General features: G+C 42.0%; 3 protein-coding genes across 3 annotated transcripts; 1 reads left to right on the forward strand and 2 right to left on the reverse strand.

Annotated features, from left to right (window-relative positions):
- Positions 1-7617: 7617 nt before the first annotated feature.
- LOC147886937 (uncharacterized) lies at positions 7618-68757 on the reverse strand. Its single transcript, XM_087394976.1, has 4 exons — positions 68104-68757; positions 59996-60053; positions 47715-47774; positions 7618-7748 (listed from the first exon to the last, which is right to left on the reverse strand). The coding sequence occupies exons 1-4, from the start codon at positions 68412-68414 to the stop codon at positions 7653-7655; spliced, it is 525 nt and encodes a 174-aa protein (XP_087251102.1). The 5' UTR covers positions 68415-68757; the 3' UTR covers positions 7618-7652.
- A 34262-nt stretch (positions 68758-103019) lies between these two features.
- LOC147886938 (pentatricopeptide repeat-containing protein At5g27110-like) lies at positions 103020-106786 on the forward strand. The gene has a single exon (XM_087395012.1). It carries the CDS (start codon positions 103555-103557, stop codon positions 106417-106419), a length of 2865 nt encoding a protein of 954 aa, XP_087251138.1. The 5' UTR covers positions 103020-103554; the 3' UTR covers positions 106420-106786.
- Positions 106787-120225: 13439 nt separating this feature from the next.
- CHIL (Chalcone-flavanone isomerase family protein) lies at positions 120226-121987 on the reverse strand. Its single transcript, XM_087394505.1, has 5 exons — positions 121711-121987; positions 121413-121505; positions 121156-121314; positions 120835-121061; positions 120226-120716 (listed from the first exon to the last, which is right to left on the reverse strand). The coding sequence occupies exons 1-5, from the start codon at positions 121862-121864 to the stop codon at positions 120558-120560; spliced, it is 792 nt and encodes a 263-aa protein (XP_087250631.1). The 5' UTR covers positions 121865-121987; the 3' UTR covers positions 120226-120557.
- Positions 121988-134218: the final 12231 nt, after the last annotated feature.

Below are 134218 nucleotides of genomic sequence, written 5' to 3' on the forward strand. Positions count from 1 at the left end.
ACACAAGTGAATATAGATAGATGCAAAGAGCTAATCAACCATGCACATGGGAGAATAGATTGCTCGAATTTATGAAAAACACCTCATAACAAGCTATGCATAGTGTGACACAATCTAGCAGACGTGGTGTTGCATAGGTGGGGACCCTTGGCACCACAAGACTATTCTCTTGACTCCTCTTGGCACCTCCAAAAGTTGGTCACCTCCAAACTTGGTCACCGCCTACATGCTCTCAAGATATATAGACCTCCTTGCTACTTTTGTCTACGACCACTTGAGATCATGTTGGTGTCCTGATCATTGTCCTCGTTTATGCTCCTCTTTGTAGCCAATGGTGATGTAAAGGCTCATTGATTCTAGGCATCTTTTGATACTAGAATTGCAACCAATGTGAGGACCTAACTATATCTCTAGACCTTCTTACTGTTGGAACTATAGAAAAAAATTGCGGCACCAAATATGGAAGCATGAATGCATAGCCTGACAACAAGGAAGTTAGAGAAGCAATCAAATCAGCACACACTTCACGAGGAGAAGATTGAATAGATTACCCCTCGAGGGACCCTTTTTATAGACTTGGAATGCCCTAGGTACTGGGCAACTAGTGTGCAAGACAACTATCCCGCATTCTAGGCTGACCAAGTTTGTGGCAAATTTGCCCCGACCTGTACCTACCAACCAGTTTGACATGTGGTACCATCACATGCCAAAAGGTTAGTATCAAATCAGCACACACTTCAAGAGGAGAAGATTGAATAGATTTCCCCTCTAGGGGCCCTTTTTATAGGCTTGGAATGCCCTAGGTACTCACTAACTAGTGTTTTGAGCTAGCCAACTATCTTACATACTAGCCTGACCAAGTTTGTGGTAAATCTACCTCGAGTTATACCTATCAACAAGTTTTCCATGTGGTAGGTCGTGATTGGGTGTGTCTTTGGGATAAATCTACTTCTATTGGCCCGATTTGCTGCACTCAATTGGCTATTGGAGCTGGGAGAGCTAGAGAGGCTGATTTCCACTCCAAGCCATGAACACGCTTGCAGATCTCATAGTATACTGGGCAGTGGCAATAGGTAAATAGTTCATTTAATCCTTGATGGTATCACACCTATTAATAAAACATATTTGATTAGGAGCTTTGAGGATGACTAAAGCATTTTAAATCCTTCATCCTTGGAAACTCTTGAAATTTCATCTTGATTCTTTGTGTTGGGACAAAGGGAGAGAAGCAGTATTTTTTTCCAAAATGCCAGCACAGTGGCTGAGATAACAAGCACTATGATAGTTGTAGCCACTATGCTGGTTGTGTCTACTATTATGATGCTAGTTAATTCTCATTCTTATAATTAGCACTCATTGATTCTCCGGTCTCATCCTCTAGGCTCACAACCTTTGGAGTTTTCTTTTATGCCATGTTTTGTATTTCAATTGTTGGTTTTTAAAATTAGAGTTAATAGCACCTTTGCAAAGCCCTTTCTTCTACTCTAGATTTCAATTTTTGATGTTAGAAAGTCATTTTAGTACCACCATTGCAAAATCTCTCTCTCTCTCTCTCTCTCTCTCTCTCTCTCTCTCTCTCTCACACACACACACACACACACACACACACACACACAGAGCAATGGAATTGTAGATTATGCACTTTGGGAGAGATAGAGACGAAGGAGCATTCCTATGTACATGTCTAGTTTATAAGAAATTTGAGGATAATAACCCTCCAATCCCAAACATATGTGAGGGTTGTAGCTCATAGTGAATAGAGTGTTTAGACCAAAAAGTATCCTTAGGTCTTCAAGGTCAATTGTAATCATACAACCCAACATCTCTTTTGGCCCCACATACTAAACAATACCTACCTCCAAATGGTCCAAGCCTATTAGCCTCCCTTTAGCAAGAAGCATAGTAATCTTCTTCATATCAATTGACTAGGATCATTTTTCAAGATAGTTGGTTAGTTCACATGAAGGAAAATATTACTATGCTTCTTATTGAAGTGAAATCCAATAGCCTTGGACCATTTGAAGGCATGAATTATTGAGTATTAAAGACCAAAAGATGAGTCAATTTGTACGATTGCAGCTCACGACCTTAAGCACCTTTTTTGTCTAAACATTTTAGTCAAGTATGAGATACAGCCTTTACATATGCTTGGGATTGGAGCATTATTTATACATTTGCAAATTGTAATCAAGGTGCTAGGGTGATGCACCAATCTCTCTTGCATGGGAAAGAAGCAATAGGATATTATCCCACTTGCTTGGAGGTTTGGTGTTCGACAAAGGCCGAGCTCCTCAAGGAAGAGCTCAAGAGAGATCTTGAGAGGTGGAGCTAGCATCAAAAGGTGGCACATTCCTAGACAACAAAAGATTAGAATTTGTCACTTCACAATGTACTTTGTAAGTATCTTTATTACTTATTATCATGTCAATTAATGCATTTCATTTTATGTATGTCATTTGATATATCTTATTGTGTAACTATTCTTAGGCATATAATACTCAGGCTCTCTTTGACAAGCTTGAGAAAAAGGGAGTACACCTCGATTGGATGCAATTTCATTCAAGATAAGTCGTTGCCACTCTTACTTTTGTAAGATGACTAGCTTCTTTTAAGTTATACAATGTTGGTATACTGATAAATCTAGAGAGGACAAGGGAATTAAATTGAGTAGTCAAAGGATCTATAGTCTAATAGAACTTAGAGTATCAAACTATGTTTCTTAGCTCAACCCAAACTAAAACACCCACATAAAATGACACATGCAAAACAAATAGAAACTTTGGCCACAAAGGCTCTATAAATAGTGATATCCCACCACACAAGATGATAGAAAAGGTCAAAGACTTGTTGTAATTGTTGAAATCGACAACCCTATAGGTTATATAGATGTTGGGAAAGGTACTTCACGATTCAAGAGATGGTTACGCCCAAGAGCCAAGAGCCAGCATCGTTTTAAGCCAATACCAAGAACCAATGATGTCTTTAGCTAGCACCTAGAATCCCAAAGACCATGCTATGGCAAAACCATCCACGAATCAATTGGGGAGAAAAGGATCCAAAGCTTGGAAGGGCCAAGCTTTCACAAGCTACCAATCCCCATAGTTAGCTTGGAAGGGCCAAGCTTTCACAAGCTACCAATCCCCGTAGTTTGTTGCATGGCAGCTCGCCATGTGGCACAAAGGTTCTAACCCTTCTTGAACCTTAGAGATCAATGAAGAAACCCAACATTTCCCATTTAAACCAAGTAGGGGAAACAAAACACAACCAACTACAAAAGATTGATTAAGAAATAAAAACTCTAAAAACTCCACCACATCATAATGTTGTCATCCACACAAACCTAAAGAGAAATGCTGAAAAAGGGCTTCTACATAGAAATGATAAGCTATCATAAGCCAAAATCTTCAAAAGGCAGTCATCTTCCAAGTTGATAACCAATGCTTTTGATTGTACTAATCCTACAATTTCTTCTTGTCCATCTTTGCTTTGCCATTCAACTCTTTTCTTTTCATATCAAAAGCCTTCTTGTAGCAAAACTTGTCAGTGTGCCCCTCATCCACAATATTGACAAGCAACACATCTCTTACTCCCATTGACTTTTGGCTTTCACTTTTCTTTGACAATTTATGATGGTTCTCCATTTGGCCATATAGATTCCACTCTCCGTTTGGCCATATAGATTCTGTTGTCCTCTTCTCACTCAAGAGCATTGAGAATGTTATGGAAATCAAGTGAATCAAAATCCACTCTCAAAATTGTAACAAGGTAGTGGAAGACTGGATAGTAAGATGGCTTTGGTCTCATCATCTGCAATTCGTGCTCCCATTGCCTGTAGCAAATGCCTCATCAAGGATTGCATATGCTCAAATGAGTAGCCAATGAATCACTATTTGCCATATGAAGCCACAATCTCTTTGAGCACCACTTTGGAATTTTTTACTTTAGACCAAAGTGAATTTCAAGATGTGCAAGTTTTGAGCAACAGCCTTAGACACGTCAACATGATGGAAATAATCCACACCCAAAGCTCTACCTAGAAGACTTAAGCCCTTCTCATTTTTCAGCTCCCAAACTGAATTTTGTTAGTGTCTTGATTATTTGATGGTTCCTTCTCATACCTTGAGACAACTCTCCAAAGACCTTTCTCCATAAGCAATAGATGAACAAATAATCACCATGATGGAAAATTCTTACCATCATATGCTACCACCAGTTAGAAGAAGACTTAGATAAGTTCATCACAACCATGCATTTTGCAATATTACAAGTTGTAGACAAGGTACAAACTTTAGCCATAGAGGCTTTACAAAGATATTGATACCCCAACACACATGCTAACAGAAAAGCTCAAAGACTTGCTGTACTTGTGGACACCAATGACCCTCTTGGTTATACAAATGTTGTAGAAGATACTCCACCCTTCCAAGAGATGGATATAGCCAAGAAGCAAGAGCCAACATGCCCTTAACCAATACCAAGAGCCGACAACTTCTTTATATAGCAAAAGAAGCTAGCACCTAGATTTTCGAAGACCACACTGTGATTCTCACGAGAGAAAAACCATCCACGAACTGACCGAGAAGAAAAGGATCTAGAACTTGGAAGGGCCAAGCTGCCAAAAACTACTAGTCCACGAAGTTTGTTGGATGGTAGCTCACCATGTAGCACAAAGGTTCTCACCTTTCTAAACTTTATAGATACTACACACCCCCCCGACAAGATTTACCTAAGAAGACCAACAAACTCATCAAATTTTCTTGTTTGGGACTTTAGGATGATAAAGATCCTACATGTAATGAATGTCTTGTAGCAATTCAAAACTTGTGAGCTATATGTTTCAAGTTAGGATTTGTCTAGTCAACCTTGTGATGTGTTTGCTTTTTACTTATGCTCTTCATTTGTCTTTTTTTTATCATCTTTAGTTTTGAAATGTTTGTTAACTTATTGCCTCCTAAATGGGCTTTGCCTATGTAATGGAAGAAAATTAATGTATGCTAAGACTTGGTAGAGTGTGATGAAGATTGTTGATGGGTTTTGACTTTTGTTTTTTGGATTAGGTACAAAAGTTGCTCAAGTTGTTCCATCAATTCCAAACGAGAGTGTTGCATTTTGAGATCTTCCTCAAAGGGTGGTTTCCTTGCGTCATATGGAGGCTCCACCCAAGATTGATTATGTCATACTCTTGGTAGTCTAGCCAACGAGGAGGATTCTCTGAGAGACAAGACAGGAGAGTATATAGTCTTGATCCATTCATTGAGAGTTCTTCAAACTATACTGGGTTGGATAACCTTGGAGAATTAATACAATCTATGAACTTTCATAATTTTGTATACAAACACATGCTAGAGAAAATGCAATGCAATATCTATAAAATAAGCACATACAAGTAAATTCTAGTATAATCAAATAAAAAATGTGAACTTGATAAAGGATTTGAAACCAATTTTTTTGGATTATCATGGTAATGATAAAGAGGATTTGCAAAAAGAGATCTTGGAAAGAGAAATACTTAATGCCACATTGAAAGCATCCAAGCAAGGTCTATAATGCATATTAAGATTGTTAACACCCAAGATGGCCCTCAACTCTTATATGACCTAGATCATTGAGGTGTTGTGCTATGCTCTGTATATCTGAGGTCCCAGAGTCCAATGTAGAATGGTGGGGCCTATGGTTGGACATGTTCCTTAACAACATCAAGAGATCACATGTGTCATCAATGAGAGGAACCCCACACTGACTAGAGACCATAGAACTTGAAACCTTGATCCCACCATCCAAAAAACAATAAGAGACCAAATAGGACTAGCAAGCTCTAGTCCTATTCAAGACACGTGTATTGTGGCATCACCACATCAATCCACCTCGCAACCCCATGGATTCATTCCACAACATCAAGCCACCTCACGATGCCCACATGTTTGGCTCACCTTAAATATCCACACATTTGTTTCAAAGACACCAGCATGTCCCATGGGACAATAGTCAAGCCCGTATAGAGCTTAGACCATTCATGGATGATATATGATGTATACAAGATAACTCATACTAATTTCGAGTATTTTTATTTCTATGTCAAAGCATGGTACATTTTAAAGGATTCTAGTTCCCCTATACTCAAATTTGGGCATCTTTGGCCTTCTGCAAGTCCTCTCTCTCTCTCTCGATAATCGACTATTCTCCTCTCTTTTTTGCAAAGACGTCACCATATAATAGGTCCACAACACTATACAATGCATATTCAAATGAGCCAAATATTGTATCAATCCTAGACAAGCATATAAGCACTATATAGAGGAATGTACACACAAGCACTATATAGAGGAATGTAAAGCCAACCCCAAAAAAGTCTACAATGTGTGTGTGTGTGTGTGTGTGTGTGTGTGTGTGTGTGTGTAACTCTTAATGGAGATAATATATATGTATATGCATGGGTGCATGCGTGCGTGTGTGTGTGTGTGTGTGTGTGTGTGTGTGTGTGTGTGTGTGTGTGTGTGTGTATGCATGTGTAACTCTTAATGGGGATAATGATTAAACCCTACATCTAGCTATTACAAATAAATCATGTAGTGCACCTTTAGGGAGATTGTATAACTCCATCATCAAAGACGTAGGTTTAAACCTCCAAAAATAATCTTGATCTCTGTGCATGCTCCATTTTATCCACAAATATCAATTCATATCTTTGGAATAGGGTAAAAAACCTATCTAGTACTCAACGAATGGGAAAATTTGTTATCATCTATTTTGTGTCCAAATTAACTAATTATGGCACCTTGAAGATATGGAAATTTTATTTTTTGCATATGATTCAAGAAGAGACATAATAACATCCCATCATGTTGCAATTTGTATATAAACCAAAGAAAGATAGGGAAGATGTGGACAATCACACTAGACATAGTAAAAATGTAAGGTATAGTATTGTAGAATTTCAACTGGTTATGGTCATATATATTCCCAAACTGAACAAATACATTGAAAGAAATGAACCTTCATGAGACATAATGAGGATAAAAACACATAGGAGAATGATAGTTGAAAAAAGATTCAAAACTAATGTGTATGCATATAACAAAGGGCCTTGAGAGTCACAACCTTTTATCATACAAAATAAAATTCCATATGTTACTCTTTAATGATTTCAAACCCATGTAAGCATAATGACAAGAAGAACTATCATACTTGTTTCATCATTATCAATGACCACCTTTAAGCCTAGGCATTACACATATTGTAAATGCAAAAATTGCATAAATACAAGGAAACCCACCCAAAATGCCTCCAATTCGACCGAGAGTAATGTCAAGTTGTAGTTAACAAAAATCTATAGTGATTTACCTTGAGTAAAGGCATGCTATATTTCATTGGCAATCTGATTCAAAAGCAACAATAGATCAAGGGAAATTTACAAAGATTAGGTCCATAACTTTGTTGTAGCGTTTAAACTTGTAAGCAGGATTATAATTTAGCTCGTTTTTTGTACTAGAAAGTATATGCTTTTAATATTGGGATGAGATAAGCAAGAGAATATATGACAAGGACATACACATTTATTTACTTTCTTTGCTAAAATGTCAAATTGATCAAATATAAAGGATTTAAATTATTTCTCATGTGCCCATTTATGTTCATAGTCTATTATGACTATGTCATACATATGGAATATCCGTAGTTGTGCCTAGTATTTCAAAAATTGGGTCTAACTTTGAGATATTTGCCTTAAAAGGTTGGACATGCTTGCAAACCTACATGAAGGTCAATAAACTTTAGCAAATATGTAATTTATCACTTATACGATTAAGCAAACACACATGCACACACGCATGCACACATACCAAACATTCTTTTAAAGATGATGATTAGACACGTTGAGAAGATTAAATCCATTCTTGCATTTCAACTTTATATGGCAAACCATATGCTATATAGGAAAATGACTTCAACACATAATCATTGGTGCACTATTCATGATTATTTTCCCCTAGTTATATGAGGACAAGCCGCAAGCGTCACATGCATAAGCAAGAATCAAAAGTTAGCCCCATAAATTTAACAAAATCAATTTACAAAAGGCCTTACAATATAACACTATGATAATATGAAAGCTAATTAAGATTTGAGAATTCCATCATGCGAAACATAAAAATTTTAAAAAAGACATGTTTTTCCTTATGTGGACTACTTCCTAATCACGAAATGTTAAGAACGGAACCAATTTGAGAACATAGTAGACCATGTGTAGGCTAAATGATAATGAGATATTACCTCGCTGTTCTAGTTTGTAAACAACAAAATAGATAACATCAATGCAAATATATTAGAGCTATAATATGATGGTCTAATTGAAAATTTTTGAGTCATAAACTTGCACATATCAATCCTAAGATCCTCGAACCTTTCACCCCTTTTAAAACAATGCAGTCATTGATATTCATCAATAACTATTCCAACTCCTGAAAAGAGGGTTCAATCTTATAAGATCCTCTTGAGACCCTCTCTTAAGGCTCTAAAATGGTTCTAGTTTCAAAAAAAAAAAGGTCAATAATTTATTTTAGCCATATATATGATAATCAATTCTAGAATATCAAAAATGAGTTGTGATATGATAATTCAAATTGGGAAACAAAATTCAAAATAAATATTAAATGATTCCAAAGGCTTGGAGCTAGCACTAGGGAACAACGCAGAGGCCAGAGCTATTAGCCAAGGATTGATAAACCTAGGGGTAAGCATACACTAGGACAAAATTTTAAGGGGTTAAAAGCTTGAGAACAGTTTGAGTCGCACGCTATTGTATGCATCATCTTTATTTTACCATGCCACGGTATCCCTGCAATTTATTTAAATGCCTCCAATCAAGGGATGCCTTATCTCTTTGTGATGAGAATCATATTCTCATCAAAGCTAGGGAGAGAGATCAATACACAACTAACTAACTCAAGACTAACCTGGAGATCACTCAGAGGTGTTTACAACATCCCAAAGAAAGAATAGATGTTACAATCATCTTAGTATGAATGGTAATGATGAAGAGCAATTCCACAACGTTTATATAGAGAGTTGCTTAGATACCCAACCAACTACGTTAAATATATAACTTTCAAAATAGTAGAATATTAGTTGTTAAAAATCCTCATAGGTCTCATTTATAAAGAATACTAATGAAACTAGTTCTAAGGGAGCTTCATAGGTTATTTGTGTGTGTGTGTGCGCGCGCGCACTCGTGCATGCATGCGTGTGTGTGTGTGTGTGTGTGTGTGTGTGTGTGTGTGTGTGTGTGTGTAATAACAAGACGTATATGTGAGCTCTCTCTCTCTTTCTGTGTGTGTGTGTGTGTGTGTGTGTGTGTCTGTGCCTGTGTGTCTGGTGTGTGTGTCTGGTGTGTGTGTGTGTGTGTGGGCTTGGAGAGAGAGGTGATCAGGTCGTGAGAGCGCCGTACAGCTCCCCCTTCTGCCCGTACACTTGTACGGCTGCCGTACAGGTGCCGTACGTCAGTACGGACAGCCCGTACGACCAGACTGCTTCCCCTGCGTAACCTGTGTGATCTCGTTTCAACCCTGCGTGTGAGTGCGTCGATACCGTTTTTCCTTTCCAAAGCTTTATTCTGTGCATCCGTACACTTCTGCCACCCTCCGTACATTTCAGTTTCGTTTGCCCTCCGTCAGCATCTCGTTTTCTCGCTAGCAACCCTGCACGCTCCTCATCCGTACATCTGTACAGCCGCTGTACGACGCCCGTACGTCTGTACTTTTTCGTACAAAGCCTAGCCTTCCCGTACAGTCAGAATAGTTTTGGGGTTTCCCTCCGCTGTCTTCCCTAGAGGTGTCTTCCGCCAAATTCTACCTATCCCTTTGCTCTCTCCTTACCAGTTATACACTTCCTCTTCTCTCTTGTGGGCTTCCTCTGATATTCCTTTGGGACTGGTTTTTTTGGCTTTCACCACCCTTTTACAGGTACTTCATTCTCAAGCTCCTTTTCTTACCAAGTCATGGCAGAGTATTCATATGAAAAAACATTTCAAAAGGAGCACTCGGCTCCCTGCAAGAAGCAAAAGCAGGTTGAGGGTCAGCATGACCCGATGCATGACACGCTTGAGGCTCAACTAGTATATGATGTGATGCATGAAGGATTTGCAAATACGAGAAAAGAGTGGAAAGACTCGGTTCCTTCAGTTGGCCTCATGGTTGAGGTCGATGAAATTGTGGATCCAGTCAGAGAGTATGCCAAGAATGCAGTCATATTATTCTTTCTAGGCCGGATGCCACCTGCTGCAGAGATAGGCAACTGGTTGACACGCACATTGGCTGGCTCTTTTGTTCGTAAAGTACACTATGCAGCCAGGGGCTTTTTCGAGGTTATCATGGTGGATGAGATCCACAGACAAATGCTTTTGGAACATTCACCTCTCTTTTTTGGGCAACAAATGGTGCATGTCTTGCCATGGTCTCCCACAAGGGACTTTCAGGCTTTAATCCGCCACAGATGCCCAGTCTGGGTTGAAGTTGTTGATTTCCCCCAATGCATGGCCTCACTTTTGCCTAAAATTGCAGCCTCTTTAAGTAAAGTGGTCTGCCCACCACAGTCAAATGGCAACTCAAACAGATTTTGCATTCTCTGGGATACTGATAATCCCACACCGGACTCTTATTCAGTCACGGTGAATAATGTGAACATGGGAAGTGCATTTTATAAACTCAAATGGGGTTTATTTACAGGGGCCTGTTTTGAATGCAGAAAGTTTGGACACATGGCTTCACAGTGTCCACTGAATCAACATAAAATGCCTCATGTCACCTTGCCAGTCCACATGCCTACTAAAGATGCTCCTACTCCAGTTGCCAACAAAAATAAAAGCAGTAGACAGCATTCTGGGAGTCAGGATAAAGGCAAAGATCCAATAGCTACCAATGCGAATCTCACTTCACATTCACCTCCTGCTACTCAATCCTTGCCCAAAGGAAAGCAACCTTCAACTGATGGCTGGCAGAGCCCAAGAAAAGTTATTTCTGCTCCAAGAATTCCACCCCCCCGCACTTGGAATGGTGCATCTTCTAGCGGAAACACCCCAGAGATCAATACAGAAATTGGGATTACATGGGCTGCAGTAACAGCCAGCAGAACACTCTTCCCTGAAGAAGAGGTTGCTGCTTTGCTGTCTACTTCTTAGGCGACTACTTCTTCTCAGGGGCGAGGCCTCGACCCTGAGATAGAAATGCAAGGCTGACCTCATACATTTTGCTGCTGTACATAGTTGTTACATTACTATAAATATCTGTATATATGACTGCTCACATCACATGTTTTACACTCAATGTCCAGGGCATGTGTGACAGTAGGAAATGGAAATCTGTGTGGCTGTACATCAACAGATTTCAGCCTGATATAGTGGCATTACAAGAGCACAACCAACATATTTATGCAGGCAAGACAGGACACTACTGTGGATATGACATTTTCTATGTTGGGGAGCACTCTTTCTCAGGGGTTGTCCTTCTAATCAAACATGAGCTTCAACCAGTCATTGCATTAAATGACGACAAAGGCAGATGGCTTGTTCTCCAATGCATTATTAGAGGAGAGGTGTTTGAATTTGCTTCAGTTTATGCACCTCAGTCATCTCGAGACAGAACTGCAATTTGGGATGCTATGCAACAATACCCGTGGAGATATCATGCTTACATATGGGGGGATTTCAATAATGCTCCACAATAGGGAGACAACACTTCCAGCCATGATCATATGTTATCTCCTGAAAGGCATGCATGGTCTCAACTACTTTTGCATTTGGATCTGGTTGACCTTTGGAAGGAATTGCAGCCTTTGTCACCGGGCTACACTTTTCAACATAATGCTCTTTCCGCTTATCAGGCACGACTGGATCATTGGTATAGTGTCGCTCCCCAACAAAATGGGGATTTCGCATGCAAAATGTGGATTGACTATGCCTTTGTGCATTCAGACCATGCACCACTATGGCTGCGGTTATCTTTTCATAAGATGCCAGATGATAGATTGCCACAAAGGCGACATCTAATCATAAACAATAGTTATTTGCAACATGCTGAATTCAAGGCAATGGTTACTGAAGCAACTCATTGTGTTTCCTCTAGCAGCCATCTTCATGCTAATGATGCCTGGGCTTCTTTTATTTCTAAAATGCAAATGGTGATTAGAGCTTATGGCAAGTCTTACATGAAGACTCTGAGGGAAACCATTGCTCAGGCCAAGTCTACTTGTCAAGACCTCATTGAACTCAGTCATCATCGTTCGTTGTCCATGCATGAGCAAACCACACTATGTCAGGCCAGACATTGTCTTAAACTAAATGATCATAGGAAACTGGCAAAATGGGAGACTAGAGCAAGACAAAGAGCCTTTACAGATAAAGGTTGCTCTTCCAAAGAATTTTTCAAGAGTTTGCATCAAAGGAGAATCAAAACAGAAATTTGCAGAGTGCTTATGCCCGATGGATCATGGACTACTTCACGGTCACAGCTTGCCTCTGTTTGTGTGCATCACTTCTCTCAGCAATTTGGCTCTGCAGCGCCTCCCTCGCAACAGGTTTTGCTTGCACGAAATTTACTGTTGCAAAATGTTTCTCCAATCATTTCCCCTACTCAAGCTTTGGAATTGGAGGAACCCTTTACTGAGAGGGAACTGTCAAATGCGATCAAATCATGTGGCAGATGGAAATCCCCCGGATGGGATGGTTTAACAGTCGAGTTTTTTCTAGCATACTGGCCTATTTTGAAGCATCCATTACTATATATGGTGAATGCTGCGTGGTAAAATCAGAAAATGCCAGACACATGGAAGAGAGGCCTTGTTAAACTCCTTCCTAAAAAACAAATTTGTGAGTCTTTGGCAGACTGGAGACCTATCACTCTTATGCCCGTAATTTACAAAGTCACTACCAAAATGATTGTTGATCGGCTAAAGGGGTTTTTACATGATGGGTTGCATCCTGCGCAATATGGCTTTGTCCCGCGTAGGCATATCACAGAGAACATTGCTAATGCCTACATTGGAATTGAATATGCCAAATACACACAGCAGGATGTTTTGTTATTGCAAGTTGATATTGCCAAAGCTTTTGATACAGTTCAGTGGGATTTCATTTCATCGACTATGCAGGCTTTGGGTTTTGGCACAAAAATGCAGCAACTCATTAATTGGCTATATCAAGATAGTGAAGCTGCCTGCAACTTTCAGGAGATATTTCTCCATCCTGGACTCTTGCTTGCTCTGTCAGACAAGCTTTACTTTTTGCCATAGCCACTCATCCACTGCTTCAATATCTGGATCACCTCTTGGACACTGACCAGCTGCACGGTTTGGAGATTCTTGGCAGTCGCAGCATGATTGCTCAGGCATATGCTGATGATTCATTCTTTACTCCAAAAAATACTCGAGCTGATCTGTCCATGATTATGCATGCTCTTTCTACATATGGATTGGCTGCTGGCCTTCGGGTAAATTTTCAGAAATCAAAATTGCTGCCTTTACATGCACATGACTGGCACAACCTTCTGTGGCCTGGGGAAATTGTCCCCGCTTCTCAATTCATTCAACATCTTGGTTATCCTCTAGGCTGGGGACTCACCCGTTCACAACAAATTGATTGGGTGCTAGTAAAGTTAAGGGCAAAACTTGAATATTGGAAGCTTGCAACTTGGCCATTACATGTTCGTCTGCGAATTACACAATCCATTTTCATAGCATACATACAATTTTATCTACCTCTCACTATGTTCACTAAGGCAAATCTGGTTTCATTTATGTCAACTGTCATGGAAATTTTCTGGCGTTCAAAACATGGCAAGAAAAGTCTCAGATTACTCTCCATGCATCGTCTCTGTTCTCCAAAGATGCACGGGGGTCTGAACATTCTCAATATTCAAATGCATTTACTTGCTCACAGAGGGAAAATGATGCTGCAGTTTATACAAGGAGATCAGCCTTGGGCTTTCATGATCCGCTCTCTCTTATTACATCTTCATACATCCGCTTTTGGGAATTGGCAGCCTACTCAGTGGGATTTTTTATTTGGCTCTATCCAAGGCAAGATCAGAGGATGCCCTTTTGTCTCTTCTCTGCTTCTTGATTGGAAACACATTCTATCCCACTTGGAATGGCAAGGCAGGGACTCTCTCTCGGGCAACTCTTTGAGGGTAGAGAATCTCTTTTGGTCTAAAGTATTCCACCCACCTTTGGCCATACAAGAACCCCGACGTTCTTATTTTCTCTCCTTCAAAGGCATTTCATCTGTGGCGGATGTACTTCAGGATGATGGCACAATTCTATCTTTTTCTTTGGATGCTCGCAAATATGGCTTAGGAGCTCATTATCGTCCTTTATGGCATAAAATTTCAGCAATGCTCCAACCGTATTTGCCGGTACCTCATTTGGAAATTCGGCATCGGCTTTAGGATTGGATTTTATGCTTTGCTTCCTCATATGTCCGTCCTTTGAAGCTTTCACATATCACAGTGTCATCACTGTAGTGTTATTACCTCCACCTTGGATTTCCAACAGAGCAAATACTGTTTGGCATATGGATCGTCCAATGAAGTGGTGGAGAAAAAGGCTGCGTCTCCTTTGGCATTACAAAGTCTCTCTTCGACAACAGCTTTTCCTATGGCGAGTTCTCCTTGGCATTTTTCCATCTGGACAATTACTCGCACACAGACATATTACTTCAGCTGTTTGTCACAGATGCCCGCACTCTATTGAATCAGTGTTCCACATCTTTTGGTCCTATCCAAATACTTCTGATCTCATTGCTCTCATCAGACAAAGGCTTCGACAACGATTTCCTACTATTACTTTTGACAGATTTTTCTGGTTGTTTGGCTTTCATCCACAAAGACAAGGTTTTGATTTATTTTTTGTATGGGTGCGATATTGGACCCTATGGACTTTATGGATGGATAGAAATCATAGAGTCTTTGGTGATCCACTATTTTCATCCTTTCTTTTTTTCAAACGATCTCTGCAACAATCATTCTACGATTGTTTTCAGACTCGTTTGATTGATCAAGATGTGTATACAGCTTATACTGAGATCTTTAGTTGAGTAGTAGCTACTTCGTTTTTGAAGTAACTATGAATGTAATTATTCTACAGAAATAAAAGATTTCTTCCCACCAAAAAAAAAAGTGTGTGTGTATGTGCATGTGTGTGTGTGTGTGTGTGTGTGTGTGTGTCCAGCAAATGATCAGACTTGCAATTCATCCCCTGCCTTTGCATGCCCAGGAGGACATGGATTATGCTTGGGACAGTTTTGTCTCTCGTATGTAGAATGTCATTAGGGAGTATTGTTAGAAATGACCCAACAGAGGATACACGCAGCAGAAGACTTATAATAATGCCCAGGAGCTCACACAGTGTGCGGTGTGGGTGTGGAATCACAGACTTCTTTACTTATGTGCATACAATAGGTGTGCAGACTCATCCATAGACAATGAACCAACCAGATAGAGAAACCACCAAAAAATATATATTTCCGTCCACAAATATGGACACAATACAAAAGAGACAGATCCAGAGTCCCACCAATGATGTGGTCCTCTGATTTTACCACAAGGTCCTTCTCATATCTGCTGGCTATCTCTAGACTCGAGCCCGCGTGCTCCACCTCGAGCGTAAGTAGACTTTCCGTCTAGAATGATCCTCTCCACCTTGCTGTCTGGAAACCAGCCTAGGTGGGCAGCCTCTTGCAAGCTAGGTCTGCAGCACAAGGTACTTCTTTCTCCTCCTGACTAAAGGCCCAAAGGTAGCCCTGCTGCTGCTCCTTCTGCTGGTGGATTGGCTGCTCCAGATGATGAATGAATGAGGCTAAATGGCCTCTTTATATAGGCCCCAAGGGGGCTGGCAAAAAACCGACCAGCCTGCTACAGACTGGCCGACCAGTCTGTGGCTGGTCCAGCCCTACAAGGGCACACCCCCAGGGCTTTTGGCCCACACTTTCAGGGTCCTTTGGCCCTCCTTTCAAGGCAAGTATACAGCCTATAAAAGGCCTGCCTCCTGCCCACTGACAGCCACTTTTCCTGCTGCAGATCTGGGCCTGCACTCCCTGCCATATCTGTGCCTCTGCCAGACCCTCTTCCCAGCCACGTGTCCTGCGCCGTACACTGCTGATGTCATCGCGCCCTGCCAGGTCAGATCTAGGGCTTGCTGTCCCCACCTTCTGCTCCTTCCACAGGTTCCGTCCTTTGCAGCTTTCTTCTCTTGTGAGGTGCTGCCCATGTGGCAGCCCCCTCTCTCTTTCTTCTCTGGGCATCTTCTGCCCTAGGTCTCCCTCCCCCACGCTCTCCTCATTTGGGGGCTTACAGATGGGGAGGTGACCTTTCCAACACCCCCTCTCACTGGCACATCTCAGCCCAATGCCAACACGTCGATGAAGATGCTCCAGTAACTTCTTGGTCGTAGTCCTCTGGAACCTTTCGGTGTCGAAATCTTTTCCTGGCTTTTCATCCAGTGGCTCCTGCTCCACCAGGTCCGGTTCCACTTTCGCACACCATCCTGGTACACAGGTCCATCTTTGGTAGCACCTCCTGGCACCACCTTCAGTCACGTTCCTGCCTCTGAACTTGAGCAATCCAGCCGTCACGATCTTCCAATCGTCCCCCTCATAATGAGTGAACAACCTGGAGTCTTCCAGGCACCATGCTCTGAGGGTCTGTTTCAACCCGTCCTTCCTTTGGCAAGGTCTGCAACCAATGAATATTGCCAGATAACCTGGACCATGAACTCTTGCTGAGTTCTCAAGCAGGTACTCTTCTGGCTTCAGTACTCTTTGTCCATCACCTTCTAGCTATCTGCGTCCAAGATTTGAGGAAGCACCAATACTTCCCCTTCTGCCTTCGAAGAAGGCCAATTCCTTCCAATCTCTTATCACCTGAGACAAATGAAGAGCAGAGTCTCTCCACAGCATGCTACAAAGGCTCAAATGCAGAATATCAAATACATACCAGACTGTTGTACTGCCTGAATGTTCGCTCTAAAAGCAAACCCTGTACCTCAATGAGGCACCCGCCAAGATCCTGTGTAATCCTGTAATGTCCCCTTCTGAAGTCCAGCATCCATCTGACCATGAGACCCCAGGGCCTTCCATGGAATCCACCCTCGTGTCAGTGTCAACAGCCACACACCTGGAAGATACCAAGCGCTCCATGCTGTCCTTCACCTTCCCAAAGGCATCTGACTCCTCGTCAACCCACATCTCTATGTCAGACATCCTTACTGTGATTTCTGGATCAACATATCTGACCTCGGTAACACTCGGTGATGTCACCAGGAACAACTCTTCAATTACCACATTTGCTTTGGTCTTTCCCTCTGAATCTGAGTCAGACTCCTGTTTGTTTTTCTGATCCGCCTTTTTCTTTCTGCAATCCTTTTGCAAAATGTTCGGGCGTATCACAATAGAAACACTTCTTCTTGTGCTTCCTCTTCGAAGTCCCCTCGTCGTCAGAGTCGTCTTTATTGGACTTGCCACCGTTAGGCTTGCCCTTTCCTTTGCCAGCAGAATCCTTTGCTAGCATCGCCTTGTCGTCTTTGTCCTCGTTGTAGAGCTTCTCCCGAGCTTCCTCCTGTAGCAGTAATGGACACAACTCCTCAAACGTCAAAGGTTTGGTCCTCTGTCCTGCTGTCACAACCGTAACAAAGCTTTTGAAACTCCGAGGCAATCTCCTCAGTACCATCAAGGCCAGATGGCATGAGTCTGTCTTCTGACCAATTGCTGCCAACTGATCCCGAACCACCTTGACCTTCGTCAAATGGCTATGTACCGTATCTCCTTCTTCCATATCAAGATTGTAGAGTTGATGCTGAAGAAGCACGATCCGGGAGGTATTGTCTGTCTCGTACAGATCTTTCAGGGTGGCCCACGCCTCTACTGACGTCTCGGCCAGCTGGATATGCAGAAGAACGGAGTCCACCGTAGTCCCTATGATTATTGCCAGGGCATGGAAATCTCTTTCTTCCCAAGCTTCAAGCTCCTCTCTGTCTACTGCCATGAGTACCTCCCCTTTATTGTCCACCATGTCCTCCGGCTTCGACTCCTCTCCCGTGGTCAGCTTCCACAACTTCCGAGCCACTAAATGACTCCGGATCTTCACTTTCCAGATCGGGTAATTAGTCCCGTCCAGGTTCCCAGACTCTCCAAAATTAGAAATAGTGAAAGAGAGAAAACTGGAGGAGGAGGAAGGGAAAGCAGGGGCTGAAGAGGCTGTAGAGGTCGACATCTCTGCTGTTTATACCACACAGCAAAGTCAACCAAACTCAATTTCAGTAAACCAGAACTCTGAACGCACCTGACTGAACCTGAGTCACCCTCCTTCTCGCAAGGGCACAATCCTCCATACGTGGAAGTCGATTCCCTACAGCTTCTGAATCAGGGTCGTCCTTCAGCAAGGTCCCTGCCTTCAGGCTCCCACACCTGTGAGCCTCCTACTTGGGCTCTAATACCATGTTAGAAATGACCCAACAGAGGGTACACGCAGCGGAAGAGTTATAATAATGCCCAGGAGCTCACACAGTGTGCGGTGTGGGTGTGGAATCACAGACTTCTTTACTTATGTGCATACAATAGGTGTGCAGACTCATCCATAGACAATGAACCAACCAGATAGAGAAACCACCAAAAAATATATATTTCCGTCCACAAATATGGACACAATACAAAAGAGACAGATCCAGAGTCCCACCAATGATGTGGTCCTCTGATTTTACCACAAGGTCCTTCTCATATCTGCTGGCTATCTCTAGACTCGAGCCCGCGTGCTCCACCTCGAGCGTAAGTAGACTTTCCGTCTAGAATGATCCTCTCCACCTTGCTGTCTGGAAACCAGCCTAGGTGGGCAGCCTCCTGCAAGCTAGGTCTGCAGCACAAGGTACTTCTTTCTCCTCCTGACTAAAGGCCCAAAGGTAGCCCTGCTGCTGCTCCTTCTGCTGGTGGATTGGCTGCTCCAGATGATGAATGAATGAGGCTAAATGGCCTCTTTATATAGGCCCCAAGGGGGCTGGCAAAAAACCGACCAGCCTGCTACAGACTGGCCGACCAGTCTGTGGCTGGTCCAGCCCTACAAGGGCACACCCCCAGGGCTTTTGGCCCACACTTTCAGGGTCCTTTGGCCCTCCTTTCAAGGCAAGTATACAGCCTATAAAAGGCCTGCCTCCTACCCACTGACAGCCACTTTTCCTGCTGCAGATCTGGGCCTGCACTCCCTGCCATATCTGTGCCTCTGCCAGACCCTCTTCCCAGCCACGTGTCCTGCGCCGTACACTGCTGATGTCTTCGCACCCTGCCCGGTCAGATCTAGGGCTTGCTGTCCCCGCCTTCTGCTCCTTCCACAGGTTCCGTCCTTTGCAGCTTTCTTCTCTTGTGAGGTGCTGCCCATGTGGCAGCCCCCTCTCTCTTTCTTCTCTGGGCATCTTCTGCCCTAGGTCTCCCTCCCCCACGCTCTCCTCATTTGGGGGCTTACAGATGGGGAGGTGACCTCTCCAACAAGTATGGCAACTGGCACATGAGTAAATGGAGGAATGAGGTTAAATGGGCAAAAAGGACAGCACAACAATTGACTGAATTTTCTCAATTAAGGCCTCTCTGATTCAGAAAATGATTCCCTTTCACATGTTCAGATTAAATTGACTGTTAATGATCAAAGGAAATTGCACAAATGGCAGATTAGGGCAAGAATGAAGCCCCTCATGGATAAGAGCTGCTCATCAAAAGCCTTTTTCCAGGGCTTGCATGCTACTCAAAAGAAAAACTCATGTCTAAGAGTAAGGAAGCTAGATGGCTCTTGGACGCACTCTTTCTCTGATCTCCAGAAATTGTTCTCCGCTCCTGGTCCCCCATCAAATCAAATGACTGATGCTACTGAATTTCTCCAATATGTTTCTAAAATAGTGGAAATGGATGATGCTCTTACCTTGGAGAGACCTTTCACTGACACAGAACTTGATAATGCATAATTCCACCTCAACAAATACAAGTCCCCTAGCTAGGATGGCCTTACGGTGGAATTTTATATTTCTTTTTGGGATGATTTGAAAGAAGTCCTCTTGCAAATGATCAATGTTGCCTGGCAAGAAAATCAGTTGCCGCACTCTTGGAAGCATGGCATAGTCAAACTTGTGCCCAAAAAACATATGTGTGACCATATGTCAGATTGGAGGCCTATTACTTTACTGCCTGTAGTTTACAAACTCATTACCAAAATGATTGTGCATAGGCTTCACAGGATACTGGATGCGGGACTTCATCCTCATCAGTATGGGTTTGTGCCGTGAAGACAAATCCATTACAATATATCCAATGCCTTGACTGCAATTGAATATGCTAAGTATTCGCATCAAGATGTCCTTCTATTGCAGGTGAATATTGCTAAGGCATTTGACACTGTTCAATGGGATTTTATCTCTCAAATCAGGACAAATTTGGGCTTTGGTCCCAAGATAGCAAATGCAGTTTACTGGCTTTATTCTGACTCTACTTCTCAATGCATTCTTGGGGGTCATCTGTCTCGGCCATGGACATTGGGTCGATCAGTTAGACAGGGCTGCCCTCTTAGTGCTCTCTTCTATGCCATTGCGACCCATCCCCTTTTGATGTATCTTGATCATCTTACAAACACAGGACAGATGACTGGTCTTAAAATCCCTGGGGCTGCATCTTTTTTAGCACAAGCATATGCTCATGATTCCTTCTTTATGCCACAGAATTCTCCTCGGGAAGTTCACATGCTTATGACCACTCTTTCATTGTATGGCTTAGTAGCGGGATTGCATGTCAATTTTGACAAATCTAAATTACTTCCCCTGAAACAATGTGATTGGCATTATATTCTTTGGCCAGGTCAGGTGGTGCATTCCAAAGATGTAGTCAGGCATTTGGGATATCCCATAGGATGGCATATCACCAGGAAGCAGCAGCTAAAATGGATCTTCCAAAGACTTCAACATAAACTAGAATACTGGAAGATTTCTACTTGGCCTCTTCATGTCAGGCTCAGAATAGTACAGTCTATTGTAATGTCCTATGTCCAGTTCTATTTGCCTTTGCTGCATTCATCCTCCAGGGATATTTCAGCCTTTATGTCTCAAGCTATAGAGATGTTATGGAGGACAAAAACTGTTGTGAAAGCATTGAGACTGATGAAGATGGAAATGGTGTGCTCCCCTAGGATGCATGGTGGACTTAATGTCCTCAATATAAGATATCATGTGCTTGCAAGGAAGGCAACTATGCTGCATACTTTTTTCCGCCAACAACAGCCATGGACTTGTATGCTAGCATCCATGTGTGTCAACATGAGGACTTGTGCTTATGGTCATTGGACTACTGATCATTGGGAGGTTGTCATTGGCAGATTTGTAGGGAAGATACATGGCTGTCCTTTCTCTACTGCCCTGATACTTGACTGGAAACAAGTACTTTCTAAGGTCAAATGGGCTCCTGATAATTGCTCGGGGACAAACTCAATGAGGAAAGAAAGTATTCATTGGAGTGCCATCTTTGACATTCCACTCGCTTTACAGGAACCTGTTCGGGCATACAATCTCATGAAATTGGGAATTAGATACATACATGATGTGGTAGATGATCAAGGATATATCTTATCTTTTCCTCAGGCCACTGCTTCCTATGCATTGGCTAGATTGAATCCCATGGTTAGTGGGAGACCCATTTGCAATCGAGGATATCAATGGTTAACTAGACTATCACATCGCACATGCTGGACCATCTGAGCAGAGGTGAAAGAAAAAGTGGTTCATACAATTCATGGAAATACCTACAAGCTTAAATGCCATGGAAGCACTATAAATGCAACCGCAACATTAAAGCAAGTTCATCTTGTTCCTCTTCCTGCCTTAACGTCCATCAAAGCCTATAGGCTTCTTCAACCTGCTCCATGAATTCAGCAATATGCTAATTCTCTGTGGCATATAAGGAAGCCCCTCTCATGGTGGCAGAAGAATCTCGGGATGTTATGGAAGTGTAAAAGACTTTTTCTTTGGAGATGTATGAAAGGTACATTGTCAGTGGAGGTCACACTTGCTAAACGTCGCATTGCACCATCCACATGTTTAAGATGTCAGGCTCCTCAGAGACTGTTCTTCATTTGCTTTGGCACTGCCCGTGTACTAGGATCCTCCTTAGGAGAATTTCACATTATCGTCGGATCCGTTTCGCGAGTCACAGATTTGGGAAACATTTCTGGCTCTTTGGCAGATTTATGAAGTCTTTGTCTCAATACTCACTATTTCTCTCTTGGGTGCGATATTGGGCTCTTTGGACAATCTGGAGTGAGCATAATTTGGCATACTTGGGTCGGTAGATCCACAAGTCATATGAATCTTTCCGAGCCTCATTGCGGCAATCCCTATATGATGCCTGCCATGAGGGTGATATGGATGCTTCTTGCATAGAGCTTTTCTTTTTATGTTTCTGATCTTTGGGATACTCTCCATTTCGGAGACCTCCCATCATGTAAATTTATGAGCACATAATTATACTGCACTAGATATTACCCAAAAAAAAAATGTGTGTGTGTGTGTGTGTGTGTGTGTGTGTGTGTGTGTGTGTGTTGAGGCTCTCTGCTTTTGATTTCCTGTTGAGGCTCTCTGCTTTTTTGAGACCCTCATGTAAATTTTGCTGATAATATGATCATGGATTTACCAAAAAAAAAAAAGTGTGTGTGTGCGTGCGTGTATAATCATGGATTTACCAAAAAAAAAAGTGTGTGTGTGCGTGTGTACTTGAGCACATCTTGCTTTGGGATTGTGACTCTGTAATATAAAAGATAAATATTTTCACCTGTTCCATCATCAAAAACTCAGTGTAAAAGATGGTTACTATTATGGATGGATATGTAAATCTTTATGAACTTGCAATCCCATTGTAAGATGAGAAAGATCTTATGACTTATGGGTTGTTTTGTTGTGTAGGCATCCTCCTGGCTTGAGGACATAAAGGTTTTAGGGTATGAAGACCCTTTACCAACCCCTTCACTGAAGGGTCAAGCAATAGTGAACATGTTTAAGAAGAACATCCATGAATTGCCCTCAAATCTCAAGAGATCCTAGAACACCTAAATTCAAACACAATGATAATGATGCAATTGTCTTCCAATGTTGGTGAAAATATTTGATCAACTGGTTTGACCTCCATTGATAAAAAATTATCAAGCTAATCGGCTTGAACATGGGATTATGGATCCTCTACACTCTTACACTTTAACTCCTATTCGTGGATCCTCAATGGCCCAAACTTGAGGATAATACTGAGGACCATCAATTTTACACTTTATTACTATAGGGAAGTAGTCCCCACCCATACACAAGGGGGAACTGCTACCCTCCTTGTGTAATGGTGTGAATAGATCTCCTTGCGGGTTGCGGTTTGGTGGGAATTACACACTTTTTTTTTGGGTGATACACACACACACACACAATTTGTGTGCACCTTTGTGGAGAAAGTTTGCATGCCTTGGGGTAATAACATTGAAATTGGAACACATGGTGCCAATAATGGAGCACAGCTCCCACTACACTTGTTTTCAACCGCATGCTTGAAAGGAAAAAATTGTTATACCCATGATTGGTTAAATTTTGAAGGCTAAAGGTTCCCCTTTTGCAACCTTCTCCTTGTACCCCTTTCCTTATATCCTTTCTTTTCTCATTGAGCCTCTCCTCCCCTAGACCTTGTGTCCTCTATTGGTCCTCTTCATGCTTCGCTTACTTTGAGCTCCCTCTCCGCTTCTAGATGCTCTAGTTTCAAATGGAACTTTTCGTCACTCTTTTCTTTTGTTAGCCTTTGTTGTTGCATGTGGTTGGAGCGGTAGTCTGGGTGTTTCAGCTTGGGATGCATTGTTTGGTGAAGTTTACACGGAGCTAACGGATGGCATTTCTCATCTATCGGTTCCAAGTTATATTCTTCTTTTTACTCAAGCTCTTGGGGATAAAAATGTTTGTTGTAACTGATGTTTGTTTTGAACAGCCAGCCATGGGCTTTTATGTTCCTTCTACTTTGGCTTCCAAGTTGGGCTTCAATGGTAATTGTGGATTCATATTCATTGGTTTACCAAACTTAGACCAGTGTTCACTATCCATTTTTTGGGGGAGACGGCCGGAAATAATTAACCTCTAGGCGAGGTATCCGAATATGACAAACATTACATGATGAGTCCTCCAGCTTTGAAGTAAAATATCATTCATTTTTATCTCTCTCTGAGGTGTATTACAGCTGGCTCTATGTAGTTCTAATTGATTCTTGTCAATATGCCTTTTATAGTAAAAGGGTTGCGAATGAAAAGATAAAGTAGAAGGTTGCCTCTCTTTGAAAGTGCCATGCTTTACCCTTGTGATTCTTGACATGTGATGCGTTATTGATTAAAGTTTTTCTAGAAGCGCATGGTTTATAGATGTCAACTAAAGTACCCACTGAGTAGCACAAAAACGTCTTCCTAGCTATTTTTTGAAAAAGAAAAGCTTTTTATTTAGGCCTCCCTCTATTTGGCAGCATTGACTGATAGTCTGCAAAGGACTTCAGTTTGGAAAGCCTACAATGTGGACCTATTCTTGCATTATTTTCTAGCTCCATGGGTACCCGAGCTAAGTTTCTCCAGGGTCCCTGCAGCTGCTGCTAACGCTGCCAAACTACCAGCTGCCATATACCATCAACAGAATCTCCAATGACAGAACTTGCCCCAAATCCACAGGTTGGTACAATTGCCAGCTCCCGCAACGTGTCCTCGGGCACCTCCATACAGACAAGGGCCCTTGGCCTCATTCACTCCATCGTCACAGTCATCTGATCCAATTTAGGCTATCACAAACTGCCACCAGGACCTCTATGCTGTGAACAGCCGAGATCCGAAACGGCCAACTCGAGCTCACTTGACCACTGGATGGCAATCACACCAACACCTCACTGAACAAGAAGATATCAGGAGGCACTCTTACCTCCACAGACCTGATCTATGAACTGCTGAACCGTCGGATTGGAAGCTAGTTAAACACTACTTAGGATGAGAAGAATCTGAGTTGAAAATGAAGAATCTAATGTCTAAAGATGTACATTCTATATCTGTATGATGATGTATACTTTCATATACAATGATGCAGCATCTGTTAAAACTAGCTAAGCTTCCACCTAATAAAGCTCTAATATTATGCTATACCATGCAGTAGACTGCTTCCAGATTTATCAACACTTCCGTATCTAATTAATGATGATGTATGGAATATTAATGTTAGACAGCCAAGTTCGGTCAAATCTGATACCAAGGATGTACCCTCGATGTACCTCACATCTGCAGCCGACTGCTGCTATGTCTGGCATCAAAATGGGCTGTACTGCGTGCATGCTCTTCTATATTCTGCCTCTCCTCCTGCTCTGCCGTGTGCTCTTTCTGGACCTTCATTGGCTTTTACTTGGCTAAGAGGATTAAGAGCCTATGCCCCCTTATTATAGCGAAGGGGCTGGTCTGCCCCTGTTGGAAAGGTCACCTCCCCATCTGTAAGCCCCCATATAAAGAGAGCATGGGGGAGGGAGACCTAGGGCATATGCCCAAAAGAAAACGTGAGGGAGGGGGCTGCCACATGGACAATACCTCACAGGGAAAGGACACCCAAAAGGGGCTGCCACATGGGCATTACATGAGCTGCCATGTGGGCAGCACAGCAGCCTGGCAGAGGCGCTTCAAGGCCTGTGTGTACGGGCTGGAACAGGCCCCTAACAGAGGCGCACAGGAGGCGGGACAGAGGCTGCATGTGGCGCAGCAAAGGCACACACGTGTGGGCAGAACAGGGTGCTGGAAAGGGGCACAGCAGAGGCGGGACAGACCAGCAGAGGGAGTCGGCCAAGAGAGAGGCTGGTTGGGCTGCTTGGAGGCAGCCAACCAGGCCTTATATAGGGCAGACCAAGGGGGCTGGGACCCTGCCTTGAAAGGAGGGCTAAAGCCCTACAAGTGTGGGCCTAAGGCCCCGGTTTGAGAGCCCTTAAAGGGCTGGACCAGCAGCAGACTGGTCGGCCAGTCTAGTCGGCCAGAATGAGGCTGACTGAGTCGGTTTTTGCAGCAGGCCCTGGGCCTATAAAAGGAGGGCCTCCAGGTCCTCATTACTCGTTTTCTGGAGCAGCCTTCACACAAGCAGCAGGAGAGTCTTCTACCCATCTTGGAGCCTATACTTTGGAGGACCAATAGACCTAGAGAAGCTGCAGACGGAGCTTGAAGGGTTGCGCACCTAGGCTGATCTATAGGTAACAAGGTGGAGAGGATCATTCTGGACAGAAAGTCTACAGACACTCGAGGTGGAGCACGCGGGCTCGAGTCTAAAGATAGCTGGCAGATAGGAGAAGTACCTTGTGGTAGGATCAGAGGACCACACCATTGGTGGGACTCTGGATTTATCTCTTTTGTATTGTGTCCATAGCTTTGGACAGAAATATATTATTTTGGTCTCTTCTATATTTGGCTGGTTCATTGTCTGATGCACATTAAGTTAAGAAGTCTGTGATTCCACTCCCCACACACACACTGTGTGAGCTCTTGGGCAATTCTATCAGTCTTCCACTATGCGAACCCTCTGTTAGTTGATTTCTAACATGGTATCAGAGCCGAAGTAGAAGGCTCACAGGTGTGGGAGCCTGAAGGCAGGGACCTTGCTGAAGGACGACCTTGATTCAGAAGCTCTTGGGAATCTACTTCCACGACTAGAGGACAGTGCCCTTGCGAGGAGGAGGGTGACTTAGGTTCAATCAAGTGCATTCAAAGTTCTGGTCTACGGAAGGTTGGGTTCGTTCAATTTTGTTGTGTGGTTTAGCAACAGAGATGCCGATCTCAGAAGCCTCTTCAGCCCCTACTCTCCCTTCCTCCTCCCCAGATTTCTTTCTTTCACCATCCCTAACTTCGGAGAGTCTCGAAAACTGGATGGGACAAATTACCCGATCTGGAAGGTAAAGATCCGGAGTCATTTAGTGGCTCGGTCTGTGGAAATTGACAGCGGGAGTGGAGGCGACACCGGAGGACATGGGGGACAAACAAGGGAAGATACTCATGCCAATAGATGGACAGGAGCTCAAAGCTTGGGAAGATAGAGATGCCCGTGCCCTGGCATTGATCATAGGGATTACAGCGGACTTTGTGTTGCCTCACAGCCAGATGGCTGACATGTCAGTAGAGGCATGGACCATTCTGAAGGATCTGTACGAGATAGACAACACATCACGGATCTTGCTTCTTCAACATCAGCTCTACAACCTAGATATGGATGAGGGAGATTCGGTACATGACCACTTGATGAAGGTCAAGGTGGTGAGGGATCAACTGGCATCAGTTGGTTAAAAGGTGGACTCGTGCCATTTGGCCTTGATGGTACTAAGGAGGCTACCTCAGAGTTTCAAAAGCTTTGTTACAACTATGACACCACGACAGAGGACCAAACCTCTGACTTTTGAGGAGTTGGGTCCATTAGTGCTTCAGGAAGAAGCTAGGGAGAAGCTCTACAACAACGACAAAGATGACAAGGCGCTAGTGGCGAAGGACTACATTGGCAAAGGAAAAGGCAAGCCTAACGGTGGCAAGTCCAAGAAAGACGACTCTGATGACAAGGACACTTCCAAGAGGAAGCAGAAGAAGAAGTGCTTCTATTGTGACACGCCACGTCATTTTGCGAAGGACTGCAGAAAGAATAAGGCGGATCAGTAAATCAAAAGAAAGGAGTCCGCCGACTCAAATTCAGAGGGTGATACAAAAGCCAAAGCAAATGTGGTAATCGAAGAGTTGTTCTTGGTGACATCTCCGTGTGTTATTGAGGTCAGATATGCCAACCTAGAAACCACAATGATGATGTCTAACATTGAGATGTGGGTCGACAAGGAGTTAAAGACCTTTGTGAAGGTGAAGGACAACATGGAGTGCTTGGTATCTTCCAAGTGTGTGTCTGGTGATACTGACACGAAGGTAGATTCCATGTAGTGCCCTGGGTTTTCATGTTCAGATGGATGTTGTACTTCAGAAGGGGACAGTACAAGATTACACAGGTATTGGTATGTGCAACACGGACTTGTGAGGGGCTGCACAAGGACAGGAGGAAGTCAATCCTTTTTAGAATTCAGCTGATTATTGAACTCTTGCTGTATATTCTATTTCAGCAATGAAGTACAAGTCATGAATGTCTTCCCAAGTACAACTAGAGCCCTTATACAGGTATGGCCTAGGGTAGTACAAAGCAGTATTGCTTATGGGATTACCTCCTAGGATGCCACGTGGCAACTTATGGTATCCCCTAAAAAAAGAAGAAAACACTTACAAGCCAATAAAGGCCTTTCTACTAACTTTTAGCCTAAGTAAAAAGTAACCCTCTGTTACAATCCTCCCTCCTCAAATAGAAATTTGTCCTCAAATTTGAAAAGGCTGTAACCTGGACATACAATGCTCCTTGTAAACCTGAACAGCTCAATTCTGGTCATATCAACTGAACAATGAAGTTTCTCAGTCAAATACCTCCTTGTAGGCATGCTGATCGGTAAATGGATCATATAATGTTCCCAAGAAATCAAGCAATCGGGTGGAAGAGCTATGCTGTCCAATATAACAGATCTAATCATATAATCCAGTGAGAGACATGCTGATCTGAGAAAGGATAGTGAATGCTGGCTGCAGCATGTCCATATATGCTATATAGCAAGAGAAAATCAAATCTGCTCATAAAGACTCAATTTTGGCCATAGAATTCAGCTAAGCAATTGAGAGTACTGCTCCACAATTGTAGATGGCTGCCAAGAAGACTCATCAGGTAGACCTCTCCATTTGATAAGATATTCCATGTAGGACTTGTTCCTCAACACATGATCTCTAAATCCAAGGATCTTCTCAGGCCCTCTTCATCCATTGGAGGTAGCTCTTCCATAACTTGCTCCTTAGGCCCCAAATACTTCTTGAGCAGTGATACATGGAATACTTTGTGTATTCTAGAGGATGGTGGGAGCACCAACTCATAAACCACTTCCCCAACTTTCCTCAAAACCTTGTAAGGTCCATAATACCTATGAGCAAGTTTAACATTGGTATTACCTTTCAAAGAAGCATGCCTAAACTTATGTAATCTGAGAAATACATAATTCCCTTCTCCAAAATGAAGATCTCTCCTATGCTCATCAGCATAATCCTTCATCCTTGCTTGGGCCCTTACCATATTATCTTTACATTGTTGTAATAGAGCAATCATGTGAGCCAAATCATCCTTGGGTTGCTAGCTTGTCAATGCTTGATCAATAATGGTTGATGGGACATGAGCTTTACAGCCAAACATGGCTTCAAAAGGGCTCATACCAATTGAAGTATGCTTGGTGGTATTATAACAAAATTCAGCTAGATACAACCATTGATCCCACGATGCTTGGGTCTCAAAGCAAAAATGCCTTAGATACTCTTCCAACCAACGGTTAACCCTCTCTGTTTGCCCATCAGTTCGAGGGTGATCTGCTGTGCTTGGGGTAAGAAGTGTTCCCATAGAACTGAAAAGCTCTTGCCAAAAATGCCCCATGAACTTAGCATCACGATCACTCACAATCCTCTGAGGAAGTCCATGTAATTTAAACACATTCTCCATGAATTGCTTAGCCACCTTGGAAGCTGTAAATTGGGTCTTAGTAGGAATGAAGTGGGCAGCTTTAGTAAGTCTATCAACAACCACAAAGATATTGTTCCAACCCTTAGAGGTCACTAGTAGACCTGTAATAAAGTCCATGCTGATACGTGTCCATTTACCTTGAGGTATAGGTAGAGGTTGTAGTAGACCAGCTGGCCTCAAATTCAACTCCCTGTTTTGTTGACAGCGCTTACAGCTTTGAACATAAGCAAGAACATCCTTCCAAAGCCCCTTCCAGTAAAAACTTTGTTTTACCTTATCATACGTCTTGTTGAGGCCTATATGCCCAGCCATAGGAGATGAGTGAAATTCCTGCAAGATTAGCAGCTTATAGGAGGAATTTTCAGTAAGAAATATTCTATCATTATACCACAAGAGCCCATTGTGCAACTTGAAATTGGGATATTGCTGACAGTCAGGACCTTGCAAGTCTTGGAACATAGCAGCTGCTTGAGGATCATTGAGATACTCTTCTTGAATGCCATGGATCCAATCTTTATAAACCTCAGTAATAGATGATAAAGTACAAGCCCATATCCTGGAAAGAGAATCTGCCACAATATTTTCTTTGCCCATCTTGTAATCTATGTCAAAGTCATAGTTTTGCACAATGGATAGCCATCTCCTTTGCTTGGGTGATAGAGAAGACTGAGATAGAAAATATCTGAGAGTCTTATGATCAGTCTTGACCTTGAAATGGCTGCCATAAATGTAGTGGTGCCACTTTTTGATTGCATGAAGTATTGCCAACATCTCTTGGTCATAAATGTGGAAACTTGACTCTTTGTCATCCAATTTCCAACTTTCAAAGGCAATAACTCCATGACTCTGCTTTAGGACAGCTCCAATGCCCCTTCCACTAGCATCAGCCTCAATTATAAAAGGTTGACAGAAATCAGGCCATACCAAGATCGGCGCTGAAGTTAATGCCTCCTTTAATGCTTCAAAGCTTTTATTGGCACTGTCAGACCATTGGAAAGCATTCTTTTTTAGAAGATCAGTGAGAGGAGCTGCCAATTTGGCAAAATGCCTTATAAACCTTCATTAAAATGATGCTAGACCAAGGAACCCTCTCAGCTGGGTGATATTCTGAGGTATAGGCCAATCCTTTACACACTTTACCTTGCTGGGATCCACCTTAATGCCACTACTGCTGACAATATGGCCCAAATATTCCACTTCTTCAGCCATGAAAGTGCATTTACTTGATTTGGCATACAACTGGTGTGTCCTCAATACTTCCAATACTTGTTGGACATGCAATAAATGCTCTTCTTTCGTTTTGATGTAGATCAGTATATCATCAAAGAATACCAACACAAATTTATAGAGCGTTCTGTCCTGAAGGCAGTTTTATGTTCATCTCCCTCCATCCTTTTTTTTTTTTCCCAAAAAAGAGACTTCTATTAAGTATTAAAGAAAACCGTTAGAGCAAGCTCCATACCGGAATACGGGATACACCATGCAATGCATGAAAAGCTCAAGAGTCAAAAAGAAAGGATTGGGGCTGATAGTGCCATCTCAATCCGGTAGCAACCTCCGAGAAAAAGGGAGAACCCCTCCAAACTCGAAGAAATACAGTCCTCCTAGAAGAGGCTGCCCGTGAAGGGCCCTGCATGCTAGCCCATATGGCTATCAAAGTGTGAACCGTGTCACTCCAAATACCCGTGAACACCTATGATGGGTGTATCTGGGTGTCATCTCCTCTGCAGAATGACAACGAAGGCAAGTGGGATCAGCCCCAAATCGTGATCTCCACAGATTCACTGCAATCCCTCCATGAATAATAGAAAGCCAAAAGAAAAGAGTGATCTTTCTATTTCTAAGGGATTTCCAGAGCCTCCTCCAGAAATTCCTACGCAAATCTGCGGCGATGAAGAAGCTATCCCAATGGGGGGCTCTGGAGGGAATCCAACCTCTACTGCTCAGTTGAAATCTCCTGGCATTACCAACCGTGAAACGAAAGAAGGGAATCCCCCTCTCTCGTTGCCCATGATCATCCACTCCCACTCTCCTGGGTCCCACTGCAAGCACCTAATAGGTGCACCTCCATATAACCACAACCTCCAGGATCCCAGGGCCAAGAGCAGAGGGTCGAGGTCTAAGTACCACTACAAGCCCGCTCCATGGTCCACAAAACCAGCAATCCTGACAGGCTGAAAGGCAACCTCTAGAAGAACATCATCTGTAGATGTAGAGAGTATACCTCCATCCCCAACGTCAAATACCAGAGCATCTTCCCCAAGACCTCGAAGAGCGATTACCCGTAGAGGAACTGTTGTCCTTGAAAAAGCTCCCATCCAAGTGGTGGAAGTAATAGGCATCTCAATTGATCATTCCACCGGGATGGCTACATCTATCTGCTGAATCCTGCGTGCTACCCCTATAAGGTGACTCACGAACTGTAGCCTCTGATCCTCAGGCAGCCTGATAAAAGCCTTCCAAGTGCCTATTGTGTAGGTGAGGCCTCTCTCCCATCTAGACGATCGGCTGCATATCAATCTCTTCAAGGGTAGAGGACGGAACCCTTCGAAGAGTGTTCCTGAAGCTCCCCCAAGCTTTGAGGATGACAGTCATGAGAGGAGAGGCAGAAGACCTGAGAGAGACCGAAGTAAAAATCCAGCGAGGGCTGTCCACCCAATCATCTCCCAAGATAGGTGTGCAAGCCTGAATGCGTCCAAAAAAGAAATCCTTCCAAAGGTTCCTGCCCAGGCATGAGTCCCCTCACCACCACCTTACAAAGCAATGCCCTGCACTGCAAGTCCCGGTCAATGATAAAGGCCCCCTTCCCATGTAGGGAGAATAATGGTTTCCCAGGCCACCCTCGCTGCAACATCTGCCGTGCCATCAAGTCCACTCCATAAAAAATTTCTGACTGGTCTAATGAGCTGAGTGATGCAATCCCTAGACCGGCACCAGCAAGAACACACAAACCAAGCGGTGGCCAAGAGAACCTGGTTCACTACCACAACTCTAGAGACAAGGTCGAGTTTGGCTGAGCTCCAAAAAAGGAGCTTTTTCCTTATACTTTCTAGTACTGGGGCAAACTGCTGTGCTAGAGAGATGCCCAATCCTACCTAGCATCCCAAATATCTGACAGGAACACCCCTCTGAATCCAAGAAAAGCCAATGTCAACTCCCCAGCCTGGAGTGTCCTCATCACTGATCCAAAAGCCAAAGGATTTATGCCAGTTAATGTGTGCCCCTGCAGCTGAGCAAAAAATATCCAAGGCTGTCCGAAAAGAATCAAGTGACTGCGAAGAGGCCTCAATAAAAATAGCAGTGTCATCAGCCAACTCACAGTGAAGAAGCTCTTGCTCCTGTCTCAAGGGCAATCTCAACCCATAAAGCTCAGCCTCAGATCTAAGGAATATACTCCTAGCTTCTGCCACAAAAAGAAAGAGGAAGGAGGCTAAAGGGCATCCCTGACGAACTGATTTGGAAATCTGAAACCTGTCACCCCTTACCCCTTCAATCAAAATCTAAAGGGCATCCCTGACGAACCGATCTAGAAAGTGCGCGGGGGAGGAGCTGGCAGCAGCGCGGGAGGTAGAGAAGGAGAGAGAGGGAGGGGAGTCGGGGGGGAGGCGGGGAGAGCAGCAGGTAGGGAGGAGGGGAGGGAGGAGGCAGCAAGGAGGGGAGGGAGGGGGCAGCAAGGAGGGGAGCAGGAAGGAGGGCAGCAAGAGGAGCGGGGAGCAGTAGCAGTCAATGTGCTGATAGCCTGACCTTAAGTCAATCTTTGTGAAGTACTTATTTGATGATAGCCTGACCTTAAGTCAATCTTTGTGAAGTACTTTGCCCCTCTAAGCTCATCCAATAGATCATCAATTCTAGGGATAGGAAACCTATTCTTAACTGTCATTTTGTTCAAATCCCTATAATCAATACACATTCTAAATGAGCCATCCTTCTTCTTAACCAATAACACAGGAGAAGCAAAGGGTGACTGACTGTGTGTAATAAATTCCTTGTCAAGGAGTTCCTTTATTTGCCTTGCCACCTCTTCCCTTTCAGCTCTAGAAAGTCTGTATGGAGCTTTGTTGATTGGCTTCGATCCTGGCTCCAACACAATTGCATGATCTCTCATGGGAGGGAGATAATTGGGAAGATCAGTAAATACATCAGAGTATTGCTGTAATAGGGACTGCATGTCTTTATCCTCCACCAACAACCCATTACCCTCTTGAGACTTGGTCAACTGAATAGCATAGACTCCACAAACACTTTTGAGGTCTCTCGCCATTCTTCTTGCAGAAATTAAGGACAATTTAGGAGATTGGTGACCCATCAAAGTGATGTGCTTACCTTCATGCACAAACTTCATATACAGTCTGTTAAGGTCCATAGAGAATTCTCCCAAGGTTCTCAACCATTCACAACCAAGGACAATATCAATAGGTCCCATTTCCAAGACAAATAGATCTCCATGAAAAGTATAGTCTTGAGAAAGTTGCACTTGAGTAGCCTGACAATATTGCTTACTGTGGCAATGCTGACCATCAGCCACCTCAACTTTGATCCCATGATCCAAAGTGGATGGGCATAACCTCACTGTTTGAAGTGTCTTTGCATTAGTGAAATTATGAGTGCTCCCACTGTCAACCAAAATGTGGACTGGTCTGTTATTGATTGTCCCTTTTAACCTAAGGGTTTGAGAGCCCTTGCAGCCCATAAAAACATCAGGAGATATGCTGTACACAACTAATTGTGTATCCCAACACACTTCATCATCATCAACAGCATCATTTCCATCAGAATTTCTAATCTCATCCTCGTGATCTTCAACAACTTCAATGTTCCATTGTCTAGATCTATTTGAGCACCTTGGTAAACTATCATCCATAAGCATGGTGTCAAACATGGATAACCCACCTGGATCAAAGGGAAAGGTGGTTCCCTTTTTGGAACTATGATCCTCATCATCATCAAGGCCTTCATTCACACAGTCCTGATATTCATGAAATTTAGATTCTGCTACAGATGTATTAGGAGATATGTCATGTGCACGGATTGGTATCTGACGTGTACTAGGTACACAAGACTAGCAACCTAGGGAGGTTTAGAGCTAGGCAGGCTTGATTCCCGGGTTGAGTGGCAAGGGTACGAACCATTTATAGGTCTTCGCTATTTTTGGCGCTTGGGGCCTAAGTCTATAAAAGGGGCCTAGGGGTTCAGTTCTCACTGTGCCGATGGGAGCAAGTTTCGTTCCCAGGTGCCAGGTCTCTTCCTGGATTGAGTCGCGGACGCGCGCCTGCATCTTAGCGTAGCTCAAGGCCCAGTGGCAGATCCAGGGCTTCACAGCGCCACCTGGTGGTATGGGACACCAGGCTGGTTTGGATCTGATTGGCAGTTCGTGCCAGTAGCTCAGCTCGTGGCTCGGAGGGGACATCTCCTAATTCGGGATCACATCCTGTAGATGTCATGGTTGGGTGGTGAGCAGCCTGCTCAGTTCTCACGTGGTGTGTGTGTTTGTTTTGCAGATCAGAGGTTTCAGGAGTGCTGGGGCGTGTCAGTTGGTATCAGTATGTCATGTGCATGGATTGGTATCTGACGTGTACTGGGTACACAAGACTAGCTCAGGTAACCTAGGGAGGTTTAGAGCTAGGCAGGCTTGATTCTCGCGTTGAGTGGCAAGGGTACGAACCATTTATAGGTCTTCGCTATTTTTGGCGCTTGGGGCCCAAGTCTATAAAAGGGGCCCAGGGGTTCAGTTCTCAGTGTGCCGATGGGAGCAAGTTTCGTTCCCAGGTGCCAGGTGTGTTCCTGGATTGAGTCGCGGACGCGCGCCTGCATCTTAGCGTAGCCCAAGGCCCAATGGCAAATCCAGGGCTTCACAGTGCCACCTGGTGGTATGGGACACCAGGCTAGTTTGGATCTGATTGGGAGTTCGTGCCAGTAGCTCAGCTCGTGGCTCAGAGGGGACATCTCTTGATTCGGGATCACATCCCATAGATGTCATGGTTGGGTGGTGAGCAGCCTGCTCAGTTCTCATGTGGTGTGTGTGTTTGTTTGCAGATCAGAGGTTTCAGGAGTGCTGGGATGTGTCAGTTGGTATCAGATGCTGGGATGTGTCAGTTGGTATCAGAGCCAGCTCCTGAGGTAGGAATTTCTGATGCGAGAATTTTTTACGAATTCTTTCTCCAGGTATTCCCTAAAATTCGAAATTTGCTGCTGAAAATTCTGCTGGGTTCCTGGGTTATCAGGGGTGGTCAGGATGTAGGGAAAAGGTAGGAGGAAGAAGGAGAGAGTTGCGAAATTCCTGAAGGGTGCTGAGAGAAAGGGAAACGTAGAAGGGAGAGAGCAGAGAAGAAGGAAAGAGAGGCGAAGGGACTGACAAGGGCTGCGGGGGAGGCCGTGATTGGATGCCATGGCTGGTACAATTTTCGGCCAGGGCAGGGAGAGGCGCAAGGAGCAGGAACAGGGTGCGGCCACCCTGGGAGGTGTGTTGCTTTTTTCGAAAAAGCACCACCCTCCAAAGCTGGGAGGGTGAGCCTTTTTTGGAAGCAGGGCTTCCTAATTAGGCTGCCCTGTTCCCTATATAGATGGGCAGGGTTCCAGCCCCAGCCATAGCCTTGCATAGAGCCCTCACTGTCCTACGAAGTGACTGCGCCATCGAGTTGCGGGACAGCCTGTGCTAGGCGGCCGTACAGCTGCGTCATCAGCCGTACACCCTGCGTCATCAGCCACCGTACTGCCTGCGTCAGCCAACGTACTGCCTGCGTCAGCCATCATACAGCTTACGTCATCGACCGTACGGACTGCGTCAGCGTCCGTACAGATTGTGTCATCAGCTGTACGGATCGCGTCAGCAGCCGTACAGCCACGTCAGCCATCCGTACAGTTTGTGTCACCTGTACGGTCAGCAGGAGGGTACCGTACGGTACGGTTTGCTGCAGAATTCCGTACACTGCAGCCTGCAGCGAATTCAGCAAGGGGAAGTCTCCGGGTTTATTGCGCCCGCGGTTCACCAATTTTCAGCATCTTCTTCCGCCAGCATCTCTTGGGACGGTTTTTCTCTGCTCCACTCTCCTTTCAGCTTCGATTCCCTCAGTTATTTCTCTCAGTTTATATTCGTTCAAATCAGATTTCAGATATGTCTGATCCTGCAAATCCCGAGTTCACCATGGGAGAACAGGATCTGGATTACACTCCTGTGGGAGAGGAAGACCAGGGTCTTTATGACGATTTGATTACGAAGAAGGCCTTCAGTGAATTCACCACTGCTCTAGATGGAAAATTCGAGCAGGTTAATGCGAATCAAACGGGGTTGACAGAGCAACTCCAAGGGATTCAAGCGACTCTCACTCTTCTGGCTAGCACTGTGCAGGCACTCACGCATGTGGATGCCATGGCTTCAGTGCTAGGTCCGAACATAACTCCAGACCCTTTTCCAGGAGATCAAAAGTCTCGAACTAAGGAGGTGGTTGATACTTGGTTACACAAGTGGCAGGTACACTTCCAGTTCCACCCGTACCCAGATGAGAAGAAAATCCAGCTTGCAGCCGGTTTCATGTCAGGTAAAGCATTGCTATGGTGGAAGGAACTCCAACCTAAGCCGGATACATGGATAGATTTCGAAGGGGTTTTCAGGAAGGAGTTCCTGAAGAAGGAGGACGATTATAATATCGTTGGCAAGCTTAAAGCCCTCGATATGTCAAAACTTAACTTGTCATTTGAAGTTTATCTTCAAAGATTTCGGGATCTGCAGACCAGGGCCACAAAGATGGATCCAGTGACCTTGTTAGGTTTCTTTGTAAATGGTTTGCCAGATTCATACAAGTTGAAAATAAAGAACAACAAATGCACAACGTTGCAAGAGGCCATGAATTATGCGCGCATTTATGATGATACCATGGCCGGTGCTAAAGCAACTACAGTTTCCGACATGAGTGGAAAGAACAAACGCAAGTTCTTTCAACCTACAACTGGTACTGGGGAGACGAAGTCTACGGACAACGCCTCCAAGAAACACTTGACTCAGGCAAAGAATGGTAAAGCCCGTTTCCTTCGTACTTTGAGGCTCAAGAAAGAAGGACGTTGCTTCTATTGCGAGGAGCGGGGCCACACCAAGAATGAGTGTCCAAAGCGCAAGAATCAAAAGTTAGCGCTCGAACCGAAGCTCCAGGCGGGTCCAGGTACTAAAGCCAAGGGAGCGAACCAAGTTTCGATGACAGGTATTTCTATAAATGTCATTACCTGCCCACTTTCTTGTAATTGCACTTTCAATACTTCGTTGTTTGGTTCCCATGATCTTTTCCAAGTTTATGGAGAAGTTAGGGACCAACAGATTCACATTCTCTTTGATCCAGGCAGCTCTCACAATTTTGTTAATTACAAATTTGTGCAGAAGATGGGGCTGTCCACAGTACCTAGCGACTACACCTATGAGGTGCAGCTTCCAGCTGGGAAGCAGTTTTGGGATCGCAATGTTGAAGCGCTTCCTATCCGGATTCAAGCCTACACAAGGGTTCTCACGTGTTATGTTATGCACCTGGAGCATGTAGACTTGTTGATCGGAATAGAGTGGTTTAAAACCCACAATATTCAGATTGGATGGATGGAGCATACTCTTTCTTTTGTAGATAAGGACACCCAATTTTGTATTCAGTGTGATAAAATTCCCTCTTCTCAGGGACCTATTGTATCTGCGATGCAGCTTCGGAATATATTAAACACTTCTCATTATGATGTCTATCAGTGTGTTTTGATTCCGCTTTCTTCATTTGTTGTTTCTGTAATTAACAAGAATGATTTAAGTGTGTTTGAACACCGTGAATTGAGAATGTTGTTAGATAGTTTTAAAGATGTATTCCCTGCTCAACTGCCGGAAGGTTTACCTCCAGAACGGGCAGTAGATCATCGCATAGACTTAGTCCCAAGGGCTCAACCTATTAGTGTACCACCTTATAGGATGCTAGAGGAGGATGAGCTAGCTTTACAGCTACAGGATTACCTGAATATGGGCTATATTCGCCCAAGTAAATCACCTTGGGGTGCACCTGTCCTCTTAAGAAAGAAGAAAGATTCTACCTGGAGAATGTGTATAGATTATAACGATTAAATAAAGTGACAATTAAGAATAGATACCCTCTACCTCGTTCCGATGATTTGATAGACCGTTTGGCTGGAGCGAAGTATTTCACTAAGATTGATTTGCGTACGGGTTATCACCAAATCCGTATCTATGCTAAACACATAGATAGAACCGCATTCCGAACTAGGTATGGTCATTACGAGTTTCTTGTATTACCTTTTGGTTTGACCAATGCTCCTGCTACTTTTCAACAGATGATGAACGATTTGTTCAGGGATTTTCTGGGCAAATTTGTTGTAGTGTTCTTAGATGACATCTTGGTATATAGCAGAACACTTGAGGATCACATAGGACACCTCCGGATTGTCTTAGTTATTCTAAGAGAGCATAAGCTCTATGCCAAGATGAGTAAATGTGACTTCTTTATGAAGGAGATCATTTACTTAGGACACAAGATTTCTTCTGAAGGTATTAGCATTGATCTGGATCGTATCCAGAAGGTTTTAGAATGGCCTATCCCTCAGACTGTGAAACAACTTCGTTCTTTCCTCGTGATTATTCACATATCACGGCACCCTTGACAAACATATTGAAAGGTCGTGGACGCAGGTCTACCCAGCCGATCTCTTGGAATGATGCACTGAACAAGGCTTTTGAAACCTTGAAGTTTTCTATCAAGAAAGCACCCGTTCTTGCATTACCCGATCCTACCCGGCCTTATGTTTTAGAGGCCGATGCGAGTGATTATGCGATTGGGACAGCTCTATTCCAAGAGGGCAGATCTGTAGCTTTCGAGAGTAAGAAGCTAGACGACACTCAATATCGTTGGCCCACACTCGAGAAGGAACTTTATGCTGTAGTGTATGCTCTTAAGGTTTGGAGACACTACTTGTATGGTTCAAAGTTCCTTGTATTGACTGATCATCAGTCAATTAAGTATGTGTGTGATGGATCTGCATTGAGGGGACGGAAAGCTAGATGGGCATAATTAATGCAAGATTTTGATTTTGAAATACGTTATCGTAAGGGTTCGTTGAATAGTGTGGCGGATGCCTTAAGTCGAGTTAAGTTTGTAAATGCTCTGTCATTTAAGGAAATATCCTCAGACCTATTTCAATCCTTGAGGGGGCTGTACGCAACTGATAGTCATTTCAGTTCTTATTGGCAGAGAGTCCAGGATGGGAGCTCCATAGTTGACCAGGACTCAGGGATTGTGCCACCTACGGTACAGGCGGCGAGAGGTCAATGGATGATTAGGAACGGCTTGCTGTTCCGGAATGAAAAGATTTGTGTGCCAGATGTTATGGACCTTAAATCCAAGACTCTCTGGGAGTGTCATGATGCTCCTAGTGCTGGACATCCGGGTATACATAGGACTCTGTCTCTTGTGAAGCATACCTTTTATTGGCCTAAGATGCGTGCATTTATTGAGAACTATGTAGTAGGTTGCCGAGTTTGTCACGTTACTAAGGCAGAACGCCTTAGAAGCGCGGGTTTATTACAGCCATTACAGATTCCAGGTAATAAATGGGAAAGTATTTCCATGGATTTTATTACCGGTTTGCCTCGAACGCGCAAGGGTCATGACTCCATTTAGGTCATAGTCGACCGTTTGACAAAAATGGCTAGATTCTTACCTACTAGAACAACTATTTCAGCTGTTCAGCTGGCTCACGAGTTTGTGGACCACTTGTTTAAGCTGTATGGTTTGCCATCTGACATAGCCAGTGATAGGGACTCAAAGTTTACAAGTAACTTTTGGACACTTGTATTTGAGAAGTTAGAAACTACTCTAAGTATGAGTTCCTCGGATCATGCACAATCCGATGGCAATACAGAGAAGGTCAACCAGTTGGTTGAAGACATGCTTCGGGCATATGTATCTAAGAGACAGTCTTCATGGGAAGATTATCTACCTATGATAGAATTTGCTTACAACAGTGCAAAGCATTCTAGTACTGGTTACAGTCCTTTTATGCTTATGTACGGGTTTCAACCTAAGTCACCAGTTATGGTTGGATTAAAAGGAATTCAAAATGACGCTGCTAAGAACTTCTTGCTAGATATGCAGGAAATGTTGCAGTTTGCCAAGGAGTCTATTAGAAGTGCCCAAGATCGGGACAAATTTTATGCTAATAGACATCGTTCACCTAGAGAGTTCTCTGAAGGAACGATGGTATATTTGCGAATTCCGAAGGAATCCAAGAACCTAAGTACTGGTTTGGTTCCGAAATTATCCCCCAGATACTGTGGTTCGTTCAAGGTCATTAAAAGAATTGGACCAGTTGCATATCGACTAGAATTGCCTCCTAATGTTAAAGTACATCCAGTCTTTCATGTCAGTAGACTGAAAGAAGGCTTGGGTGCAGATGATCAACTTGTTTCTCCTCACGAGATAATAGAAGTTACAGATTTGACTTTTATTCCACACGAACCTAAGTGTATTCTTGAATTTCGTGACAGAAAGATTCGTAATCGATCTATCACGGAATACAAGATCAAGTGGAAGGATCGTGTTGAGGAGGATGCAACATGGGAGACATTACAAAACCTCCAGAGAACATTTTCGGGTTTTTTAGCGAACTCAGGAGTGAGTTCTTAGAGGAGGGGGAGTATGTCATGTGCACGGATTGGTATCTGACGTGTACTGGGTACACAAGACTAGCTCAGGTAACTTGGGGAGGTTTAGAGCTAGGCAGGCTTGATTCTCGCGTTGAGTGGCAAGGGTACGAACCATTTATAGATCTTCGCTATTTTTGGCGCTTGGGGCCCAAGTCTATAAAAGGGGCCCAGGGGTTCAGTTCTCAGTGTGCCGATGGGAGCAAGTTTCGTTCTCAAGTGCTAGGTCTCTTCCTGGATTGAGTCACGGACGCGCGCCTGCATCTTAGCTTAGCCCAAGGCCCAGTGGCAGATCCAGGGCTTCACAGCGCCACCTGGTGGTATGGGACACCAGGCTAGTTTGGATCTGATTGGGAGTTCGTGCCAGTAGCTCAGCTCGTGGCTCGGAGGGGACATCTCCTGATTCGGGATCACATCCCGTAGATGTCATGGTTGGGTGGTGAGCAACCTGCTCAGTTCTCACGTGGTGTGTGTGTTTGTTTGCAGATCAGAGGTTCCAGGAGTGCTGGGATGTGTCAAGATAAATCCTCATCAATCTCTAGAATCAAGCTCAACTTTGCTCCTGTTTTTACTTTGCACACATTCCTATGTTCAGGGGTCCACTTCTCACCACAAAGGTAGCACAAATTCTTCTTCTTCCTATCATCAATAATTGCTTGAGATAACTGCTTAACCAACTTGTTTCTTTTATCACTCAGATCATCCTTTGGAGTGGGTTTAAAGGATGACTTTACATCTGTAGCCTTGTAAGCCTTAGGTTGTCCCATGCCACTGCCATACACTGTGGGGAACCTAGAAATAGAAGAAGTTGTAGCAGGTGCAGGAAGTTTGCTTTCATCATTGGAAACCCCTTTGACCATAGGCTTAGTTCCAAAGTGACCAATACCCAAAGTCTTCTCCTTCCCATTGTATTTGGGTTCATAAAGCTCTGCCAACTGCATGGCCTCTTTAAGAGAATTGGGCTTTTGAGCTGCAACATCTAAAGCAATACTAGGGTGCAGGCCATGGATGAACTTGAGCATTCTAACTCTTTCATTAATATCATGAACAAACAGAGCCAATTTCCAAAACTGTTTGATATAATTTTTCACTGATCCTTGCTGAGTAAGATCATACCACTTACAAATATATTGATCCCTAGTAAAAGGAGATCAAAGTTTTAAGTATTTCAGCCTTGAATTCATCCCAAGCATTAAAAGTTAACTCTTCTTGCTGTAGATGCCTCCACCAAGAGTGGGCATAATCTTCCAGATGAAGAACAACAAATCTGATTTTACCTTAATCACCCTTTGGATATAGAAAGAAGTAATCATCCATCTTGCTGAGCCATTCCTCCAATTCCTCAGGAGAGGTAGAATCACCTTTGAACTTAGGAAGTATAATCTTGTCTTTCATATCTTTGTCTTGATGAACAAGTCCTTTCGATTCAATAGATTTAACCGTTTGTATATATTGCTCGAATGTCATTGCTGCCCTAAGGTTTGCTGGTAGCAACTTATATTCATGGAATTTTTGACACAACTCTTCAGCTGCTCAACTATTATTATTAGGAGTCTTACCATGTGCCGAATCCTTATCCATATGAGCTGTAACTCCACTAGAGTGATAGGTCCTTCGGGCAGAAGCCATAAAACCAACCGGTTCAGTTACATGTTTGGATGATCATCATCATCATCTGAACCTGAGTCTCCATCAATTTGGGGATCCACACGTCTCTTCCCATCATAAATTTGGCCTCTCTTTAATTGGTCAAACCTTTTATTAAAAGTGGCAGATCCATCCTTTGATTATTGGTCTTAATCTCATTAGTTAACTCTTGAATATATGTAGCATTGGGTCCATACAACTCTTTATGATTTGCTCCTGGTTAAGGGATGCTTGTACTTGAGGAGTTGCTGCCAAATCCCCTTGAACATTGCCAACATGAGGATCATTGGGCTCAGAAACTACAGCCTCATCATCAATTGGTTCCTTTTCTAAGATGGAATCAAGGATACCCATTGGTTGCTAGCTTGACCACAGTAGATCTCTTTACAAGCATCTTCAATGACTAGAATCTAGAGTAAATGCATTGTCTTAAGCCCTAATCAAGAATCAGTACCAAAAGCCCCAAATGCTAGTCTTGCCCTAATTTTGCAGGTCAACTTTCAGAGAGAAAACTTGAAATTTCCCACTTGATTAGGCGATCCTTATGCCAAGACTGAACCAAAGAGCCAATCAGGAGTAGAAATTCGTAACATTACACCTGGATGACGAGAAATTGCTAGACTTTTGGCAAATGACAATCCTGCGCTAGCTGTTGCAACTGATTTTTGAAATTCTCAGTAATAAAAAACCAGATCACGATCACACTTTGTTGGTTGCATTCATGGATCTAGGCGACCATCTGCACTAAAGTTGACCCAAAATGGAGCTATGCATCTGAAGTTCGCAGCAGTTCCTCCATGCCAGCTAGTCGAAATAGGTCATAACTCCTCCAAATAGTCTCGGATCACCACCAGACTTAGGGAGCAGCCTTATGAGATTAGTGCGAACAGATCAAGCCAAGAACGCCTTAGTTTGGTGCAGGAAAACAGCAGATCATCGCTTTCTTCAGTCTCTTGCGCCAGAGAGAAAATTCACTTCAATGTTAACTAAATACTCCACCATTTTAGGATTCTCACACATAGAAATGATCAGGGAAGCAAGGGCTTTCCACTGATGCAAGAAGCCCCAAATTCTGAGCACTTCGAAAATCAGGGTTTCGCAGAGCCTACCATGTGGCAGCTCACAATAGAGAGCACTTCTGGTGCTGAATTTTTGCATAGAGGTAGGCCCTAGGCTCAAGAGTAGATGCTCCAAATTTCAAAGTGATTGGACAAAGAATCTCCCACAAATTCCCACGAAAAGTGCTCTGATACCAATGCAACAGGACTGCTCCTAACTAACAGTAAACACTACTAAGTTTAGTAGAATTTGCAGGAGAGTTAAGTAGTGTAGTACCTTATGTTTAGGAAAAGCGTAGGAGAGGAAGATCATGGGCTGGATCTTCAACAGGAACTTGTGAGGGGCTGCACAAGGACAGGAGGAAGTCAATCCTTTTTAGAATTCAGCTGAGTATTGAACTCTTGCTGTATATTCTATTTCAGTAATGAAGTACAAGTCATGAATGTCTTGCCAAGTACAACTAGAGCCCTTATATAGGTATGGCCCAAGGTAGTATAAAGCAGTATTGCTTATGGGATTACCTCCTAGGATGCCACGTGGCAACTTATGGTATCCCCTAAATAAAGAAGAAAACACTTACAAGCCAATAAAGGCCTTTCTACTAACTTTTAGCCTAAGTAAGAAGTAACCCTCTATTACAGACGATCTGGTATGTACTTGATGTTCTTCATTTGAGCCTTTGTGGAGATACTCTGCTCTTCATTTGTCTCAGGTTATGCGAGATTGGAAGGAATTAGCCTTCTTCGAAGGCAGAAGGGGAAGTGTGGGTGCTTCTTCAAATCTCGGACACAAATTGCTGGAGGTGATGGGGACAAGGTGTGCTGAAGCCAGAAGAGTACCTGTTTCAAAGCTCAGTGAGAGTTCATGATCCAAGTTAAAGATTTTCATTTGTTGCGGACCTTGCCAAAGGAAGGACGGGTTGAAATAGACCCTCGGAGCATGGTGTCTGAAAGACTCCAGGTTGTTTACTCATTATGAGGGGGACAATTGGAAGATCATGGCGGCTGGATTGCTCGAGTTCGAAGGCAGGAACGTGACTGAAGATGGTGGTGCAAGGAGGTGCTACCAGAGATGGACCTGTGTAGCAGAACGGTGTACGGAGGTGGAACCAGAGCTAGTGGAGCAGGAGCCACTAGATGAAAAGCCAGGACAAAATTTCGACATCGAAATGTTCCAGAGGACTACGACCAGGGAGTTACTGGAGCATTGTCATGGACGTGTTGGCATTGGACCGAGATGTGTCGGCGGTGAGAGGGTGTGTTGGAAAGGTCACATCCCCATCTGTAAGCCCCCATATGAGGAGAGCATGGGGAAGAGAGACCTAGGGCATATGCAAAGGTGAGAGAGGGGGCTGCCGCATTGGCATCACCTCATAGGGAAAGGACAGCCAAAAGGGGCTGCTACATGGGCAGCACATGAGCTGCCATGTGGGCAGCACAGCAGCCTGGCAGAGGCGCTTCAAGGCCTGTGTGTACACACTGGAACAGGCCCCTATTAGAGGCGCACAGGAGGCGGGACAGAGGCTGCATGTGGCGCAGCAAAGGCACACACGTGTGGGCAGAACAGGGTGCCGGAAAGGGGCACAGCAGAGGCGGGACAGACCAGCAGAGGAGTCAGCCAACAGAGAGGCTGGTTGGGGTGCTTGGAGGCAGCCAACCAGGCCTTATATAGGGCAGACCAAGGGGGCTGGGACCCTGCCTTGAAAGGAGGGCTAAAGCCCTAGAAGTGTGGGCCTAAGGCTCTGGTTTGAGAGCCCTTAAAGGGCTGGACCAGCAGCAGACTGGTCGGCCAAAATGAGGCTGACTGAGTCGGTTTTTGCAGCAGGCCCTGGGCCCATAAAAGGAGGGCCTCCAGGCCCTCATTACTCATTCTCTGGAGCAGCCTTCACACAAGCAGCAGGAGCAGTCTTCTACGCATCTTGGAGCCTTTGGAGGACCAAGAGACCTAGAGAGGCTGCAGATGGGGCTTGAAGGGTTGCCCACCTAGGCTGATCTATAGGCAGCAAGGTGGAGAGGATCATTCTGGACAGAAAGTCTACAAACGCTCGAGGTGGAGCACGCGGGCTCGAGTCTAGAGATAGCCGACAAATAGGAGAAGTACCTTGTGGTAAGATCAGAGGACCACACCATTGGTGGGACTCTGGATCTATCTCTTTTGTATTGTGTCCATAGATTTGGACAGAAATATATTATTTTGGTGTCTTCTATATTTGGCTGGTTCATTGTCTATTGATGAGTCTGCACATCCATCTGATGCACATTAAGTTAAGAAGTCTGTGATTCCACTCCCGACACACACACTGTGTGAGCTCCTGGGCAATTCTATCAGTCTTCCGCTGTGCGTACCCTCTGTTGGTCGATTTGTAACAGCCCCCACCCCCTGAACTTGACAACCGGGTCTTACTCATATTGGCTCATGTCAGAAAGCCGACCTTAAGGCCCGAGGAGCTGGCTGTATGCCATCCCTCCCCCTGGTCAGCCCCCTCCATTCTTTCCATGGTCCTTCTAGTTGGTTTAACTTGTTTGTATCTCAAAGGAATGTGATTAGGGGATCAAATTAGCTAGGTCAAGGGTAAGGCCTAAGGTTGGTCCTATTAGATACATCCCTTTGGTAACCATTTTAATCAGTAGCATCAATGAAAGAGGTAAAGTGAAGGTGGCTGGGTGTCCCACTCACACAATTGGATGTACAAGTTGGATGCACTTTATAACGGTGAAGAGCTGCTGTCCTTCATTGCCAGCGAAACGCCATCTCCAAAAAGAAACAAGCATTAGAACACACCAGCACGTTTCACAAAAGTATCATTTTTCATGATATACTTTTCTAAATAATCAACCAAGCTTATAAAGCCCGTTAAAAGTGCAGACTCCCAATAGCATACTCTGTTGTTGATGTTGCTTTCAAAGAGTCATTTTGCATACAAACAGCAACTCTATCATACCAAAGCTTTCCTACTTCTCAGTTACTAATTGATTAAAGCTAGCCAAAAGTGACTGGTACTAGGTTGGTAATCCACTTATCCAGCCATGTTGTGGTTGATCCTTTCTTGTCTTCGTTTGTAAATAGTACTAGCGCTTACATTTTCTGAAAGAGGCATACTAAACTATAGACCCCTTTTTCACCCTCACACAATCACTTGTTGGACTGACTAGTTAAGGCTTAGCATTCTTTCTTTTAATCAGAACATGGGAGGTAGGTTGGCTTGAGACACATCCAATAAGCTGCTATATCATATATGGTTGGGTAGCCTATACATTGGACAGTCTTAAAGTGCTCAGCTTTCACATCTAACCCTGAGTTTTCAACATTCTTTATGTTGATCAAGAGAATGCACAAGAATATTCTACATAACTCAATTTCTCTTCATGAAAAGATCTTTAAAAATGGTGTCTTTAGCTTGGTGATTGCACAAAATGCACTTCTCTACATATAGTGCTTTTAAAAAGGCCCTTTTTAAATCACATTTTTATTTCTAATGGAATCAAGAAATGTGAGCAATCCCTTAATTTATGTGACATGATAGTGGTTGAGAAGTAAGCAGTACGGTTGGTCTCTCGTTCTTTACTATATGGACTCCCTATTTAAAACCATGTTTATACTGGGTATAAGTCATCGGAAACCATAACTTACCTTGGAATCCATAATATGGAGGAAAAGAAAAAAAGTAATCACTAAAAACTTCAAGTTGTACCTTCTCAATTTGAATAAGCTTGCTGAGATAAAATGATCGCTCATGACTCATTGCATCCACCTAACAATTTAAAGAAGACTACATTAAATATTTATACAAGCCTAAAGAGTATTGAATAAAAATGCATAGATTTTGCCTTTGTTTTCATATTCCATGAAAAATGTAGAAATTTCAAATTCAATTAGTAGTTATCTTATTTCATAAATTGAAAAGAGGGGGGTTTTCAAAAATCAATTGTTTATGCAAAGGTGTTGCCCCAAACACTAGTCCAATAATTGGACACACTTTTTTAAAAGTGTTGGTAACAAATTGCCCACGGTTGCAAGCTACCTTGCTCTTCAACTCCCTGCCTCAAAAGTGCCCTCAGTATAGAGTAAGGATTGGGGCTTTTTGTACAAGCAAAAGTGATGTGAAGTTCACCTTTGCTTTCACTCAATTCTTTATGTCATAATCAGAAAGCTTTTATGCAAAAAGAACATGCCTGAACTCATCCTATAAAAGAGAGATGAACAGTCAGCTTTTGACCTCATAGCACAATAAGATGTCTTGTTCGACATGCACTTTTGATATACAGGTTTCAGCATAGAAACAGTTTAATAGATCCTAAAATGAAGCATGTTATCCTTCTATTTTTTGTAAGAAGCAAAGTCACATAATGGTGCCCTCATTTACTTCTTTGATAAGCATTTAGTCAGCTTGGATTATACTTAGAATTCAAACCAATTGGAGAACTTAGAAGCATAATTGCAACGCCAGGGAAAGTAATATCAATGCTAGCATGAAATAATAATGAAAGATAGGAGATTGAACTCACAATCACTTTTCAACTGTAATAGGATGAATAACACAATATAGCAAAACCAAAAGATATACTCAGCCTTGTCCCATGGGGTATCTATGAGATATATATCTGCAACTGATGAATAGAAATGCAGAGGAGAGAGCACATGGTTGAAGAGCAAAGCTGGAATAAATTGCGCACATAAAAGATAAAGACAGTGAGGGTTTTGTAAGAAGCGTAAACCCCAACTAAGATTAATTCCTAGTGTGACACATCACACGTAGCTTGCCTCCTTTATGGTCCAGAATTGTTATTGACCTTTAGGCTACAGGACTCTAGATACCTCATCTTAACTAATGTCAGATTCTAAATGACACACCTCAAGAGATCTATATTACCCTAAATACTACACAAGGTGTGGTCCTAGTAGACAAAGTAACCTAGTGTTTGGCACACAAAGATAGTTAAAAGTATCACAACCCATTATTTCCCCCTCGTATTGCAAAACAGCTGCAATGACATACAGCCTGGAAAAGGCTAAGACTACTTAATCCTTAGAGGCATCATATGCATCATCAATCTCCCAGCCATATTGTCTTTTGTAGAACCATAGATCATCCAAACATGCGCATCCTCCTCTTACTCTCTAATGAATTGTTGTTTGATGTCCAAGTGCTTCATTCTAGCACGATCCACTGGATTCTTGGCTGAAGCAATACAAGACTCGTTATGACAACCAATCGGCATAGGAACTCAAGCTTGATCTGTTACACCAAGACCACCAAGTAACCTTTGAAGCTAGATAACTTCACATACTGCTAGGTAGCAGCCATATATTCAGCCTCTATGGAAGAAAGAGCAAGAGTGTTTTGCTTTTTGTTCACCTATGAAATACTTCCACATAAGTGAAAAATGTACCCAGTTTTAAGCTTCCCATCCTTGCTAAGCCTCTTTGATGCACAAATGTTTTGACACCTGTGTGTGTTATAATCTTGCGTCAAAGGTTAGTAGTGAGCTGCTCAGAAGAAGTATATGCAGGCTGTGTTTCCACTATCGTGCCATCTAAATGTTCCCATGCCGATAGCTTTCAACCATAGATGATTCTAAACTTTTGTGAAGAGAATATCGTTTCCACCATTACACATGGCTGCAGTGAAAGTAGATTTTTCTTGAGACCTGGTACATATTGTACATTTCCTCAGTACTCCACAGATTTCTCATGTGAAGCCAAGGTAAGAATAGCACCACTGAATTTCATGTTCACTTTGTAAGCATTTGCAAACACAACAATGCCTTAAATGGATTGATGTAATGATTGAAACCAATGCCTCCAAAATCATGTGTTTGTTAATGCCAAAGTTTATCAACCACACATTATCCACACTTTGAGAGTAGGTAACTCTCATCTACAATGTACACATGATCAGTCTCACGTTGTTCCCAAAGTCTGCACATCCTCATCAAAAGCATAAATAACATCTGTAGCATAGGCATCATCATGTAGCTATTCATCGACGATGAGTTTCCCATTAGATTAGTTCATCACAAGGCTGTCATGTTGGAATATTAGGGTCACCTGCCCACTTGAGAGCCCACATATGAGAAGGACATGGGGGAGGATGACTTACAATATAAGATGGGAAAAAGGATTTTCGTTTAGGACTGCTATGGGCCACCCTGGCCAGCGTCAATGGATGGCAGAGGTGGAGATGTGCATGTACGAAGTCTGCTTGCTTGAGTTGTGTCTTTTCTTTGGTATCTTGTGTCCCGGAATTTATCTGCTGCTGTGAAGGAGTTGACCTATAGCAAAAAGCTACCTATGTTTTTGTGAGAAGTGCAGCGGAAATGAACAGAAATGAGAGAGAGAGCGCCTCACACACACACTACACTGAGAGGGAGAAAAGGAAACAAGAGAACAAGAGCCGGGAACACGGCTCAACAACTTCCACAACTGAGCTGAACAAGGATGGAAGAACTGCTCCACCCCAAGGCTGGAAGGACTGCTCCAGAAGATGCCTGGAAGAACTGCTCTAGGTGATGCACAAGGGGCTGGTCCACGTGTGGAAGAGCTGCTCCACCAGAAGATGAAAACAAGGAGGAAATGGGGGCCTATATACAGGCAGGCAGCCTCCCCCTCCCTAGTCGGCTGATGTAGAAGGGGGGCCAACCCCCTGCTGTAGGGACCGACCAGCCTAGGTGGGCCGACCCACCTCTAGGGCTGCCCACAGCCCTATAAAGAGGGCTCACCCCCAGCCTATGGGGGGCTGCTCTCCAGCCAAGGTGGGCGACCTGCAGGTCAGCCCACCCCCTGCTCCAAAGCCTGCATCTAGGGCCTATAAGAGGCCCCTCCAGGAGCCGTCCTGTGGCAGCACAACAGGGCTGACATATCCGAAAAGATCCGCACCCCTCCAAGGATCCTCCATGGCCATCGTGGCAGCACATGGACCAGCAAGAGGCACTGGATAGCCATGCTGGGCGGGCACACCCACAAGCGCTGGCCCTCTCTCACAGGTGACGTCAAGACATGTTGACCTCTAACACCCCCTCTCAGCTCCTAGATGGAACACTAATGCCAAGGAGCTGGGTGTGCCGCTGGAACAACTAGAGGAATACTCCATTGCTGAAGACTGCCTCAGGTACTATCGAAGAAGCCTCCTCTTGGTGTGAACCGCCTCAGCATGATCATGACAAGCCTAGAACTGTTGCTCCCATGCCACATGTGCTAGGTACATTCTTCTTGTCCGATACCAGTACTATACGTCATCTTGGTACTGCAATAGAAGGTACTAGAACAATAATCCAACTGATATTGCCACTGGTGTGAGGTCTGCTACCCTGCATGGGCACTTGTATCTTAGAGCTAGATAGCCCCCTCTGGAGCCCCTCTCAAGTTCAAATTGGTACATTGTCGCTAGATCAATCAACTTCAGTGACAACGGGCGAATAATAGCTCACAAACTGTGTCTGGATACCTGCCCTCGCAATTTGCTGACCCATCTGGATCTCCAGTAGCTCCTCAAACAATAGCTGCAGCAGAACACTAGAAGACCCCTTTTGGATCTGCCAGGTCATAATGTTCAAACAAAATACATATTGCCACCTGAGTCAGCGGGAACAACTCCTCGTGGCTCGAGGTCCTGCCTGAAAGCCTACCTCAACGATAAACTCCCTTCCTATTGCACCTGACTGACAGGTCCCGCTGGCACAAGCAAGCAATCCTCCAACTGGATCCGGAAAGCCTATTGGCAGCACATCCTACCTCGTGCGACTAGAAGGCTGGAGCAAACGTTGTCGCGGCGGTAACATTCAACTGGTTACTGGGCCCTTCACCGTTCCTTTGGGGACAATGCCACCAATAATGACCTTTCTAGCCACATCGGTTACACATACAATGCCTTGAGTGCTTCTCGTTCCTCAGCTGTCAACTGCTTTCTGCATTTCTGCTCAGCTGCCAAAGCCTCGAGTTGACTCTCGTAGGTACGATCTACAAAACGCTCCTCCTAGTCAAGCACCATCAGAACCCCAATTCCTCCCAAATCAACTGATAGTCCACTCGTTATCAAGGACGAATAGAAGGCCCCATACTGGGATGATAATTGTGACAGTAGAGTTATGACCATGTCCTCAAACAATCTCTGTTTCCCTGCCTGGAGGATCTCCTGCTGAAGTTCCTACAACTTGTTGATATGATCTCGCATCAATGAAGACTTCTTGGGATCCAACAACCGCGTCTGGACTTCTAGGGAAACTCTCTTCATGGGAGAGGTTCGATTATACAGGGACACCAAGTGCTCCCATATACTCTTGGCCACTGTCATGTGCTTCACATGATTAATCACCTGAGGAGTACAGTTAAGAAAAATGAACTATCTTAGCCTTGCATTGACACGGTCCCAGAGTTGAAACAAGGTCTCATCCTCCTTCTGCTCCAGGATTTCAGGATTGGACGCAAGTGGATCTGGTCTGGCAACGCCTATCAATATGACATCTGCGAGATCGTATGACTATAACAAAGACTCCATCATCACCCGCCAGATGCCGTAATTGAGCCCATCCAACTGACGGTCAACCGAGAACATGGGGCAACACTGGAATTTTAGTCTTGTTCTCTGCCATCTCGGACAAAGTCGCCATGAACTGAAAGAGAAGGTGGATGGGATAGACCGTGATAGAAGGTTGAAGAAAGGAGAGGGCTGGAGAAGAGGATGAAGGGGATGACAGCCCAATGTACCTTCACTCCTTGCTATCCGTCCCTCGAGACACCTCCTCTCTAATCTAAAAAAACCCTTCAAAGTCACCCCTTGCTAGGCACCCGAACAGTCCACACCTCGCACACGCTCATGCTCAGGGCCTCAAAGACACCTCCAAACAGCACCCTAAAGCTCCTCTCTAAGTGCTGGCTCAACGCTCCCTCTGCTCCTCGGGTCTCAAGCCAACCGTGGCTCTAACACCATGTGAGAGGTGCAACGGAAATGAAAAGAAAAGAGAGAGAGAGAGAGAGAGAGCACGCCTCACACACACACCACACTGAGAAGGAGAAAAGGAAACAAGAGAACTGCAAGTGATCTCTGGCAAAATCCCCGTTACACCTGGGGGAAAACCTCTGCACAACAGGTTGCTCAAGAGCCGGGAAGACTGCTCAACAACCTCCACCACTAAGCTGAACAAGGATGGAAGAACTGCTCCACCCCGAGGCTGGAAGGACTGCTCCAGAAGATGCCTGGAAGAACTGCTAAAAGTGATGCACAAGGGGCTGGTCCACATGTGGAAGAACTGCTCCACTAGAAGATGAAAACAAGGAGGAAAGGGGGGCCTATATACAGGCAGCCTCCCCCTCCCTAGTCAGCTGATGTAGAAGGGGGGACGACCCCAAGGCTGGAAGGACTGCTCCAGAAGATGCCTGGAAGAACTGCTCCAGGTGATGCACAAGGGGCTGGTCCACGTGTGGAAGAACTGCTCCACTAGAAGATGAAAACAAGGAGAAAAGGGGGGCCTATATACAGGCAGCCTCCCCCTCCCTAGATGTAGAAGGGGGGACAACCCCCTCTTGTAGGGGCCGACCAGCCTAGGTGTGCCGACCCACCTCTAGGGCTTCCCAAAGCCCCATAAAGAGGGCTCACCCCCAGCCTATGGGGGGCTGCTCTTCAGCCAAGGTGGCCAACCTCCACCCCCTGCTCCAAAGCCTACATCTAGAGCGTATAAGAGGCACCTCCAGGAGCTGTCCCGTGGCAGCACAACAGGGCTGACATACCCGCACAGATCCGCATCCCTTCCGGGATCCTCCATGGCCATCATGGCAGCACATGGACCAGCAAGAGGCACTGGATAGCCACACAGTCCTGCCCTCTATCATACTCTGTCCTCACCGGGCGAGGGGGGGGGGCACACCCACAACAAGGCCCCGTGCACACCCACAAGCACTAGCCCCCTCTCACAGGTGACATCAGGAGATGTTGACCTCTGACAGGTTACGGGAACGGAGCTGAAACCTTTCATGTGGCGGATAACATGGAGAAAGTCACAATTCAGGCAGATCCAAATAAAGTGAGGGAAAGGAAAGTCAGTGATGCAGTCACTCTCTCCAATAGAATCAGGGCAACTGCAAACACAATGATTCCCACATATCCAGTTGATAGCTACAACCAATGAAGCATAGGAGATATTGAAGGATCTCTATGAGACAAAGAATACAGGGAAGATCATCATCAATTGTTTATGTTAACAATGGGGGAAGGACAGTCGGGAGAATGAGGCTCAAATGAAGCTGTATGATGATGTGGGTGCTGATGATGAAGCTTTCACCGCCAAGAGTATTTCTAACAAAGAAAAGCAACAAAAAAGAAAGGATTCCAAGAACGACAGGGACTCACAAAAGGTGAAGGAAAGAAAAATAAATTAAGAAAATGCAGGAAGAAGATGGCTAATTAAGCAAAGAAGGACTAGTCAAAGTGAATGCAATTAGATAACGCAACAAATGTGGTAGGATCAACTTCTCTTAGTGGTTTCTCCAAGCATCCCTGAGGTGAGGGTTTGCATATGCAGATATGACAGTGGTCATGCGGTGTCATTCTTGAACAACAATGACTCTACGACTGCAATCTAGCAATCAACTTTCATAGCGTATCCAGTCTGTCCAAAAAAATCAACTTGTAGAGTTAACTAACACTAGGGATTACTAACACTAAGGACACCCCTTCAAACCATTCTCAGCATTACAAGTTACAAGCCAAAGAATGTATTCACAAACGACAAGCATGCATCACGGTTTTATGTACAAAGGGTGCAGCAGCTTGAGTATACTAGGCTATCGTTTCTAGCACTTCAGCGAACCAAGGAAAGGGGATGTATGAAGAAGTTCTAAAGTAGCTAATAAATGGAGGATTGAAGAAAGAGAAATCATCTCGACTATCCCATTGGAGGGCCTGGTACATCAACAAGTGGGTTGATACTTTGTGGTCAAGGGCAGAAGGAAATATGGCATTTTACAAAAGGGAGATCAACCAGATGTCTCCCTCCCCCTCTCTCTCTTCAAGGTGATGGAGGGAGTTTTTTTGGTGTTTGATTCGGCCTCCCATCTTAGATTGTTGAATGGATCCCCATTCAAGCAATCCTCGTCCACATCCACTGGCCGCGAGATTCTGCATTTTTTCAAGAGACAAAAGGACTCCAAAGTTCACATCTCTATTGCTCACATCCATAGGTTCCACCCCTCTAGGCCACAAGCTAGGGACTGGATGCTTGCTGCTTTACCTTTAGACCTCTCCCACCTCCTTTCAAATATTCGATTATTGGGACAAGGGTTTTTCAAGGTTGCTTTTGATTCTTGGGGTCTTGAGCATGGTGCTCAAGGCTAATCCCTCAGCACTTGGTTCTAGCAAGATTTTCTCCTTCCTTTCACATTGGGCTTCGACCCTATAGAGAAGGACAAACGGGGTACTTCTCTCTTCATCAAGTTCACTCGCAGCCCACAAGTTTATAGACTCCTTGCCATGATCAAAGCTTTTTTAAGGCAGGTCACAAAATCCCCCCCCTTTTCCCTAGTTTAATCTCTTCTGCACCAAAGGCTATCAGGTCTGATGGGGTTCCCAATTGAGGGTCATTGTTTCTGACCCTAACATTTCAGATGATCACCTTGTGCTCCAGCTTGCTTACGGAAAAAGTGTAGATCACAGGCAGATAGGATCAATGTCGGATTTGCAAGGCCTTTGGGCATTTCGCTAGGGATAAGAAGAAAAGGCCCAAGAAGTCTTCAAGTGCAGCTCCTCCTCGTCCTCGTCCGAGTGTTCCTCTGGCACCTCCTTCACGTCCAACACCTACTGAGCGTCGTGCACCTACTATCCCACATTAACAAAGATGTTTTCCAAATTTGGGTATCTCATATACTTCGTATGTGGTAGCATCCCTCTCAAGTATTAGTGACTTTTATCATATTGTTGCTAGCACCAGGAGACATGAGGAAGAACAGAAAAGGCCTACAAATGCTTGGATTCAATAGCGCCTTGCTATAGCAAGGGTTCATCATTACATTTTTTTAGATCAGAGAGCAAAGTATGCCTTTCATGCATGGAAGTCCTTTTGGATTCAGATGGGAGAAAGAGTCAAAAACACTTCTTCTCTACTCTTGGCTGGAGACATGGTAGAGAAAGTGTTTCTCAGCTTATTGGCTCTAACGTGGTTCTACAATCAGATTCTGATGCCGTCATGCAAATAGCTATAAACTTTTATGCCTCTCTTCTTTCAGTAGATCCTGACACACCTGCCAAAGATGATGCCAAATACAAAGTTTAGCAGGGTATTCCACCATTGGTGAAACCAAATATGAGAGTTTAACTTAATGCACCTTTCACCAAACCAAAATTTAGGACTGCACTTGTTGCCCTCCACAAGGGCAAATGCCCGGGTTCAAATGGGTTGACACTATTATTTTTTTTTGCTTTTGGGACATGATTGTAGAACATGTTCCCTCAACCCTGTAGGCGTTTGGGACTCTAGTACTATGCCTACTTCACTAACAAAGGCTCTGATTCATCTTATCCCAAAGGTAGGTTACAAAAATTTGATATCCCAATGGAGGCCCATCACTCTTTTAGGTACCTTTTATAAGATTTTGGCCACAACTAATCAGTCTACGCTTGCAGCCCATTCTTCTAGATCTGATCCCCATAATACGCACACGAGCTTCGCGCATGGAAGAAGCAATTTCTATAACATCTTCATATTTTGAGAGGCTTCACATTGGGCTATGCACAGTGGCCAAAGGCTTGCAATTCTACTCTCGGATTTTGAGAAAGCTCGACAAAGTAGATTGGGGTTTTGGAGGGTACTTCCATGCTTCAGATGCTTGGATCAAAGGGGTTTCCTCTTTGTACAAATCAGCCCACAGCCAGGTGCCTATCAAAGAGGACAAGGGAGAGAGGTTTCAGATTTCTAGATCGGTCTGGCAAGCATGCCCTCTTGCCCCTTTCTTGTATTTGTTTGTGGCCGAAGCAATTAGCATATTTTTGAGATCTCAAGCAGACTTTTTTGGGCTAAGACTTCCCCTGAGACAAGATGAGGAGCTTTTGGATAGTGAGCTAGCTAATGACACTGGTTTTTTTGTAAATGTCGTTCTGCAGAGCCAAATGGAATAAATCCAATGGTTTTTGGATTAGTGATGAAGACACTATAGATTAAGGGATTGAATTTGGTTTTAAAATGATTCAGAGGGTGTTTCTGTCAGATACTTGTGTTGCCAAGTCAGTGTGGGCATCTCTCCTTCGCAGCAACCTGGTTCAAAACTTAGGAGTTTCAACCAAACTTGACCTTCAACGTTCATAACTATCTCAAAACAACTCACAATCCAAAGAGGAGAAAGAAGACTTATTAACATCCTCAAGAGTCCTCGCGGGCCTATGAGACACAGTACACCAAGGAAAATAACCCATACAAGCCTCGAAGGGCTGAAGCAAAAGGCGCGCTTGGGCCCTTGCTGAGTACTATACTAAGCTAATGAAAAGCTCAAAAACTCAAGAGCTCAAAAAACAAAACTCAAGTACAAGCTCAAAGTTGAGACTCAGAAGCCGAAACCCGGCCGTGGTGACTCTCCGATGAGCTACAAGAATATCCCGGATCTGCATCTATCGAGCAGTCTCGCACTGTGGTGGGGGTCTCCTCGATCTCTGGATCTGATGGGCTAAGAGAGAGAGAGAAAGAAAGAAACAAAGAAAGTGTATTATTGTCCACTAAAGACCAAAATGGGCCCATGGGACATCAAGAACTCTGCATACAAGATAGCACAAAATCAACGTGCCACAAGGAAGAGGCATCGTCGAATATCATCTAAGTGCTACGCAATACAATGCAAGTGAAAGAGAGAGAGAGAGAGAGAGAGAGAGAGAGAGAGAGAGAGTTCATCCCTGACCCTAATCACAATCCAAAGACGAGAGAAAGAGTAATCCGTGGAAGTTCACCCCTAATCCTAATGACAATTTGTAAACTCCCACATTTGCGATATCTCAAGGCAACTCACAACACAAAGAGGAGATAGAGAAATATTCCCTTCTATGGCACCTACACGTTTCTCACAAAGACAAGTTTGAAGCTCGTTGGTATGTTGGGTGGCAATGTTTTTTTTTCAGAGACCCTCCTTGAAAATGGAGCACCTAAGTAGGCTATCCTACCGTCCTCACCTTTGAGAAATGATAGCCTAGAATGGGCAACCATGCTATCAACTTGGTGGAGAAAATTAGCCATAACTTCATACAATACTTATCTTGATGCAGGGACCTTTAACTAAAAATGAAGCAAAAAACATGATAAATATCTAAATCATGTCTTGCCATTTGATTTGGTTTGCTACATGACCCAATTTGGATTTGTCAATCAAAAGATATAGGTTGTCAAAGTTTGGCTAGTTTTGGCAATCAACATAAATTTTTTTTTAAATTTTGAATGCCATGGTTGTGCAGCTTTTTGTCCCAAACCCAAATAGCGCCTAAGTTTCTTAAACATTCACCTTTTAAAAACACTCTGTTGGGTGGGCACAATGGGATAGAGGACCAAGTACATCCTTCGGAAGATAGAGCAGTGACACACGGATCAAGAGGGGAGATTACAAAGTCTCTCAAACTTGCGGCGAGGCTCATTAAGAGCAACACTTCATTCTAGCCATGAAATGGACCTTCCCTACAGGTTTTTCCCAAAGAGGCACCCTATGGATACTAGGAACAAGATGCAATTGCCTCTACTTCTTCAGAGTTACAAGTGGAAATTAGAACTAGATCTCTAGGTACTACTGCACCACCTCAAATAGATGTTGAACTCTCGTGCCATAAAATCAGATGACCACTTTATAAAAATCGTTGGAATTAAGGGTTCGGCAATGACCCACTATGACATCACAAGCATAGCTCTTGCCTTTCTCTGCGTACAGCATAAGGATGCATAGAAGCATACATCTAGCTTCCTCACTCTCCCAAGAAAGACTTTCGTTGCAACACATCCTCAACCAGTCCCTTCCACCTTTTGGACCTGCCTCCGGCACAACCACATATCTAGGCAGCTTCTTAGCTCTTCTCATTGGTCACTCACAAAGGTTATCCATAGGCACTTGATTGGAGCAAATGAGACAAAATAGAAGATGCCAAGGTTGCATAGGAAAGTTCAAAAGTGTGGAACATGTCCTGAAGGTCTTGCAAAACTTTCCAAGGATCCCGGAATAGTGATTGGAATATAGTAGCCTAGCTCTCAAAGGAGGAGCACATCTTCCAAATTGAGGGATGAGGCTGAGAGAGGCTCAACAGCATACGTGCTAAGGGAAGCCTCTATAATCGCACTCAAGATCAGCTAGGCATCCCTGACACCCAAGCTGAGAGACGTGTGGGATACAATAGCTAGAAAGTCAGTCAAGCATACACACACCTTGCCGTTGTTATTTGGCAAGCAGCCTAGAGATGGGTAGACATCAGATGACCATCTTTGGCTTCGCATTTGTGTACGCCTTGTTCTCAACATGAGTACAAGGATGGGAAGTATCCCATTAGACCTTTAAGCGACATGAACAGTTTTAAGCCCTAACCTCCATGCATCTTTACACTTTTATGGATAAAGCATGCCATGATTGTAGAGCTCCATTAACCGGCTGCTTCAAGCTGCTCCAAAGCCCTCATAGGCAATAAGCTAGAAAACCTATGAAGCAGTCCACAAGTCAAGTGGTTGGCCTGAACAATGCCCTTGTGAATAGCTGCCTTGTACTTAACTTAGTCGACGTATGAAGCACTCAACTTGTTAATACAATGATTATCTAATTTACTATCAACTGAATTTTAAAATGTCAAACAGAACCCAGATCTATGTCGTTTACTGCAATTGGATGAAAGGAGTGGGATCATAGCATAAATTAGCATTGATGTTTTTCCTTGCTTTCCAACTTTCTCCAAGCTTTCCTATCAGTTATTCCTCAAGCGGTGTAACCTAATATAGCATACACATGGTTTTAAATAGATTAAGTCTTCAAAAATACCTCGACGAGCAATTCAGAATATGACTGTAAACGTGATATTAATTCTCCTTCAAGATATCTAGACATATAAAAACGATAGTAGCTTTAGCATAAATCAGAACATGTTGCAAACATGTTATTTATTAACTAAGTACATTTTTCGCTTCAAACAAAACAATGCACTTACTCCTTAAAAAGCAAACAAACGGCATGCACACCCTATGCAAAACAATGCTTGTACATCTATTCTCTAGCATCCATATAACTTTGCAAGTTCTCAATCCTTCTCTACTCACAAGATGCTAAGTAGGGTCACCTTATCAACAAAGATTATTAATTAGTCACTTAGAAAGGCAGAATGAAATAGCTAGTCTAAACCCTAAGTTTTCAAGCTCGGAGAATGTAAGCCTCGGTGTTAGTATAAATGAAGCCCTTGAGGGAGATGGACTAAGGACTAACCCATATGACACTCCTCATTTCTCAACAGATGAATGACTACAGCATAAGACACTTTCAATAGAAAAGAATGTGCACAAAAAACTAAGAGATGATTCACTTAAACCATCAGATTTTGTTTATCATATTATTAACACCTCCATCCACATTAACTCTACCTTCCATCTATAGCCTCTGCTTTGCATCTTTGCATCTCCATCATCCCCTTAGCTTAGCCACCAATAGCCAAACATCTAAGCATTCATCATAGGACTACTCTTCTCTCAAATATGTGCATCATTCCAGCCCTAGCACCAACTCCCAAGAAGATTGTTGGACCATTGTCTCACCTGTAAACCCCCCATATGAGGTGAGCACGGGGACATGGTACCAGTATAGAAATGGAGGCTGTGAGAGTCTGCTGTGTTTGCATCAGGTTTGGATGCCACATGGGCAGATCTAGGTGGAGGGAGATATCCGCCGCCACAGTGCAATCAAGTAGGGCTGACAAAGGAGCTCTGGAAGCGGGCAAACCTTTACAACTTGTACTGCAGGGCTGGAACAGCAATGGAAGGTCTTCCTGGAGCATCGACGAGTGTCATGGATCTGTTGCAGATATTGTGCAGGACTGCACAGGCGCTGCCACGGGCTCTAGAGATGGTGAATGTGCTAATTTGACTGAGTTTATAAAGGACAGTAGGCAAAGTCTCAAAAGAGATCAATCGTGCATAAACTCATGTATACCGTTGTAAGACTGGAATATATCCAATCATACAAATTTAGATTTTTTGTTGTTCTAAAGTCCAAAAATCTACACAAAATAAAAGAAAAAACGAAAAAAGAAGAAAAAAGAGGTAACACAAACTTTTTTATTTAAAAAAAAAGGAAGACATACTTAGCAAGCAAAGCAACACTTATGTCGTCATTAGTGCCCAAGCATAAGCAGCTATACTGGGTTTCTCTAGACCGGCGGAGTCTCTTGGGCAAACCTAGTGCTTACTAAAATACGTCAAATAAACAAAAGAGAGAGAAAACAAGAAATAAAGAAGAAAGGAAGAAGGTGACCATGCAAACTTAAACAAGCAAATCAAGAAATAAAATCTTCTAAAAAACAGGAATAAAATCTCTCTCTCTCTCTCTCTCTCTCTCTCTCTTATTTAAAACATAAAGAACTAAAAGGACCCCTTACACTTATTTACCGCTTCCTGCAAAGATGAAGATTACATTCCTAACTTAGAAAGCACAAGCATACTCAATCAAACTCTCTTTGAAACTAAAAGAAAAACAGGGTATTCAACTCCCCGCTTTTTGTTTTCAGCTTATGTTCAATCATTCTAAACATGCCTAAGGCCGATACACCATAGATAAAAGACTTCATATCTAAGATTGTGCGTACTTTTTTCATTATTTTTCTTAAAGATTATACCTCTTGTGAATTAGTAAAATGATCAAATTACTACATTGAGTGATAAAAGACTCCTTTGTTGTACAAAGGCGGGAAAATCTATGGAATTGGGAAGAGACAACTCCATATTTTGCCAAATCAAAAATGTTTGAGTCAATGTGAAAAGGTCTCTTAAGTTACTAGAAAGCCAAATTGAAGGATCGGCTGTGACTACATGTCCTAAATAAGCATCAATAAAGCTTTGGAATCTCTAGACAATTACTTTTTCAACAACAAGGTTCTCTAAGGATAGAAAATTTTGAATGCTCTGAAAGCCTTTTACCTATCTCTCCATAGTTGAAAGCCTTTTGTCCTAAACTCATATTCATAAGGAAAGTGTAGAAGTGTGCCAAGAAAACAACACAATTAGTGTCATGGGAATACCAATGCTTGCTGGAAAAAACTGTAACCAACAAAGGACATCTTCAACATCTTCAACTTTTGCACACCTCTTCTTTTTCAATTCAAATTTTTTATTTTTTATTTTCAACCAACAAAAACGATATACAAGGTTGATTTTTTAACTCTTAAAACTTTGCATCTATCTTTTTCATATCTACAATTGAAAACTTGTGAAACAAGTTTTCCAATTCATGATGTCAAATCTTCAAAATCTATCTTGGTGTAGATTGTAGTAAAATCAAATGTTTAATCATGATTGGAGAGCACTTGAAATCGGCCTTCAGGAATCTAAAGGGCAGTATACCGTAACTAAACTGACAACCACATCAATTACAGCCTTATTCCATAACTTCCAGCCACTTAATTACAATGAAACCACTTAGAAAATAAACTTGCAGAAATACCCGATGGAGGCTGGAATGCCCCTGCTCAATGAAATCAGATACGAAACACCCACTAGCCCCAAATGCTTTGTTGCCAATTCCTCTGTCAGAGCCAATGCTTGGCCTCAATCTGCATCCAATTCCAATGCACACACTAGTTCCCAAATGCTAGGGGCAAGGCAAGGTTTAGAGGGGTCATAAAGATGGACCAAAGTGTGTCATTGGTAGGAGGGTTAGGGGCTTCTCTCTTTCACTCTCCTAGCTTCCCATTTCTTCTGCTAGCCTTGGCTCTATGGATATGCTGCCCTCTAGAGGTCAATCCTTCTTCATTTGCTCATGATTGAGGGGCACTATGCACTGCTGGAAGCTTGGACAGGGGATAGGTGCGAGGGTAGAGCTTGCCCCTCTTCCAAGGACAACGGGTACAATTGTCCTAGCCCTCTTTTGATTTCCACTTTGTCATTTTTGGAAGCTTGTTTTTGCATTTTGTTGTTCGAAGTTCCCCCCTTGGCCATTCACGCTGTGGACAGACACCCAGTCTCACTGAGGGTGTGCCTAGATTGGCGCCAAAGGGGCAGTACGTGGATTTTCTTCCTGGTTTGAGGTCACATGTGCAGTTTGACACATGTGTTGATGCAATGTCGCCCTGAGAGGCTGGACATTGGCTTGTGGGACTGCCAAACCCTGTGTAACAAGGTAGATGCCTTATGGAATGCCTAGACAGCTTTGCAGTGGACACAAAAAGTGGGAAAATGCCTTAGCCTTGCCCTGGCAGTTGGGAACTAGTGTCTAAGTGACGTTTAATTAATGGAAGTGGCTGGAAATGATGCAATGTGGCTGTAAATGGTGTGAATGCTAAGTCAGTTAAGGTTTACTGCCCTTTAGATTTCCGAAGGCCAGTTTTAGCACTTCTCTTTTGCAATCCGAGAGGAGGTAAAAACACTCTCGGAACCAAAATCCAACTTAAATATACTGAAACACAACTTCTCTCAATAGGTTTCCCCAAAGCTCATGGACAATTGGTAACATGGCCTTGAAGCAATAACTCAACCATTTTAAGACATCTATTAGAGAAGTCTTACAAGCAACTTCAATGAATCTATTGCAAATAAACCCAAACAACTTTCAAAATTTTGTTGTTTCCAATCACATCCTTTTGCCGAAATTTGCTCCAAATTCAACTCCTCCTAGAAGAGATTGCAAATAAAACGTTTTTGCAGGTAAAGACAAAATGTCTACACTAGAAATCACAAACTTTTGCCCGAATTTAACTAGAAATGTCTCGTCTACTAAATAAAGAGAGAGGGTTAACACTATCAAAGGTGCAAAGCTCTTAGCTTTACCACATCGATTTTCAAAACTGTCAATTTCCAATGTGATAAGAGATCTTGGACTCCTACAAGTTCTTATATTTGAATAGCAAACTTTGAAATGTCTCGTCCACTAAAGAGAGAGAGCTAACACTATCAAAGGTGCAAAGCTCTAAGCTCTTAGCTTTACTGCATCGATTTTCAAAACTTTCAATTTCCAATGTGATAAGATTCTTCTATTTGAATAGCAAACTTTGAAACCCTTTCTCTAGGGTTTTTAATAGGCATGAATCCTTGGAAGAGACAGCCAAAATTTTGAGACTTTTAAGAAAATCTCCCTTGGAGAAACAATAGGGAGGATTGAAGTATCACCAGTAACAACATGTCCTAAAGAACTGTCATCAAAAGGAGCAAAACTTTTTTACTAGTAAAACAATAAGGGCTACTAAGGATGGCTAGCTTTCCATGCTCTTTCAGGTTTCTCCCAATGTCTGCATAATTGAAGACCTTCCACATATTTCCAAGCAATCACACAATGGGTCCAAACTCCTCTAACCCAATGAGGAAGAGCACTCATGAATCATAACTTGAGGTGGCTTTAGTAAGAGCTTAATCTGGAGAAGTAAATATATTTATCTTAACAAGGGAGCACTTTTAAGACCAAGCACTGGATGTTAATTTCTTAATTGAAGATTGTAATAGCGTAAGTCTTCTTAAGTATATAGAATTTTAAAAAGAACCTTAACATTATACCTTTCAAAAACCTCAGAACAAGAATTAGCCAAAAAAATAAGTCAGCACAAGAATTGTTACCTTCTCTTATAATCCTTATAGGCAAAATTTCTTGGGTTTGAGGAGTAAAGAGAATCACAAAAGGAACATTACGCATCATGTTAGAAATCACAAGGTAGAATCACTCAACCTCACATGCAGTGGAATAGGATCAACTCTATCCACTTCACTCTACGATGCAACTCACTAGTGAAGACCTCACTCAGAGAATAGAGAATAGACACCACATGAAAGAGAGAGATAGAGATAGAGAGAGAACTCAGATATATTCTTCCATCAAACAGTAGACAAGACAAGCTCAGGGGTGAGCACAAAACTCAGAGACGTTCTTCCATCAAACAGTGGGCAAGACAAGCTCAGAGGTGAGCACAAACAACCAGCAAGGGCTGGCACACAAGCTGAGAACTCTCTGCTGCTGTAGATCTCAGAAACTCCTTCTCCACATGCTGCCAAAAGGCTGCAGTAGTTGATGAGTGATTGGAGGAATAGGGGGGTGTTTATATAGAGGTTGGCTGCACCTTTGATCTGGCCGACCTGCTGGTCGGCTCCCACAGACTGGGCTGACCAGCTGGTTGGCTGGCCAACCCCCCTGGGCAGGCCTATACATAGACCCTGCCAGTGGGTCATTTTTCCTTGCTGCTATGCGCCTCAGGCATCCTGCACTGCTGCTTCAGACCTGCCCCATATCCCTTCCCCCTCACAGTCATATGCCCCCTATGAACTCATATGGGGGCTCACAGGTGGGAACATTGACTTCCAACACCCCCTCAGCACTCCAGGTGTCCTTCAGGTACCTCAGCACTCCTAGACTTGCATTCCAATGACTCTCTGTGGGTTGTGCCAGTACTTGCTAGCATCCAGCGGCTGAGATGAATCGTGAGCACTCAGCTTCTGCCTAACCTCCATCGGTAATACTTCTCTTGCGAGATGAAGATGTTGTCTTTACCTCAATCCCAGGAAATAGTGGAGAGATCCCAAGACCGTCATCTTGAACTCCTTCATCAGAAGCTTCTTGACCTCGGAGATCTTCCTCAAAGGATAACCTGTAGTATCAAGTGGTCAACATACAAGAGTAGTACCAGCCTTTTCCCCCCCTCATGAAAGAGGTAGAGATTGGCATCTGAAGGACTTTGATTCAGCCCAATTTTTGAAAAGAAATAGTCGATGCGTTGGTACCATGCTCTAGGAGCCTGTTTCAGCCCGTATGGAGCCTTGCAAACTATAGAAGCTGAACCTGGAACCTGAAAGCCTGGCAGCTGATCCACATATACTTCCTCATCCAGGTTCCCGTTCAAAAATGCAGATTTCAGATCCATCTAGAAACTGGACCACCCAAGATGGGCAGCCAAGGCTATCACTGTCCGAATGGTCACCATCCGAGCAGTAGGAGCAAATGTCTCATCAAATTCAAGACGACCTGTTGAGCATCAAATGTCCCCACCTATGAGCCCCCATATGAGGACATAGCGGGCATATGACTGTGAGGGGGAAGGGATATGGGGCAGGTCTTGAGTAGCAATACAGGCTGCCTAAGGCACAGCAACAGCAAGGAAAATGACCCACTGGCAGGGCCTATATATAGGCCTGTCCAGGAAGGTCGGCTAGCAACCAACCAAGCTGGTTGACCCAGTCTGTGGGAACCGACCAGCAGGTCGGCCAGATCAAAGGGGCAGCCAGCCCCTATATAAACGCTCCCTATTCCCCCAATCACTCATCGACTACTAATATAAAGGAGAGCCACTTAGGTTCATTCCTCATCCACTTGAGCAGCATTTGAGGAGCAGACTGGAGCAGCACAGCAGCAGGTCTTGGGCTACATCCAGGAGGACCAAGAGGAGCTGAGTATTGTAAACATAGCTCAAGAAGGGGCTGCACACCTAGGTTGACGTCAGGGCAGCAAGGTGTATGGATCAATCAAGGCACGGTGACTAAAGTATACATAAGCTCAACGAGGAGCATGTAAGCTTAGGGATCTAGAAGTTGCACATAGGTAGTAGGACAACACCTTTTGGTTAGGACAAAGGACCACCATTTGGTGGGGCTCTAGAATCCTTTTGTATTGTGTTCTTTTGGACAAAAATATATTTTGTTGGTTCTATATGTCTGTTGGAGCATTGTCTATTTATTGGCTTGCGCACATGTATGTTAGAGTACACAAAGTAAAGAAGTTTTAGATTCCGTAGTCAAACACTTTGTGTGAATTCTTGGGCTATCTATTAGTCTTCCGCTGCAGGTACCCTCTATCTCCACTGCAGGCACCCTCTATCTGGTCATTTCTAATGCATCGGTCTAGAAGTATGCAAATGTCATCCTTAGGGTATTGGAGAGAAGTAACAAGAAATCACTTTTGGCTTCGATACTTGATTTGGACTACGACAATAAGCCAAAAACATTCTTGATCTTTAGATGAGTTATCCCAATTGCAAGATTCTTTTAACTAGCGTTTTTACTCTTGTGATAAGCTGACTTCCCTTCCGAATTAAAACCTCTAGGAAAGAACGTTTGTAAAGTTATCATCTAAAAGAGTTCACCGGTCCTTGCTGACTTGAAAAATCCTTTGAAGTTTGGATTTAGGGAATTGTCCTTCTATAAGCTCAACAGGATTCAAAACCATATTTGCCATTGCTGCATATACGGTTTCAAATCTCCACAAAGAATCCTTTTTATGAAATTTTCTAGCTATACACTTGAAAGCGAACAAAAGCACTAGATCAGTCTGACCTACATAAAGCATACTAGAATATATCCAAAAGTACAAATTCAGATTTTTGTTGTTCTAAAGTCCAAAATTCTACATTGAAAATAAAAGAGATGAAAAATAAGCTTTAAAAACTTTTTGAAAAACAAAAGGTACCTAGCAAGCAAAGCAATGCTTGTGTTGTCATCACTGCCAACCATAAGCAGCTATACTGGGTTTCTAAAGACTCACGGAGTCTCTTGGGCAAACGGAGTGCTTACTAAAATTGGGTAGTATGAAAAGGATGGAGAGGTTGAAGTTATGAAGATGTTTGCGCTAAGGCGTCTTAATTTATTGACGATCCTCTCAGCTCTTGCATTTGTTTGAAGATCTCTTTTTGATGGGCTTGGCTCACTTCATATGGTGGACTATTGGATTGGACTATTGGATACGTAACTAAAAAGGCAAGTTTATTTCCTCAAAGTATTCAAATGTGTTTTGACACACAATGGCTTAGTTCTACTAAAACCCATCTCACAACTTTGCCTTTGTACACGACCAGACGGACTATCTATTAAGACACAATAAGGTCGTCAGACGGACTATCTATCAAGACACCTATAAGGTCTGCCGTCCGATCGGACTAAACATGATCACCCGTTTGAAGCCGAACAGCAAACACTTACGACGCAAGGCTTTCAAGCACAGCTTGCTGCTGAATCGGATTATCCTCCTCAATGTTTGAGTTAATTTTCTCAGATTCATTCGTTTTGCGACCTCTTCCGTGGTTAAATTGAATTCGTTGCTGTTGTTTGTTCGTCTGGGAATCGTCTTGGCAAGGTTTGCTGCAGCCGTCTTCGGAAGTATGAAGAGCGTTCCTCCGAGGTGAGCCGTCGGCGGAAACAGTTTGGGAAGGACTGACGTATAGAGAATGAGAATGAGGTGGCCTTCTGTAGTGATGTTGAGGAGCGCGACCGTGGGACGATGCTAATTCCATTGCGATGAAGTCTATGTGCCATCTTTCTAACTTGAAGCCCTTGTAAAGTTGTAGTTCCCGCTCAGCCAGTTAGCTTCTTGAATCACTCCACTTCTTGATGCATGTGCCAACGGATGGAATCATTGTTTTGAATCATTGTGCATAGCGGGTGTGGCCCCCTCTCACGAGACAAATCCACTTCCATGACCAGGTCTGCATTGGCCTATATCTACTTGAGACTCTACTTTAGCACGTTAGGCAAGAGGCGACTAGACCACAGGATAGAGAGGCTGATAGAGCACAGCAACACATCAGAGCATTTGAATCAGCTCTAGGACACAGCGGGATGGAGGAGGAGGAGGTGATGGCTACTAACTGAGACCGCCTATGTCTGAATGTGTGATTTAGTGTGAGGAAGTTAGAAGTCGATTTGTCATCTTAATGATGGTCCTATGTTGCCTCTCCATTGAGGATGAGCACATGGAGGGGTCACTCGGAACATAGCCAAGTGGGTTCAGAGATCGAGGAGACCACGCCCTCACGTGAGTTCAAGACAAAATTACATGGCCAAATCTTATCATTAATTCACAATCAATCACCATTCTGTTTTCTTAAGTTTTTTACAAAGTAGTTGTGTGCATCCATTTTGTTGTTGACGTGTTAATAAACAAGAGGCACAAGGTACCGGGAGCACTGCCCTCTAGAAAATTTAGAAAATAGGTTTTCTTGCTCACATCTCTCAAAAAAGGGAGATGAGGTGAGAAGGGAGAGGAGAGGGAGACAAGGGGCGAGGTAGGACTTAGTGGAGGAAGAGAGGGCGGGACAAACTATACTTTTTGAAGGTTAAAATGATGTTAGGGTGTCCGCTTTAGACGGGTACTGAAATGGCAAGTTTCTGGGTGCTATAGCCTAGCCCTAGCGGGGCAGTGCTAACAAATGAAGGTGAAACGTGATGCTTGCTTATCTATTTTGAAATAAATAAGAAATGATTGGAGCAGTCAAGAGAGCAACTTTGAAATTTTTTGTTGATTAATATAGGCATGTAGATGCTTTAAAAAAGAGTGGGAACACTAGGTGTTCTTCTTTTTTAGTAGTAGTATTTGGTGAGTATTAGTACATATCAAGTGACCTTGTAGCTTCTTGTATCCGTCATTGGCATTTATGGTCTTTTAAAGCTCAATCTACCTTTGCGAAATAGTGCTTTATAAGATTTTGACTTCCAAGTAATCTTTTAATTGCTCGTACTTGTTAACATTGACAAAGATTTTAGCTAGGGGTGCTTGTACGCCTTTTTTTAGTTTGTTGTTTGGCCAAGTTTATGTTTTTATTGGTCGTGGATGTGATTAATGCTCATATATTGGCAATGGTGTTTGCCTCTTGTAGGGGCCATGCCTTGCCTTGTTGTTTGCTACATAAATTTCTCCTCGGCGATAACAATCTCGATGGATGGCCCCTTTGTCTTTGGTATCTCTAACAAGTTCGTGTTAAACCCATACTTGTTATTGGCGTGCTTTGGAGCGAGTATCATGGTAATCAAGGCAAGTCTAATTTGAGGCTCTCACTAAGGTGCTCTCTTTCGTTTCATTGAGCTATTTGAGGAAATCGCCCACTTCTTTCCTTATCATTGTACATTATACCCAAATGTAAGGAATGATGCCAAAGGTTGAGATGCCATTTGAGAATGGCTTAGGCTTCTGCTTTTGTTAATTCCTCAATTATCTCCTTATCGACCCAACTTATTGAGGAGACATTTCATGAGACCTCTATGCAAGAGGTTAGTGACTATACTCTAAATAGGAAACAATGAAAAGTCTTTTAAGTCCTTAAGGCGTTGACTTTTGTCATGAATCTATGTCACTTCTCTTTCATTGACCATCTATACACATCAATTTCCCCAAACCTCCCATATGTTCTTTTTGTGCAATTTGTCGATTGAGAGTTGACCTCTCCATGCTATCTTGGCCACGGTCTATATTCTCTTGATGTGGCCTTGCCATGTTCTTGAGCTATCGAAAGGGCTGCAAGATACTGCATTTAGGAGTACATGACTTGTGTTAAGAAATGTTGTTGCATATAGGGAAGCGACTTGCAAGATCACCTTTTATAGATATTGCAACCAACACCAATAAAGATTCACAAATTCATTTCTTTATTTTTGAAGATTCATAAATTTTGCTAGCGTGTCTTCTATAAATGCCATTTTAGCCTAGTGTGTGATCTCCATGACTTGATGAATCATGTAATTTTCTTTCCCAATGCCATTTTTGCCAAGGGTGTGAGCTCCCTGACTTCATTAGAAGTGTATGACATTTCTTATGCTTCAAATTTCTTCAAATACACCTTTGGGAAACTTTATTGTTCGCATCTCATAGCCATTCCATGGTAAAGAATTGGTCCCCTTTGAGCTGTTATCTTGGAAAGCTAGTTTTAGCCATAATACAACCAACCTTAATCCAACACCATACTTTGTAAAAGCTATGTACCATGTGTAAGCAAGTGCTTCAAATTTATGAGATAGACATCTTTGGGGAATTTTCTTGTTCACATCTCATGGCTATAAAATCTTTGCTAAATCATGGTAGAGAATTGATCCCCTTTGAGTTGTATCTTGGAAAGTTCATTTTAGCCATAACACACTTACCTTGATCCAGGGTAATCACTCTATAAAATACCGTGTACCACGTGTGAGAAAGTAATTGTTTTCCCCTCTTCTATATGTATACATGTCGCGATTTTGATTTCAAAAATCCCCACTGCACTTATATATACCATTATTACCCTCGTATCTGTAAATGGCTTGTAACTCCTCCAAATGAAAATGTCCCTTGTAATAATAAGTCTACTATGTTACATGTTGTACAAAGTGAACACCTCAAGCACCTTAAGACCTTTGAGAAATTAACTATTTTGTTGGTAGGATGGTTTTCACTCAAGATTTCTTTGAGTTTGAAAGACCGGGACAAGTTTGAAAGATTAGGACAAGTTTAGGCAGCAGTATGGAGCTTAGGTAATGCAATTGCTTAAGCCCCCTATTAAAACGTAAGTGTATACATGTAAAGTGAGTGTATACTTGTAAAGTTTAGGTACCATCATGGATCTTAGATGATGTGAGACCTTAAGACCACTATGAAAAATTGAGTCTATACTTGTAAAGTGAGTGTATACTTATGGAGCTTACGACTAGTCTAAAAGTGGATCTTAAGCCTAGTATAGTGGTGCATCCACTATATAAATGTGAGTATATACTTGTAAAGTGAAGTTAGTGGGTTTGTTCAGAAGGATTGCTTGAAGATTGGAAAAGGTAGCCTAAATGAACTTTTGGGAAATATGCTTAGTGAGGAAATTCAGTCTTTTGAAATGTGGTGGATAGTGACGTCCATCACCTTCTTCTCACACTTATTCTAGTTACATCCAATTTATTTGAACTTTATTACATGAAGAGAGATCTTGATCTAAAGCTCATATTATGGTATTATAATTGCAACTGTGAATAGAAGCCATGATTATTATTATAATATCCATTGCTCTTACTATCTCTATTGTGTGAGCATAGGTGAGTGGAACTCTTTTATTCTACATGTGACTTACTAGTAGCCAAGAAGACCTCTTGAGAGAGCGTGAGAATTTCAAAGTTCTCCTACTGAAGAGAGAGCAACATCTAAGTTTGAGCTTGACTAGAGGCATTAGAAAGATAGTGTATATATCCCCCTTACTTATGAGACAGTTCATTTAAAGTCCTTTTAGTCAAGTGTTCTTCAGTGAATTCTAAGCTTTGTGCAAATTTTGAGGTTTTTAGGGAAAATATCCTTCTTGACTTATAAAATGTGGTGGGTAGGAACATCCATCACCTTCTTCTCGCACTTATTAGAGTTACTTCCAAATTATTTGAGATATACTACATAGAATAGAGATCTTGATCTAAAGCTCATATTTTTTCATTGTCGTTTTGCAATTGTGAATAGAATTCATGATTGGTTTATATTGTTTACTACTCTTATTTGGTCTAACTTGATAACCTACCTTGCGAGGATGCTACGTGTGTGAGCTAGTTAAGTGGAACTTTTGAGAGAGTGTGTGAAATTTTTAGAATTCTCTTATATGATGTTTTTGCTACCACATGATGGTATGTATCTTAAAAAGAGCATGTGTTGACATGTTCATGTACATAATCTCTTCTATACTCATGGGCTTCACGTCAACCATTAGAGAATCTACAAATTAGACATATGTTTGGTTCATGATAATAAATTTAAATGAAGGTACATTGATAGATACATGTAAATGGACTACTACAAGAAGGTATGCATCTTCAAGAGAGCCTATACTAACACGTCCTTTTCTCTTCTATCTCATGAGCTTCATGTCAAGCACATGGTCAATTACAAAGGGATCATGGATGTTTTGGACTTGCTCTTCCTAGCAATGTACCTTCGTTGATATGCATTAGCATTAAATCAAACATGTGGTTGATTTGTAGATGCTCTAGTTATGACAAATCATGGTGGAGATGCGTGTGTTTCAAATGACCACATGGTCAATTTGAGATAACTACTATAGAAGGCATCCATCTTTGACTGTGTGCATATCTCTTATATCCTTACGAGCATTAAATTGACCATGTGGGTGATCTAAAAGGGAGAGACAAGGACCATGGGATGGTTTTTTTAAGTTGTACCTATCAAGGCAATGTACCTTCATGTAAATGCATTAGCATGGAATCAAACACATGGTTTATTTGTTAATGCCCTAGCTGTGGAAAAATCATGGTGGATGTTCATGTATGTCAACTCAAATACGAACCTCACAATGAGTGCATAAAAGAGGGATGATAACTCACGGGGAGAATTGAAATATAGAAGTGAGATAGCGGAAAAGGGGGAGAGGGAAGTGGAAACAAAAGGGACATGGGGGGAAAATGAGGGGGAAGAGGAGGATTCAGGGAAGAGTTTATACACCATGAGGCCATGGGAAAAGGAGAGGGGTGGTATGAACATCACGGAAGAAAGGGGGAAGACATGGGGGGGGAAGAATGAAGGAGGAGAGTGAGAGAGCGATATGCACTCTAAGAAGTAATGGAAATGGCTTAATTCTCTAGCATCAAAGAACTCCCCCCCCCCCCTTTATAATCAAAGGGAAGGGGGTACACATTAATTGTCCCTCTCCCACATGCATGGTGTGGAAGGGGCATCTTCCATGTGAGTGCATGGCGGTGCGCACCCTCAATTGCAATCGACAATTTGAGGGCTGCATACTCCAAACCCATATCCCTAGTGTAAGATGCACTTTGATTTTCTCTCTTATTTAATATTCACATGGATGGGCTGACACAAAAGATGCTTGCCACCTCAATCTCCATTTGCTACCCTTTATCAGTCCATCGTTGACTTTTCTAGCCGTGGAGAAGTCATTCTAGTGGGGGACTTCAATGCGAGGACAAGGGCTCGTCATCTACCACTTCTTGACTTCAGAGATGATTCCACTCTACTAGCGGATGTTGACCTTGAGGACGCAGGTATGCTACGGGGTTCGGCTGACAGGCGAGGTCCATTCTCATCTTATGGGCAGGCCCTATTAGACCTAGGCAGGATACATGATCTCATTATCTATAATGGTCTTGACAGATGGCCTGCGGCTTCAGGTGGTTTCACATGCTTTCCACATGGGGGGGGGGCTCCAGTATTGTTGATTACATCATGGGATCCCCTATCTTCACATCTCGCATTATTGACTTCACTATAGCACCTCTCCCCCCAAGGGCTGATCATACATACCTTTTCTTTCACATCTCCACCTCCCTTCGCACAGCACCTTCCATCCCACTCAGTGCTTACACCACCTACCACGATATACGCTTTGATCGGGATCACTCACCTTCTTACTCTGGCCGTCTATACATACTTCTCGCTTATATTGTCTTCGTACCCCTTTTAGAGGATCGTGCTGCCCTTGTCACCCGCTCACTACACGAGGCTGCCATTCATGCTTTTTCCCACACCACTCGCTCCACCCGCCCACCACCCCTTGGAACCGTACCCTGTAATAGTTGGTATGATGATGAGTGTAAGGCCTTACGTGATCACCTTAGATTCGAAACCAAAAATAGTCTTCCAAGCGCACCAGATATGCTACGTGAATACCGTCGACTGGTACGGAGGAAGAAACTAGACTTCGTTTGTCGAAACGAGGAGGAGCTACTAAACATTTTGTTTAGTAACAACTCTAAGGACTTCTAGCAGAAATTTCTAGAAGGACGGTCCCCTTTGCCACTCACTAACACCCAGATCTGGTCTGATTATGCATGCACACTTTATGACATCCCAAATCAGCCAGTCCCTAACCTCTCATACATGCCTCGTCCCACATCCTGCACCCTCTTCACTAGAGGAGGGGTAAAGGATGCCGTAATGAAACTTCATAATGGCCGAGCGAAGGATCATGAGGGGCTATGCACTGAGTTCATTGCATATGGGATTAACCTCCTAGCCCCGATCTTAGCAAAGCTTTTTAATGAAGCGGTTTGTTTGGGATTTCCACACACTTGGACCATTAACACTATCTCACCCATCCACAAGGCAGGGGATCCCATGTGCTCGAAGAACTACAGGATCATTATGATTGGATGTCATGTCCAAGATTTATGCATCAGTACTTGACTCTGAGGCTAGCAGACTTGTAGAAGGTCGAGGACTTAGAGCAACAGGACAAGCCAGATTTTGGCGTGATCATGGAACCATGGACCACATTCTCACGCTCAGATGTATCATCGAGGAGGTGAATTCATGGAAGCAGAGGGTTTATTGTTGCTTTGTGGATTTTTGCAAGGCATTTGACACGGTCCCGAGAGCCCTCCTCACACGGCGCCTACAGGACTTGGGTTATGACCTAGAGATCATTTGGGCTGTCATGGCACTTTACGAGTGAGTTCTGGTAGAGTTCAGGTAAGATCTGGGTGGACAAATGAGATCATGAGTACCATCGGGGTCAAACAAGGGTGTCCTTTGTTGCCTACCTTGTTTGGCCTCTACATTGACGAGCTTGAGATAGTGATGCAAACACAGGGGGGTGTAGGTTGCTCTCTTGCGGGCATGCTGATCCAGATTTTGCTCTATGCAAATGACGTGGCTCTCTTGTCGTCCTCAGCAAAGGGGCTTCAGAGACACCTAGACGCACTACAATCCTTTTGTGAGTCTCATGATTTGAAGGTCAACTTGGGTGAAACCAAGGTCATGATCTTCAATACATCTTGAGCCATCATGCATCAGGAGCAGTTCACATTTGCGGGGTCATCTGTTGAGATAGTTTCATCATACACTTATCTTGGGGTTATCTTCTCTGAACCGAGCTTCACTATGAGACCCGCGATGCAGGCACGCTTGAGTAGAGGGTATGCCTCATTGGCCAAGCTAGAGAGGCAGTGCTTTCGCTCGCACTTTTAGGATCCATGCACCAAGGGGTTGCTTTTTGACTCCTTGGCTCACCCAGCGGGGATGTATGGCAGCCCTTGTTGGGGGCCAGACTTGTCGAATATAGAGTAGGCCCATGTGGAGTGGCTACAGATTCTCATGTTATCATGGATGATTTGTGGTAAGTCATTCGTTCCTCACCAGATCATTCAGCTGAGTTTGGGTCACCCCCTTTATAGCTAGATGCTGCATTTCAGGTCATCACATATTTGTACCGAGTTAGGGAATATGGGGATTATACCTCGGGGTGTCGCAGGCTAACATGGATAGCTCTATCCTCTTCTATGGCACTTGCAGCAGGAGGAGATCAGAGGTGCTAGTAGGCATGTACAAAGAGATGGTTTGAGCAGCTGGGGCTCCACATGGATAGACTACCTCCCTTCCATTATAGCATGGATGCTTCGTTCTCTCCCCTCTTATCACATGAGGTCAACCAGGTTATCCTAAGGATCTACTACAGCTACACACTTTTCAGACCTGGTTGGAACCGAGTGAACTCCCAGTGAAGCTTAGCTTCTATAGAGATCACTTTACATATCACAGTGGACGTTTTCATTGACCCACCAGGATACACACATATTCACCTACCCCACTCGCTGAGGATCTCTCTTGGGCAGTGTTCCAGGTCTCTTCACACAGACTTCACATCGAGAGCGGTAGAGCAGAGCGACTACCCAAGGAGCATACCCAGGGAGCGATGCATATGCACATTGTGTGACATACAGGAGGTTGAGACAGAGGAGCATTTCATCTTCAGGTGTCCTGTGCACTATGAGATCCGAGGATGTTTCCACTGCCTCTTCAGGGATAGTTATGGGATTTTAGCCCATTTTCTCTCCTACCCAGACCGACGGTGTTTAGCAGGTTTCATTCATGAGGCACTTAAACACCGTGAGAGGATACTCCGAGCACGGAGACAAGAGTAGACTTCTTCCTCAGTTGATCCCTCTCAGAGCTCTATCACAGAGTTCTTTCAGCTAGATCACATGGACCCCAACGAGATGAGGCCTCGACATGACTGTGACCCGGAGCCCGTGACCCGATAGCTCAGACAGAGGGTCGACACACATATCACACTTGGAGACATCCCCTCCTAATTTAGAGTCGAAGCCCGATCGACGAGGGTCACAGTTGCCCTGGTTAGACGTAGAGCTACAACTAGGAGACATGCCAGGACTGCACCTTTGAGTGGTTGATAGCACTCTATTGCTGACTTCATGCCTCCATTGCCTCATCCATCCTGATATCTTGTTGTTGCTGGGGATGATGATAATATTGATGATGATGCTGAGATTGATATATAGTCGACCATTGACATGACTATGTTGTACTTAGGACTTAGTACTGCCATTCTGCATTTTTTGAATTTTTTGCATTTTGCATTGGTATGGATGCTCGTTTAGTAGCTCCACTACCACAGCTCGTTGTATCAGGATTTTCACAGTCTCATAGTCCCATTGGTCTTCCGAAGACTTTAATAAACTTGCTTTCTTTCTTTCTTTCACACATTATATATTCAAGCTCTCATTGACCTTGCCCTTGCCTAATTCAATGCTACCTAGGTGGAAGCATGGCACATGGGGGTATGTTCCCACATCACCTACTTTACATATAAAATAGAGCAAGTTGCATGGACTATATGCCTTATTTTCAAAGATGCTTCCAACATGGAAGGGTGGCACATGGACTCCCCTACCACCTAAACCATGGGGCCTTGACTACTCAATATATTATGTGACTATTGCCACACACACACACATTGTGCTTCCACTTATTACATTTACACTGGGAATTTTTTAGCAATAACAATTGTTCCCCCCCCCCCAAGGCATGGAATGCATAGTGTTACATGCCTGGGTCACAGCCAAACAAAGAAGGGCTTGAGATAGCATTTGTTGAAGACCTTTTTACCATGGGGCTCTTCTAGTTCTTGAACAACTAGAGAGCCATTACTTTGTTCTTTCACTAATTTATATGGTCCAGACCAAGTGGGAAGGAACTTCTTGTCAATTTGGTGGTCCAGCCTGCTGTCAAAACACAATACTAAATCATCATCATCATCATAGTGCCGTTCCCATCCTTTACGGATTTTGGCATCCATCCGTGCTTTTTGCCAATTTTTTGAATCTTTACATGATGTTGACTTGTTGATGGGTCTCATCCAACTTTTCAAGCTACACTAGTGTGGCCTGTATCCTTTCATCTTCAGTCATCTGCTGCTCTCAGGCTAACCTTAAAGCAGGAATCTCTATTTCTAGCGATAGAACTGCTTTAGTACTGTATACCAACTCAAAAGGGGTATGTCAATTGGACGTCTTGTGAGTGATGTTATATGCCCATACTACTTCAAAAACGTTTTGATCCCAATGGCTACGATGTCCTACCACCATCTTACCCATTGATTTGCATGAGAGTCCATTGGTCCACTCCACTTGCCCCATAAATGCAGGGTGGTAGATGCCAGAAGTACGATGACTGATGCCCATACAGTCCATGAATACCCCACTACTTCATTCAAGAATGAGTTCCCATGGTCTGACGCTATTTCAGTGGGGCATTCCAAACCTTGTGCATATCCATTCGAAGATGAAATTGGAGATCACTTTTCCATTTGGAGCAGGGAGGGACATGGCTTTAGCCCACTTCATGAGATATTGTGTGGCCACCAAAAGGTATTTCTTCTTATGAGCTATCATAGGCAAAGGTCCCACAAAATCTGTTCCCCACTTTTGAAATGGATGAATTGATATTACCGAGTGTTGTTTCCCCGGTTGTAAATCCTTCCTACCAAACAGTTGGCAAGGCTCACAAGTTTGTCAATATAAAGCAACCTCTTTGAACAAAGTTTCCCAATAGTATCCCACATGCAAAATCTTTTTAGCGGTATAACCCCCTGCATAGTGCCCTCACAAAAACCATCATGATAATGTTTCAGCACTTTGGGCACTTCATTTGCATCAATAGCTCTCCTCGACACTCCATCAATGCCTTGGGTACAACACCCCATCAAAGAGGGTATAATGCCTATTATCTTTTCGGATCTTCTTCAACTCATAATTGGTGCTTTCAAGTGGAAAAGAGAAGCAGTCAGGAATTTATAGGTGTTTCCATACCAAGGATCACTTGCTTCTATGGCAGCTACCAAATTTACATCAAGACACTTTTCCAAATCAATTAAGGCATTATTTAAATTGGAACATCCTCCCTTCACAATCTTGAATGAAAAGTCATATTCTTGCAGGATTTCTAACCATTAGCCATTCGGCATTACGGATTTAAAGATTGTAATAGAGGCTTTGCAAGGCCGCTACTTGAAATCATGACAAAGAATCTTCCCACCACATAATGCCTAAACTTTTCAATGCAAAATACCAAAGACAAAGCATGCTTGTTTTCCTCTGAGTAGCGTTGCTCGGTATCTAGCATCTATCGTGAAGCAAACCAAATAGGATACATGAACGGGTCTTCCCATTGCTGGAGAAGGATGCCATCTAAAGTGTGCTCTTCGAACCCAAGGTTGATGTAGAAGTTTTTGGACCGATCGGGATTGCGTAGGATGGCCTCAAAAGCAAGGACACTCTTAATTTGCACTAACCCTTGATTGTAATCTTCATCCCAAGATAAAACTATGCTGTATTTCAACAACATGGTCGTTGGACATGTCAAGGTAGCATACTAGTCAATAAAGTGTCAATAATACCCAACCAAATTGACAAAGGAATGCACCTAGCACTTGGTAGTAGGTGGGGAAAGGTTGAGGATTTCTTCCACATTTTTTGGATCTGGCCAGATACCATCCGCAGAAACAATGTGCCTAAGTAACCTTCCTTGGGTGGCTCTAATAGTGCATTTCTCAGGGTTAATTCTCCCATTTCTGTCATCAATTCTTTGGAAGGCCATTCGGACCTTCATGACATGCTCAATGCAAAAATTGTCTAGGAATTTTCCCAAATAGGGGGCAAACACCTTCTACATGAATTGCTGGAATGTAGTTGGAGCATGAGTGAGGCCGAACGGCATCACTTTGAAAGAAAATGTTCCCCATGGGGTGGAAAATGTAGTCTTATAGAGACATCCTTTGTAGCAATTTTGATTTGGTTAGCCATCACAAAAAGTGTACATCTCCACTCACCTTTTCTAGAATGATGTCTTGAAAGGGCAAGGAGTGATGGTCTCTCTTAGTGGCAACATTGACTTGTTGTTCTTCCTGGGCACGATGACTATAGGTGAGACCCATTCCATATTGTGAACTAGGACAATGAACCCAGCTTCTACTAACTTTTGCAATTCTATGTGCAATGCATTGGTCTGAATGGGGCCCGATCTATGGTACTTCTAGACTATAGGCTTGACATCTGGTTTAAGATCTATTTCATGTTCTATGGTGGTCACATGGCAAAGATGATGGTAATTAGTTGTAAATAGATAATGAAAATATTGGAACATCTCACGGAATTTATTCTTTTCATCGGGGGTGAGATCAGGGGAAAGTATGGAAGCTAGTTGTTGAGGAGTGGCAATTACCTTCTCCGTAGGCTGCAGTGTAAGGGGCACATCCATCATATAGATTGGCAACTAGTATGGAAGCTAGTTGTTGAGGAGTGGCAATTACCTTCTCTGTAGGCTGTGGTGCAAGGGGCACGTCCATTATATAGATTTCCTCTTCAAAGGCCTCTTCTCCATCTGAATCTTCACGGATTCGGAAACTACGGATGAAGCGGTGTCACTTTCTAGCTTCTCCTCTTTTTTCGGCTCTGTCGCACCAGGCTAGAAGGGAATGTTCTCCTTTGAAGCACCAAAAGATATGTATCCACTTTTCCAATAGTAGTTGACTGTATCACTCCTTAGCCATGGTCGCCCTAGTATGGCCGGATAACTTCTTCTAGTATCTTCTATATCGACCACATAAAAGTTGACTATGGTGGTCAACCTATTGATTGTGATAGGTAAATCTTCACGACTCCTAGGGTGGCGAGTTGTTTACCATCTACTACCTTGATTCGAGTGGAGGAGCACCTAGTGGATTTTAAATTCAACTTTTTCATGATACGAGGCACCATGATGTTGCATGCGGCACCACCGTCAACACACACACTTTTGATGTGGCAATTATCCATGATGACATCTACGATGTGCAAGTGTTATGCAATAGATGATATTTCCCATACCTTTTCTTTTGTCTTGGCCCTTCATGTAGAGAGTCCTTGTTGCAATTTATGCCTAATCTTAGGACTCAGCACTATCAGCTCTGTGGGAGAGCGATGTTCAATTGGCGATGTCTTGAGCTACTGAATAATCTTCCTGCCCTACTCCCATGGGGAAATAAAGCCTTTTCTCATTTCTGTAGGAGGATTGCGCATCTCCACATCTGGGGGTTTCAAAAAATACACCTTCTTCCTTAGTTGACCCGATCCTCGGGTGGAGAAAGGATCCGCAGCTTCATGACTTCTTTTTCCAAAATCTAGGATTTCCACATCTGAGTCTTCTACGTCAGATTCACCTAGAAGTTTCACATGCAGACCATTCAGGCATTCTGTGCGGTAGTGACCCTTCTGATGACAATCAAAATCACACAACATTGGCATGCTCCCTTGGAATGCGGTCGGCTTGCTTCTTGATTCCCAACATCTCAAGTCGCAAGTCATTAAGTGCCTTAGCGAGGTCATTGATGCCAAGTTCTTTTGCCAGTAGGATGGAAGGGGTAGGAAGGAGGAGAGATTGTGGACGAGGCTGGGTAAATTCCCCAAGTGGAGGTGAGGATATGCCCTTGGTGGAGGATGTGCATACATATATCAAAAGGAGGTTGTGGATACATTCTTGGCTAAGGTTGGGGAAATGGTGGTAGATGCTGTAAGCCTTGGGTGGGTTGAGGTGGAATAAAGGCTTTCTTGGAAGCACGGTTAGACTAAACTTTATCAACTTTTGAGCGATCTCTTGTGCCCTCTCCATGGTGTTCGAGTTCTTCCACTTAAGCCTAAGGCAAAAATCTAGCAATCAAGTAACTTAGCACATGTTAAGTCATCTCGCAGCATTGACTTCTTGCATGGCTATCAAGCGGTCAAGAAGTATGGCTGCTCGATCCACATATCAACGTGCCGTCTCTCCTTCTAGCTACTTTAAATTCACCACCTGCAAGTGCACATTTTATTGCTCTTTGTCCTTACCAAAATACTCGATCATTGCTACAACTAGCCTTGGCCAACTTTGACGGACCTTTGGCTACTTCTCATACCATACTTGGGACAATCCTTCCAAGAATGTGGGTAGTACCAACAACCAGCAATCTTCTGTTAGGAAATTAAGGGACACAAAACACCGGGATGTCTGCCATTAAGGAAAAGGAAGAGAAAAGGAAAAAAGGGGGAGGAGGAGGAGAGGAAGGAAGGAATTGTTAGCCTATCTATTGACAATTGAGAGTGGTACTTTGAAATAAAATTCAGGTGATGAAACTTCCAAAAAACATATGTAAGCTAGGAATGGGGATTCTAGAGAGGAGCGGAACATAGTGTGAGAAGAATCAGTGGCAAAGAAAAAAGCCTTATTTCATTAAAATACTAAATGAACACTTGTTATCATGTTTATCATGCAAGAATTAATTTGCTTTAGCTAGTAATGAATTCCATGAGATATAGATATGGCATCATTGTTGCATGGGGATATGTGCGGTTGCTTATGCAGGATCTATAGGTCACAAGGGGAAGAAATGTGTGTTGCCAACTATAGAACCTACTATTTTGTGTCTAAAACATGGAATTCAAGAGTATGTCCATCTTATCACTACATTTGTATGATTTAGTTCACAAGTTTGATCCTCTTATTTGAACCATCTTTTTGCATATCCTTAAGTGACATACAAGCAAACAACTCCATCTCTCATAATCTCACAATTCTTGCAATGCTTAGATGTTTTTTTCACCCATAGATTTTGTAGCTAGAAATAGTCTCGATTTAGAGAGTGCATCAAAATTTTTTGCAATGATGTGGTGGTTTCAGTTTTTGATTTCATAGAGAACTATAGTTGGTGCATTATCTTCTACATTTCAAATGACAAACAATGTGACTCACTATTTATGCATCATTGCTTTATGCTCCACTACTAATGGGCATTATCTAAAGGCCTAAAGTTAAAAAGACATAGGGTTTTTTCAGATGCGGTAACATCTCAGTTCAAGGTAGTGTGCCCATTTTACTTTGTTGCAAGATAAAGCATTTGCTACAACCCCTTATTTTTTCTACATCACTATGAAGATGATGATGCACATTTCAAAGTGCTATACAATAAAAAAATTCCTCTTTCGGTTACACTAGGTATTGCTCTTTGATTGGAATTTGGATGATATGGAGTTTTTTTTGTAGTGGTTTGGTAAGGGAGAACATGACGGCATTGGTGTAGTCATAAAGCATGTACTAACCACCAAGCAATGGGATGCAACTGGTACAAAGCCATAGAATGCACATGAGGTTGTGAAATGGTTGACTTGGAAGATGGGAGATAATGTGAATGGAGTAGGCTCCTCCAATGATGCATGAAGATCACCCAATAGACATCTCAACCAAATACACTCGACTATGGTCATAAAGCTTTCCATATACTCAGCTTCACATGATGAGGTAGCCAACATATACTATTCTTTCTAAACCAAGAAATGCACCAGCGTCCAAGAAAGAAAGAGTCACTACAAGTGGAGTGTTGAAGTATCAAAATCACCAACCCAATCAAAATCATTATAAGCATGTAATTGAAAGTCACCCTCTTGGGAAAGAGTAATCAAGGAATCGAGTGCCCTACAAAGAATGGAACACATGCTCCATAGCTTGCCAATGTGAATTCTTTGGGCTGTGCATAAACCTATTTAGTTGGGAGAATGCATACTAATTGTTGGGACATGTGTTGCATAAATAAATGAGGCATCCCACAACCTTTCTATAAACAAAGAGTTAAAAGGTTCACTGGAATCATGAAAAAACAGCTTAAGCCTCAGCTCCATAGGAGTAGAGATGGGCTTGCAATTCTAAAATCTAAATTGTTATAGGAGATTACCAATATACTTGGACTGCAACATTCCAACACCTCTATCATCTTGTATAATTGGATGCCCAAATAGTGGTGAAGCAACTCTAAATCTAACATCTCACATTTCTACTATAATTTAGTCTTAAAATCTACAATTTTAACAACATTAGTACTAGTGAGTAGCATGCCATCAACATAGAGAACAATGATTAGCAAATCCCCCCTTTCCTTCTTGACATAGAAAGTGCTCTCATGTGGACTATCCTACATTCTCTGGTTTAATAAAAAAGGATACCAAGCTCAGTAGCTTGCTTCAACTCCATTCTCTTGCATTTTCTCACTTCCATTTCCAAAAAGGCCTTTCTTAGCTTGCATATTTTGGCTTCCTTGCCAAGTTCCACAAATTCCATGGGCTAAGAAACATGGAACTCCCCTTGAAGGTCCCCATTCAAAAATATAGTGATGATGTCAAACTGATGGATCTTGCATCCAAAAATGCGGCCAATGCAACCACACACTAGCAGTGGTCATATGGGAGGTCAAGGAAAAGGTTTCATCATAATCTATGCCTTTATATTGTGCATAGCCCTTTGCCATGAGATGAGCTTTGTACACCATTTGATTTTCTTTTGAGTTTGTACTCCCACTTTGTTGCCTTGTTGTCGGCCAAAAAGTCCACCAATGCCCAAGTGTGGCCTTTCCTAATGAATTCAATCTATGCTTGCACTACCTGCATCCATGTCTCATGCATCATCAAAACTATCAGTTTCATCTGCCCCAGGTATGTTGTTGGCCCACACAACCTCACAGTAATGGGCATCCTCACTATCTCTAGTGCCACTCCGCATACGACAAGGAAGTGGTGTAAAAACTTACTGCCCTTGAGAGTGTGGAGCAACGAGAGAGCAGCCAATGAGGTGTTGATCTTGCTTCCTACACTATTGTAGTTTCACATGCTATGGCATCATCGAAGTCTCTCTGAGAAATAGGTTCAATCGTAGGCTGAACTAGGGCATCAACCATTGGAGTATCTTGCTGAAAATTATGGTTTTCCACTAGTATATCAAGTCAAAGGAAATGGGTAGCATCTTGTCAGAGGTGATTTTGGTCAAAACCAACAAAGGGTAGAGACTTTCAACAACTATAACATCCAGACTAGTAATAACCTTCTTGGCCATGAGATTTTAAAGTCCATACCCCTTGCTTTCACTATTGTAGCCAACAAAGCTACACTTTTTGGCCTTATCATCAAGTTTTCCATGTGCATATCCTACACAAACAAAATGTACCAAAATAGCCCACATCATTCTTACAACTAAACTAAGCTTGATAAGGTGCCATGACCTTAAGAGCCTTCATGGGATCCCAGTTCAAAATATGATTCGAGCACATAATGGCTTCTATCCAAAATTTGTGTGGCAACCCTTTTGCTTTTAGCATGCATATGCCCATCTCCAAAAGTGACCGATTTTTCCTTTTACCCTTCCCATTCTATTGATGAGCGTACCTCACTAAAAACTAATGTGTAATGCCCTTTGCATCCAAAAATTATTGCAATGCCTTGGATAGATATTCCCCCCCTTAATCTGAATGGAGTGTCTGCAACCAGCATTTAGATTGATTTTTTAGACTTTTGCTTAAGAGCAAAGACCCAAGTAAAGCATGTGAAGACATCTATGAATTTAACATAATGAATCTTGAAGCTTGGGTGACATGACCTTCCAATAGAGTCACCCTAGTCCATGTGCAAACTATCAGCCTCTGTGTGCAAATATGAGACTCTCACCTTGTCACGATCTTGATATATATTTTCCAAAATATCATGGGCATCTTTAGCAGTCCGATAAGACCTATGAGGGACAATAAACCTCTTGATATTCAGTGAGATCAAAGATAACACTTGAGCATTATGTGTATCCCACCTCCTTTGCTTAGGAGTAATGCTTGTAGGTGCTTGTGCTTCTACTTGCCAAACTGGGGTAGCTTGTTATCCATGTTGCCCATGACCTGCACCCTCCCCCCCTTCATTGTTGTTGTAGAGTACTTGGTGCTATAGGACTGATGAGCCTCATCATGGTTGCCCTCATTCAACATACGAAACATTCTGTACGTTTCGTTCTGTTCCGTACGGTACCATACGATCCATAAGTTATGTTCATTTTTTTGTTTTTGTTTGTTTATTTGTTTTGGATGACTGGTTTTGTATTGGTGGTGGTTCTACCAAACTGATTTTGGGCCTCCCAAATGGTAAGGTTCCATATAACCCCCCTCTCTCCTCACTATGATCTCACACTAAGCATCTACCTCCGACTCTGAGTCTTAACTCTCCCTTCTCCATCTCCAACAAGTGACAAGGCTCAAGTTGCATCAAGCATCTTCATCTCTCTCCCTCTATCTCCATCAAGCACCTATATTACATGTTTTGCACAAGTTTTAAAGCTTGTACAAATACCTACTCCAAAACTCTAAAATCTTTGTCTTTTTTTTTGGGTATCGAATGTACCATCGGACGTACGCCTAAGATTTTTTAGTTCATTTAGTACCGTACTAATATCGAACGGTACGCATCAAACATGATTGTACGTGTCAATCATGGGCCTCATCACCTCTATAAGATAATTTGAGATGCCCTTGGTAATCAATAGATTGCAAATCAAAAAGCTACAAAGAGGGTTGTTGGTGCTGTCAAAGTAATCCTCTTAGGTAGGTAGCTGAAAGACATCATTCAAATTTTGATGTGCCATTTGAGTAAACAAAAAAGAGGCAAAGAAATATCCACAAAGTTCACATGCTGTGAACACACTACTCAAGCAACAAAAATACTAGAGCCCTATACTAGGCTTGAGGATGCACCTCAAATCTGATAGAAAAAACCCATGCTAGGATATGTTCTATAATCTCAAAATTCTCTCTTAAAAGCCAACCAATGCTTGGCTCAGCAAGGCATAAACCCATTTGAAAGGCACCTCTATGCTAAGCTAATATCTAATTGCAAATCCCTATTCCTTTCAATGAAGTAAATGTGTAATAGGTGAAGACGGGAGCTAGCCCAATGTGCGATGACTTAAGGGTGGGAGAGGCTAAAAAAACTTAATAAAGGGAAAAACTAACCCTTATCCCCTTATTACATAACATTGGCCACCCACTGCCTTAATAAATATAAATATTTCTAACAATACTCCATCTTGAATGCAACTTAGAGATCATGCTACAAGTAGATCATGCTATTATTTTAGTACTACAAACATGTAGCTAGAGATCCTAAAAAGCTATAGGACCATCATAATTGGGGATTTCATGTCCAAGATATATGCCTCAATGGTCGATATGCAAGTTAGCTAGTTTGGAGACTGCTAGGGACTTAAAGTTGTTGGAGAAATAGGCTTTTTCACTTACCATGCAACTCTAGATCACATCCTCACAATTTTAGGTGTCATTGAGGAGTCCAAAGCATGGAAATAGAGAGTGTATTTCTGGTTTGTGGATTTCTGCAAGGCTTTTGACATAGTGCTAAGGGATTATCTCTTAAGATGCCTAGAGGATTTGTGATATTGTCAAGAGATTATCTATGGGCAGTAATGGAACTTTACGAGAGGGTTTTTGGTAGGGTTCAGATGGCTACATGATAGATGGAGGAGATCAAGAGTATGATTGGGGGTAGGGTTTTTCATTACACCAACCTAGAGGCCTCTACATTTATGAGCTAGATACTTTCATCATTAGTAGGCAGGCTCATCTCTCGCTATGCAGATGATGTGATCTTACTTTCCCCTTTAACTAAGGGCCTCCAATGACAATTGGATGCACTTCACACCTATCAAGTAGATGATTTGAAGGTCAATGTTGGTAAAACCAAGGTTATGTAAAGGTATGTTTATCTCTACTTAACTTCATTACTATCTTTACCCAAAGTTAGATCAACACACTAAAATGTTCATGAATTCCCTTTATATTTTCCTATAAAAGTAGACCAATACATTTCAAAACTTTTAGTTAAGAATCCGTCGCTCTAAGGAGGGCTATGACTTCTTTCACATGTTGTTACAACCCATCTCCAGTCTAAGTACCACCCTATCTTGCACGAGTTCCACAAGGAAGGTGACATTGTAATGTAAGTTGTGAAAACTAGATTCAAAGTCAAACCAATAGTTAGTCCTCATGCTTCTACTTCCTTCCGTCATGTAAACAAATCTAAAATTGCAAAAACAAAAGTGTGACATATGGGTTTTTGTTGCCTCAAGGCTTTTTTGTAGCTTTACCAGTCTGTGGATCCTAGATGTTATAATTATAGTCTCCAAGCAAAGATTGCTAGAGCTTCCTGTAATTAGCCTCTCCATCTTTATTGCTAGTAAGCTAGTCCATGAACACAGGTGCTAGTCTTACTTGACTAATTCGACCTATGCTTGCAACATACATATAATGCTACTAAGGGCTATGTGACTATGTAGTAACGCCAAGCATTATCCAATTTGGTGATAATGAAACTTGTGATGATGGTTAATGGGGTTATGCACTCACAGCAAGTATGATGACGTCCTATAATAAGTTCGGTGGTTCAAAACCACGTCCATATATCACAGTGTCACTTGAATGAAGTATAAGTCCGGAGTGCCTTACCAAAACCATGCTATTTTAGGAAACAAAGTCCATTGGGTAATTGAGAATGGATAGGAGGGTCTTGGCAAATAGAGGGTCCAATAGGGTTTAATGTCACATGGAGGGATAAAACCCATGAAAGGGCTGTGATGTCAATAAACTTGCATGGTTTTCCATGGTCTCCTTGCAATAGCTCTTTTTGGAAAAGTGTGACTAGGGTGATTAAGAATGGATAGGAGGGTCTTAGCAAATAGAGGATCAGTATGGTTATTGTCACATGGAGGGATAAAACCCATGATAGATCCTTGATGTTGATCAAATTGCATGGTTTTCCTTGGTCTCCTCATAGTAGCTCTTTTTTGGACAACTACCACTATAACTCCCATTGGTGGTATCCCTGGTCAATAGGGAGATCTCCAAGTCTCATCTATCTGTCAACATGCTACCAAGTTTGGCGTGTCTCTCACTCTCCTTAGGGGATATTGATCCATACTATCTACCTAGGAAAAAATCAATAATTTCACCCTTTGTTCAAACTTTGATTGTGTTGTCACCATCTTGTCTCTATGTTTTGAGTAGATGGTCTTGCTAGTCATCTCTGTTTTGGATGAAAAATGCATCTTTAAAAGATAATAGTGGAAGCCTTAGAAAGCGAAGTGCTCCTCTGACTCCACCTCTTGTAGATCACATAGAGTGAAAATGTGGCCCTCCCTAGGTATGCCCTCAATCCATCTAATCTCAATAGATAATTGTTGAGAAGAAACATGAAATTGCCCAATCGATGTCATCAAGGACTAGGGGAGGTGGATCGTTGTATAGCTCGATGCATAGATGAAGCCCTCCTTGATTCTATAGGCAATGCTCTCTATAGAAGTTAAGCTTCACATGAAGCTTGCTAGGTGCTAACTAGGTCCTATATATGTGTAGCTATATGGGATCCTCTCAAATGACTCGAGATGATTGAGAACAATAGAGGAGCCCTCGACGAGGCTATACTAAAAAGGAAGAAGTCCATCCCATGTGAAGTCCAAGAGTCAAAGACATACCAATGCCCTCTTTTTTTACTTTTTATCCAATTGATGTAATTAATTGTATGGCTCAATTATTGATGGGACTTTTTAGTCTAAACACACACACACACATACATGCATGCACGCGCACACACACGCGTGCACGCAGAGAGAGAGAGAGAGAGAGAGAGAGAGAGAGAGAGAGAGAGAGAGAGAGAGAGAGAGAGAGAGAGAGAGAGAGAGAGACCATATCTTCTCCACAATGTCAAAATTTCTAACATTGCTACCACTAGGCTTAACAGATGAATTATAAGTAATAATTGTTAGATATACCATTTAGTATCATTATAAAAAAACACAACATTATGCAATAAGAAATCATAATCTTAAACTATGTAGAGAGAGAGAGAGAGAGAGAGAGAGAGAGAGAGAGAGAGAGAGAGAGAGAGCATATTCTTCTCCACAATGTTAGGATTTTTAATATTGCTACCACTAGGATCAAACATATGAAGTATAAGTAGTAATTATTAGAAATACCATTCAGTATCATAATAAGAAAACATAACATTATGCAATAAGAATTCATAATCTTAAACTTGTGTGTGTGTGTGTGTGTGTGTGTGGAAGACTTAACACCCCTTTGCATAGTGAAAAGACAAAAGAGCGAAGCTAGACAATGGAATAGGACTAATTGTATTAATAGAAAAGTTTGTACAAGTCGGTGAATCCTTGTTTATAAAGGAAACCAGCAGTGGGCCATTTTGTAGAAATGACTTTGTGGAAACTGTTTAGAGGTTGAGCTTGGATAAGTCCTGGCAAGCATCACTTTTATTGAAGAGGGGAGTCTGCATACCTGCTGCCACCATCCAACAAGAAAAACATGGTGAGAACCCGCTTAAACCTTGGTTGGGAAGCACCCCTCCCTTGTTATCGGGGTCATAATAAAAATAGAAGCATAACCAAAAAGTTAAATAGCTCAATGTAGATTTGTGATTGAAAGAGATGAGCTTTTAAGGGAAAGGGTGTAGAATAGAATAAGTTAATATGGAGGGGATTCGGGAATTTTTTAAGGGAGGGTAAAAAATGGAAAAAAGGGTTTATGAGTTAGATAAGTGGGTGTGTGAGAGTTTTCTAATGTGGAAAAAGAAGGGGGTTTGGAATAGAACAATTAACATGAGCATTCCCTAAGTAATCATTGAGATAAAAATTTTCATACTTTTAAATAAAAACAAGGATAAGGTAATTTGAATAAAGATTTAATAAGGAGAGTAAATAATTGGGAAGAGAGTAGAAAGGGGAGATTTTAGAGTAGAAAGTAAGAAAGGGGGGGGGGGGGTATAGTTATAGTTATAAGCACATGGGTATAAAAAGAAGGTAGGAAGAGAAAGATATTAGGACTTTAAAGAAATAAATTCTATTTCAAAAGAGGGAAATAATAAAAAGAGGGTGGGAGAGAAAATTAATAAAGGTAAGTTTTAGAAGAATAATTCAAAAAATATAGGTGGGGGAGAAATGAACTTAGAGCATTAAAACTAAATAAAGGCTTTAAAAAAGGAAGAGATGGGGGGATTAATGGACAAAATGGAAGGAAAGAAGAGATGGGGGGATTAATGGAAAAAAAGGGGGGCTCTATGGAAAAAAACCTGAAAAAAGGAAGGGAGCTTCACTAAATTACTAAATTTGACCAAACAAAGAAAAAACAAGAGAGGGGCGGGGCTATTAAGTGTTGAGACAAGGAAAAAAGGACCTTGGAGTCCATGAGAGTGCATAGGGAGAGGGAGCATGTGAGTCGAGGAACAACGTGCGATGTGCGTTATGAACTTTGGAGATCAAGATGGTGAACGTAGGTCGAGTGGATGCATAGGGCGGCCAAAGAAATGAAGTTTAGAGATCGTGTCCGACGACTCTATGAAAAGATTGGGATAGACAGCACGGTGGGGGGCAATGGTCCATGATATGAAGAAATAGGGAGCGAGACAGAAGGGAGATAGCCAGGAAGTAGAGAGGAATGGCAAGCCATCAGAAGAGAGCTGGCCGATGAACCAGCAGCACTGTTTTGGGCGGGACAACGGATCGTGTCAGTCCGCCATGGGAAGGGGACAGTTAGGAGCGAATAGGTAGGTAGGAGAGACGTAAGAGTAGAGGTTTAAATAGGAAAGGGGAGAAGGGTGGGGCGAGTCGGAACTAGAGGGTCGGGGAGGTCGGGGAAGGCGAGAAGGAGACCAGTCGAGGGGGTTTGCATAGTTCGAGCATAGTTAGGTTAGGGCGGGAGTGCATGATAAGGTTAGGTTAGGGAATGTAGTTAGGTTAAGGAGGGTTTTTCCTTTTTAAAGAAAAAAGTGGGGGGGGAGAATTAGAAGAAAAAAATAGGAAAATTTATGAGAAAATAGGGAGAGAAACATGAGGGAAAACGTCGGGAATTTTAGAAGACAAAAATAAGCAGAGGGAAAAATAGGGAGAATTAGGGAATTAGGGAGAATTCTGAAAATATGAAAATAAAGAAAACTAGGAAAAAAGGAGAAAATAGGCAAAATATAAAAAATTAGGAGAAAAAATTAGGAAGAAAATTAGAAAATAGGTAGGAAAAAATTTGGACAAAACTAGGTAGAAAATAGGAGAAAATTGGGGGAGACTAGGAAAAAGTAGGGGAAAATAGAAGGGAGAAAATAAGGGAATTTAGGGGGAGGGATATAAGGAAACATTTAGGGAAGTAAGGAAATTTTAGGAAAATGAGGGTAAACAGGGAAGAATTAGGTAAATGGGGAATTTAGAGGGAAGAGAGAGAGAGAGAGAGAGAGAGAGAGAGAGAGAGAGAGAGAATGTAGGAAAAAAATAGGCAAAAATTAAGAAAATGTTAGAAAACTATTTAGGAAAAAATTAAAAAGTAAAGAAATTTAGAAATAATGGAAATGATAGGGAGAATTAGGAAATAATTAGCGAGATTAGGAAAAAATATAGGAAGAACTAAGAAAAAATAGGGGAGAATAGAAAAAATTAGGAGAAAACTATGAAAATTACAAAAGGTGCTAGAGTGGGGTAAACTGAGAGGTTTTAGGGGGGTTTAGGAGAAAGAAAGAGTAGAGAGAGTGAGGGAAGAATCTAGAGAGAGAGAAAGGGGGAAAGAAAATATAAAAGGGTTTTCAATGGATTATAAAGGGGAGAAAAGTAATAAATATGTTCAAGAGGAAAAGAGAGGATAGTAAGTGTGTGTGTGGATTTTATATTTTTCAATAAATTAGTAGTTTGAAATTAATGAGCTATTAAGATGCTTATTTTCATTTTACAAGATCAGAACTAAAACTTGTTACAAATTGGGAAAAATTTCAATCCGGAATAATAATTCGCAATGCTGCTTTTTCATTCACAAGAATAAGAGAAAGCGATGGTTTTGCATCAATTTTATATGCATGATAGCAGACCCTTGTCCACTCCCATGGAATCACCTTATATAGATCCTCAATCGTACATAAAACTTATTGGAAGTTTGATTTACTTGACTATTTCTAGGCTAAATATTTACGTTAGGTAGCCTAGAGGGAGTTTTGCATTTGTGAGTTCTATTTGAGCCACCTGTACAACTGTAGGCCCTTGATCTTGAATTGATTTTAAGGCCTAGAAGCCTTCCTTAAAAAATCTCCTCCCTTTCAAATTTGCTAGTCATTGTCATGTGAAAGCCTACACGACTTTTCCAAGAATGTACATAAGCTTGTAACTTTGAAGCCTTCCTTTGAGTGTCCCCATATCTTGTATAACAGGACATAATTTGGTAGCAAATTTTGAACAAGGTACGATGGTGTCATTGCATGTGGTTGTGAAAAGCATCTGTTAGCAGTGTGAATAAGGTGATTCACAATGGTCCCGAATTAGTATAACTTTACCACTGCCATCTACTACAAATTCAAATAGTGATGAGGATATGCAAAGAACACGCTTATCCCCGTCAATGGTATGTAATAAAAAGGACTAAATGCAAGGTTGTAAAACATTGAGAATGAGATCGGAGCAATGTTAGTGCCACCTCCTCTAAGCGTAAGATATCCAATCGCTCCAGGCAAGTGATAGCTGGGGAAGCAATAAGAGAAGACATATTACTCGAAGAAGAGAGAGTGTCTCTAGATCCCAAGGCCAAACATCCGGCTTCAAGGTGTATGTAGTGACTGAACTCAATGGAGGCGTCTCCCATGAAGTCAGATGAACGAACTCCTTTGTATCCCATATCGATGATCAGAGGTAGCAGGATGACAAAGCATGGCAGATCGTCCAAGTTTATGGAGTGTTTAGTGTACGTAGAAGTTTGCCACTGGTTATAAAGGTTGGGGACGTTCATACTCCGTCAACAAACACACGTTCGACTGTTTGATTTTCTCTTGGTGTCATTATTTCAGTGGCAGAGATATATTTTTGGTTATCACATGCCAGCGGTATATACAACATTCATGATTGCTTTCTCAATGAATGTGTCTATTATGTCCACACAACTGCAAGCGGATCAAAAAAGGGTTGAAACACCATGTGGAAAATAGAGTGTCGTGCTCATACATGAATTGAATTGTATTCACTTGATGATTTATGGTGCATACATCTAGATATATGTGTAGTGCATCTCGACGGTTACAAAGAGGAGTAACCTCTCGGATCTTTCGTGTGTGTGCATGAGACCTTAATGGTCTTAGTTCCAATACTCCCCCTTAAGAGATCATTAAGGTCTTGAAGGTGGTGAGTGTTTGGATGTATTTTGAAACAAGAAATGAGATGCACCCCCAGTTATTGTGGTGCTTAAACTGTATGCTATAAAGTTACAATATGTAATGTAGTTTTCTCTATCCAAGTTCTAATGTAGCATGAATGGCAATCAACATGAAGATTTCGGTCTTCATTTTCTTCATTTCTGGAGCTTGTACTTTTTTTCTCTACCTCAAGCAAGAGAAATTGAGGGAGGTGTTAGCTCCATCTTCATGTTTGTAGACTTTGTCATCACCCTTAGGCTTTTGTGCTTGGTCGCTAAAGCCCCCCTCTCATTTGTGTCCATTTTCTTCATCGTTGAACTCTTGATCATCCTGGTCCAGGTCATCTTGATCTTCGTCTTCTTCGCCATGGTTTGTTGGGTCGTAGCCTTCTTCCCACTTTGTTATCCTTTGCTTGGTCAAGCTGATCATCGCTTGCAACGCTCTCTGGATCATTTTGATCCGCATCCTCTATTGTATGATTCATAATGCCATGGTCTTTCGTCGCATTGTCAACGATAGCAAACGTCATCTTTTGCATGTGCATCTTCGTTGGTTATCTGCCAAAAAGTTTCAATTCTATCCAAGTCGCCCTCAAGATTGTCATCTCTTGCATTGTTGGTAGAGGCATATGGTTCCTTGCCCGTAGATGCTACCTGATCTTCGTCTGAATCATCATGGTTGTCCATATCCTCGACTTTGTCAGGTTCAGTATCTTGTCCATTGTTTGCACGATCTCCATCTTGGACGACTCTGTCCTTTCTCATCAGGGTGGAAAGGAGTAGCGATCATAATGCAAAGATGGAGCGAGGTCTTTCTTTTGCCCTTAGGAATAATCCGTAGCTTTGGACGAGCGCTGAATACAGGATCATACAACTCATCATCAAGCTTTGGAAGGAATCGAGTAGCAAAACATGGAAAAAATTCACCCTCAAATGCCTTTCGCTTTCCTTGGTGTTGGATTTGCTCGACGTTGTCGACTTTTTGCATAGGCGGGTTGTTGCCTATGTTTTCTTTTGTATTTGTAGGCTTTAACTGGTCTTGTTCTTCACCGTCTTGTGGCAGGAGGCTACCGTGACATTCACTTTCGTCACACCCTTCGTTGCGGGTTCGCAGATCTTTGTTTGCTTGTGGGTCTTTCTGCCCATCTCAATTTTGTTATTGGCGCCCTCTTTCCTCTATCGCTCCTCATTTTTGCGGGAGTCTTTTGTTTCGATCTTGTGCTGCGTTTAAGGAGGGTAGGTCCATGTTGTCTGCCTCTTGGTCGTCGCTGTTGAGCCTGCAGCCAGGTCTTCAGGGTGTGTGCCCTTTCTTTCTTCTGCATTTTGTGGCAGCAGGTCGCCATTTTGTTTGTGCCTTTTAGTTTTGGGCTGTCGCAGGGTTTTCTTGTATGCTTCATCTCCTCCTTTGTTGGGGAGGATTAGGAGGCCATCACGTTGCGGAAGTGCATGGCTGGTTTGGGTCCATGCCCATCCTGATACCATGTGGAAAACAGAGTGTCGTGCTCATACATGAATTGAATTGTATTCACTCGATGATTGATCGTGCATACATATAGATGTATGCGTAGCCCATGACACTTACAAAGAGGGGTTAACCTCTCGGATTTTCCATGTGTGTGCATGAGACCTTAATGGTCTTACTTCCTATACACCCTCTGAAGAGTGGGTGAGATCCATCGCCCATAACATTCCTGGTGACGCTCTTACATTCGCACGCATAGTCATTTGATTAAGGCTTGCATGACCAACCTTGGAATGATAGCACGATTGAAAATGAAGGAGTTCATGGAAGCCCTAGCTATTGGAGCCAATGCAAGTATGGTTGGGCAATTTGGAGTAGAGCTCTAGTCGGGGGCTTATCTAATTGCTCAGAAGGTCCTCTTAACTACCAAACACAATGCCGATGAACAATATATTTAAGAAATCTCAAGCCGGACTAGGGAGCTACTTAGTCGAGGCACAAAAATTATCCTTTTTCTAAAGAAGGATTAGTCTAATATCTTAAAGAACGAAGGCTGAAGGATCTAAACATTTTGAGTTTATTAACTACCCAATCTCTCTTGGACCAAGAAGACAACGAAGAAAGAGGTAGATGACGATGAAGAGGAAAAGGATAAAAAGGAGGAGGAAAGTGAAGTAGAGGAAACATAAAACTTGGTAATCATGAAGACAGTGAAAACAAAGCAAAGCTGGCTGATCTACTTAGATACCATTCAACTAAAGTGGACATGGGGGCCCCTCCACCAAACTGAGTCTGATCAAATGCTAATGCACACTTCATCACTTGGGAACCATCCTCAAGATTCGCAGTGTTAAGAATGGAGGCAAGGGGGAGCGCGGACGATTAATGAGTTAGTAAGCTCTAAGGTAGAGGGGGATGCAAGCTTGGAAAGGGCATCTTTTTCACGATTCTACCACCCCGAGAAAAAGTTGAACTCCTTCTTATGATTCCTTCCATTTTGACTTTGAGGAACTTTCGATGGTCACCTAAGCTATTTTGTATATGCATTATGGATCTTAGGTCGGTAGATCGATAAGCAGCCCATCCTTTGGTATTCACAAGAGTCATGCAACTAGTCCATTTGTAAAGTTCAACTAGATCTATGATGCAGAGTCAATAGTAAGGATAGATGCCTATGACATTACGAGGATGGTGTATTCGCACATGCATGCCTCAGCCTACCTATGTGTCTAATATTAGTAGTTATTTGTTACTTTAAGATCCAAGAGAGCAGGAGGTCTTTAACTTGGCCTTCTGCCATGACGCCTTCTATGTAATATGTCTATTTCTTATTTATTGTTGAGACTTAATTGCGATCCTACTCGATGATAATATTCTTAATGTTCTCAATATCGATGCACAAGGAAGGGCCCATTCCCTTCAATTTAACTTTGGGAAAGGAAGCACATCGCCTCCCGGCCCACACTATGTGTAGTTATAATAATAATTGTATAAATAATTTTATACAAATATTTTTAATTGCTTTCCTTGCTCTAGAGATACTTGCTTCAATCTAAATTCTTACAACATTCCTCTCTATTGTTTGACGCATGTTCTTGATGCAAGGGAAGATTCAGAATCTGCAACAAGGATAGCTAACTTCGACGCAAGATCAGAGGATCACAATTCATATGGTTGTAGTTCATGCCATATTATTACATAGGTTGTAACTACGAATGAAAATTATGAGTTTATGTATGTGTTGGCCTTCAATTTCCCAAAAGGAACAAACATTTACACTCCATCAGATCAGTAATAAAACACCACCCCTGACGTTTGCCAGGAGGATTGGGCTTTAGTGGACCCTGTTCCGTGTCTCACGTCCATATTTTTACGCTTTTTTTTTCTTTTAAAAATTTCATTAAATTGTAGGATTCAAAGTTTCCATTAGAATATGGGACTTTTGAAGGACTCTAAATTATAGGGAGTGATTAATGAATGAATGAATGCAAAGGATGAATAAGAAAGGTGATGATAAGCATATTTAAACATTGTACTACAGTTCAAAAAACGACCATAATATCACAACACTATATTTTTAGGCAAGTAACATTGTGCCATGAAATGAAATACTTGAGCCACGTGTCACCTTTTTTTCCCGTTTCTTATGAATTTTACATTTTCAGGAATGGCAAAAAGTTATAGAAACTGTCAAACCATATACATCTCTCTATGATGGCCATACAATGCACATGACATCCACATCAACGTTTTGAAGAATATTAATGAGAAGCAGAGAATGGTTGGATTTGAAAAGGTGATTGGGGGGCCCGGTGACCAAAGGAGGAAGCAGGTGGTTACAACGGAATGTGTCAGTGGGGGAGGAGGAGAGTGTTACATGCAAAGGGCAAAATGGATGCATTCCATTAGAGGGGAGGTCACCTTCTCCATATGTTGTAGATGTTTTTTGTACCTATGTTTTTCTATGGCTTTGCCCTCCTAGCTTTGCCTCTTGCTCTGCCTTGCAAAACATCTCTCCCATTGCTTGCCAAGCTCCTCCTTTGCCTCTTGTTCTTCCTTGCTTCTCCAATGAGAGTGATATGCCCTCCTCCTCTCCCCCATTAGATCCTCCCCCCCCACCTTCTCCCTCCATCTTCCTCGCTATTTGAACCTTTCCCTTTGCCATGGCTACATCCAGCCTCCTCGTCCACCCTTCCACCCTCCATTCCCTGCCTCTCCTCCCCCATTGCAACCAGCCCTCCCTCCCATTGAGGCCATCCAGATCTATCTTGTCACTCCACAACCCAACCGTTCCATCACGCCCCTCAATGTTCTTAATTTCGATACCATTGCTTCTATCAAGATGTGTGTCCAAGCTTTCAATGGCATTTTCATGAAGCATCAAAGGCTTATATATGCAAGCAAACAGTTATCTCGTGATGATTGCTTCATACGGGAATGCGCGGTAACCAATGGAGAGGTTCTTCATTTGGTCCTCCAACTTTCTGATCTTCATACTAAAACTGCCAATGCACCCAAAACGAGTTAAAAATGGAATGGACCAGAAGTGTGCGCGAGCTGAAGCGATGCATATCCAAGAAGGAAGCGGGCTATGCATTAGACGAGTAGCTCCAAGGGTGAGAATATAAGTGATGAATGACTCATTGATGATCTCCCTTTAGAGGACAATGTTGTGGTTCATCTGCTTGAGCAAAATTTGTGAAAGTCAAAAGCAAGGTGCTTGGGTGGGAGGTTGAATTATCTATGTCTACATCGGATTCATATCGATAGGAATTGCATGCTTCTTCAATGAGCATAATTGACATAAAGTGCACAAAATCCAAGTTGGGTTCCTAGTCATGGTTCAACCGAAGCATAGATTTACCACCAACTTGGAAATTTTGCTCCCAAACTAAAATGTGACTCGGACATGCAATGTTTTGCCACTTCGATTGGCGCTTCCAAGGGCAATTGTACCCTCTATCTTGCTAAACCTCACTTAGCAGCAAGTGGGTCTTCAACAGGTTTGTTCTCCTGTGTTGTCATCAGAAGGATCTAGTGGTGCTTACTTTATGCATGATGAACATGGAATAGACACAATGGTTGTATTCAAACCAAATGGATGAGGAGCCAATGGCACTCAATAATCTGATGGGTCTTTCCCCCCCACGTAATGGTCAAGGTCTCAAGAGTACTCGTGCGTGTTCCCCTTTTTGAGAGTTGAATTGTTGCCTTGTGTGATTCAGGTTTTGAGTGAGGATCACCATGCCATTCAGAAGAGGAAACGGAAACCTCCCATTGCTTAGACTTTGAGCTGATGAGTTTCAGCTACTAGTCATCTTACTTCCCCTTTCGGTGGTCACGCCTCTCATTTTCTTGCTCAGTCGAGTTGGAAATTCTCATCTCCTATTCACAAGGAATTTTGAGATGGTTCTGATGGGTGGATGACCCGAGAGGGCGATCTAGCTCTTGATTTTCCATCAAAATAGTACGCACTAAAATGTGAGATTTAGATTTGCTTGTCTCTTGTATCATCTTGAATAAATTTCATCAATCCGATCATGTTAATAGAGTCTTACTATGTGTTTAGCCTTGATGTAGTGGCTTCCATGTTTTTGTTTCCAAAGAGATTTAATAGACAATCAAAGCAAAGCGAGTGCTCTTAGCCAAGCAAAGTATTTGTATCCAAGCAAAGCAAGCAAGTAGGAAGGCAAGAAACAGCAAGGATCGTAATCTAGGATGTTTCATTCATATTTCAGATGATGCAACCAATTATTGAAGCACATGAAGAATCTTAGTTAAGTCGAACTATGCAAGTTAGGCAGACGTGGCTAGTTACAACCGGTCTTTCCATTTCTATATTCTAATCAGATAAAGAAGCCATTAGGAAGTATTGCATTAAAGATAAGCAAAACTGGTGTTGAAACCAGTCTATAGAATTGATATTTAGGTGGACTATCTTTGAAAGACGTGAATAAAATCGGGCTCATGTCATAGTAGAGTAATGCCACAAACTACCTCTTTTCTTTTACGTAGTTGCCTCCAACTCCTTCAAGACTTCTATTGATTATCTTTAGTAGTGATTAGCAAAGCATGTACATCCAATTTGCTTCAAGAAAATTTTGGCAATACATAAAGTACACACACTGATATAGCATAATTGCATGAGCATTGTAATCCAATGACTTATGCAAAAGGCTATGTGCAAAATGCAAAATGCATTCCAATTATCTAACACAACATCTACTATCGTTTTCAATATTCACTTTTAAGCATGCTAAGAATCGAATAAAGAGAAAATTCATTGGTCTTGAACTTTTCACGGTTGGTTATGTACTAAATGCAAAGTGTTATGTCCCGAATGCAAAGCGCTATGTGCCAAATTCCAATTGCTATGTGCTATATACGAATTGCTATGCAAATCGATATGAATCCAAGGAAGGGCATGCTCCTTGGTCTTATAATTTTTGGAGGGAAGTGTGCCAACTCTCCCCCCACACAAATGTGAGGTTATGTGCTAAATGCAAAGTTCTATGTACAAAATACAACGTGCTATGTGTCAAGTTCAAATTTCTATGTGGTAATTAGATGCAAAATGCCATGCCGTATTGATTCAAAGTGTTATGAACCCAAGGAAGGGCACATTCTTTGGTCTTATAATTTTTAGAGAGGAAGGTGCCAACTCTTCCCCCACACCAATGTGTGGTTTATGCTAAATGCAAAGTCCTATGTGCCAAATTCAAATTGCTATGTGCTATATATAGATTGCTATGTGCCGATATCAACCCAAGGAAGGGCATGTTCCTTGGTCTTATCATTTAAAAGAGGAATTGTGCCAACTCGCCCCCCGCACAAATGTATGGTTATGTGCTAATGCAAAGTGCAATGTACAAAATGCAACGTGCTATGTGTCAAGTTCAAATTTCTATGTGCTAATTAAATGCAAAATGCCATGTGTTGATTCAAAGTGCTAAGGAAGGGCACATTCCTTGGTCTTATAATTTTTGGAGAGGAAGGAAGGTGCCAACTCTCCCCCCACACCAATGTGTGGTTTATGCTAAATGCAAAGTCCTATGTGCTAAATTCAAATTGTTATGTGCTATATATAGATTGCTATGTGCCGATATCAACCCAAGGAAGGGCATGTTCCTTGGCCTTATAATTTTTAAAGAGGAAGTGTGCCAACTCTCCCCACATAGAAACGTGCGGTCATGTGCTAAATGTAAAGTACTATAAGCCAAATGCAAAGTGTTACATGCCAAATTCAAATTGCATTATGCTAAATGCAAATTGAAATGAACCCAAGGAAGGGCATGTTCCTTGGTCTTATAAATTTTGGAGAGGAAGTGTGCCAACTCTCCCCCCAGATAAATTTGTAGTTATGTGATTAATGCAAAGTTACTATGTGCTGAATTCTAAGAGCTATGTGCCAAATTCAAATTGTTGTGTGCTAAATTCAATTTTGTAAAAATAGGACTTGTACTTATAAGATAAAGTTATAAAATTCAAATAAGACGTATACTTTTGTCAATATAGCTACCTGCCCAGATCTAGTTTCTTCTGCTTTGTTGGTCTAATCTTCTACTCTAGTCTAAAGGTGGCCTACCCAACCTACTTCAAAAGACAATGAATTTATTAAGACTCTAGAAAAGGTTCATATGCACGTAGGAGAGTTCTAAGGTATCTCAATTGTACATGGGATCATGGGACTCAATTATGACAGATCTCAATTCCTATGGCTTTCAAATCTCTAACCTACCACGGACACACGAGGGAAAAATAATGAGGACACGTGGCAACTTGGAGGAGAAGAGCTTGCCATGTGTGTGCTCAGAAGGAGGCTTGGAGAGGGAAGGAGGTGGAAAGACAAGAGGCAGGTTTTGAGTGGGGAGGAGAGGTGGAAAGACAAGAGGCAGCTTTCGGAGGAAAGAGGAGATAGAAGGTCAATGGAATGGAGGAGATGGAAGTTCACCTTTGGGAGGAAGGAGGAGATGGAAGGTCAATGGAATAAAAGGGGGAGATCCAAGGTCTTAGAGCCATGGGTTAAGACCTAGCCAAAATTTCAAAAGCTAATCCAAGTACACAAGGTGATTTGATTAGTAATTCAAGAATCGATCAACGCATGTGCCAAAAGGAGCTTCGAGTGTTTAAAACATGCATTTGTTTTGGCATTGGCCATTTCTCAATTACTTTTTAGTTGATCCGTTTCCTCGATCCCAACAAAGCTGTCAAATGAGAGCTCCGTTGGATCCAGACAAATGAAGCAAATTGGATTCCTAAATTTCAGTATTTAAGGGAGAAGGAGCCTACCTTGCGGCATTTAATTCAATACTGGAAGTATAATATGTAGAAGAATAGAGTCACATTTACAGACGGAGCTAGATGGAGCGATCATATGCATGCTTTTGCACAAAGTGCTTGATGCGCTCCACCTGATGTTGAGATGATAGTCACAAAGTGGATCTCTTAGAGACATACTTTAGAGCGCAGTCACATGCCCTCCAAAACTCCTCTAGAATTAGATCCCATCAGCGGTACAGTTCCATTGGGAGGAGGAGCCTCCAATTTCCCATGGGCCTTCACAGTTTAAAGAGGACACAATGGGCACAACGAGAGCGCAAGTGTTGAGTTAAGGCGAGGGGTTGGAATGAGCATTTGAGGACGAATGGAGGTTTAAAGGGGGGTTTTCGGCACCTCCATTGTCAGCGGATGAATGGTGGGAGCATGTCCGTTTCAAAGATGCATGTGGCCAAATCTCTGAACATCGAAACATTCATTTGACATCCATACATCCATGCATGTGGCGGCGCTCTTAGCCACTTATGAGATCATTCACATAAGAATGTGATCGAACTATGCTGCTTCAAAAGGTTACTCTTAGAACCTGAAGCAAAGAATATCACATATGAGATGTGTAGTGGGTGTTTGTAGTTGCATAGGGGAGCGTAGGGGAAAGATGGTCGCAAAATTGAGATCGGAGAAAAACCATTGCAAACTGTCCTGCTCGATTGGTCCCCTCATGATGGGGGGGACGGTGGACCTTGCAGCAGCCAGAGATGCTTCTAAGCTTAACTTGTGGTCTAACAGCGGTCCCCGTGGTGGGTTTTGCAGAATCCGGTGTTCCTGCGCCAAAAGAGGCGTCTTAGGATTCGTCGATTTATTGTCAAGTAGAACCAACGCTGGCCGTCTTAGAAGTCTGGGTTCCGTCAAAAGTGCATTCTCGCATTCTTTAAACGTGTCCGATGGAAACTTCATCAAGTTTTGCAAGCTAGGCATAAGTTGGGGACAACAGCAGTATAGTGGCATCGGGGCAGCCTTTCTGTCGACTATTTGCAGTCACTTGGGGAAAGCGTTATGGAACTGCCTTTATGAAATCCCGTATTCACTTCACATTGTTTTCTAATTCGTTGAATGGCCAGGATCTCTGGTAACGATGGGGGTTCAGGGTTTATCAGGGATCTGTGTGTGGTGGGTCGGCTGGATGAAGCACTCCAGAGCATGGAACATATGCACCAGCAAGGCACGCAGATGTGCAGGGACATTGTCTATTTGGCTCTTCAGGGGTGTACTAGAAAGAAAGATTTGGCAGCTGGCAAGCGAGTGCATTCTCTTATGGTCGCAGGAGGGCTTGACTCGATACCCATTTTGGGTGATCACACTATCCGTCTGTTTGCCTTGTATGGTAGCTTGCTGGAAGCAAATATAGTTTTCTGTAAGATTGCGCAACCAAGTATTTATACATGGCATGCTGCCATTTCAGCACATGCAAAGGGTGGAGAAAATAGAAAGGCGCTTGAGTTGTATCATAAATTGCAACTTCAAGGAATTAAGCCAGGCAAATTCACATTTTCATGCATTTTGAAGTCTTGTGGGAGCATCAGAGCCTTAGGACAAGGCAAGCTAGTTCATGACCATATCGTCAAAAATGAAGGGGAAATAGATGTGGTCGTTGGGAGCAGCCTAGTTGATATGTATGCAAAATGTGGTCGTCTGGAAGAGGCGCAGAAAGTATTTGACAGTTTGCAAAATCGAAATGAAATTTCATGGAATTCAATGATTGCAGGTTATGCTGAGAACGGGCATAGTATGTCTGCTCTTCACCTTTTTGAGAAAATGCAACAGGAGGGCATGAACCCAGGGAAAGTGACATTTCTTTGTATTTTAAAAGCCTGCAACAGTACAAGGGCCCTTCAATGGGGTCAGCTAGTGCATGGCGTGATAATTAGAAATGGACTAGGAACAGACGTAGTTACAGGAAGTGCATTAGTAAATATGTATGCAAAATGTGGGAATGTGAAGGATGCACGGAAAGTATTTGACAACCTGCCAGATAGAAATGCAGTGATATGGGGTGCCATGATTTCAGGATATGCCCAGCAGGGGCATGGCCATCTTGCTTTTGAACTGTTTGAGAGAATGCAAGAGGAGGGCTTTAAACCAGATGAAATTTTGTATTCCTGTGTTTTGAAAGCCTGTGGCAGCATAGGAGTTGTAGAAAAGGGTGGGTTGATTTATGAGCAGATCATTAAGAGTGGAGTCGAATCCGATGCAGTCCTCGGGAGCACCCTTATTGATATGTATGCCAAATGTGGAAAGCTTGTGGATGCACACACAGTGTTCAAGGAATTATCGGATCAAAATGTAGTTTGTTGGAGTGCAATGATTGCAGGATATTCTCAACATGGGCATGGCTCTGCTTCCATTGACCTGTTTGATAGAATGCAACAGCATGGCATAAAACCAGACAGGATTACGTTTACATGTGTCTTGAAAGCTTGTGGCAGCTTAACAGCTCTACCTCAAGGCAGACTGGTACATGACCAGATTATGAGAAGTGGACTCCAATCTGATGTTGTTGTTGGGAGCACTCTCATTGACATGTATGCCAAATGTGGGTACTTGGGTGATGCACGCAGAGTGTTTGACAGATTACTTAGTCGCAATGAGGTCTCATGGGGGGCAATGATTACAGGATATAATCAGCATGGCCTTGATTATTTAGCTCTTGAACTTCTTGCAAGAATGCAAGAGGAGGGCATCAAGCCAGGAAAAGTCACGTTTTTGTCGACCTTGAAAGCATGTGGTGGCATAAGGGCCATACCGGAGGGCAAGCTGATTCATGGACAGCTCATTGGTTGTAAAATTGAATCTGATGTGGTTATGGGAAACATGCTTGTGGACATGTATGCTAAATGTGGAGCCCTGGAGGAGGCACGCAAAGTCTTTGATGAAATGCCAACTAAAGATGTGGTGTCATGGGGTGCAATGATTGCAGGATATGCCCAGAATAGGGATGGTCTAAACGCTCTCCAACTTTTTGAGGCTATGTATGAGGAAGGCATACAGCCAGACAGCGTCACCTTTTCATGCATATTGAAAGCTTGTTGCAGCATAGGAGCCATTGGGCAGGGGAAACTAATACATGACCAGCTCTTAAGAAGTGGACTTGCATTAGATCTGGTCCTTGGAAACACCCTTGTCGATTTGTATATTAGATGTGGGACCCTTGAGGAGGCACACAAAGTATTAGTTGGTTTATCAAATCGAAATATTGTGTCATGGAACACAGTGATTGCAGGATGTGCTGCACATGGGGCATATGGGCTGGCTGGGCAATCTTTTAACGGCATGCAACTGCAAGGCTTGAGACCGGTCAGTACAACATACACCAGCTTTCTGGCAGCATGCAGTCATGCAGGCCAAGTGCAGGAAGGTTGGAGGTGCTTCAAATCTATGATAGATGAACATGGTATCACACCAACTGTCGAGCACTTTAATTGTATGATTGACATACTTGGCCGTGCTGGACACCTGAACGAGGCAGAACAGTTACTTCAAATTATTCCAATCCCACCTGATGTTACCAGTTGGATGTCTTTGCTAACTGCCTGCAGAGTGTACGGTAATATAAAATTGGGGGAAAAATGTTTCGAGCAAGTTTTATTGTTTGATTCTGACACTGCTTCAGGATATGTGATCATGTCCAACATATATGCTGATGCTCACATGTGGGAGGATGTCTACAGGTTACAAGGTTTGAAACGGTCCTTTGGTGCATGGAAAGAGCCTGGTAGGGCCTGGCTTGAGGTTAATAGCAAGGGTCATGAGTTTATAGCGGGAGACACAACTCATCCTCTGTACGATAAGGTCTATGGAAAGTATAGAAGATTGAGAAGAGTGATCAAGGAGGAAGGCTATCTGCCATGGGTGGACCTAGTCGACCTAGTGCTCCAGCCAATATCAGAGTTCAAGGAAGATACCTTGCTGCATTTGTGAGGAAACTTCCAATGTTTTTCAACTCATTGAATGGTATAACCTACAATTTCATCCTCCTGAAACCATATCTTCCAGGATCCATATGAGCAAAAGGATTCACATGATACCATGCAAGCTGCTGTGTATTCTGCCTTGGTGGACGAGAGTAAAACGGTTGTCACTTTCTGCTGAGCCACAAAACAACTACCGACCCGAGCAAAAAACAATAGCCAGAAATGGAATTGTCCCAGTCTCCGACCCAATCCAAATAACAGTGCCCATAAAGCTCATATATATAGCTTTCATTAAGAAGAATGTACATTCATAGCTGTCCCAAGGTGAGACAGCCACTACTCATAAACTCAAAGAAGCTTTAAAGAAAACACACACACACACACACACACACACACACACACTCCCCCCCCCCCCCCCTCTTCATAGGACTACAATGTATCCAATCTTGCAAGTTGAAATTTGGATATCCTGTTCGCTATCCCATAACCACAACCTGTGGTACCCTTGAGATACCATAGTATCCATAAATGTGGCTTCGAGTGAGTCTCCCTCGGCTGTGAAGAGAACTAGCATATCAGTGTAACTGAGAAATCAATATTGGGCTGGGTGGTGGTCAGGTAGAGAAGGCTTCCAACCGATTGCTGATACTATTGGAGTTACCTCATATGTGCTATCTTTTTTTTGAAATTGCTTTAGAATCTCCAAGCAATACTTTCCAAGAGATGAAAGTCATGTTCTCTTTTTGCCGGATCTCAATGTTGAGAAAATAATGAAGATGATCATTGGTCATTATCACATCATCCACATATACAATCATTGCTGTTCTCTTGTTGTAAGTAGGGAACTCTAGGGTTAGCAGTCAGCTAGTTAAATGGGCCCAGATAGCCTTAAAAAGAGTGTCCTATTCACTGTAAATACTCTAGTACTCTCTTGTACTTTTAAATAGAGGTTCCAGGCTTGATTGTGGGCTTGCCATGGGGCAGCCTGTTGTACTAACCCCATAAGCAAAGGTGTGCTGGCTCGCTTTCCCAAAAATATATAAAGGGCTTCAGCTGTACTCTTCAGGCATTCTACACTAACGCAAGTACACTCATTCCTTTCAATATTGACACTCCTAAGCATCAGCCTACAAGCTGCTAATGCCAAGGACAGCATCAAGCTTTCAGCTTGCCAGCCACATGAGAGCTATTGAATCTCATGCCCTCTTCACGTAAGAGAGATCTAATCATACCCCTTTGCTATCGTTTCTGACTTTACTGCTATTTCTGCTAAAACAGATCCTAAATCTAGTGGTAGTTAGCAGTCATAGTATAGGCCTTGTTTCATTAGTATCAGAGCCCTTTTTTGGAAATTTTATGGGTGAATCTTCATTGTTTTGTTCTGAAATTGGAGCATCCTGTGTTGAGCCCAAGGGCTACCCCTGTGCGAAATTTCATTCGCCAGAAGTGCCCTGCATTCTGTTCTGCCATGTGTTGGCTTCGGAACAACCCTAATTTCCAAAGTTCTCAGATTTTGACAATTTTTGTATCAAAGAGTTTTGGAAGCTCTCCTCGTTTGTGAAAGGAGTAGATGAGAAGCAGAGAATGATCAGATTTATACATGGGCTACAATCATCATTTACCTCAGCTAGTGGCATCTTAACCCAAGTCATTGGATGAGGCTATGCAGTTGGCAGAACTATATGAGTTCAAATACAACTCCAGGGAGAAGTCTATTGGGATTGGGACCTTCCTGAAGTCATCTACTGTGGATCATAATTGGAGAAAGCCCATTAGTGAGAAAAGATTTCATGTGGGTTCCAAGCCATCTCAACCAGCTTATGGTGTATCAGGTAAAATAATTCCTGAGTGCCCTACTGTTAAGGTTTCAAAGACTAATACATTTGGCAAGGATTCTAAATCTAATGGTAGACACCCACTTAATGATAAGAAAAAGGAGGAGGCTCACAAACAGTTATCTCAGTACCTTACGGATGAGAGGGGGAAGAAAGGACTTTGTTTTACATGTGGTGAGAAGTGGAGTGTGGATCACAATAGGGCATGCAAAGTTAAATCAGTCCCAGGTAAATTGAGTATGATTATAGAGGTTTCAGAACGTGAGGATGAATCTGAGTGTGCAGATGAGTTTCGAGAGTGCGTTCAGGAAGTCCTATGATGAGGTGGATGATGAGAACTATGTGTTCAACCTTGGGGGCTTCAATCATGGTGAGCTGAGAGCCATGAATGGCTCAAGGGCCTGGAATCTTGAGAATACCATGCATTGTTATGAACCCTGCAGAGAAGCTGAGGGCGATGGGGCTGTTAGTGATGAAGAGATTTCTTGGGACACCCAGTCAGATTCATATACAATATCTACCAATGCTCTAGAGGGTCCTCATGGGCAGAGATGCGTATGTGTTGGTGGATAGTGGAAGCATTCATATTTTTGTATATGCTAAGTCTATCCACTCATTGAAGCTGTCAGTGGATGGTCTACCTCGTAGCCTAAGGGTTGAAGTACCCGATGGCACCTTTACCATTAGTCAAAGAATCCATCCCGATGTTTCAAGTAATCTCTCCTCGAGTATTCATATACCTTTGATCTTTTTGCTTTGAATCTGGGACCTATTGAAATTGTACTTTGCTATGATTGGCTCAAGACTCTAGATAAATTTACTATGAATTTGCAGGACATGACCATGACTTTCCTAGACATGGGCAAGGAGGTTTGTTTATCTGGAATTCAATCTCAAAAATTATAGATGGTGACAGCTAAACAAGTAAGGAGGCTTCTCAAGAAGGCAGTTAGCCTACTTGCTTTGAAGCTCGAAGCTGAAAGCAGTCAGAAACCTAGTAAGGACTTCAAAGTTATTGATGGGGACATGCTGGAATTGTTACAACAATATAAATATATATTCAGAGAGCTCCCTCCTAGTCTATCCTTTAAAAGTTAATGATGGGGAAATGCTGGAATTGTTAAAACAATTAAGATATATTCAGAGAACCTCCTCCTGGTCTACGACCTAAAAGGGAAGTGGATCATGCCATTTATTTACAGGAGGGAACCAAACCTACCAAGAAGCCACTTTACCGGCTGTCAAAAGCTGAAAAAGTAGTAGCCACTCAAATTTAAGAATTGATGGACAAGGGTTTCATCACCCCTAGTCAGTCCCCATCTGCATCCCCCATCTTACTAGTGAAGAAGAAAGATGGTACTTTAAAAATGTGCATTGATTACAAAGAGCTCAATAAAGTGACTATCAAAAACAGGTTTCCTATTCCAAGGGTGGATGTCTTATTGGATGAGCTTAAGGGTTCTAAATACTACTCTAAGAATGACCTAAGGTGGGTGATGAATACTAAATAGCTTTCAGGACAGAAAGGAAACCCTATGAATTCAAGGTAATGCCTTTTGGCCTCACAAATGACCCAGCTACCTTTCAATACTTGATGAACTTGGTTCTAGGGCTTAAATTAGTATTCTTTGATGACATCCTCATATACAGCAGGAGCAAGGAGGGGCATCTACAGCCTGTTACCAAGGTGCTGGAGGCTCTCAGGATGTATCAGCTTTATGCCAAGCCTTCCAAGTTCTCTTTCATGGTACAAAAAGTGGAGTATGGAGGCCATATCATCTCTCTTGAAGGTATTTCAGTGGACCCATCCAAGGTTCAAGTGATCAAACAATGGCCAATCCCTTCCACTCTCACTTAACTAAGAGGCTTTCTAGGCATAGTCCCGTGAGGGCTTTTGCAGACGTTAATACATCTTTCTTTCTCTCTCTCTCTCTCTCTCTCTCTCTCAATCTAGAGGTGGAAAGGGGTAGGTGGACAACACATAGAATTCCAAGGGACACAAGAACTTGCAAAATCTGCCCAACAGGGGAGATAGAAAATGAAGAACACATGCTCCTCCATTGCCTAGCATACATCATATATAGCAACAATGAGGCCAGTTTCAAAACCCTCCTAGAATAGCCATCTAAGAAACTGGGAGCTTACCTAAAGCAAGCATTCGAGCATCACAGCAGAGTCCTTGAACTAGCACACCAATTGGCCCGGCATGTACTCACGACATAACAAAATATTGTTTGAATTCTTTTTCCATAGAATGTTGATTAAGGGCCACTATCTATTTAATAGTGTTGTCTGCAGTCCTAAATCTGCATACCTAAACTTCGCAACACTTGGAGCTGTCACCAAGAAAAGCTATCATGTTCCTGTTATTACCACATTTGTTGCTGGCTTTGACTCCTCTGATTCTTGATTGGATTACTTCTTCAAAAGAAGAGTTCTATGCGTTTGCAATCCTTCTCTTCACTCCAAGCATAGAGGAAGATGGAACCTCAATGCAAGGTACTCTAAATAAATGGGGCTTGCTTTTGCACTCCCTGGGAGCTGCCATGTGCCCTTCCTAAAGCAGATGTATTAGATGGTTTTTTCTGTCCCATAGACCTGTTGGTCTTCCGTGGACATTAATAGACTTTCTTTGCATGGGACCCTGCTGCTCAATCAGCCTTCAATGACCTCAAGCAAGCCCTTATATCAGCCCCAATCTTGACATGCCTTGATTTTTCAAAGCCATTCCCACTAGAGGCAGATGCAAGTCCAAAGGGCATTGGAGCTGTTCTCAAGCAAGGCCATGGAGTAATCGCCTATGAGAGCAGGAAATCGAGTGAAAAGGAGTCTATCTTCCCCGCCCATGATAAGATGCTTGCTATCATCCATGCTATCAAGAAATGGCATCACTATTCCTATGGTAGTCATTTTAAGGAGGTAAGGACAGACCAAAGGTCATTGAGGTATTTCTTATCTCACAGCGCCCTTATTGCTAGGCAAAGGAGACGGTCGGAGTTTGTTCAAGGGTATGACTTTGACATTGAGTATAAACAGGGGAAACAGAGTGTGGTAGCTGATTCTCTATCTAGGTTATGGTCATGTCAGTGCCATGCAGTCTCCATTATCTACCAGAATTGGATTTATGACTTTCAGGAGTATTTGGAGCATCCTGAATCTGCTGCTATCTTTATGCCCTTCAGGATCCACATTGCATGGACTACCCTCAGTTTGCCCTGCAGAATGGACTCCTTTAGTACTTGGACAGAGTTACTTGGCCCCTCATTAGAATCTGATTTTGGTTGAGATCGTAGCTCTCCTATGGGAGGATACATTGGGGTGGGAAAGACCTAGGAGAAGGTGAAACATAGCTTCTATTAGAAGGGGTTGTGGAAGGATGTAATGAATTATGTCAAGAGCTGTGAGCACTGCTAGCAAAACATGACTGAGAATACTCTACCTGCATGCCTTTTGCATCCCTCACCCATTCAGGGCACAATCTAGAATGAAGGAGTATGCAGATCAGAAAAGAAGGCGTGTGCAATTCAAGGAGGGAGAGTGGGTAATCACAGGCTGCATACACATAGATATACCTCACTGAAGGGGAACACCAATACCAAGTTGGCCCATAGGCTCTATGGTCCCTACAGAATTATTAGAAGGGTTGGTCACCAAGCCTACAAGTTGGAGCTGCCCCCTACTACCAAGACTCCTGATGTATTCCATGTATCTCTGCTTGAGAAACATCTGGGGACAGAAATTCCAGTTGCAACAAAGTTGCCTCCTATGGATGAATCTGGTCAATTAGAGTATATTCTAGAAAGGATATAGAGACAAAATCCTCAGGAAAAAGATCTTGCTAGAGTACAACATAAAGCGGAAAGGCTTACCAGAGGAGGATTCCACATGGTAGCCTGCAAGGGAATGCATTCCCGCTTTCCCAAAAATATATAAAAGGGCTTTAGTTGTGTAATTCTTTACTAATGCAAGTACACTCATTCCTTTCACTCTTAACACTTCCTAAGCATCAGCCTACAGACTGCTATGCCAAGAAGGACAGCATCAAGCTTTCAGATTGCCAGCCACATGAGAGCTATGTAAGAGATATCTAACCCTACCCCTTTGCTACCGTTTCTAACTTTCCTGCTACTTTTGCTAAGACAGACCCTAAATCTAGTGGTAGTTAGCAATCATTGTATAGGTCTTCTTTCACTTATCCCCTGTGAATGAGGTAGCTGCTGATGCATTGGTACCATGGTTTGAGGGCATGTTTCAATCTGTAGAGAGCCTTGCTTAGCCTGCATACCATCTCTTTTGCTTTGTTTGAAACCCTGTGAAGAAAAATAGACTTGATGGATAGGCTCCCTGGAAGCCATTTCTATAAGCATTTGAATGATCTCCATGCAAGCTATCGGGGCAAAAATCTCCTCATAGTCAAGAATTCTTGCCTATGCATAGCCTTGGCCACCAACTTGGCTTTCTACTGTTAAACATAGCATCTGACTTGTACTTAGCTTTTGTGGATCCACGTGGTCCTCATCACCTTTCTCTTAGTTGGCCTAGGCACCAAATCTGATGCAAATTTTTTAATCGCTTCCATTTTGGCTCCATTGTTGCCTACTATAGGACATTTTTTGATTCGTGAAAGGTTCTAGGCTTCTTTTTTCTCAAAATTAAGGTGTCAATACAAAATTCAAAATGGGCGTACAAGAAAGGGGAAGTAGATAGGTGTGTGTGACCACATCAATGAGTTGTTTGGAGGGAGTGTGGTTGTCATATGGTTACAACTTTGGGCAAGGAGTACAGGCTATCAGGGGGCCATTCTCCTAATCTTAACAAGATAGGTTTAAGTTCTACCTTGAACTCACCTCAGGCTATGAATGCTCTTCCTTCTTGGTTAAAGAGTTTAGAAAAACCCTATGAATGCTTGGTAATATGTAAACGCACTGGACCAAAAGGCCTTCAATTATGTAGACATTGGTAGAAACCTTCATTCTTAGTAGCCCTTGTTGTTGCACTAATAAACAGTTTTCTCCTTTGGTTGATCGTTCTTTAGGACCTCTTGTTACTGCTGATACTTATGTCCTTTCTATTAAGGGAGCTTTTCTTAAAACCTTGACTTTCTTCGTCTAAGGATTTGCATCTATTAAAAACCATAGAGAGAGGAGCCTTAAAGTTTGCTATCCAAGCAGGAAAATCTTTAGGGGTCCAAGGTCTCATCACATTGGAAATTCATAGTTCGAAAAAGAAAAGATGCACAAAACTTGCAGATGCTATGGATGTCGTTTGTTGCTGGTTAAACTTTCTTCTAGATAATTTGTTCATAACTCTAGGAGACTCTTTATTCCAACAAAGTATTGGTATTTCAATGGGTACTAATTGTGTTGTTTTCTTAGCAAGGTTCTACCTTATGAATTTGATTTTGTCCAACATTGACCTCTTTTGAGATTTGTCTAATCATTCTTCAGCAAGTTAGTCACATTAGGAGATTCATAGATGATTTATTTGTCCCAGACGTTCCAAACGTCAAAGATTCTTTTGGTGGTCGAATTTGGTTTCATGAGCCAATGGAAGCTTTGTAGTTGCTCAAATTTTGGCATCACTCAATCTTCTTTAGGTTCAGAAAGATGATACCTATGATAAACACAACAATCTGAGTATGTTATGTTGAATATCATACAATTGCCTCATATTCACTAATACATGTCTAATATGGCTAAATATGGAGTGATTACTTCCCAATTCTATAGGTTCTATTGTCTTTGCACAAGTAAGAGTGCCTTTATCTCTCAATTTAGTAATTCATTGCTATTACTTTGTAGAAAGGGCTATAGTACAAGAAAATTAATGAAGAAACTTTGCTTGTTGTAGGATTATATCTTCGGAATTTCAGCTTTGGGTATGTTTAGGATCATTGATTATAGAACCAAAATGCAAAGTGAGGAGCTTTAAAGCCCTTTGTTTAAAGTTCATAGGTTTGTTATGTCTTGGAGTTCGTCTGCTCTTAGAAGTTGTTTAGTTTTGGTTTTTCCCAACCCTATTACTTTATTATTTATTATTATTTTTAAATTTACAATATATAAATAAGTTCTTTCCATGTGTTCGTGTTGGTGTTTGAAAAATTTCTTAGATGTATGTTGGTTTAGCTTTGTTTCCTTGCATTTGCATTAGTGTTTCTTTTGTTATTGATATCTAACCTCTCTCTCTCTCTCTCTCTCTCTCTCTCTCTCTCATATTTTGCTTTGTTTCTTCCTTTTTGCTATCAAAGTTTTTATTATTTGGGTTGGGGTTTCAAAGCTTAGTAAGCATTGGGTTTAACCAAGAGATTTCAAAATCCTTTGAAACCTAGATCGTAGCTTATGCTTTTATTATTTGGGTTGGGATTTCAAAGCTTAGTAAGCATTGGGTTTACCCAAGAGATTTTAAAATCCTTCGAAACCTAGATGGTAGCTTATGCTTGGGTATTGATGAGAAAATAAGCATAGATTTGTTTACTAAGTTATTTTATTTCTCTCATTTTTAAAGCGGCTTACAAACTCTTTTCTTTCCTTTGGTCTTTCCAAATAGATGTTTGGAAATATTTTCAAACATTTGTAGTCCATACAAATGTTTGGAAACAGCATCAATTGTTTTAGAGTCATCCCATCCCCCATCCCCCACTCCTAGCCCCCCACTCCTCCCTCTCAGCGCCAACCCTAGCCCCTGCTCATCCCTCCATGCATGTTGTTGGTTTGCTCCTAGTCTATCTAGGCCGCTAAACCAACATACATTTGATTCAAGCTTGAGAACCCATCATGCGTTTGTCCCAGACCTCCATGCATGTTGTTGGTTTGCTCCTAGTCTAACTAGGCCTCCTCGCCTATCGCGACCTTGCTTTAGCTTGGTCCAAGTTTGATCCAGGCCTTCACACCCCCCGTCGCAGGTCTAATTCAGGTCCAACCTTGCCTAGTGTTTGCGGATCTACCACAATCCTTCTCGGACCTGTTCCTCTTTCTCGAGACTCAAGAATTTGCTGCGCTCTACTCTTGACCTCCACAAACCCCTGGGCCACAAGTTGTAGGCAGCCAAGCACCCTGTCTACCAGCAACTCTTTGCTACTAGACCTATACCAAGCAATTTTGTTGCTCTACAGGTTGTTCTTCGAGTTATGTAGTTGTTGAGAAAGGGACCACCCTCGGCGATAAGTAAAATGTAAGGAGAGCAAAAAATAGCTTATAAATCTGTTATGTAAAGGGAAATCTGTCAAACTATCAAAGGTATAGCAGCAAAATGTAGAACTGTTTTACATAAGGACAGCACGAGGATGTGTGGAAGATAAATAGGGAAGCAGGCCTTGGACATTGCTATGGCCTCTTAAATGGTAGGAACGCCACCCAAGGCACATAGTATGCCATTGCTAATCTAGTTTTGATTGAGAAGGTTGATAGTTTTGACGCCACAAATGTGGCACTGCTGAGTGAGAAAACGCATATATACAAAAAACTGAAAAAAGTGAAAAAGCAAGGGGGGTAAATACAGGAGGAATGAGGAAATAAGAGAGATGAGGAAAAATGCGAGTTCGAAAAAACCAGCATCAAAGATACGATGTAAGAAATGGGCATAGAGCTACAACAACGTAGATACATGAAAGGAGAACCAAAGGTGGCATGCAAAGCAATGGATGAACTAAAATCAGAAAATAAAAACCTAAGGAAAGAGATTGTAGCTATGTTGCAAGGGAAACATGTGAATTCATCGCCGCAATAGATTACCAAGTGGAAAGCAAAAAAGTTAGGGTGGTAAGAGAGAGTAAAAAAGGGTACATCAAGCCCTAATAAGGAGTTCATATTTGATGCCAAGGGGAAGGCAGAGAATTGAGATGTTCAAAAATCATAGAGTCTTTGGTGAGCCAACTCCAAGATTGAACAAGGATAGAGGATGGCAATGAGATGGTGGTAAGGTGGATGGTCTAGGACATCTTCCTTATACGCCCTCCTCTTCCTTTCAGGCTCTCAGAGCCAAGTATAGAGCTCTCATATGAAGCAACTAGACTAATGAGACACCTTACATCTCCCTTAGTCTCCTTTCTCGTGTGATAGCAAGCTTGAGGACCAATGCACTTTTGCGCCTCTTGTCAGCAAGAACAAGATGAATGCTCCTAAAGCATTCAAAAGGCCTGCCTCAAATGAGTAGCTTGGAAAAGAGAGAGAGAGAGAGAGAGAGAGAGAGAGAGGACTTCAATGTGCATGAAGGAGATGAGGGGGAGAGAGAGAGAGAGAGAGGGGGAGGGGGGTGGGCTTGCCTTCAAATAGAAAGAGAGAGAAAGAGGAAGGATTAAGTGGAGATAATTAGCTCCTCGCCCCTCTCTGTACCCTCTCTGTGTCCCTCTGCCTCGCTCTCTTCCTCGCAATTCCCCTGCATAATGCCTAATAGACTATCCAATAGTTAGCCTATTTTAGAAAGATTTTAGAAACAAATGCTCATTTTAGTAGAAAAATGCTATTCAACTCCTCCATATTCTTTAAAATACATTCTTCAACAAGGATTGGCTCCTTGTCAAGATGTGGCCATACACAGCAAATCACTTCTTTTAGACCTAAAACATCTATTCTAACATATCTATCATAACATAAAAGAATATATGCAAGTTCAAGATTCATATATCTAAAATAACTTAAGAAAATAAATGCAAGATCATGGTTCATATATGTAACATAACATCTCAGTTAAAATAAGGAAAAAAAGATGGAAGTTGATATATGTACCCTAACTCCAAAGTTGAGCTTCATACAAAGATAGGGAACAAAACATCATTGAAAACATGTTGAAGCGGTGAATAGAATGAATCCAAAGTTACAAGTCCATATCTCTTGCCTCATCATGCCCTAAACCATCCATATCCATGTCTCTTGTGGCTGCATGTGGGGGATCCCCCTCCCTACTTTCATTATCATGCTCTGCATCTAGGTCCCCACTCAAGTAGTCTGCAAGGAGGTCTCGTGTGAACTTTCTTCTTGACGTGCGGGGGTATTTAGCTTGGCATTTACAACCATGCGGCGCACCATATGTGGGTGAATCATCACTGGTAAGGTTTGCATCTGCACCAATTATTATGTTGTGCATGATGCAACATGCAACTGTATTGCGTGCTACGTACTTTGGCGTTGGATGTGATATCTTCTTCAAGAGGTAGTGCCACTTCATCTTGGTTTAGTTGCAGTTCTTGGCCAATGTAAGTATTGGTCTCGATGGGTCAAGAGGGTTTTGACAGACTTATTGACAATCTTTGAAACCATGGACTTCCTTACCCCAAAGTGGTCGCTTATGTCTATGACCCTACTACCACTAGCAAGCCGCAAGACATCAATGGCAACTTGTTTCTCAATCGGTAGGAGGCGTTGTTGGGCAAGGATGTTGTCTGGTAGAATGCAGCCACCCTCTTGAGGTTGAATCGCGAGAACGTCTTCATCATATGGGCATGAATGGGCATGGCCAAGGAGGAGGAGGAGGAGGAAGGATCAATGGAGGGCCTGGGAGCTACAGAGGAGGAGAGGGTTTGAGGAAATATCTCACAGGCGAGTCGAAAGAGACAAGGATGCTAGCGTTCTAATGAAGAAAAGAAGTACTATCTTACCCCAGATTTAGCAAGGCATGAGAGCATAAGCAATTGGAACAATGTTTTCCTAGAGCCAAAGGGCATAGAAGAAGCTTGATGGCGCTAATGTGGAAAGGCAAGCCATCACATGTGATGCTTGTCTTCTCTATTTCTGACGCACAAGATCCATTCATGGCTGCAAGTGGCATTGCCCCCTTGTTCATGATGAAGGGCCAAGCATGGATGCAAAGCCAAGATTGCTCAGAATGCGAGAATTTTGAAATTTGATGCATAGGCAGCAAGGGACCTTCTAGCTTGCTACACAAGGCAAAGGGTATGTTGACTGCCCCTTAGTACCACATGGCACTCTAAAGAAGAAGGCCCTCACTCCAGCTCCTGCAACATGGCACTTCCCTCTCCACACAACAAGTGGTAATCTCTTGCCTCCCTCTTTCCTTAATATATAGTAAGATGCATTTTGTTAGAACGTGCTAGTGTAAAGATAGTTGGAAAATGAGATGGAAAGGGAGGGGGTGGTGATTGCGCTCCACCTCTCACCTAAATGAGTGTCAAGCGTTTCAAGTTTGGCAAGTTTACAGAAGTTGCCTAGATGGGTAGAAATGACCACAATGAGTACCTTTCTGCCCAAATTGTAGATTGTTGCTTTGCTTTCATGCTCAAAATGATGGGGCAACATGCATATTAGTTGTAAATGATCACATTGAATCTTTAATCACCATGATTTTACTGAGGAACATACAATGCGAACAAATATTTGAGAACATAATTTTGTCTGCTTGGAATGTAAAGACCTTGGGGAACAGATTGGAGGTAGAAATTGCCACAAACGCAATTGTCAATGTGAAATTGATTGTAGGTTTGAGTAGAATACAAGGAACAAATTTTGTTGCAGAGTTTAAGAGTTGTGCAGCCTGATGGAAAGAAGGGTGGGAACATAGTTCCATTGAAAGGTATTGATATCAAAGAAGCCAACTCAAAATTATGAAGAGAGGACAATGAAGAATTAAAGGCACAACATGCCAAGTAAATGCAAATATAATTTCAAATTTAGAAAGTGAATGAAGTTGAACATTGCTCGAGAATTTAAGCACCCACAAATTTAATCATCATAGGAGCTTCGTGCACGATATCGTCTCAAATGTATGCCAACTTCTATGCCAAACAGTCTAAGGATTCTTGAGGTTTGTGTGACAGCATATTTATTAGAGCATTAGTTCACAACAGCTTTCAGCATTTGTTAGTGTTGCATGTTATAGTGTCTTGCATATATTTGGCATGTGCAAAAGTTACGTATGAAGTGAACTCTATGTTCATATTCTATCTCAATGCCTTACCTCCTCCACACTACTTTTTAGACTCATCACCCAAGATTAGTAGTAACATACTCTAAGCATTGGTAAGCCTCTATATATATGCTTTAAGGTTATATTTTTTATCACATATGTAATTGCTATAGTTTGACACAACTTCCAATATTTTACCCTTTACATCCATGCTCATATGATTAAGTATATTTATTCATGTGTATAATTGGGCGATTGTCATATGTTCTTCTACCATTCATACTATTTCATTGCTATGGCTTTACAACATTTTCCATTTTTTATCCTACATGAATTACAACAGATGATAATTCCATTTAATCATGTATATGAACCTTCTCCTCAGTAGAATAATCACACATTTTACTAAACTCTTATTTAAGAGGCAATTATCATAGCATGTTGACTTTGGATTGGTCTTTTATAATAGATTTTTTACCGACGTATCAAGTTCGAAAGCTATCTAACAAAGCACTTGTTGCTCAATTTTCCAAATTCATTTTTCCATTTTTCCAGCACACAATCTTTAACAACTTGAGTCCTACTCAATATACACTATAACACATGCCACTTGCTATTTCATACCCATTTCACAAGCACCTGTCCTATAAAATTAAGTTTGGATAGGGAGTTTATGTAAACATGCTTTATCAAATCTTTGTAGTACACTGTTGTACTTGAGTCTTTTTTAGCTTTTGATATACACATATGGACTACAAGCGTCATCAAAACTATCTGATGAAGTGCTGATCTTGCATGTTTTTAAGCTTTTGAAATACATAATAGACTACATGCCTCATCAAAACTATACAACTAAATGCTCATAGAGATTACAAGCCTTATCAAAACTATCTAACAAAGTACTCATCTTGCATATAGACTACAATACAACTTTTATGAAATCTATCTAATAAAGTGGTGCTCTTGCATGATTTTAAACGCTTCAAATACACATATCCATTGTTATAAACACCAATTTCACATGCCACATTTTTTATTCATTTCCATTTGAGAAGCAATTGCTTTACCCTATTTATTTTGTTGTGCATTTTAAAGCATATAAATTATTTTGCGCATAAATATCCAAGAAAGTAGTAATTAAGCAATTTCTTAGATTTCTGATATACACATATCTGTTATTACATACACTAAACAACTAGAGTCTACTCATGAAGAAGCCAATAATATTTTCTCACCCAACTCGCTGGCACTATAATTCCAGCATGATTGTTTCATGTAACGTAGTACAAACGTGTCGTGGAGATGCATCAGATCATGCCGTGGTTCATCTTGATACCGCCGGATCATCGGAAGAAAATCATGCGTGATGTAGACGCAATGCGGGCTGGGGGGGTGTGTGTGTGCATGTGTGTGTGTGTGTGTGAGAGAGAGAGAGAGAGAGCGCTAGCAAACTTCACAACAGCTGTACCACGTTTTCTGAAACGGAAGCGAGGAGAGAGGGAGACATTGATTTTTCTCCCACAACCCAATCCAGTATGCCCTTCGCCACGTTCTCGTTTTTTACTGTGTACTCGAACTTCGATGGTATCGTTCCCTCCGAAGAAACAGCTATCTGTGGTCATCTATCTCAACGTCAGGTTGCAGATTGTCAACGGAAGGCAAAAGCCCCATCTAGCTCCCATCCAAGTCAACACGGACAGAATGCACAAATCCTATCTATGTCCACTCACATGAACTGTGTTGTTTGACGACCAGTGGTAGTAAATCGTCGTATCTTTTGCAAGCCATGGTTTCTTTTGAAAGAATTCGACAATCTTGTCGAGCTCTTCCTCCTCCGCTTCCTCGTATAAATCGGCGTAGGCAAGTCTGTCCCTCACGGTCGACTGGAGGAGCGTCACATACTGACTTCCTTTCACTTCTTTGATGATAACAATCTTAAGGAACTTCTCAACTGGGGCTGCAAAATCAGCGTGGAGAGACACAAGCGAGATTTCAAATCACAGGTTTAGTACGCAAAATACGATGATTGTCAATAGCTTCTGTAAACCTACCTTCACAAAATTTGGAGAAGAATCCGCTGTCTTCGGCTAGTAGCTCTTCCTGGGGCTTCCCTTTCCACATTTGTAAGTACTGACAAACATCAGGTTCGGCATACAGCCCAATAGCATAAAACTTGATCTGAAGATAATGAATCTCTGTATCGTAGATTCCTGGCATTTATTTCCAATTACAAAAGCTTACAGTTAATAAGCAGCTATATTAATCCAACCCAAAGAATTAGACAGAAACCATCTACAGCGAAACATACCATTGCCAATAAGAAGTAGCGGGTTGGAGGAAGCAGGTGAGGTGATCGTGCTTGGAAAGTGAATCCCTTCGAAAGTAACAGACTTGGATCCCACTGCACCAAATCAAAAACCAGTATCTTATGAACCTTCAACGAGAGATTTGTACTGCTCGTCTTCTCTAATAGCTACTCTAAAGGGAGAAGAAAACACCCATAGTACACCGAAGAATAGTTAAGCTAAAAGGAACAGCAGTGTAACCAATTAGGGGGAACATCAGGTGAGATCTAGGAGAAATAGAGGGGAGACGACATTCCTTACTTGCGACTCGCACGAGTGTGATCCTTGTGCTTGGAGACAACAATTCAGAATGGCAAAGTGAGCAGAGACGTTGGACCTTTAGAAGGAAGACAACATCGGTAGGAAAACCGTAAGCTTGATGAAAGACACACACCGCAACACACCCAAATGTCATGGGCTTATTAGTACTTAATGTCAGCGGAGTGTAGCGTATGTAGTTGTTGTGTGGATCTCGTGCGGTGGAAAGGAGGACACAGAGAAAGAAAATGGAATGGAAGCGAGGAGCATTGATGAGAATGGGCGGGGTGCGGCGTGGCGTGTTGCAGGCGCAGGAGGCACGCTTTGACGAAGCAATCTTCTTGTTACGTAGTCACGTGATTCTCGTGGTGGCATCATGCATGTCTTCCTTGCCGACCACTCCCGAGTGGGGCAACTCAAGGACTACCGGAGCTATGCATGCGGGGTGCACACATTCAAAATCTGCCTATTGAAGCTGGCTGCCCGCATTCATATCCCGCAGGATACCGTCTTCAAAATCCTATTGTGCATACTAGAGTTGGCTGCTCACATTCAAATCTTGCACGATACGTGTCCAAATTCTTATGCATGGCAACATAGGCTCCATGAAGATGTGCCCCTAGTAGTAGGCCATGGGTGGGTGAGTGCCAAAACCCTCATAACTAAGACTAGGCTTTGCCTTTGACTATTACAATCTATGGCGTCTTCATAGATTATGCCACTATCACCATTCTAAAACTAGGTTACGGTAGGCCGGCTAAGGAGAAAACTAAACTAAAGAATGAAATATACAATAAGTCGATTTCAATGGGTAGATCACAATGTTTGAAATTAATATGAAGCAAAATACGTCAATAAAATTTGAATTGTTGTTATATCAATGCATAAATGACAATGTCAATGCTTGAAAGAATGAAAACATTGTAACAAAATTATAAATTGCATTTTTTGTAGCACATGAATTAACTTCATCTATATTATTCCACAAAGATAAGACAAGAACCAATCGTATCCCAAAAGATTGGAAGTCCATTCTCTCCTGAGGTCTTGCCTTTGGCCATGCAATTAACAACCCCTTTTAGCTATTCAAGAGTAAGCTCCTTGTCTAGATATTCTGAATCAAAGTTTGAGAGAACCCTTAGGCAATCTTGGCTAGACTTAGCCCTTGCTACAAAGCTTCTCTGTTATTTGTTGTGTGCACGCTAGGGACAAGAAGGTGGATGACAAGCTAGAGTACTATCCGTGGAAATAGTACTCTAGCCCATCATCCGCCTGCCTGTCCCTAGCATGCACATGATATTATTAAATAATATGAAATGCATTGCAAATGTCTGAAAATGGAGTCAAGTAAATGTGCTTGTTATTCAAATCAATTTGTTGTGCTTTAGAGAGAGAGAGAGAGAGAGAGAGAGAGAGAGAGAGAGAGAGAAGGTTAGGGTGTGAGGAAATGATGCTCAAATGAAGAGATGGCAAAATATGGTTTCATTATTTTCTTAAACCTTTCAAGGTAGTGAGGCCCACATAACTACTTCTAAACTGGTGCATCGTATTTCTTGTGATTTATGGCATATGCATTGTCAATCAATTTCACAAGTATGCATCTCTCTCCCTTATTTTTTATTTTGAGTTACCGCCTCTTATTGCCTTATTGTCTTAATCCACCTACTTCTAGAGTCCCCCCCTCTAGCCCTTAGTAAGTAATAGGGGGCTTATAATCTTTTGCTCCATCCCCACCCTTATTTTTTACTCTAGTCTCTTTATTAAACAGCTCTACCTATCACTTCCTAAATTATCGGTTTCCCTTACTTGCCCAAATAAAACCCCCCTACCTACTATTTCTTCACTCCTCTAATTCTCTTCCCCCGCCCTTTCTTTCTAACATAAATAAAGTCCCCTCTTAATTTCTCCCTCGCCCTTCCTGTTTTTATGTCCTCATTTTTCCTTTCCTTTATTAAGTTCCCCCAAGTAATTTTTTTCATACACCCTTTGGTTTACAACCAAAATATCTTCTATACACCCAAATATGCAACCAAACCTTTTTCTTTATTCACTCTACCGAATCCACACTCGAATCCAAAGACAAGCATTGCGAGGAGCTAAACAATGTTCTTTGGTCAGCCATGGTATGAGTGTATGCTCAATATCTTCAGCTACCAAAAGGTTCTAAATGTGGGAGATCCTGCATAGGAACTATCACTTTGCAATGCACATTCAAAGCCTTTTCTTCAAAGCTGGAAAAATCTTAATGCACTTAGAGTATGCGATTGTGCATAGATTATTGTGCCCAACCCAGCTCATAGAAATTAAAAAGCATTTAAGAAAGAATTGCATGCTATTGTCCATGCTGTGAGTTTCACTTTGTTTTGTAATGATTTGCTCGAGTCTTTGAAGGGTCAATGTGAACATGGCCACCTTTACTTAGAAAATAGAAAAGTTCATAATAACAAGGGCCTTGTGGAGGCTACATTTGTTGATGATAATTGTCCTATAGTTTTAACATTGCTGGTTGGCATCAAAGAACAATTTAAAAAGTTGGTGAAAGTAGCAACACTTCCAAGATGACGTTATAGTTGGTGGAGCAGATCTATTTAATAAATTTTCTATCAAGATTTGCAAGACGATGCTCTCTTTCTCTACAAATGGTGCTAAAAGAATTCCTAACTTCTTGGATTATGGTTGGGACATGATAACATCCAACCAAGTATATTGTGAGGTTGTGCACAACTCCATTAAACTGAAGTACATGATTGCCACTCAAAATTTCATATTAGCATTTTACTATAAATGCAGTAGAATGATTGGGAACCAATTGGTTCCAATGGATCAAGATTTGAACTCTTTTGGTAGCATTGGATATCACCATTAACGAGAATGAAAATTTATTGGGAATTATATCACTCAGACAATGCTACACACTCGCTCAATTACGCCAGGACATTCAAGTAGAGACAGAGGGTAGTGTTTGTGAATCCACCTGCATATGTTGATAGATAGCAAGTTGTCCATGCACCAAATGTGCAAGAAGTGGTGCCACCAGGTACTCCCATAGGTACACAATCAAGGGCAGATGATGGATCATCTATTGGTGGAAATGATGAGCCACATGTGGCTAATATGCAAGCAGGAGACAAGCTTAAATGCATGTGAGAAGATCCCCTAGAGTGTCTAGACCACCTAATAGGTTTGTTATTCCCTTTTTATTGTTATCTTTGGGTCACTAGGATTAATTCACCATGGGGGAGGGGGACTATGCCTTTCAAGGTGAGGTGGCAAACCTGCAATCAATCAATACATTTCATCATATAGTAGGTGCTTGAGTGATAATTTGACATTGGTATTCTAAGTAATGGAGACAATCTTACCACCTCTCAAGATCTTTAAAGGTCGTACCTGTGGATCACAAGTGTTGAGGTGGAATGAACTCTCTGAGCTAGGCTACCAATCAATCCACCTTGGAGATTGAGAGTGTGTTGATTGCAAAGTTCTACCTCTCCCATAACTAGCCCCACCTCTTGCTTGAAACCTCCCCCATTTTGAATAGTCTACTCTATGGCTACTGGTATCATGTCCCCTTATTATCTTCTCACCATATAAGCATGTCCTTGGGTATGGTTCTGCAAACAAAGATAAGGAGGGGCTCCTCTCCAAATTTTTTATTGCTGTGAGTATAATATCCCTTATATACATGAAGGTGATGGAAGCTTTGCCAAAGATCATCGTATCGGGGGTTTTCATAAAAAGAATAAAAGAGTTAAATGTTTCTTTCAAGGGTCTCCTCAAGGAAAGGTGGTCAAATTGTTGTCAATGAGCTATATAGCATGGTCACACCAAAGTGGTTGTGCTTTACAGTCCAATCTTTCTTTATTGCATTTGCATTGAGCATAGGGACTCTCGACATTGAAAATGTCATTGACATACCTGGGGGTTCTTTGTTCCGATTCTCCAGTCTTGATCTTACATCTCTTGAGGACCCCAATGAGAGAGGGGTATTTGCTTGAAGTAAATAGAGACATGGGGAAGAAGCACTAGAGCATGGCTATACATAATGGGGATGTCAAAGTTTTGGGCAGCCTGTTTGCTTCCAATTTCATAGCTTTTGAAGATTGTACTAAATCTATCAATAACAACCATGTGTCGACACAAAATGGTTCCATAAGGTTCATGTCATGCACGTGCCAAACCTTCTTATCATGCACAATGAGTTCTACATCTAGTACCCTGGGTGGGAAGAAATGATTGGTGTATGTGGGGCCAGAAATCCTCTTGGCATTGATTGGGGTGGTAGCCATCAAAATATGAGAATATGTTGTGTTGATCATCTTGGGACAATCCTTCTAGATTACAAAATCTATGCTATAGGGGGGAATCCAATTTTTGTGGGGGAATGAAAAATTTCAGGTCCATATTCTCGTCAAATATTGGAGTTGCAAGGTGCTTTATGAGAGCAATCATCTCCTCCACCTTGCCTTTTTCTAGGACGAACAGCTTACACCAATTATTAAAGGACAATTGCATGACTAGCAGTCTTCCTTAATTTAAGTGGTCTTGTATCTCTTGAGAATCCAAATCAATTATAGTTTCATGGACCTTCTTTGGAAATTGGTTGATCATGGCTTGGCAAGCATGCTGGCAAAGGGTCCTTGTATCTAATCTTGGAGAGGTTCTTCGACAAGTAGGTGGGAGACATGCTAGGTCGTCAAATTAGGAACTTCGAAATCCAATGCAAGGGTGCCAGTTACTTATTATTTCAAGGAATTTACTTCTTGATTGCCCCATATACTTTATCTTTAGTGTTCATGGATGCCCTCCATTTCTCATTTCCTCAATACGACCGTATTTTAGTGCGCCCAAGCATATCAGAAAAATTCTTATAAATCCTTTCTTATACCCAATTTTTCTTTTCTTTAATGAGTTAAGGGCCTAAATTATTCATTGCATTTTGTCATAAGACTCCAAAAGGAATTTTCATTTAAAGTTTAATCAAAATCTACATAATAATTAATAACCATTTGCAATATTCAGAGAATTTGGAAAACACATTGTTCCACTGCATAAGTCTCAACAAAAGTAACAAAGACATCTAAAGGTGAAGTGTAGGAGCTCTTTTACCAAGGAACACCAAAATGTTACTATTGCAAACATATTCTCCCCCATGTATGTGGGGGGACTAACAAAAAGTTCTACATAACATGAAGTTACTCCTCATAGGGGGTCTTTTTAAAAAATTAAAAGTTTTCCTAGGTCAAAACTTCTTTCGAAGTAGTGTGACTCTTGAAGACCAAAATCTTGTCCACTATTTCTTTGTGCTAGGTGAACAAGCTTCCATCCTCTTATTCAATTAACAAATTGTTGAGAGAGGCAATTGGACTCACCTACGTCACAATCAGGGTTTTAAACAAAATTTAGACTATTGTTGACACCTGTATAATGGAAGGCTTCACAACTGAACCATAGTTGTTATCCATGTCCATCTCCACACTTTTTCAAAGGGGATGGGAGTGTGAAAGGAATCACATACACCTTATTCCAAAAATGTATTTTGAATCTAGATCCATCTAACTTTTCTAAGGTAAAATAAATGAAAGATCATAAAACAAATCAGTAAGTTGTTTAAGGGACCTCGTGTATTTAGATTTCTTGCTTGAGCAGCCATTAACTTTCTTAAAGTACACTTTTATTCAAAATAATGTCTTCAATAATTTACTTGCCATCATTTAGGATGACTACAAGACCGCACTATATCCATCTCTAGCTTACTCATTCCCTATCTCTAAATTTTTTTCCTACTAAATCAGAATGTCAGAAATATTTGATGTCCTATTTTTGCACTGAGTTAGTCAGGTCCTTGTCTATTGCTCTCTAGTATGCCCTACTCAAGCTTGGTTTGGCGAGCAAAGAACAAAGAGTCATTGCAGTACAATGTAATGCTAACGTGCTTAAACACATGATGCTATCCCCAGGAAGGTAACAAACTTGGAGGTGGCCAAGCAAGGAGAAAAAACGCTCAAAGATAGGCTGGGAGAAAAACTCAAAAGGGCTGCTAGCAGATCAGTGGCAGTTTGATGGAGGTAGTGACAACCCGAAAGGACTTAGGGCAGTGAGTTGTGTAGCAAAGTAAGAGGTGATGCATGGTAAGATATTGTCCATAGAGCCATGTAAACAACATCACCTAGCCATCCATAAGGTCCTATGCTTGGATACATGGGGTGCGTAGCTTGTACTACGAGCTAAAGTGGCTATGCAAACTAGGGGATGGGAGTTGTGAGCATATTAAGTGGCAAGCCATAGCATTTTAGCTGAGCTTGCAGTGTACTATCATGATTTAGCCCATTGTCACTTTTAGAAGCTCATAAGGGCTATGAGTAGCTTGTAGGAAATCAACCCTGATGAGCTAGTACACAAAGGTTACCATGGGTTTCATGACCATACAAGACCATTATGACCAACAAAATAAGCAGGTTGATAGCCCCATAGGAAGATAATGAACTTAAAGGCAGCTAGGCAAGGACAAGACAAGATTAAAGATAGGTTAGGAAAATATCTCAACAACAGTTGCTAGTAGTGTAGTGGCATTTTAAAAGAGCCAAAAGGATCTAGGGCAGTGAGCTATGGAGCTAAGCAAGAGGTGATGCATAGTAAGATATTGTCAGTAGAGCCATGCAAATAACATCACCTAGTCACCCCCATAAGGAAATCAAAGAGATGCGACTAACGGCCTATGCTTTGATACTTGAGGTGAGTGGCTCAGAGTGCGAGCTAAAGTGGCACGATGAAAACTAGGGGATGGGAGTTGTGAGCATGTTGAGTGGCAAGCCAAAGCACTTTAGTTGAGCTTACATTGTATTGTCATGAGTCAACCCACTATTAGTTTTAGAAGCTCTTAAGGGCTGTGAGTAACTTGTGGGCAACAAATCTGATGAGCTAGTAACTTGGGTGCATAGCTACTAAAAACATCACCAACTCATTTCAAAACATTGTATGGAAAAAAATACGTGCTCTCAAACTAACCCTTACATGTTCTCAAACTAACCTTATGGCTATTATATTTTGAAATAATAGTCATGCAGTGTTACATGTTCTCAACCTACATTACAAGTATTAAATTTCAATTATAGTCATGCAATGGGATTTATTTTGTTAGACCACTTCTTATTGTATGAACAACAAGACCCACTTCCACATGAGGTTTGCATGCCCCATAACAAAAATAATACCTAAACTAGAGGAGTATGGATCACATCTTGCAAGTCATTATCCATAGTTTCCCATGAAATATTTCTCCATTGTCACCATTGATATGTGAAAGACATGCATAGATTCTACCTTCCAATGAAGTATCAGCTCCGGCAAAATCTATTAACACTAATTATAATAAATCATTGTTGCAAATTTATGTGGGTACTCAACAAGTTCAAATAAGCACTCACTAAAATCTTATATGTGAAATATTTGATACTATATTAAATATTCTATATTAGATGTTCACATTGTCCACTCTTTATCAAATAACTCACCTAGTCAATCACCATCTGTGTCCTTGCACAAAAATTTTATTCTTTTTTTCTTAATTGCTTCCAATTGGGGAAAAATCTTCACAAAGAAAATATTTATCACCAGTGCTCATAGCAGTTCACACATCATCAAATATTTGGCTTCTATAAGCCTCGATCATCTTTATACTAGAAAGTTGTTCCATACTCTCCTCCATTATAGGGCAAGTTGAGTATTGAGTCGCAAAAGAAAATCCCATTTTTCTTCAACTTTGATGAAGTTCACTTAGTTGAACATGGATTACATGCAACAATTTAGTCATAGATATGCAAAACAACATTTCTTGTTAGGCATTCTGCAAGCTCCCACTTCAAAGTTGAGCATTTTCAAGATTCCGCTACTACCAAGGGTGAAGGATATAGATATACAAAACACCATTCATTATTTACAATAAAATTGAATGAAAAACACCAAATTAGTTTCATATCAAAATTTATGATTCTGCAATGTGCAAGGATGTAAATACATGTTGAATGTAGACCCTGTTCATTATCTTGACCCCAGAAATCATCTCAAAGTCCATAATTTCCCCCTTTCAATATCTAGAGAGGTCCTTTGAATACCTAGGTCCTTGTGGCTTACATTGTGACACATGAATATTTTCTATATACTTAGGGAATGTTTTAAATAGAGATTGAAAAGAGAAATGAAATAATTAAAAGGCTTCTACCTCTCATTGAAGCTCTTACTATTTCACACAAATTTACATGAAGCAAAGACATAACGATTGTTATCTATCTTTTAAATAGTATGTTTAAATTACGTCAAAACGTACCTAATAACTTCTATTCTACCATCATTTCAAATTACTCTGTATATTAATAAAAGTTGAATTTACAACTCCAAACAAAAAAATGGATGTTAAGATGAATAGTATGATGATAGCATATATGTAGCAAATTTGGGAAAAGGCACTATGGCTCTTTGCAATGATGATTTTATTGGCTCCAAAAGCACAATCCTAATTTCATACAATGGAATCAATATAGTTTTAATATTACTTTTTGTGTATTCTCAAGGTTGAATGCATCAAGATTGAATACATCTTTTCTTTTGAAAAGATTGAGAGAAGAGATAGAAAATCATGAATGAGAAGTGGTTGAGTTGATTTTAAAAGGGGTTGCAAAGGGGAGGTGGAAGCTTGCATTTGGTAGAGGGGGAAGACGAAAAACGTGTGAGCATGGAGGGAGATCTTGTTAGATTTAAAATTTCTAAACCAGAAGTTCAACCACAAGAAAAACATGACCATGGTTGGATTGAAGGAAAAAGAGGAGGTTTGACAAGGTCAAATCAAGCTTGTCAAAAGGAACTTATCATTTTGAAGGGTCAATGACATCTTTAAGGAGTTTTATGAACATGTCTATTTTCTTCTAACACTAGGGAGCATTTGTTATAAAAATCTCCCCTTCCCAAGTTCTCATTGGAGGACTCCACATGGGAACAAGCTAGGCCCCTTTTTGAGTCCAAATTTCTCATAATGGGATGCTCCCCAAATGGTAAGACAAGTTGCTTTGGAGGAATGGGTGAACTTGTAGCTTCAAATTGTCATGCTAGTGCTACATCCTTTTTGAATAGGGTGTCCCCCCTCTTCCAACTTTTCATTGCTCAATCTCCATTGTAGTGTCAGGTTGTTTTCAACATTCATCTCCTTTTAGTGTCCACAAGGTCTCTCATGCTTCATATGGGGAGACAAACCTTTTACATGAGTAGCTATTTATTTGGCTTCTTTTGAGATCCTAATGGGGTCTACTCTTTCCTTTGGAGTGGCCTTCTTGAGCACCTTTGGCGGATCCTGTGCGCTTTCATCACCAAAGTTTCTCTTCTTCAACAACCATCCAAGGCTTTGACTTTCATATGTTACATGTAGTTCACACCTTTTATTTGTTTGAGGACTCAAGAGTTCAAGGATATCTTGCCAGAGGTGAAAGATTAAGAAGAGGACACAGTTGTGGGAATGTGAATATGACAATTGTTAAGGCCCTAAGTATGATGACATCAAAGCAATGATGATCAACAAATAAGATGTTTTGGGTCTAGCCATTGAGAGGCGAGTGAAGGAAGCAAAGATGACTAACGGCCTATGAGCAATGTACGATAAAATGTCGGAAACTCAAAACTGTGCAAGAGGCTATGACAAACTAGTCTTGGTAGGGCCATTGAGATACTGAACCATACCACCATCCTGATTCGTATGTATGTATGTGTGTGTTTAGATTTAATAATCCCATCAACAAATGAACCATACAATCGATTCAGTCCTACCATAGCTTAAAGACATTAATAGAAATAATTCACACATGGCCAACCCCCCGTAGGGTTTCAAAGATACATATGCAAGTGTCGAATCCATCAAGTAGTACAAGCTCCAAGGTCAAGGTCCACTTACCTACCACCATCCAAGAGAAACTAAGGGTTAGAACAACATAGCTTCAATTGGGTAGATAGGTAATGCCTGTTTACCCTGGCTTGTTATCACTTTTACCAAAGAACCAAACCACCATCCTGATTCTAAATTTATAAAACGAAATGAATTGTGTAAAAAATAATAAGTGTCTAAAAATAAGATCTACTACCCTTGTGAAATCCTATTCTTGGGAGAGTAATCCAACCCCATATTAGGAACCCTTAGCTCATGAACACGATGTATCACTATCGCACATAATTCATAATTCCATGTCAATAAAAAACATTGGTAACTCATATAGCTGTTAAGTGTAAGAGGGACTATGTGATCAATAGAAGGTATGCCGTAGTTATTGCCTTAAAAATAACTTCAAGGATTTATCTAGGTCAGATAATATCATGGTAGGATTTAATAGCATACTTAGAATTGAAAAATAGCATAAGAAAGAATTAAAAAAAGCATGGAAATGAAAGAATACAAATATATTAGAGAAAATGTACGAATATATTCATATTTGTTTACAATACATATGCAAAGATTATCAAGGTATATAGAAACATATACTTTTAATTAAATGTATGTAGATAGGGGAGAATTGACTGCCACAAATAAAAAAGGGTTACATACATTAAACCAATATATGATTAAAGAAATTTAATCATATATTGGTTTAATGAAATAGGAGGAGGGAGAGACCCACACAACTAACAAATACCAAATATCAAAATTAGCGTGATAAAGAAAAAATGTTTTTTTAAAGAAAAAATATGAAATGATTTCTTTCAAGATTATAAGAACTAACTAAAAAACTTTAAGAAAAAAACATGAAAAATAACCATAGCTAATTTTATTTAAAATTATTACACAAAAATCCCATTAATAAATATATTTATAAGAAATGTTTGAGAAGATTAAAAGAAATTCAAGAAAGGAACTTTAGAAACCTTACAAGCATAAGAGTAGGCTAGAGCCAATGAATTCTATTATACATTATTTATACTAAACAAGGTTAAAGCTTTTAAGAAGGAACCAGTGATGGTTAAGTTTATGGCTAAGTTTCTAATTTATTGTGACCCCGATAACAAGGGAGGAATGTTCATGACACCTGTCTTCCCAACTTAAGTTAACCTGGTTCTTATCATGTTTTCTTGTTGGATGGTGGCAGGTAAGAGATGCTTGTTAGGACTTCACTGGCTTTATTTTTTTGCAAATATTATTTGCTAAAACATTATTGGCATTCCTTGTCAATTAAACTCTTACATACTTTTTATACATTATCGTAGGTGTTTTACCTACTCACTCAAGCACTTCCTTTCACTCTATAATGTTCAATTTTTTATCTTCCCTAACTCCTTTATCTTTTAACTATGCAAAAGGGGTTGTTGTCTTGTCTACCACACAGACACACACACACGCATGCGCGCACACACACACACACACACACACACACACTCTTTTTAGGCTAGATTGGGGCTAATTTGTCCCCAATCATCCATTTTGGTTTTTTCAATTTGTTAGCGTCAATATAACTGTCGACAATGGTTTGGGTTTTCCCTGCATATATGGATCACAAAAGCAAGAAAGCCTCGTAAATCTCAAGAGACATTGATATGTACATATATCTATTAGCATTGATATAACTATCGCAAATGGTTTGGGTTTTCGCTTTTGCATTACTACCTTAGCTTTGCTCGATGATATTGAATTTAATTTGCTATAATATGTTGGATATCCTTGATATAAGGTTTAATTTATTGGATAATATGCATTTCATTGAGTTTTATTAGATTAATTTGATTAAATTTCACTCAACCAATTTGTAAAAATCCAAATGGTCTAGCTTCCTTCTAGATTTTGGTGATCGGGATAACAAAATTAGGTCTTCCTTGAAGCTTGTCCTCCCCTTTCAAGTATTGGAAGTTCTAACTTTTGTCTTGATGGGATGGTGGTAGGTGAATCGACTTACTTTTGGAATGGGGAGACATGAAAAAACCATATGGTGATTCCCATGACTAGCCTCTAAGATTGTACCACTCAGGGCTGCCCACCTCATTGAATTCATTTAGTAAACTTGATAAATTTAGTAAATTTGAGTATCTTATATGATAATCTTGTGAATGGGGCGGCTCGATCCTCTTAGTCTTATGGTAAATATTTGAATAATGATCTTTAAGAAAGGAGGTGCTACTCCAAAGTCCTATTTCTTTCAATTCTTTTGCATGAGTTACAACATTTTGATATTTATCATCAAATATCTGGTTTTGCTCTTTGTTAAGCATTCTTATGTGAGCATAATGATCTTCTGCTAGTATTATAGAATCTGATGGCGGCAAGACCTAGGACATGTTATTATGGTTTAGCGGGGTTTCTTTCTTTGCAAAAAGTATGTTAATGTCTATTTGATTTTCATCAAGGTGGTTGTGATGTGTGATATTTGTTATGTCCATTGGGTCCATCAAGATGGCATTTCAAATGCATTAGCCCATATATTATTGTTTGCTTTGGTGGCCATTTCATACACTTGATGCTCAAAAGTTTCCCAAACCAATATAATTG

The sequence above is a fragment of the Dipteris shenzhenensis genome, chromosome 23, assembly GCF_047967505.1.
Source record: "Dipteris shenzhenensis isolate YYH24624 ecotype China chromosome 23, Dip_SZ_1.0, whole genome shotgun sequence".
NCBI lineage: Eukaryota > Viridiplantae > Streptophyta > Polypodiopsida > Gleicheniales > Dipteridaceae > Dipteris > Dipteris shenzhenensis.

What these genes read in the sequence shown, in the direction of transcription:
- LOC147886937 (XM_087394976.1), bottom strand. Translation starts at nt 68,414, where the DNA reads ATGGAATTAGCATCGTCCCACGGTCGCGCTCCTCAACATCACTACAGA. An exon ending in ATTCTGAATTGCTCGTCGAG is followed by an intron (nt 47,775 to 59,995) that starts GTATTTTTGAAG and finishes TTAAATTGTTAG; the next exon opens with GTGGATGCAATGAGTCATGA. An exon ending in AGCTTATTCAAATTGAGAAG is followed by an intron (nt 7,749 to 47,714) that starts GTACAACTTGAA and finishes ACCTTCATGTAG; the next exon opens with GTTTGCAAGCATGTCCAACC.
- CHIL (XM_087394505.1), bottom strand. Translation starts at nt 121,864, where the DNA reads ATGACATTTGGGTGTGTTGCGGTGTGTGTCTTTCATCAAGCTTACGGT. An exon ending in CACACTCGTGCGAGTCGCAA is followed by an intron (nt 121,506 to 121,710) that starts GTAAGGAATGTC and finishes GATTTGGTGCAG; the next exon opens with TGGGATCCAAGTCTGTTACT. An exon ending in CGTCAAACAACACAGTTCAT is followed by an intron (nt 120,717 to 120,834) that starts GTGAGTGGACAT and finishes AGATGACCACAG; the next exon opens with ATAGCTGTTTCTTCGGAGGG.
- LOC147886938 (XM_087395012.1), top strand. Translation starts at nt 103,555, where the DNA reads ATGGCCAGGATCTCTGGTAACGATGGGGGTTCAGGGTTTATCAGGGAT.